The following is a 106,717-nucleotide window of genomic DNA, read 5'->3' on the forward strand; positions in this document are numbered from 1 at the left end:
CTCTTTCTCTCTCAAATAAAACAAAAAGTTAAACAGAGTTTACCATATAACCTAGCAATTCCATGCCTAGGTATATACTTAAAAGAACTGAGAACATATGTGTGTACAAAAACTTGTACACAAATGTTCAGAGCAGCAATACTTCTAATAACCAAAAAGGGGAAACAACCCAAATGTCTACCAACTGAGGAATGGATTAAGTAAAATGTGGCAGATCCACACAGTGGAATAGCATTCAGCCATCAAATGGAATGAAGTACTGATATATGCTACAACATGGGAGAACCTTGGTAACATTATGCCAAGTCAAAGAAGGCAGACACAAAAACATATTGTATGTGATTCCACTTATGTAAAATGTACAGAATAGGAAAATCTACAGAGACAGGAAGTAGACTGGTGGTTGCCTAGGGCTGGGAGGGGGGTGGGAGTGACTGAAATGGGGGTTTTGGCAGAGGGAGAGTGATGAAAGTGTTTTAAAATTGCTTGTGGTGAAGAAGGTAGCGGGAGGGGAAGAATGAAGCAGGGGAAATCGGATGGGTAGACGAACCATGAGAGACGATGGACTCTGAAAAACAAACAGGGTTCTAGAGGGGAGGGGGGTGGGAGGATGGGTTAGCCTGGTGGTGGGTATTGAGGAGGGCACATTCTGCATGGAGCACTGGGTGTTATGCACAAACAATGAATCATGGAACACTTCATCTAAAACTAATGATGTAATGTATGGGGATTAACATAAGAATAAAAAAAAGAAAAAGAAAAAAAAAATAAATAAATAAAATTGCTTGTGGTGATGATTGCCCAACTCTGAATATACTAGGAGTCATTAAATTGTATACTCTTTTTTTTCCAAATTTATTTACTTGAGAGAGAGCAAGCACAGAGGGAGAGGGAGAAGCGGACCCCTGCTAAGTAGGAAACCTGATGTGGGGCTCGATCCCAGAACCCCAAGATTATGACCTGAGCCCAAGGCAGACACTTAACCGACTGAGCCACCCATGCATTCCTGAATTGTATACTCTTCAAGATTGAATTATATGGCAATAAAAAAAGAATTACGGTAGTAATTATGGGAAAGATCAGATTTTTGTTGAGCCACCTTATACTTATTTTACAGGTTGGTATTATTTTTATCTTAAATTCTATATGGGTGTGTGGGGTTTATAACATGATCTCTTCGGTGCTTTGGGTTTCTAAATATCTTGATCTGGCCCTGCTGGACTCTAGCTGCCCATCAAATGTCATATTGAATCTTTCCCTCTCCCTTCCCCTTCAAAACCATTTGCCCTGTGTCTCCTACCTGTCTGGTGATTAGAATGAAAATGATAAACTAATGAGGATAATGTATAGTGACTGAAGATAGCACTTATATTTTGACAGATGCCTTAACCCGAAAGAAGTGATTAAGAGGGAACCGTAGGCTTCCTGGCAGGACCAGTGCGGGAAGTCATTTTGATTAGTAATAGCATTTCAGTCCTCCTTAAGACATACCAGGTCGGTACCTACAGACTCTACCCACTCCTGTAAGATTTAATTTAAGACTGAAGCGGAGGGGAGGCTAGAGTTTGATTGGCTATTGGCTGAACAACCCTGTGTGAGGCATCCTTTTATCACTGACCGATTCTCACCTTGAAATTTTAATTTTGCCTCTGCCAGGCAAGTATCTTGCCTTTCTTCTGTGTGCGGTAGGGAGATCACTACCAGATGTAAAAGATTGATGGCTCTTATCTTTTGGGCCCAGGCTTGCTTTAGATTCCAAAGCAACTTAAATTTAAAAGTATTTCAGAGTATCCTCAGAAGGGGCCTCTACCTGTCAGTGACCAAGGGACTGGCCAGATGTTATGCCACTATGTGCTTTTGAATGCGCTGAGAAGTGGTGATTTCTAGGATGTGCCCTACTTTTAATATTGAGGCCCTGTCTGGAAGGAGAGAAGTTGGAAGAGCATCAGCATTGGAGTCGGATGGAGTTGGGACAGAATCCCAGCTTGCGTTTCTTACCAGCTTAATAAACTTGAACAAGTTACTTAACATCACTGAGCTGTAGTTTCATTGTTTGTAGAGCTGGGAACACGAATCCTTACCTCCCTCACCAAGTGCTTGTGAGAATCATAGGAGGTAACACAAGGCAAGTGCCTTACACTGTGTTTGGCCCAGAGTGTGAGCTCAAAAATGTTAGTTCTCTCCGCTCTCAATGCAAGTTCCGAGCAAGAAACGCCCACCTTGCCCCAGCAACCTCAACATAATCAAAGTAGAAATCGGTAGCTGTTCTGTGTAGCCTAGAAAACCAGTGGTTCTTATTGCATTGTATATCCTATCCTGGAGTCTCGTACGTAAATGTTGTTAGTATGTGTGCATGTGTCTGGCATCCTGGGCTGGCCAGGGGGATGGGGAGATTGATAACATGAGGGATGATTAATAAGACTCTGAGCGCCTTGTTGGTATGTCCTCTTAAAGCACCATAATATCTGATCTATCATGGAAACAAGAGCTAGTTGGTTAACATACAGTGTAATATTAGATTCTCTGGTCTTTATGTCTTCTGCAGATAGGAAAGCCACTAGGACCTTGAAGCAATGGAAATAACAATCTTTTATATTTGAATAGCACTTCACAATTTAAATATATTCAATATATGTTCACATTCATTATCCTGTTTGATTCACAACCTAATCAAGTGAACAAGGCAGATATTATCCTCTAGCTGGAAGAGGAAAAAAAAAAAAAAAAACCATGGATCAAGAAGGTTAACAGCAATACAGTAGCAAATTTGGGATTAAAACCTTTGTCTTCTGACCCCTAATTCAGTGTTCTTTCCACTTTAACTGTAACTGAAATGATGGTGGCCTAAATGGAATATATTTGAAAACAAACAGAACATAATATTTGGTTATATAACATCCCAGCTGCTGGCTCTGATTTAGCAGAAGCTTTAAGAACAGTAAAAGAGGGTGGAGGGTAACCAAGTGTGTAAGATGAGTTCTGCATTTTGAGATGTTCAACAAAAGCCGCAGAGGATGCTCAAAACATCGATTGGGACAACACTGAGACTTCAGTTCTCCATCTGTCATGCCTTTGCATTGTTCCTTATCAACTCCAATGACAAAATCCAGCCTTTTCGGCATTGTGCCCCGACATTCCTAACGTGTTCCTCCAACAAGTCTCCTAATTTCCTGCTTCCTCGTCTATGTCATAAACACTTGATGAAACCCCTCCTCCTACTGTCTGACTCATTCTCACATCCCAACTTCTCCTGAGGCATTTCACCTTTGTCTGTCCCTCTACTTAACCCTTTTGGCTTTGTTTCATGAAATCCCCCATTCATTGGAAGCAATCTTTGCTAGATAAATAAAACAAAGTGGTAAAAACCACTCTGTGAATAACTGACAGAGGTTTATTATTCTTCTTTCTTTATTTTTTAGGAGGGGAGGGGCTGAGCGAGAGAGGGAGAGAGATTCTTAAGCAGGTTCCATGCCCATTGCAGAGCCCGACAAGGAGCTCAATCTCATGATCCTGAGAAGATGACCTGCGCCGAAATCAAGAGTCGGATGCTCAATGGACTGAGCCACTCAGGCTCCCCAGAGGATATTATTCTTACCCTCTGCATTTTCTTAATGCTGCTTTTTACTTCCCAGCCCGACCTAAAACCTGGGAATTCTTTGCCCTGATGATTTTATTTCCCTCCAAAACCTCTCCAACTTGTCTGTAAAAACAGTCTTGACGCGGTTATGTGTGTGTGGTGGGTTGCGGCAAGGGGGTAGGTGTGAGGGGGCCTTTCTCTAGTAGGGAAAGATTCTTCCCACTTCTCAGCTCACAGAAGTCAGCAGAATTCCTGCTCCTCACATGTTTTTAGACAGCAGGGAAAGTGTCAGAGGCAAGGAAAAGACTGAAGATGAAAGCAAGAGAAAGAAAATTTATGGAAAAAGTCCCAGAGGAGATAAGAAGAGAATGTTGTGAGATCATGAGCAGAGGTATTGACCTTAAGGAGGGGGAAAACAGGGGTTTGCTTTGTCTGGGGATGATAGAGGGGGAAGAAAACTGGAAGAAATTCTGAGGCAGAAAAGAATTTGCAGGAGTAGCTCCTACCTTCTCAGTAAAGCAAGAATGGAGATTATTTGCTGAAGTAGGTGGGCTCGGGTTGGGCGTTTGAGAAGAGTAGAAACAATTTGAAGTAGTTTTGGTAAACATGGTCAGGGAGCCAATGAATAAGGTTGTGGAATGGCAATGGGCATTACCTAGGTTATCTCTCCCCCCACGCACCCCCCCTCAAAGGACGAAAAAACTATTCACAGTTTATTTCGCTTATGACTATTAGCAAATAGTTAGGCTGCGGAGCTAAGAAATGCTCCGTTGAGGGTGTGTAGATTGAGAAGCTGGATGTGCTTCCAAAAGTTCCTTCAGAAATCAAAGGCCCTTTCTGCGCCTTCGTGGAGGCCTGGCTGCTCCTGGTTTGGCCAAGCAGGAAGGGCAAACAGCTCTGAAAGCCTATCTGGGGGGCGGGGAGGGGGCATTTGGTTCCCATTTTGTTTGCTTGTTTTATAGAGATTAGGCCTTATCGTTAAACTTGTACTAGAAATAGTAGCTGAAGTTTTTAAAAATCTCATCTCAAAAGAAAACACACACATAACTTACACACTAATTATTTCCTAGCTGAGGATTTTCAATAACAACAACAACAACAATAATTCTCAATCCCTGTAGACACTCTGTAAACACTAGACCCAGGTCTTATGTTCTGATCTACATTGCAGTGCCATCAGAGCTTATAGAATTTTTAGATGCAAATCACTGAAGTTAAGCAACACCCCCAACCCCCCCAAACCAATCTGTTTCTCTTCTTTCATGCACCCTGTTCTCAGAAGTGGAAGGAGGAAAGAAGAATGCTTCTCTTATCCTTTTCCCTGGCCTGGAGCTGCTAGAGCTTTACGTATGAGTATGTTTGTTCGTGTAGGAGGATGGGGATGGTGACTTTTTTTTAAAAAAAGATTATTTATTTATTTGACCGAGGGAGAGAGAGTGTGTGCGTGCACACAAGCAGGGCGGGGGGGCAGAGGGAGAGGGAGAAGCAGGCCCCTCAAGGAACAGGGGGCCCCACACGGGCTCGATCCCAGGACCCTGAGATCATGACCTGAGCTGAAGTCAGACACTTAACGACTGAGCCACCGAGTCGCCCCTAGCGATGGTGACTTTTTGACTGCTATTCAATCCATCCATCCATCCATCCATCCATCCATCCATCCATGTATCCACCCAATTTACTCATTTAACAAATATTAAGTAATGTGTGCCGGGCACTCTGTAAAGGGATTTAATCCCCTATGTCCATTGAGTGGATCTTCTGAATTCTCTCAGGGTGTTTGGGGCTTATACCCTCTTCTCTTCAACAGGGGTGATAGAGGAGTAAGGGGCTGGTGTGGACAGAAGCGGGGAGAATGACGGGGGTTGTTGCTGAGGTGAGGCATGGAGGAAATATATTCTCTCCAATCATTCAGGGTCCACTTTGTTTCCTTCATCGTGGAGGTTTTTTTCCTCCACGTAGCTCTAACAGGGGTGAGCCGAGAACTTCGGGGATGACTGGAGGTCTGCCCTGGCCCAAGGCTGTGCCTTGGGTACCAGTGACAATTCTAGAGCAGAGTGTTTCAACCTCCAACACAGAAGCCGAATCCTGGACTGGCTACTGAGGGACACTGCCAGCTTCTGGCTCTGAAGTTGGCTTTGGCTCTGGGCTAGATCTGGGGAAGTTGGGGCCCAGGCTCCTCGCTCAGCAGCTTGTATTGATCTCCGGGCCTCTTTTGTCTCCTCCTCCCCAGTGGAAGCCTCCCCCCCATCTCCCCCTCTGCCTCTCAGCCTCTTCCGCTTTCCTCCTCTGCTTCTCATGAACTGAAATCTCCGCGAGAGCCGCTGAGGCTCTGGTAGTTTCACAAAACTGTCCTTGCGCTTTCTGCATTCGCCCAGTCAAGGGTACCTTTGCCGGAGGTCAGAGCAACGCCGTTAGTCCTGATGCGATTGCATAGCAACACCCAGCGGCTCTGAGAGCCGAGGGGGAGGGGGAGACAGCGAAGAGGGCAGCAAGGTGGGAGAGACGGAGGGAGAGTGTGCCTCCAGCAGCTGGCGGCATCCCTGTCTCAGGGACTCCTTTGCTGATTCACAGAGGCAGCCCCGCGCCGGCCTGCCGGCGGCCAGTTACAGCCTGCTCCTCAGACCTGCCGGAATCCGAAGGTAGGCCACGGAGAGATGATGCCCCAGCCTTGCCCTTTCTCCTTATTCGGCTGGCTGAGGGGAAAGGACTGAGGGAAGGGACGCGCTGGAGGTAGTGTGTGTGTGTGTGTGTGTGTGTGCGCGCGCGCGCGCGTGTCTGTGTCTGTGTGTGTGTGTGTGTGTGTGTCCCCCTACCTGCTGCCTGCATGTGCCTTTGGGGGGAAACTTGCATTAAAAACAAATGCTCACGATGAAGTGGCCACTGCTTGGACTCCGGGGGAGGGGGGCGGACAAAAAGGTGCCCAGGAACAACAGAAACTCAAGCCAATGTGAGCAACTAATGAATAAGAGGAAGGTCCACAGTTTGCTTCTTAGAGAGGAGAGGGCTATTCTTTCTTTCTTTGTTTGCTTGCTTGTTTGTTTGTTTGTTCATTTGTGTTTGTTCTCAATGACATGCCTTTCGTCCAAGGATGGATTTCCTGGCGGGAGGGAAGGGAAGGGGTGTGGAAAGCACTGGCTGCAAAGGGAGGAGAGAGGAAACGTGGGACCTCAGAGCAGGTCTCCTGAGCAGATGAATGTCTAGTCCGCAGACAGGACGCAGGAGTAGACTGGGCTCTGCCTTAGGAGCCTGGTGCTGAAGGCGCATCCTACTCTCCGCCCTTGCTTCCTGGTTCAATCCGTCTTCCCTGAAGCCCTCTGCTTCTTCCCTTGCTTTCCTTCCTACCCCATGCGATCAGGAGGTACCTCTGCACTCCTGAAAGTGTAGCTTGGCGTGCTGTGCAATAGGGCTCACCTCTCCTGGAGTCAAGCACCCTGCTCCTTCTGGGTTCCGTACCTTTCCTGGCACTGGGCCCAACGCCCCAGGCTGGGAAGCGGGCCCGAGACTGTGTGGGTAGCTACGGTTTATCCCGCCTTTGGTAGGCAGGCAGGGCTAGGCCTCTGGGCGTTGGGGACAAGGAGGTAGCTGGGCTGGCCTGGGGCGGGGTGGAATCGAGACAGCAGCTGCCGCCCGTTTCCATCGAGAGCACGGTGCATGCCGAATGCAAGAGAACGGACTTTTCTGTTTTCTTTTGGATCGTTCAAAAGAACCGAAAGCCTTTAAAAGGCTCTAGGTCTAGTTCACCTGAGTTCCTGACTTCTCCAAAGGAATCCTTGTTTCTAGACTAAAGGCACTCAGGTACATCACCTTTTAAGAGGCCCTGTGGGATATGGTTCCAAAGAACTTGGGAGCCTTCTAAGGAAACCCTCCCTGAAAAGGAGGTGCTGTGAGTGAAAGTGATAAGTGTCGTGTCCCTGAAAGAAGACAGAGTCCCTCTTTTCCTGGCTGGGTCCTCATCTTGCTTGCAGTCCTGCTTCCTGCAAACTCTTGCAGGGGGTGGGGGAGAAGACACATGGAAAGTTGTTCCCCTAGGCGCTCTGCTCTCCTGCCAAGTATCTCTGGAGCTCTGCGCCAGAGCACCCTTCAGTTCCAAAATCACCCAGAGGAGGAAGTATGGCTTGAAGCAAATTTAACAGAGGCCCAAGAGCCAGAATTAGAGAGTGTATTTGCGATGCAGCACTTCTAAGTATAGATCCCCAGAAGTTTCTGATGTTCAGTCTGCCACAGAGCCAGATAGGAGGGGCTGTCACTCATGAAGCCCAAGCAGATAATCCTTCTCAACTGGCCAGGGACACTCGGAAGAAACCCATTCTATGGGGAGCTATACGGTGAGACGACATTCCTCCCTTATAAGGGATTCTAACCCCACATCCGCAACTGAAATAGCAAGTGAGACAAATTCCTTCTTGGACAGCACTGAGCACGCTGATGTCTCACAGAACACTGTTCTGAGAGAATGTTAATAGATTCTGTTTTTAAAATAAGGAGTGGTGGTGGTGGTAGTGTGGGGGTGCATTCCGTGGTCCAATATTTTTTTTGTTTTTGAAAATGCTTCAAAACCGAATTCTCCTCTTAAGAGAGTCACAATGTATATATAAGCATATTAAAAGGCTCTGAGCTGGACTGCCATAAATAAATCCGTTTACTTTTGTTTAACCCAGTAGATCCCAAATGGATTTGACCAGGGAACACTTTTCTACATGGAAAACACTTTAGCAGACACAGTTTGGGGACTTGCTGCTCAAAAACCCAGAACCAAAAAAACCTGGGAGAAATTGTCACGTGGAAAAAAACTTATCAGATAATCTAGTCCAATACTGTCTTTTTAAATGCGAGAAAAATTGACAGAGTAATCAAATTGTTCTCCTTTCCAAAGCTGATGAGTATCCGAGAGAGTGGAACCCTCATCTCCTGATTCTCAGTCTACTGCTGCTTCTCCGGCAGGTTCCCTCCTGTGAAACTAGTCCCAGGAAAATGAAACAGGTTTAAGGAATCTTCCTGTCATTTGGAGGGCAGCATTTGGATCTTATACATTTCTTTTGGTATTTTGTTACATCCCAAAAGTGTGGATTCTTTTCACCATGAGATTTGTTGCATTCTTTCAACCAATGTGCTGTGAAAATTTTTTCTATGCTCAAAAAGATACAAAGAATGACATAATAAGAATCCGAATACCCACCATCCAGATTAAGAAAAAAACATCACCAGTAGACTTGAAACCCTCTGTCTACCCTTCTATGATTAAAACTCCCTCCCCCCCCACCTCCCTCCGAAGTAACCACTCTCCTGGATTTGGTGTTTATGATTCTCATGCACTTATTTATACTTTTACTACATACGTATGTGTCTTTAAACAGCATATACCACTTCTTTGTGTGGTTTAAAAATTTATATCAATGGATGAAGCGGGGGAAATCAGAGGGGTAGACGAACCATGAGAGACGATGGACTCTGAAAAACAAACAGGGTTCTAGAGGGGAGGCGGGTGGGAGGATGGGTTGGCCTGGTGGTGGGTATTGAGGAGGGCACATTCTGCATGGAGCACTGGGTGTTGTGCACAAACAATGAATCATGGAACACTTCATCTAAAACTAATGATGTAATGTATGGGGATTAACATAAGAATAAAAAAAATTTATATCAATGGGATATATTCTGGTCCAATTTTTTAAAATTCACTGTTATATTTGTGAATCATCCGTGTTGTGACATGTGACTCTAGGTCACTTATTTTTTTCACCATTGTATAGCATTCCATTTAATGAATATGCCATGATTTATTTATCCGTTCTGCTGTTTATGGACATTTAGGCTGTTTCCAGTTTTTGGCTCACAGTTAGGGCTATTATGATCAGTCTTTTATAGATATTCTTAGGTGACTGTTGCTTTTGCGTATATATCTAGAAAGGAATTGTTCCATCACAGGGTATGAGAATCTTCACCTTTGGGAGATATTGTCAGATTGCTGTCCAAAATGGTTTACTAACTTATACTCCCACCAGCAGTGTATAGAGGTTTCAGATGTATTGCATTAATTGGCCTTAGAATAAAATGCTCCCCATGGGGATGCATCTCTGATTCTTTTCACTGGAGAATAAACTTCATTTCTCCAGATTGCTTGACAACTAACTTCTGGAACCCATTTCATTCTTTCTGTTTGTAAATGAGGGGGTTGGGGGCGCCTGGGTGGCTCAGTCGGTTAAGCGTCTGCCTTGGACTCAGGTCAGGATCCCAGGGGCCTGGGATGGAGCCCCACATCGGGGCTTCTCCCTCTCCCTCTGCCATTCCCCCTGCTTGTGCTCTCTGGCTCTCTCTATCTCTCTGTCCAATAAAGAAATAAAATCTTAAAAAATAAATGAGGGGGTTGGTCTAGATAATCTTTAAGATCCCTTCCAGTTTGACAATCCGAGTCCCCATGATTTATTCATTAAGGGAGAGCATCTGAAGCAGAACCTCAGTTTTTGGCTACCTTGCCAGAATTATTTTAGGAACACATAACAAGGTTCAGTACCAATGAGATGTGTGTCTTCTCTCTTAGTGCCATGCTGTCAGGTAGAAAGGCAGTGCTGTGAGAGGGGGTGCCATCATTCAGTGTTACCTTGGATTGGAGAGAGGAATCTGTAGCACGTGGGAGGGGGGTCTTCTTCCCACTGCCTTGTTCTTTGCCAAGCCTCTCATGATTTAAAAGTCTTCCCTATTTATTTATTTTTCTCCCAAGAATAATAAATGCTTGTTATAAAATACATACATATAAATGTATGTGTATGTATATATGTATACATATATTTGTGTATACACACACACACACATACACATATATATATACACATACACGAAGTGTATAAAGTCAAAGGGAGAATCCCCCTCACACAACTCCCCAGAAATAATGTTGCTGAGCGGTTTTGTGTCTCCTTGCAGGCTTTCTTTCTATGCATATGCACATGTAGATTTTTTTCAAAAGCTTTTTGCATAATTGATGTTCTCTCAGGCATATTATTCTGAACTTCTTTTCTTTTATCTAAAATATATATCTTCAATATCTGTTCACATCAGTGTATATAGATCTACCTTTCTTTTTTAGAGATTTTATCTATTCATTTGAGAGAGAGAGACAAAGAGAGCACAAGCAGAGGGAGAGACAGAGGAAAAGGGAGAAGCAGACTCCCCGTTGAGCAGGGAGCCCGATGTGGGGCTCGATTCCAGGACCCTGGGATCACGACCCGAGCCAAAGGCAGATGCTTAACCGACTGAGCCACCCAGGCGCCTGATCTACCTCTTTTTAACAGCTACATAATATTTCATCTCATGAGTGGCTGTAGTAATAGGTAAGATGTGAGTACTTACTAGATGTCAGAAACCATGAATGAGCTCCTTGCAACCAGGCTATGAGGTAGGTCTTTTCATTATCCCTGGTTTACGGATGCAGGGACTGACGCCCAGTAAGGTCGGGGGGCTTGTCCAAACCTGTGCTGATAAGTAGTGGAGCCAGGATGCAAACCTGGGTGTCCTGGCTCAGAGCCCACATCCCTAACTGTCACACTGTGCCGCGTCTCTTGACAGTAGCCCACTTATCCGGTCCCCTGGTAAAGACCACTTGAGTTGATTGCAGAGTTTTGTGACTGCAAACAATACTGCAGCAGATATCCTCATCCATTTCTGCAAGTATTTCTGTAGGATAGGTGCCTAGACTTCTCTAGTTTCTAGGTAGACTTTATTCGTTCATTAAAAAAAAATATATATATATATATATCTACTGAGTTCTAAAGGCACGGGAGGAGCTCAGAGGTGAGACTAGGAGAGTTGACCAGAATTTTACTTCTCGGATGTCCTAGGAAAGTCATTGAAATGTAGGGTTTGCCAGCTGGGTGATCCCCCCAGACCTCCAGACTCACTGCATCCTCTTAATTGCTTGTGCCTTTGCCTGGGTGCGGCATGACTGAGTCAAGTGCTTGGGCTCCCCTCTGGTAGCCCATAGCCAAAAAAAAAAAATCTCTGCTTGCTAGGGGTCAGTGACTACAGTGCCTCAGGGCCTGGGTTCTAGAAGTTCCAGAGGCGGAATAATGTAAACAGTGAAGAACTTGTGTTCTGGGACACATCTGCCCCGGATACAAATCCCAGCTCCTCACCCCATAATTCACAATATCACTTTGAACCGGTTACTTACTGCCTCTGTTCCGCTGTGTTCCTATCCTCACCATGAAGACAACAGCAACCCCTTCATGGGGTTGTCGTGAAGATGATGTGACTTGATTATATAGACTGATTAATGATGAAAAGCCTGGGATACAATAAGTTTTAACTGTTATTATTTATTTGGCGGTGGAAAAGCCGCTGCACTAATTTTTACAGAAAACTGCTGAAGACGTCCACGGCATGTTAGTGAGGAGTGGGAAGGAAGGGAGGAAGTGCCTGTTAAAGAGCTAATATATTGACAGGGTACAAAAGGATATTCAGTAAAAACTGCATCTCTTGTGGATGGCACAGGGCTTTTGTGGGTGTGGGTAATGATTCTATTTTTCAACCCCAGCAGTGACTATATGGGAATTTGCTTTATGATATTTCAGTATATTTTACACATCTGTTTTATGCACTCTTTGTTAAGTGTATTATATTTCTCAGTTTTAAAGAGAGAAAATCCCAAAAGAATGGAGGGAATTCTCCCACCTCTGTCTGGTAGTCACTTGGCTCCCTTCTCCAAAGCCAATCAATATTAACAGATTCTTTTGTATGCTTTTATTTTAACCCATGTAATTGTTTTGCATCGATAAGCACATACTTTCCTTTTGGTTTTACACAAATGTAAACTAACCACCTTATTTTTTCTTCTTTTCTTTTTACTTAAAATTATGTCCTAAGAGATACATAAAGTGTTCTTAATTGTGTTTTTAACCTCTGTATAGAATTCCATTGTATGGATATACCAGTATTTATTTATTTAGAAAAGATTTTATTTATTTATTTGACACAGAGAAAGAGAGACAACGAGAGAGGGAACACAAGCAGGGGGAGTGGGAGAGGGAGAAGCAGGCTTCCCGCTGAGCAGGGAGCCCGATGCGGGGCTTGATCCCAGGACCCTGGGATCATGACCTGAGCCGAAGGCAGATGCTCAACGACTGAGCCACCCAGGTGCCCCTATACCAGTATTTATTTAACTAGTCCCCTAGTAATGGAAATTTAGGTTGTTTACAATTTTTTTTTTTTTTTGCCGTTTCAAGGCTTGCTTCAAATGCTAACATTCTGTATACATCACTTTACACAAATGCAAATAGATACATGTATCCAAAGTGTTTTTCTTCATTCCTTCTGGGTTTTGTACCTACAAAGTTGAGGACCTGTACACTGACCTAGTTGGAGTTCAATTCCATAAATCAAGTCAGGAAACATTCACCGAGTGCCTGCTGTGTACTTGCCACCATCTTAAAAAAAATACGTGAGATAGAAATAAATATCAGATATAGACCTTGTCCTCCAATAGCCAATAATTTTGCTTTCATGTTAGAATCCTGGTATTTCCCAAATGTTTTTAAAGCTTCTATCTCTGCCTAAGAGAAATAATGTCTCCCCCACTGAATCTTTCTGGAAGGGCCTGTGTGTGGCTTTGAAAACCAGGAAGAACATTCCTAGTAGCAAAAAGCCACAGCTTGGTATCGAGCAGGATCCCTAGGGGAGGGCACCGAAGAGCTAGCTCCACCCCGAAAGCATCCTTCGCACTACTCCATGTGTATAAATCTTCTCTCTCACCTTAGCTCAAAAGGATCTCTTCCATAAATACATCCTAAATCCCTCCAATTTAAGATGAACACTTCCTCCTCTGTGACCTCTCATGGCATGGTTTCTGTGTCCCACATAAGGTATGAATCATCTTTTCTCTTAAGTTATACTTCTTAAAAATATGTCTTATCTCCTACACTTGGCCATCTGGGGACTGAGATTCATCTCCAATTCCTCCCAGCCTCTGCAAATTAAAAGGAAGGATAGGGAGAGAATCGGGGGGTGCCTGGGTGGCTCAGTAGTTAAGCGTCTGCCTTTGGCTCAGGTCATAATCCCAGGGTCCTGGGATCGAGCCCCGCATCAGGCTCCTGCTCAGCAGGGGGCGGGGGGGGGGAGGAAGAGAATCAGTATGTACAGGTGGTAATGTGGGACATCATGGAGATAAATAGGCAGAAGGAAGAATGCTTTTGTAGAAAAAAGGGCACTGGCCAGGGGTCAGGAGGCCTGGCTCACTTGTGTCTCAGCATCTTCGTCTCTCAAATAGGATCATAATTCTGGCTGGGCCAAACCTTACCAGGTTGCACGGAGGACCAAGAAAGACAATACGGCAGGCTCTACAAACACAGGGAATACTAGTATTCTGATGTTTGACAACTCTTACACATTAACGTTTTACAGGCTAGCAAACCAAGGTCTAGAGAGGTGAAATGACTTGACGTCACAGTCAGTGGCAAAGCCTGAAAACAGCAGAGGATAATCAAGGTAGGACCAGAAGGGGTTTATGCCTTCTCTACCTGCACTGGGATGAGAAGATCTGAATTCTCTGACTCCTGTTTGCTTTATTTTTGTTTTGTGAAGCATCAACCTGACATCAGGTCAGTAGAGGAATAAGAAGGAAGGAAGTTATAATTTGTAGAGAGGTGAACCTTGGAAGAGACAAAGAGATAGTTCATGAAAGAAGAAACACAACTGGTCACTAAAAATGTAGGGTTAAGCATCTTTAGTAATTAAAAAATACAGAGAACTCCTCAAGATGCCATCTTCTCTTATAAAATTGGCAAAGATATTTTAAAAATAAGAATACTCACTGTATTCGGGGCACCTGGGTGGCTCAGTCATTGGGCGTCTGCCTTCAGCTCAGGTCATGATCCTGGGGTCCTGGGACCGAGCCCCGCATTGGGCTCCCTGTTCCGTGGGAAGCCTGCTTCTCCCTCTCCCACTCCCCCTGCTTGTGTTCTCTCTCTCGCTGTGTCTCTCTCTGTCAAGTAAATAAATAAAATCTTAAAAAATAAAAATAAATAAAAATAAAAATAAGAATACTCACTGTTGGCAAGTGTGTTGGGAAACTGGCACTCTCATACATTGCTGGTGTTAGTATAAAGTGATCTAACTATTTTTTCTAGGGCAATTTAGAAGTATGCATCACAAGCCTGAAATTGGTTCATACCCTTTGGTCCAGGAATTCTCCCTTCTAGGAAATTATCATAAGAAAAGAATCACAGATATGTACAAGGCTGTTCATTGCAGTGTGACGTATGTCTACTCATTAAAATTATGGTATATCCATTCAACTGAGTAGTATACAACAATGATTCCAGCTAACATTTATTGAGCAGTATACTATTGCCAGACGCTATGGTAAGTTGTTGAAACTCATTATTAATTTTAATAATTAGAATAATTCTTTGAAGGCAGTATCATTGTCATCTCCATTTTGCAGATGAGAACACTGAAGCTCAGAGAGGTTAACTCATCCCAGGCCATACTGCAATTAGGATGAAGAGTGTGGGTCTGGTTCTAGGTCTGTGTGATGCCAGAGCCCATGGCCTCGACCGTAGTGCTCTATCACAGTTACAGCCATTAGAAATCAGGTTTTAGAGGAATAGTTAGTGACATTCTAAAATGATCATGATATAAATGGCAAGTGAAAAAATCACAATACAAAATGATATATATCATAGGATGACAATTGGAGATGTATGGACATATATTTTTTTCATAGAAAAACTACTGCAAGGCTTCATACCTATTAGTAGTAGCTATTTCTGGGTGGTAGTATTATAGGTAATTTTAATTTTCATCCTTATGATTTTTTTGGGTTTTCCAGTTTTTCTATAAAGAACATGCATGACTTGTGTAATCAGCAAAAATAAAAATGTTAATATAAAAAGAGGTCTGAAGGCAAGCCTTTTGTAGCCTTCACGCTTATAACACACCTTGGTTTTTATCTGAATTACTAATTATTTTATGTTGGTGTCAGTTAAGAGGGGGCCATCTGTTCAGCCATTCTTTGGAGAATCTCTTTGGGCATGAGGAGCTATGTAGCTGTGTAATCTCTTGAGACTTTGAGTACAAGAAAGTGTCCTTCAGACCATAAACTCTTGCATCTTTATGATCTGTAGCTGTCCCCAGTCTTGAACCAAGGACCCCTGAGGAGGATGGAAGGGCACTCAGTGCAAGAAATCCACAGATCTTTAAATGTTTAAGTGCTTTTTCTCGCTCTGTAAGTACTGAAAGTACAGCTACTATTGTAGGTATGAGTGGGTGAAATGCGATTCTTTTTTTTTTTTAATCTTAAGGGGCCCTTACACCTAAACTGTTGGGAACCACTGAAATAGAAACGAAAAATGGTGGCTCTTTAATCATCAACATCAGGAGTCAAAGATGCTCACACTCCCTACTCTTTGGATCAGGGTTTGCATGCCCAACACTAAAAGATACCACTTTTAACATTTGCAAGCATTGTCTTTGTTACTCATTCTCATCCCACTTGTGTACATCCACTAAACTGTTGACTGATTTGTACATCTAACTTTTTCACTCATGTCTTCCTTTTCTCAGCTCATCCAAAGCCGAATGTGTCTCAAGCATAGCTTACTATGGCACACTGCCCTCACCCCCTACCACACCAAATTTGCTCCTTCCCCTGTCTTCCCTCTCTTGCTGTTGGCAACATTATGCACCCAGCTCCCAAATTAGAAACTTTTCACTCCTCCACCTCCTTCACCCTTCACATTCAATTGATCACCAAGCTCCATGTATTTTACCTCTTCGGTAAGTATCTCATAAGCCGTGCTCTCTGCTCCCTCCTCACTGCAACTGCTTGCCAATTATAACAGCTTCTCAAGGGGTTCTTCCCCAGGGAGAATCACTCCACAAGGCAGCCAGAGGGCTCTTTCTGAAAGGCAAATCTGGTCGAGTCACCTTTCTGCTTAAAATCTTCAGTGCCTCCCTATTGTCTACGAAATAAAGCCCAGAATTCTCTGCTTATCATTCAAGGCATGACCCGATCTGGCCACGGCCAGCCTCGTCTACTGCTTCCCATGCCATACATTTCATTTTGTACTGTTTGGAATTATTATTATTACCATTATTATTATTATTACTTTGTCTTATCTCCCCCGCCTAATGACAATCTTGATTTCTCATTCATGGCTCACCTCAAGTGTATTTCGTCTAGGGAGACTTTTCCTGATATGAGCAGGTAGAACTCACCTCATCTATCCCTTCACTCCATCCCATAAATACTTCTATTATTAATGCAAGTAGCACTTCATGGCTTGACTTTTCCCATGTCTATTCTTTCTATATGTGAACTCCTCGGGGGCAGGCACCGTGTCTTTTTCAACTCTGTGCCTCCTAAACTCTAGCCACATGGCACTTACTGTGCTCTGAACACGCTATGCTTTTTTAGGTGACGTCCACTTTTGCATAGGTGGGTTCCTCTTCTGGGAACACCCTTCTCCCTTTTTCCCCTTCTCTGCATAGGCAAACATCTACTTGTCCTTTGAGACTCATCTCAAATGCCATCTCTCTGAAATCTATGCACATTCTCAGAGTTAGCTCTTCCTCTGTCTGTGCTCCCCTAGCCTTCTGGTCAAATATCGATTATAACACTTGCCACACAAGCATTTTATTATAGTTATGGGCTTATATGACTGCCTCCCCTCACCCTGATCTCCCCCACCCTCTTCTCTATGCTGTGAGATCTCAGACAGCAAATCATTTTGGTGTCTCTAGCACAAAGCACAATAGATAAGTAATAAATACTTCTTTGGTCAATAATTAAATAAAGTCCCTTATGGTACATGGCGGCCTGGGAAAAAAACTACTGGGTAGACCAGTAAGCTTTGAATACTTATTTACATAACCTGTCAAGGCACTGTTGGGTAAGTGTTGGGCTCGTAGGCCTTTTCTGGGTCTTGACTCTGAATCTCTCCTTGTTACTTTTCCAGGTGCTTATGGTCAACAGTCGGTGCACTGCCCATTCTCACCCCACATGAGCCTTGGTTCTGATGCAACCTATGGTCATGCAGGGATGCCCTTATACCCTCCCACGATGTCATGAATGGCGGGCAGCTGACCAGTTCCATCACAGCAGCAGCCTCCGAAGCACCTGCCCCCAGCCTCAGGTAAGAGGCTGAGAGCAAGACAAAGTCCTGTGGAGAAAGAGTGGACACAGGATCTGTGTGTGTTCTTGTGGGTGTCCATGCTTCCTAAGGCTCTGGAGCACTCTCTATATAGATGAAACCCTTTGGAGGGCATGGGACCTCTTTCTGGCTCATCCCTTATCACTCATGAAGCCTTTTATAGGGGGCATAGGGCAAGGAAATGTGTTGGGTTGGGCAGGGCCCCCATGGCTGAGGGGGACTAGTTCCATGTTAACCTCCCAAGGGAGGTCCCAGAACAGGGACCCTTCAGGGTGTGACCTAGGACAAGGCAGGACCTTCCTTTGCCTTAGCTTCTTTATGGCATACTTTATATTCTGCACCTACAGAATATTCTCTCTCCTTCCATTGGCTCTTCCTCTCAAGTCTTTAGTCTTACAGCTCCCGGCTCAGCCCCACTTCGAGTCCCTTGACCTTCGTACCTGTCTCTCCTTTCCACTCTCCTCCCTGGTAGTAGAATGATGGTGCTATGTGTTCCTGCCTATGTATGTTGGTGGGTGGGTAGAGGACGTATGAGAGGCAGTAATCCCAAGAAGATAGCCCCCTTTCCTGACAATGAGGGAGGTCCACGGGAAGTTAACTGGACAAGGGGGAGGCATAAACATGTTTTGGCTTGTTCTACAATGTTTTGGGGTCCAGAGGCCATGAAGGTGTGAAAAAGTACTATGTCTCCTAGTATCTCACAGATGCGCTGTGGTGCTGAGTCACTGCTGGGGGTGCAGACAGCAGCAGAATATACAAGGAGGAGGAAGGGAGGGAGAACGGCAGCAGGGATGGAGAATGTTGGTGCTGGGGAGTCCATTTTTACAGAGAACAATGAGGGAAAGGTCCAGAGAGGCATAACAGCCAGGTCTTCCTGAGCTGTCTTCCCACATCTAACCAGAGAGAAATTGCTGCCTCTAACATATTCTCAAGCCAGTGTCAGCTTAGCATCCCCCAGTGTACCCACCCCTTCCCCAGAGTGGGACTGACATAGGGTCAAGGGATGGAGAAGCCTGGGCCCTTCCAAAACGCTTGTCCTGCACATCATCCACCCCTCTCTAAGCTTCACCACCTCGGCAGAGGGACCTGAGGGCTTCATTTTGTGATTGAGAATAGTGAGACCAACCCCTCTCCTCTGCCACTGTTCAGTTTCTTCTCTTCCTTCCCAATGGCCCTGACTTTGTCTTAAAGTTTCAAGAGATCAGGAGAGAGCCCTCTGGGGATTGGAGTGAGAAGCAAACATCTTGGCCACAAAAGCCAGAAGTAGAAGGCCAGTGGTAGGGAACGAAAAATGTTGTTATTCATCAGTTGCCTATTGTGTGCCTGGCTCTGCTAAGGGGGCTTTTGAATATAAGAGGGAACTAGGAAGGGAGAACAGGGTGATGGGGGTATAGTAAGGGAGCCAAATGGGGATTTGGGAAACTAAGAAGTCTGAAGGGAATGACAGCCTAATATGGGTGGAGCCCAGTTCATTGTGGGCGCTTCTCTCAGAAACAAGAAAACTTGGTTGTTGCTGGGTCACAAGGAGCCATTTCGCGCTCTGGGGCATTCCCAGTCTAGGGGACTCTGTGAGACTGGCTTGAGCCCAATTATCCCAGCATAAGCAAAGCTGTGACCCGGAGCTAGAGCCCCTCCCTGCTCTTGACCTGCCATCCCCTGCCATCACCCATCCACCCAGAATGGCTCCACCCCAGACCCCCAGAAAGGGTCAGGCAGCTGCTCCAACTATTCCTGTAGGTGGGCCTCAGCATGGAAACAATGTGGAACTGTGGAAAGCCCAGAAGACTCTGTGGGAGATAAATGAGGATGGGAACAGAACCCTTTTTTGGTAAAAACGAAGTGTTTTCCCTCAGGGCCGAGGGGTGGGGGCCTAGCTAGGGAATGTTAACCTTTCCCCCAGGCAAGTCTGCTGGAGAAAGAGAAGAGGGGTCACTTCCAGGAGGGGCCCTGCCCTTCAGGCCTGTGGCCCAGGGCAGCACAAGCAGGGCACTGGATCCTCAGAGCTGCTGGGTTCCATTCTGCCCTCTCCCTTCCTGGCAGCGGTCCAAGGGGATGCCCATAGACCCATCTATTTCCCCCTAGCCTTAGAGTGCAGGGAGAGGTCTAGGGGGTGGAAAATGACTCTCCCTCCTCTCAGCTCTTCCTCCCAAAGGCAGGGCAGAGCACCCCCTTGTTTTCACAGTGGGCTTAGACGAATCTTCTGCTGTCCAACTTCCTGACCCTGCCTTCCCATGGCTCCGTCCCCAGGTGCGCCAACACCCACTCCTCACTGCCTCTGGGCACACACTTACTTAGTTAAAGACAAGGCTTATTTCCAAGCCCATCCTCCTGCCAGGCTTTGGGGAAATAGCTTACCAGAGGTTTGTCACCCAAGTGGGCTGATCTTTTCTTCTATCTCGGGGTGGGGGGGGCTGGAGGCAGTGAGTCCTTGGTGTCTTCCGTGGAAAGGGAGAACAGATCAAGAGAAACTACCCTGTGCATGCCCCTCGTCAGCACCATGGAATGCCCAGTCCCACTCCCGCCATCCTTGCCAGCCTGGGAGGGTCCTCCTGGCCCCCATGTGGCGGGCCCAGTTGGGAGCGAGCTGGAATTCCCCAGGGACAAAGCTCTGATTCACCGGCTGAGCCCTGACAGAGCCGCCCCCTCCAGATTCCTGGGGGGTCAGTAAACAAACAGGGTGACAACTCCCGCCTCCTGACCTGGCTCAGCTCTGCTGGCCTCCCCTGAGGGAGCCTGCTTAGAGCCTGTCAGGACTCTGCCTGCGGCTCACCAGACACTGATTCTGGACACGAGCTGAGGGATCATCATGGAGCTGCCGAATCCCGCAATGGAGTCCCCAGGCAGCACAGGTAGGGTCAGCTCATGGGGACCCAGGGTGACTGAATTCAGAACTTTGCCCTTGAGCTGGGTTGCTCCCTCACTTCCCTTTCAGTATGTGGTTGTGAGCTGTGGTTTTAATGGGATGATTGGTTTCCTAGATTGCCTGGAGGGTCTTGTGTGGGAAGGAAGTATGGTTTTGGGGGACAGGGAAACTAGAAGAGTCTCAGCCACCCCCAGAACCATGTTCTCTCTGCAAAAGGCAAGCAGGTAGATAGGCGGATGGGCAGGGGAGTTTCCCCAGGCTGGGATTGAGTGGCACAGGCTGGGATTTCCTCCCCCATACTTTCCTTCCCTCTATCCCCCTCTGCCCCTGGCTGGGCAGTCCTGGCACTGTGCTAGAGGTAGCTAGCTTCTTAAGGGCTACTTGGCACTACCCTCATTCCCCTAAACCTTATGATACCCTGCAGGGCGAGCAAGTGATAGGCTCTGAGCTTAAGGGCACAAGGCGAGCCTTTGGCAGACTCTATGGCTGGTCCTTTTAGCTGCTGACTCCGTTCAGAGTCCTTTGGAGATCAGGATCAAAAATGTGGCTTTAGCTCTTTCTCCACCCATGGAAGATGAACAGTGCTCTTTAGGACTATTTCTAGGCTTCCTAACTGGTGGAAAATGCAGGTGGGGAAGAGGGAGAGGGAACACCAAGGAAGGCCTAGATTCATTTGGGAAGTCGGACATCTATTACCAGTAGCTCTCTCTGGCTGGTCTGCTCTCTGTCTCCCTGAATCTCTGAGGCAGCCCATCAGCTTTCTTTTCTAGCAGGTTGGGTAAACTGTGGGACACTGAAGCATGACCCTACGGCTTACCTTGAATGCTGTGGTTGCCAGTGTTTGGGCTATTCTGAGCAGCTCTTATCTAAAGCAAGTACTTCCAGAATCCCATCCGGGCAGTAAGTAGTCTTGGCAGAACTTACAGTAATAAGAGTAATAATGATAATAGTGAGCAGTTCAGTCACTGACCTGGGCCAAGAGAGGACCTTGCAATGAAAAGAGCCACAGAATCTTCCTTTATCTCACCCTGCCCCCCCCCCCAACACACCCTGGGACAAGCCTTTCTCTCCCCCTGTTCACATTTGTCCCGTCCTTGGCTTGGAGCAGACCACGGTGTGACACACTCCGGGGATCGCAGGATGTCTATGTTTCTGTCCAGGTTAGAGCTGCTGCTACCGCCCCTGCGCCTCCTCAGGATGGTGCTGGGGGTTCCTGCCTAAGCCCAAAGCTCTTCAACGGGTCTGTTGGTGCCGCTGGACCCTTAGAACCACCAGCCATGAATCTGTGTTGGAATGAAATCAAAAAGAAGTCTCACAACCTCCGGTAAGGCCTGGCCCCTAGAAACAGGAGCCTTAGGCAATTGGCTGGGACAGTGTTGGGCTCCTTTTGCTGCTGCAACTTGTCATTCTCCTCTCAGCCTGTGTGTCACCCTCTCGTCAGCCTCATCATCCACTTCTCCCTTTCCTTCTCTGGACTTTGGAAAGGACCCTGGGTCGGAAGTCAGGAGACTTAGATTTGAGCCTTGGATTTTAAGTAGTTGTGTCACCTTGGATACATGGTTTGAGCTATCTGAATTTCACTTTTGTTTTCTTTCTTTTTTTTTTTAAGAAAAAAAACAAGTGAAGGAACTGTCCTAACTACCTCACAGTGCTGTTGTGAGGATTCTTATAAGATAGGAAAATGCTTTCTGAACTTAAAAGCACTGATGTATAAATGAAGGATATGACTACTCCCTCCTCCTCTTCCTCTCGTAATTGCCCTCCATCTCAGTAGATCTTATCTGCTCTCTTTCCTGTCCTTTTATGCCTTCTACTCCCATCCATTGGTTATCAGCCCACCTATTCCTCCCCAAACTGAGGGCAAATCAGTAAGAGCATGAAAGCAATTCCTATATCAGTTGTCCCTCTTCTCCCTCCCCTTCTACATAACCTACCCCTCACACTTTTCCTCTCCACTCCCTATTATCAAAGCCCAAACTCCTGCCTGTTGGTAGGCTTTGGCTGGAATGAGGTGGCATAGAGAAGTTGAAAGAATGCAGGCTCTGGAGTAAATAAACCAGAGTTCAAATCATAGCTCTACCAGTTATTTAACTGTGTGACCTTGGGCCAATTACTTAACCTCCCTACTTCATAAGGTTGCTGCTCTGAGAATTAGTGGAAGCAATCATTTAGGTAAGGGCTTAGCCCAGGTAGTAGGGAGGCAATGAATAGTTATTATTGTCAGCTACGGGGAATGGGCTTGATGGCTGTACCTAGGCTGGCCTCCAGCTTCCTACCGCTTGGTCCTCAGCTCACGTTTCATTTGTGGAGGGAGGCATACTGAGATGATTATAGTGTGCGCATTTTTCTCCTTCCATATGTCAAATCTCTAGCCTATGGTGCTGTCATCTTTTGGGACCCTTGGGCTGCGTGTATTTGTGTGCGTCCTCACACATGTGAGTGCCCGCATTCAGTCACCTGACTTAGCCTTTCTACTTACTGTATCCTTTTCTGCTCAGAGGGCAGGCTCTGAGAAGCCTCTGTTGGTGAGTAATTTGGCATGATTTGAGTTCCTCCAAGGCAAAACGGCAACCAGACAGCTGTCTCCCCTAATGCCCTTGCTCAGTTTCCTCCCCTTCCCAGCCTGATGCTGGGCATGCAACTGAATTAACTGATGCTTCCCGCTCATGGACCTACCCATTGGTTTTTAGTACTGCACTCCATGTGAAGGTGCCTTAGGAACCTCTGTGGGTGAGGAGGAGGGAGGGCTCTGGGCCTCCTCCCACTTCAACCAGAGCAGCTCCTCTTTAATCTGTTTTATGCATTAAAGTAACACGTAAGTATTTGGGGGAAAAGATGTTTTGCCACTTAAAAAAAAAGAGAAGAAGATTGAAAATCACTGGTCTTACACCTTGTGTGCAGCGCTCGCCTAGAGGCCTTCTCAGACCACAGTGGAAAGCTTCAGCTTCCTCTCCAAGAGATTATTGACTGGCTCAGCCAAAAAGATGAAGAATTGTCAGCTCAGCTGCCCTTGCAAGGGGACGTGGCCCTGGTGCAACAGGAGAAGGAGACACATGCGGTAGGTTTGAGTTACAGAGGCTGCCGTGTGTAGCCTCTCAGCTGGGAAGGGATCTTTTTTGCTGGATTCTGACAGATGGGCACCTAGCCTCTGCTTAGACACCTGAAGTAACGAAGGCTGGATCCAGTTTTACTGGTTTTTGGATAAAAATCCACCAGAGTAAGTCAAACCTTTTCTCCTTAGCCCTTTCGTCAGAAATTGGCCTCCCTTTAAAATCCTGCCCTGATTTTCAGTGGGAACGTGGGAAAATGAGCATACTATAATGTTAAGTGAAAAAAACATAAACATAGGATACAGAGCTATATCCAGGTGGATCTCAATTGTACAAAAATCTACATAGATGTGTGTGCACGTATACACATATACAAAAACATAAGAAGGAACTATATCAAAAAGTTCACAATGGTTAATGCTAGGTGATGAAATTAGAGTTCTTTTTAATTTTCTTCTTCATACTTTTCTGAAATTTCTAAGATTTCTGTGACATATATTACCTCTTATAATCAGAAACTAACAACAGATATTTCTTAAGAATGAATACAGAATGCACTAGAAGAAATACTTACGTGATACAACAGAGGTGTAGCTAAGGGGACAATGGCAACCATATTGCAATAGAAATGTATCAAATCAATATGTTGTATACCTTAAATTTATACAATTGTATATTCGATTATATCTCAATTTAAAAGGTGGATACAGAACGGAATACAGTACAGCAAGAAAATAAACTATAACTCCATGCCACAGCATAGATGACTCTTAAAAACAGTATGTTTAGGGGCGCCTGGGTGGCTCAGTCATTAAGCGTCTGCCTTCGGCTCAGGTCATGATCCCGGGGTCCTGGGATCGAGCCCCGCATCGGGCTCCCTGCTCGGTGGGAAGCCTGCTTCTCCCTTTCCCACTCCCCTTGCTTGTGTTCCCTCTCTCGCTGTGTCTCTCTCTGTCAAATAAATAAATAAAATCTTTAAAAAAACAAAGTATGTTTAGTGAAAAAAAAAAAAAACAGATACAAAAAGAGTACTGTAATGTATAATACCATTTATATGAATTTCAAAAAGGACCAAACTAATCAGTGGTATTACAAGTCAGGACAGTGGTTACCTAAAGGGGAAGGATGAGATAGTGGCCAGAAGGGGTCATTGAGTGTGCCTTCTGGGATGCTGGTAGAGTTCTGTTTCTTGATCTCAGTACTGATTACAGATATGGAAGCAGTTTATGGAAATTCCCCAAGCTGTATGCTTTTGATTTGTGTACTCTTCTCTATATTTCAAAAAAAATTAATTAAAATTATAATATAGGGGTGCCTGGGTGGCTCAGTCGGTTAAGTATCTGCCTTCAGCTCAGGTCATGATCCTGGGGTCCTGGGGTTGAGCCCCATGTCGGGCTCCCTGCTCAACGGGGAGTCTGCTTCTCCCTCTCCCTCTGCCTCTCCCTCTGCTTGTGCTCTCTCTCTCTGTCAAACAAATAAATAAAATCTTTAAAAAAATTATAATATAAATCCTGCTTATCTGGTTTTGATTTCTCTAAGCCCCTTACAGGGGACTTTCTGGGTCTTCCAGAGAACCAAGATTCCCACCCCAAATGTCCACATTTCTCTCTACCTTGTGGCATAAACAGACCCATTTCATACTAAATAGACGTCCCAGTGTCAGAGTCATTCTTCTGGCTATAGGGAGGACTGCACCCCTTTCTGTTTGGGTAGCCCAAAGATACATGATAATGCTTAAGGATCAAGTTGCACCGAAAAGAAAGGTTGTCAATTGCAGAGTGGAATTTAAAGCAATTGAAAGATTTTACTTCCCTGCTGACCATGTTGCTAAACTTCATAGGCCTTTATGGAAGATGTCAAGTCTCGGGGCCCCTATATCTACTCTGTGCTGGAGTCAGCTCAGGCCTTCCTGTCCCAGCACCCATTTGAGGAATTAGAGGAACCTCGGTCTGAGAGCAAAGGTGGGTGGTCTTCCTCTCTTTTGCTTTCTTCTTAGCTATGAACTGCTAAACACCTTCCTGCCTTCCCCAAACTCATTTTCTCAGCTGTTATCTAGGAGGCTAATTTTCTCTTAGGGGTCCAAAGTTGGGAAGAAGCAAGATTCACATTGCAGGCAAAAGCAAAGAGAACAGAACCTGGAAGTAGGGGAGATCAACGTGTGGCCCAAAGCTGTATGTGGCTCTGTGGGGCATCATGTGTGGCCTTCTAATGAGACATAAAAAGGAAAAAACACAAAAGGCTCGAACACATTGAGCTGACTCAGTGAATAAAAGTAGTAGTAGTATGTCCTTTAAAAACGTACTGCTTCATTCCAACATAGAGAGACATGCAGTGATGCTCTGATCAATTAAAAAAAAAAATCTTTCTAAAATCTAAAAAGCTAGGAGAAAAATTTATCATGGGTCTTTGCTACTGACCCTGGTGACCTCTGGTCCCTTTCCTCAGTAGAAGTAGGCCACTCTAGGTTTAGGTTCAAATAAGGTAACATCGGGGGATTCATGGTGATTCGGTCTGAGAGGTAGCTCAGCAGGTCCTCTCCTCCAGGAAGTCTTTGCCTTTCAAGACTGGCTATGAATAGCCTGGAAGGACCCTTTGTTAATTGAGCCCTTTGGTAAAGCTGTTGACTCGCTCAGTTTACTTTCAGCCCCTCAGTAGGAGGCCAGTAGTCAATTTACTGCCCAGTGGGCCTCAGATAGGACCAGCCTGGAGTTTTGGGGGTCTGAATCTACTCCTGAGGGGAAATCTGGGGGAGGAAGAAGAAACCCCCAATTTAGGTGCCTCGGTGGAAAAGCTAGGCAAGTTATGCTAACCTCTCCTGGGCATAAAATGCCTCCTTCCTTTGGATGGAAGTGGGCAGCAGACACTAAAGCAAAATAGTGCTCTAGCGTCATGTGAATAGGACTCTGGATGATTTACCTCACGGCACCTCTTAAAATACTTTACCTTGCCCATTTTTTGAGAATATGAGGAAATCCTCATAGTAGGGCAAAAGTAACAATATGGTCTCTTGACTGTGGTGGGGGATCCATGAACCTACACGTGTGATAAATCGCATAGTGCTAAACACACACACACACACACACACATTTTACAAAGGTCTATCTTTGTCCCTGTCTTTCCCTGGGCTGCCCCTGCCAGGTTGGCCTGACCTGGCTTCCTGCTTGCTCTTACAGATACCTCTCCCAGACAGCGGATCCAGAACCTTAGCCGCTTTGTGTGGAAGCAGGCAACAGTGGCCAGTGAACTATGGGAGAAGCTGACAGCCCGCTGTGTGGACCAGCACCGCCATATTGAGCGCACTCTGGAGCAGCTGTTGGAGATCCAAGGGGCAATGGAGGAATTAAGCAATACTCTGACCCAGGCTGAGGGAGTCCGAGCCACATGGGAGCCCATTGGGGATCTCTTCATTGATTCACTCCCTGAGCACATCCAGGCTATTAAGGTATGCAGGCACCTAACCTGGCTATGGCCCACCCTGAGACCTGACACTCCTCCCAGTCCCTGCTACTGAAGCTTCACTGTTGGCCCAGACTGTAACTGAGCTTTCCCAGTTTATGTGCTGGCTTTGACAGCTGGTTTAGCTGGAGTCTCCTCTGTCCTCCCACTGTCTTCTCTTCCCCTGGCGTTTTCTGAGAGTGGGAAAGGAAGAGAATAAGGACAGTGGCCCCCCACACCTGAATCCAAATGGCTTAATAGCAAGCACCTGTGTCGTGCTCTTGGTCGTGAAGAGGGAGGAGTTGAGGTGAATGACTAATGGTTCCTCTTTCCCACTCTCTGTTTGCTGTGGGACTTGGGTTCTGGTTCTGTAGCTGTTCAAAGAAGAGTTCTCCCCCATGAAAGATGGAGTGAAATTGGTGAATGATCTGGCCCACCAACTCGCCATTTCTGATGTACACTTGTCAATGGAGAATTCCCGAGCCCTGGAGCAGATCAATGTCCGGTGGAAACAGCTACAGGTAGAAGAGAAGCCTGGAGTGAGCCATAGGGAAGAGCTTTGATATAACTAGGCTTGGGGGAAATCTTCAGGCCAAAAGAAAGTGAAGGGGCATTAAAGTGGGACCTACATGGGAAAAGAATAGCAGAGAATTTCAGGCCAGGGAACAGTCTTCTCAACCTCTAGGCTGCAGGGAGTAATTGAAAAATGAAGATCTGAGAGGGACCTGTCTAAATGTAGGCATTCAGGGTGGACAGGGGCAGATGAAGAGTGACTATGGCCTGGAATTAAGGATGCTTTTCTCTGACCCTTGGGAGTGATGTGGAAGGGCTAGGAGTTGGGCAGCTGTGGGAGGAGCTAGCCTGTAAAGGACTTCACAAAGATTTCCAGAGGCACCTGGAAATCCCACACTAAATATCTGGAATGAATTCACTGACTTTCTGCCTCTTTCCACAGGTGTCAGTTGGTGAGAGGCTTAAGCAGCTCCAGGATGCCCACCGGGACTTCGGGCCTGGGTCACAACACTTCCTGTCCTGTACGTGAGACAAACTAGACTTCACTTAGCAGAACCTCAGATACCTTCCAAGAGAGTCTGCTCTCGTCCCTTGGGGACCTGGTGGGAGCCCAGGATATCATGGCATCCAAGAAGCAGTAAGGATAAAGCAGCGGTTGAAAGGACAGGCTCTCACGTCGGAGAGGCCAGGGTCTGAGTCACTGCTCCTTGACTTCATAGTTGGGCAAGCTTGAAAAAAATAGCTTAACCTTTCTGGCCATCAATCTTCCCCATATGTAAAAAGAGGAGAAAATACTACCTAACTCACAGGGTTACGGAAGTCAAATAGCTTCATTTTTTCAACACTGATTGAGGATCTGATGTGGGCCCAGTAGTGTTTCAGGCACTGAAGCCGCCTCAGTGAATGAAACAGACAAAAGTCTTTAGACTTGCTGAGCTTATCCACTAGTAGGGGAAGCCAGAACGTAAACAAATAAGTACAATATATATAAGGTAAACTGGTGACCAGTGCTGTGGTAGAAGGTAAAGCAGGGAAAGCATGAAAAGGCAGTGCTGGACTTGATGAGGGAGGCATTGCAATTTTCAATAGGATGGTCAGGAAAGACCTCACTGAGAGCAGGGCAATTGAGTAGCACCCTCAAGGAGATGAGGCCATGAGCCCCGTGGATAGCTGAGGTCAGAGCACACCAGGCAGAGGGAACAGCAGCTTCTAGGACCTTAAGGCAGGGGCATGCCTGAGGAACAAGAAGGAGGCTAGTGTACAAGTAAGAAGGAGAGGAGAAAATGGGAGATCAAAGGGTAGGAGACCAGAGCACCGAGGACCCTTGTAGGGCATGGTCAGACCTTGGGATTTAACTCTAAATGGAATGGAGAGCCTTTGGAGGGGTTTGGGCAGAAAGATGACACGAGCTGACAGAGTCAGAGTGTTGGGGGGCAAGAGCGGGAGCAGGAAGACCTGTTAGGGAGCATATTGTAATCATCCAGGTGAGGGATTATGGTGACCCAAGTCGGGGTGGCGGCAGTGGAGATGGTGAGAATGTCCGGATATGAAAATCAGCTATGTACACAAAGCACTTAGCAGAGTCTCTGGCTCATAGTAGGAACTCAATAAACATTAATGGCGGGTAGAACTCTTGCTCTTATGATCACTGGCATGTAGCTGTACCTCCCGTGGGCTCTTATACCCAGGGAAACTGCGGTGAGGTTGGCCAAGTCACGAAGCCTCTCCTCAAACATCTGGAAGATAAAGACATGGAGCAGAGAAGGGCATCCTTTTCCAGAATTCCTCACCAGAGAGAAATGGGCAATACCATCCCCTATTGCCCCACAGGACCGAGAAGCTTGACCTTGTGGGGGAAGGGGTTTGAGGGTCCCCTTCATATCCACAACAGCCGAAAGGGTAGAAATGGCAGGCTGCTCAAGGAAGAGTTCGTCAGGGTGGCTGAAACATGAGGGTATCAGTGACAATTTCTTCTTCCCTTGCCCTAACATCAGGGAGAGAAGTGCGTTCATCAGTTTTTGTCCCACCTTCAGGGGCTGTTAAGAGCTGGCAGGGCGAGTCAGGAATCCCCTTTTGGGCTTGACCGCCTGCTCAGGAGGATAGAGCAGGGGAGTCCCCAGGGGTCTGAAGAGCATAAGTGGCCAACTTCTTTCTCTCTCTTCTCTTTTATCAGCCTCTGTGCAGGTTCCCTGGGAAAGAGCAATTTCACCCAATAAAGTTCCCTACTACATCAAGTGAGTGACCATCTGAATTAGAAGCGGGTCATTCACCTGCCCACCCCCCCTCCCTTGCCTGTCTTTTTTTCTCCCTGTCCCTCCTTATCTGTTGGAATTCCTCCATCCAGTCCAGTTTTTCCTCCTACTCATCTCAAGAGCTCAAGATTCTACCTGGGTAAAGGTGAACGCTTGTGCTTTGGGATCTTCATGGTTCACCCTGGGATCCTGAAGCTCCTTGCATCCAACCTATCACTGAGTGATGCACACATGTGTGTGGGGGCGTGGGGGGGTGGCATGGACCCTGGTATTATTGATGCTTCTGTTTGTAGCCACCAGGCTCAGACCACTTGCTGGGACCATCCCAAGATGACAGAATTATACCAAACCCTGGGTAAGAATTCGGGATTCCTGTATAGGGTGGAGATCTATACAGCTGTCTTTTTCCTATAAGAACAGAAGGGAAATCCATTCAACAAGCAGGTGGGGGCAGAAGTGAGTGCCTTCTCGTTTCTCCAGCAGCCTTCCTTCCTTTCCCCTCTGCACCCCCACCCTCAACTAGAGGCTCTACATTCCTCCTGGACCATTTTACTATCACATTAGGGTCTTAAGCTTAGAGATGTGAACAAGCTCTGCTTTGAAAGACACTGTCCAGGCTATGATGAGTGTGACTTTCATGTGCCTTAGTGTTGGCTACTAAGAGAGAGTCATCATTAGGTTGCAAATATTGTCCATGTTGATGCATGTAAATATTGTTCATTCATTCTCCCTGCCATAGAATGTTCCATTATATATACCACAGTTTCTTCATCCAGTCTACTGTTGATGGACTTTTGGGTTGTTTATCATTTGGAACTCATAAAGGACAGTGCTGTTAAAGAGCTCTTGAAGACACGTTCTGTGCATGTCTTTCAGTCTACAGGTCTAACATCATTTCAGTGCATCGTGAATAGACTAGGAAATTTGAAAGTGCAACAGATCCTTAGCAAGAGTCCTATTTGCTCGGTATTTGTTATGTTTTTACTTTACCAAATCTAGCAAGGCACTGTTTCCTGAAATGTTTCGTTCAGTTATTTATACATGCACACATGGGTGTCCATATTGGACCGTGATGCCAAATGAATTTCTTACCATGTGTCTTAGTCAATAAATGTTTGAAAATCACTGCTGTAGGGATACACAGCCAGCAGGTTGCAGGATACATGACTGTTCAATTTTAAGAGGTAATGCCAAGTTGTTTTCTGAGGTGATTGTATCAGTTCATGCTTCCACCAGCCCTCCTCATTTATCCACGTCTTTTCTGACACCTGCTATTGTCAGAATTTAATCTCTTGCCAAGCTGGTGGGTGTGATATGGTATCTTCTGGTGGTTTTAATGTGCATTTCCCCGATCTGAGTGTGGCTCTTTCCATTCTTTGCAGCTGATCTGAACAACATTAAGTTTTCAGCTTACCGCACTGCCATGAAGCTACGCAGAGTCCAGAAGGCACTGCGTTGTAAGTTTCCCCTCACATCTCTCCATGACCTTCACCCCCACTCCCACTCTTCCTCATCTGTTTCCTGTTCTCCATTTTTATCCCACCTCAGGCCCGGGGTGTTGATTGGCTTGGTGGGAATTCTCCAAAGGCTGGGAGATGCTGGCTGTGGGTACCTGCTCTTTCCAGGCACCCCTGATGGCTCCAAACCTTGGACTGGGATACTTCTGGCCACAAAATAGTTGCTTGACTCTCCATGTTGGGCAGGGAAGGGACAAGGAGGAGGAGGATTATGGTTATTTGGAAACAAGTCTGGGGTTTGGGGACAATGGAAGGCGCCTGGAAATGGGACTTGACCCCTTAGGAGTTCATACAACAAAGGAGGTGAATTTACTCACCTCCTACCATCTTCTTGAAACTGATGTCAAAGAATGTAGGGGTATATACACATTTTAGGTTAATTTAGGGGGCCTTTCGCTGCCATCCCCCTCTTTGGGATAAGGGTCTTGGTGAAGGGCAATCTTGTATCCTACTTAAAAATGGTGGGTCTGGAGATGGAGTCAAATTTGGTGATGGTGGTGTGTTAACTCCTTGACTAGTCTTGGAGTTCTACTTTTGGCTATCCTTTCCCCCTGTCTCTTTTCCTTCCCAGTGGACCTGGTAACTTTAACCACAGCCCTGGAGATCTTCAATGAGCATGATCTGCAGGCCAGTGAGCATGTGATGGATGTGGTAGAGGTCATTCACTGCCTGACGGCCTTATATGAACGGCTGGAGGAAGAAAGAGGCATCCTGGTCAACGTGCCACTCTGTGTGGACATGAGCCTCAACTGGCTCCTCAATGTTTTTGATAGGTGAGGGCTTGTACCCCTGGAAGCCTCCAGGATGAAATCCAATGGGACATCAGAAGTGGGCATGGTGAGAAGGGCTTGCTCCCACAGTGGACTCAGACTTAGTTCAGCTTGGGGCATGGCTGGCACAGAGCCCTGCTGGGATCAACTCTGTGAGGGGAATTAATGCCAAGATGTTAACTCGTTCCGTATAGTCATGTTCTCAGTCTCTTCTCTTAAACCTAGTGGTCGCAGTGGGAAGATGCGGGCATTGTCCTTTAAGACCGGCATTGCATGCCTGTGTGGCACAGAAGTGAAGGAAAAATTGCAGTGTGAGTACAGCTCCAAAGTCTGGAGTGGAGTTGGGTGGAGGGAGAGGTGTAGTGGGAGGAGGAAGGGTGAAAATAAGCAGAAGGTAGGTCTTATGACTAGTCAGCAGAGTACAACTCGGGCTACATTATAATGGTGGTCCAGGCTATGCAAAGAACGCACAACAGCCAAAGGCTAAGATGGGTCTAAGGCCTGTTACTATTTCCAGTGTCACTCCAAGGGGGTTGGCTTCTTCTTATCTAATGTAATTAGTTGACCAAGTTCTGAGTTGGCATCCTGGGGTATCCAAGGGTCCGACTTCCTAGTGCCCTTCTCCTGTGGCCTATCGGGCTTAGCCCTCTCCCAGTCTGAAGCTCAAGCCATGTCACACATTCTACTGGAGACTTCCCATGTGATTGCACGGGGCGGGCAGGGGGCGCACACTAATCCCCATCGGGATTATTATTGGGAGGTGAATAGTAGGTACGCCTGTAGTTTTTAACCTCTCTGGTTTCTAGTACCTTTGCTTTTCCCTCCATCCTCCATCTTCTCTACAGCATTTTGTGCTTTTCTGTGCTAAGTGCGGTGAGTACAAGGTGCAAGTAGACACGGTCCCTGCTCAAGTTGTTGACGGTCCAGAGGTGGTGATGGAAGTCCACAGAAAGCATTTTTGAAAGTGCTAATTAGAATAATCTGAATGGCAAAGGGTATGTGCTATATCAGATCACAGAAGAGGGATGACAGGGGTCTGGGAAAGCTTTGCAGGGAAGGAGACAGAGCAAAGCAAGGTCATAGCAATGATATTATTGATTTCTCCCAACATCCCTTTGAGAAGGACTGGGCAGGGATTATTTCTCCTAAGTTTACAAGTAAGGGAACTGCAGCAGAGAGAGGTTCCTCACTTACCCAAGGTCCTCCAAGCTAGTCAGTAATGGATCCAGAACTAAAACTCAGGCCATCTGCCTTCTACTTCTGAGTATTTTCTAAGCCATAGGCGATGTATGAAACAGACAAGAACCTTTGAAGGAGCTTTTCTAAGGTTGGGGTAAGATGGGGGTAGTTCGCACAGGGCAGATAGAGCCCCGATTCAAATATAAGTACCATAGTCTATTCCACAATCACTTAGAGGTAATTCTTAGATGATCATCTCCTGTCTGCGGATTATCCGTGCCAGTGTTTCTTTCCATTTGAGTGGAGAGTTGAGAGCTTACTGCAGTGTCAGGCTCCGTGAGCTACATGAGCAGGAGGGGACTCATGTTCAGGCACCCCTAAACCCCATGCCCCTTCATCTTGCTTCTTGAGTCTGTTTTCCCAGCAGTGTCATATCTGTGTCTGGCATTGGTCTCACATGCAGCCTGCTCTCTGTCTACATCTCTCTCTCTCTCCCTCTGTTTCTGATGTGCCCTCTCTCTCCCTCTCTCTCTGTCTTTTTCTCTCTGAACTCAGAGAATGCTCTTTTTAGAACTCATGGGCTTCTAGAAGGTCAGGGATGGACCTTTAAGTATTCCAGTTTCGAAAGTCATTAGCTAAGTCGATGTGCTCTTTCCCTGTCTTCCTTTTCTGCTCCTTCTCCTTACACCATTCTCTGGCCATTCCTGCTTCGGGGTGGGCCATGACTTATGGTGTGGCCCACAGACCTCTTCAGCCAAGTAGCCAACTCAGGCAGCCAGTGTGACCAGCGCCACCTCGGCGTCCTGCTTCACGAGGCCATTCAGGTGCCCCGTCAGCTGGGGGAAGTGGCAGCCTTTGGGGGCAGCAATGTGGAGCCCAGTGTCCGTAGTTGCTTCCGTTTTGTGAGTATGGAACTGGGGAAGGATGATGAGAGGGAGGGTGGGAGGAAGGGAGGGAGAACTAAGAGTGAGGTTTCCGATCTGAACTACTCAGATGTACGGGAGTTTGCTCAGATGGAATAACAAAGCAGAAGGTTCTCTGGGCTTTTAAGGCCAGAGTCCTGCGGGGGCGGGGAGTGATGCCAGCTCAACTAGCAGAAGGTGGACACCTCTGTAGAATAGGCCATAGGCCAGCCCAGGTCTTGCTGGCTCTCCTGCCCCTCTGCAGGCTGCCAATCTGGGGACAAGGGCCTCAGTCATTGTCATTGGGTTTCTTGTTTCCCTAGAGCACTGGGAAGCCAGTCATTGAAGCTTCACAGTTCCTCGAGTGGGTCAACTTGGAGCCCCAGTCCATGGTGTGGCTAGCTGTTCTGCATCGGGTCACCATTGCTGAGCAAGTGAAGCATCAGACCAAGTGCTCTATCTGTAGGCAGTGCCCCATCAAGGGCTTCAGGTAAGGAAGGCAACACCTGCTGGACTGATAATAATAAAGGGGCCACGTTACATATAGAAGCACATATTATGAAACAACGTATTCCGTAATTATATAATTACAGCTCATCTACAGCACACTGTTCTATGTTGTTTTAATCCTTTCCACTGCAGAATGTTCGACGTTTTAAAAAAATCGGCAATGGTGAAATACTTTCTTTTCTTTTCGTCTATATTACAAAGTAGTCCAGACCTACCAAGAATGTATAGAAAAGTGAAAAGGGGGTGGGGTGGGGGTGGGGAAACAGCACAGAGAGGGAAGTAGTTTGTTCATTGTGTCCCAGGGAACGTTAAGTAGAACCCAGAAGCCCCAGCATCCTGACATATAAGAACACTTCTGTACCAAATGATATGCTGGCAAATGGTTCACAAGGGACTCCCCAGAAAGCAAGAGAAACAAACAGAAACCCAAACCTGATTTGTAGTATTTGCTAATTTCCATGACGTAAATACTCTCACCGTGGCTGATGTCCAGCTACCCACAAGAGGTTGAGAAGAGATGCATTGGTTGGATACTATTTTTTAAAGATTTTATTTATTATTTGTCAGAGAGAGAGTGAGAGAGAGAGAGGGAGTGAGCACAAGCAGGGGAGAAGCAGGCAGAGGGAGAAGCAGACTCCCTGCTGAGCAAGGAGCCTGATGTGGGACTCCATCCCAGGACCCTGAGATCATGACCTGAGCTGAAGGCAAATGCTTAACCGACTGAGCCACCCAGGCATCGTCCCTGGTTGTATACTGTTGACAGCATTTCCACATTACAGATACGATAGACTGAACCTCAAGAGCATAGATAATAGAAAAATAATCAGGAGGTGATGAGTTCTGAGTAATTGTTACCTTTGTTTTTAATATCATTTACTTAATTGTGAGTTTATATATATTTTTTGTAATGGTTGTATTTAACAACTGGCTTGGAAAAAATCCCTGAAATTTTAACAACTGGCTCTCATGAGCTGGTTTGAGCCAGCTCTAGCCCGCAGAATTGTGCACCCACCACCAAGGCGAAGAAAGAAAGCACGATCGCAATACATTTAAAGTTTCCCTGGTTACATCCCCCTTCTCCTCCCACTACCCTGAATTTGGCTTTCATCATAAAATGCTCAAGTTTTCAACTTTTGAAAGCATGAAGGCACTCTCTTTACAAAGGCCCCGCTTTTTTTTTTTTTTAAGATTTTATTTATTTATTTGACAGAGAGAGACACAGTGAGAGAGGGAACACAAGCAGGGGGAGTGGGAGAGGGAGAAGCAGGCTTCCCGTGGAGCAGGGAGCCCGATGTGGGGCTCGATCCCAGGACCCTGGGATCATGACCTGAGCCAAAGGCAGGCGCTTAACGACTGAGCCACCCAGGCGCCCCTAAAGGCCCTGCTTTTTATAAGCAAATGAGGCACGCAGGTGGCATGTGACTTGCCCAAGTTCACACAGTTGGTGAGTGTAGATCCAGGACTAGATGTTGGCTCCTCTGACTTCCGTAAGTCTAGGCATTTCACCTTTCTGTACTACTAGGTCTGGGCAGTTCAGCCAGGCTTTGGACCTGGATCTGAAGGGCTAGTCAATATTCAGTAATAATAGAATTATTATTATACTTATTTATTATTATTTTTTTTAGAGAGAGAGAACATGAGCAGTGGCGGGGGCGGGGCAGAGGGAGAGGGAGAGGGAGAGAGAGAATCTTTAAGCAGGCTGACGCCTGAGCGGAGCCCAGAGCGGAGCCTGACTCGGGGCTCAATCTCACAACCCCGAGATCCTGACCTGAGTCAAAATCAAGAGTCGGACGCTTAACTGACTGAGCCACCCAGGCACTCCGAGTTATTATTATAAACAAGTTTTGGAAATAACTTAGCCAACTTGCCCAAGGCTGGTAGAATAAGAGCCTTCGTATTGGAAGTGTAACTTCTCCAACGTAGATGGTGTTACCTGTGAGATGGGACCCTTCGGAGACATCTTCGTTTAGAAAGCTATTTGCGGGGCGCCTGGGTGGCTCAGTCGGTTAAACGTCTGTCTTTGGCTCGGATCATGATCCCAGGGTCCTGGGATCGGGCCCCGCACGGGCTCCTTGCTCAGCGGGGAGCTGGCTTCTCCCTTGCCTGCCGCTCCCCCTGCTTGTGCTCTCTCTCTCTCTGTGTCAAATAAATAAATAAAATCTTTTAAAAAATGTAAAAGAAAGAAAGAAAAAAAAAGAATAAGGCTAGTCATCTAGTGAGGATGCAGCCACTGTTACGTATGGGAGGTTGAGCCCATTATGACTCCATGCCTCGCCCCCTTCTAACGTATGTGTATATCTGGAAGTTAGGGAAATGGGGAGGTCACTACGGTCCGCTGGATTCTCTGTCCTACCACCTCTCCTCTCCCCAAGGTACCGGAGTCTGAAACAATTTAACGTGGACATCTGCCAGACCTGCTTCCTGACAGGCAGGGCCAGCAAAGGCAACAAGCTTCACTACCCCATCATGGAGTATTACACACCGGTACGGAGCCTCTGGGCGGAGCAGGACGGGGAGGCAGCAGTCAGCTTCTAGGCCCTTGATCCGCTTGGCCGAGCATGGACTAGCTATATTCTGTTCTCCTTTGGGGAGCATTCTCCCAGCAGTCCTGGTGATTCACCAGTTTGGGGGATTCCTGGCTATAGCAGCCCAGGACACTCATGGCCATTTAAAAGGCATTTACTATTTTCCTGCAGAGCAAAGTCTCAGGAAAAAAAAAATAGAGAGAGCAAGACAGTTCCAGGCAACTGGCCTTCCTTCCATTGCTCACTTTAATTTTTCCTGCCTAGCTTCCTGCATTGCTCCCATCAACCTGGTCTTCACCTGCTACTTTGTCATTTCTTCCATCCCTCCTAGTCAATTCCAAAGTTTGTGCTCAAATCAATTACTCAGTCTCTTGGAGGTAAAAAAAAAAAAAAAAAAAAAAAGAGTATGCTCTTTACCCGGGTCCCCAAATTAACTTGGTTTTCATTGGAGAAGAGATGACGATTTGGAGAGATGGATTATGGGGAACCGCGTTGGAAGGCGGGGAGGTGGGGTGGGAGAGAACATTGGGGGGAGCTGGCAATATGCTTGGGACTTGGGAGTATCTGTGGGGCAGAAAGGGATAAAAGAGCTTGGGGAGTAGAGTCCGCTCAGGGAGCTAAGCTTGGAGTTTTGGGTCCTGAACACAGCAGAGGACAAATTCTGTGAGTGGATTTCAGGAATGCTGACCAACCCGGGCTCAGGTAGCTATGAAGGGCAGAGTTTCACCAGTTTGGGGGATTCCTGGCTATAGCTTTGAGCATTCCTGCAACCTAGTCTTCACCGGCTACTTTGTCATTTCTTCCATTCCCGCTAGTCAAGTTTGTGCTCAAATCAATTAATCAGTCTCTTGGAGGTAAAAAAAAAAAAAAAAAAGTCCCTCATGTTCTCACTGGATGTGTCACCCAGTGGGAGCAGGGGGCTTGCCTTTATTTTTCTTCTATTATCATTTCAAAATAAACATACAGAGAAAACTGGCTTGAGATGGTAGACTGATAATCCTCTACCTCCTGCTCATCTTCTGCACCCCTAGGATTTATATAAAGATCCTTTAGAAATTAACAAATATATGCTTACTGCAAAAATTCAAATTCCTTAGAGGTGTATAAAGTCAAAAACGAAAGTCCCCCTCTCTCCTCAGCCTCGCCCCCACCTCTCCAGTCCAACTTCCCAGAAGCAACCAGTGTTCACAGTTTGGCAGCATATCCTTCTTGACCTTTTTCTGGGAGTGGAGAGTGGTGGGCATGAACAAGAGTAGATGACTGGTCATGTTCCCTGCTCTAGGGGAGCATCCCCACTTCCCCAGCCTCCCGAAGCCATTAAGATGAGTCCCTCTGCCCTGTCTCCCCCTAGACCACATCCAGTGAGAACATGAGGGACTTTGCTACGACCTTAAAGAACAAATTCCGCTCAAAGCATTACTTCAGCAGACACCCTCAGCGAGGTTATCTGCCTGTGCAGTCGGTGCTGGAGGCTGACTACAGTGAGACGTGAGTACCAGGGGCTGAGCAGAGGGGCTGTGGGCCCTGCCGAGCTGGGGATGGGATGCACTGTGTAGGGGCGGAGGAGTATTCCGAGGCAAACCCCACTAGCAACAGGGAGGGTCAGCTTGGGCCTGACTAGGGAGCTGGCCCGAGAAATAGATTAGAATCCAGTCCCTGCATCCTGTTCCCATCATCTCTTGGCCATCTGCCTAGTTTAGTGGGGGGGGGGGGGGGGGAGGGTGGTGATAAGGAAACGGACTGCTCAGCTGCCCATTCCTTGGTCCTCTGAGTCCGCTGCTTTCTTCTAGGCTGGCTTCTTCCCCGATGTTGCCACACGCCGACACACACTCCCGCATTGAGCATTTTGCCAGCAGGTACCACCAGGTTCGGGGGAGGGAGATTTTAAAGAGTCTAAGGGGGAGGGGGTCTTCAGTCAGGGCAAAGAGAATGGCGTCTAGACCAGAGGGGTGTGCATAGTGGGGTATGTGGCAGCCAGCGAGGCCCAACACTCCAGGGTGGTTGGGGCAGCCCCCCAAAGCTAATGATCCTATTGTGGGATTAGAGTCCTTGAGATGAAAGCAAGCCCCCACATCCTGCTTTCCCTTCTGTTCCTGCTTTTTCTTCTCAGGCTTGCTGAGATGGAAAGTCAGAATTGTTCCTTCTTTAATGACAGCCTGTCCCCAGATGACAGCATGTAAGTTTTCACAGCTGCGTATTTTCCAGAAAGAGTTCTCCTTAAGATCCCTCTGCCACCATTTGGGAAGGAGATATCCTCCGGGAGAGGGATGTGTGGTGGCCAGGGTCCCAGAGGCCCCAAGGAAGGAAGGCTGCTTTCTGGGCACAGTGTTTAGTAATAGAAGCCCTCTATCGACTGACTGAGCCGCTGTCTGCCCAGGTCCCTTCCTCTTGCAAGATCCCGTCCTTCCATGCCTAACTCTGAAGGAAGGAGAATATGCCCTCATCTAAAGTTGCAGAAATGAGCCATTATCTCTGCTCAAGGTGCCAAAGCCCCGTCCAGTGCCACACCCTGGGGAGACACCAGGGACTTGACTGAAGTGTGACCAGAGGGATTCCTTGGTGCTGTAGCTCAGAGAAGGGGCCCCTTATCCCTAGGGAGGTCCCTGACAAGCTCAGGGGGCTTAGGAGCTACTGGCCAATGGATGAGGCTGGCCCCGATGGAACTTAGACAGGCAGTGAGCCCCCTGGGCGGGGGGAGGTGAGGAAGCGAAGGAGGACGAGGTCAGGGAACAGCACACACCGGGAAGTGATTTGCTCATTGTTTCCCAGGGGGCTTTAGGTAGAACCCAGAAGCCCCAGCATCCCGAAAACACTCCCTCCTCTACCCTCAACCACGACCTCTGCCACCTTTAAACACCTTTATCCCTCTTAAACCTGAATATATAGGCTTCCCCTCTCTATGTGACTTAGAAGTGAATCTTCCAGCCTATGTCTCCTGGGGCCTGAGCTGGGAGCTGAGAACTCCTGCCCTGAGATGTTTCTTGGTTCACTGCCTGGCCACCTCCTCTTGTCTCCCCACACCCGCGCAGAGATGAGGACCAGTACCTGCTGCGGCACTCCAGCCCCATCACAGACCGGGAGCCAGCCTTTGGACAGCAGGCTCCATGCAGCATGGCCACAGAAAGCAAGGGGGAGCTAGAGAAGATCCTGGCCCACTTAGAGGATGAGAACCGGTGGGTGCGGTGATGGCACAGATCAGTGCGGGTGGGAGAGTCAGACAGTTTAATTTCGAGTCTTGACACTTCCACATCCTAGCTATGTGACTTCTACTCAGTGATCCCCCATTTCCTCATCTATAAAATAAGGATGATGATAATAGTATCTACCTCCTAGGGTCACTTGTGAATTTCCAGTGAAATCAGGCATATAAACACATTAGCCAGTACCTGGCTTATCGTAGGGTTCAATAAATGCTAGCAATTCTAATCATAATTGGAATCCTTTTAACCCAACCCAAATATTTTCAAGTACCCAGTAGATGCAAGCGGAGAGAGTGCAAACACAGAGAATACAGAAGAGAGAATGCATGTCTCTGCCCTCGAGGAACTTTCAGTGTTGGAAATGGAAAGAGGCACTTATCACTCACTGAAAGTAATAAAACAAGAGAAGGGTGACATTGCATGGAGTATGTGAGGACTGGAAGAGGGAAGGTGAAGATTATGAGGATGACATTAATCTCCATAAAGTACGGGTTTTGGTAGGGGCCTGTGTCAAAGGGTCCAAGCCACTTTGGGGGCATTCGATAAAACCCAAAGGATTCCTCAGACCAGTGCTTCTCGGACCTTAGTGTGCATACAAGTCACTTGGGGAGCTGGGTAAAACGCAGATTTTGATCCACAGGTCTGGGGTGGGGCCTGAGTTCTGCATTTTTAACCGGCTCCCAGGGGATGCCCATGTGCTGGCCCCCAGGCTACTTGGAGTGGCAAGTCCTTAGAACAGGGCCGGTCTGCCAAGTGTTCGCTAACTGGTTCAAGACAAGATAAATACAGACATAGAAAGTCAGCTTCTAGAAACCTTTAGAGCAATTTGACATGGCCATGTGTTCCAGGCACATAATTAGTGGACTTTTCATGGAATCAGCCATAGACCCATTTGCGTGCTGTTGAACTTGTGTGGCAAGTCACGTGTGATGGGAGCTGTGTGCTGGCCCTAGGCATTTGGACCACTTATTGGTCCACAGTGATTGAACCCCCACCTCCCCTGGTTTTCTGCTACGGATGGTTTGAGAAGCACTGCGTTAGATCAGCAGTGGGCAGGCCCGGGGGAAGCACTGGTGAGAGAGCGATTCTGTTTCCTGATGACTCCACAGGGGTGTTCAAAGGGGGCCAAAGAGGAGGGTAGGTGGAGAGAAGAGGCAAGATGGGTGATCTTTTGTTTGTCTTCCGCTGGAATCTAAAAATCTAAACATGGAGTAGGTGAACCTGTGGCCCTAATGCCTCATTTATTTGCAGACTATGTTTCTGCCTGATTCTAAGGTCAGAATTAATCCCTGAAGCAGCACATCAAAGCCCTGAGACCTTTGTTAGATGAAATGTCAGCTCTCTCTGCTGAGGCCCGAGGATGGCAGAGTAAATGACATGTGTGCTGGAGAAGAATGGATATGGCCATTCGAGCCCGAACATGGCTGGGGTGGGGGTGGGGCTGGGAGAGCAAAGGGACCGCACACCACTAGGTAGGAGGGGACATCTGGGACCCAGACAGTCAGTACTTTGTTAGGGCCATAGGTCTTGGCTCCTGTCTCCTTGGCAGGATTCTCCAGGGAGAGCTGAAGCGCTTGAAGTGGCAGCATGAGGAGGCTGCCGAGACCCCCACCCTGGCTGAGGGCTCTGCCGAGGTAGCACAGGACCATCGCAACGAGGAGCTCCTGGCCGAGGCCCGGATCCTTCGGCAGCACAAGAGCCGCCTGGAGACACGCATGCAGATCCTCGAGGACCACAACAAGCAACTGGAGTCTCAGCTGCAGCGCTTAAGGGAGCTGCTCCTGCAGGTGAGGCTGGAGTCGGGGGGAGGACCAGAGCTGCTGACTGCCCCCCCCACCTCCTGGACGTGGGGAGCTGGGGAGTGCAGCAAAGGGCAGGAACGAAAGCGCTCCTTGGCGGTGGCTGTTGTTGGATGACTTTCTGAAGAGAACTGGGCTGACGACGATTAGGGAAGGGGACTCGGGAAGGGGCCGGTGTGCTCTTGGCCAAGTCTGAGTGCTCACTTCCCCACGACCCATCTGAATCTGGTATCGAGAGGACGAAGCTCAAAGAATCATCCAAAACATTGATTTCGCTACCGTGATGTTTGCTGGAAAGAAGAAGGTTTGGACATGCTGGGGGAGACAACCATGTTTGCCGGGAAGGGAGCTCTTCGTTCCTGTTTGTCCCTTTCCTCCTTGAGGGGTCGTATATATGGCATGGTGTAGCTCTGGAGTCGGACAGCCCTGGGTTCCAATGTGACTGTGCCAATTCTTGACTGTCAGGTGTTAGGCAAGTTACTTGGCCTCACTTACCCCCAGTTCCCTCATCTGTAAAACAGGGATAATAACATCCCAACTTCGTGGAATTGTGAACCTAAGATGCGATAATGTATTTAAAGAATTTAGCACGATGCCAGGAATGTAGGGAATACTTTGTAAACGTTACCTATTACAGTTGACCCTTGAACAACACAGGTTTGGACCATGTGGGTCCACTTATATGTGGATTTTTAAAAGATTTTGTTTATTTATTTGAGAAAGAGATTGCGTGAGCATGCACGAGGGGGGGGAAGGGGCAGAGGCAGAGGGAGAAGCAGACTCCCTGCTGAGCAGGGAGCCCTATGTGGGGATGTGGGGCTGGATCGCAGGACCCCAGGATCATGACCTGAGCTGAAGGTAGATGCTTAACTGACTGAGCCACCCAGGTGCCCCTATATGCGGATTTTTTACTGTACAGTACTGTAAATGTATTTTCCCTTCCTTATGATTTTCTTTTTCTTTTTTTTTTTTTTTAGAGGGAAAGTGAGGGAGAGGGGCAGAAGGAGAGGGAGAGAGAGAGACCCTTAAGCGCAGAGCCCAACTCGGGGCTTGATCTCACAACCTTGAGATCATGACCTGAGCCAAAACCAAGAGTCAGACGCTCAACTGACTGAGCCACCCAGGCGCCCCTTATGATTTTCTTAATAATATTTTCTTTTCTTTTGCTGACTTTATTGTAAAAATGTAGTATATAATGCATACAAACTATATGTTTGTTTAGTGTTTATGTTACCAGTAAGGCTTCTGGTCGATGGTAGGCTATTAGCAGTTAAGTTTTGGGGGAGTCAAAATTATATGTGGATTTTTGACTGCACGGGGGGGGTCAGTGCCCCTAACCCCCACATTTTTCAAGGGTCAACTGTATAATCACTATATGTACCAGTAATACCACCCCATGCCTCTTCCCCAGATCCTCTGAGGGATAGCCTCTAGATGAATTCCTAAAGGTCTTAACATATATCATGAACTGAGGATCAGGTGTGCAACTCTGTATTTTCAGGGAGATCCGGTTTCTAAATAGCTTAATTATAGCTGAGATGGACAGCAAGAGACCTTTAGGTGCAACTGGGAGCCTTTGACACATGTTGAAGGAAGAAGGGTAACTGGTAACTGAATATTCTAAGAAGTTTCTTCAAAGGGGAAGCCACTGTTTGGGGCACTACTGAAAACTTCTTAAAGTCCCAGGGCAAAGGGATGGGCACAAGGTCTCTAAAACCCCTTCTAAGCTCAGGAGTCTGTTAAAGTGAGGTCAGAAAAGCAAAGCCACCTAAGTCATGCCTTACCTCTTGCCAGCCACCCACCGAATCAAATGGCAATGGTTCTGCAGGCTCGTCCCTAGCTTCCTCTCCGCAGCAGTCAGAAGGCAGTCACCCCCAGGAGAAGGGACAGACCACTCCAGATACTGAAGCTGCAGGTAAGTTCCCCCTGGCCCCTCCCAGCCCCTTCCTCCATGGCTTCATCCTGCCCCAGATCTGCCCAAGGTCCTGCTAGGGCTGGACCATGGGTTTCCCCTCGTGGCTTTGAGCTTAGTGTCAGGGATGACTGGCTTATCGACTGAAGCGTTTGCTTGCTTATTCTACACGTGTATATTGAGCACCTCCTATGTTCTAGGCGTTGTGCTGGGAAGACACAAACGCTGTGGGGTTTCGTCCTTCAGCGGGCAGCCTCCCGCCTCAGCCCCTTGGCCTCAGCAGGGAATCCCTAGTTCTCTCCCCAAATCTCTCTTTTCCAACTTAGATGATGTGGGGTCCAAGAGCCACGATGTCAGCCTGTGCTTGGAGGACATTATGGAGAAGCTCCGACACGCCTTCCCCGGTGTGCAAAGCTCTGATGGGACTGCCAACCCCCTGTTGGCCTCTTGATGGAGCCAGATCCCCATCCTATAATCCACAGTCCTCTCCCGGTTCTGGTCCAAGTCTTCCTTCACGCCTTCACCCAACCTTTCTGGTCCCTCCCGGGCCCACATTCCTCAGCCAGAGTTATCTGGGCTCGGGGCAGCAGCAGGGATCTGCCCATGTGTGAAGTGGATGCTTCAGGGCTGGGAGAAGGAGAGGCATGATTCCCCCAACTCTAGAAACGTGCCCTTTAATCCTCAAGTTTGAGACCAGTCCCTTACGTATGTTTCTGTCGCGGTGCAGGCAGATGGGGAGCAGAGAAGCTGCCTTGCAGAACTAAGCAGTGCCCATTGGCCCCTTTCCCTTCTCCATGGCATTATGGAGATAAGGAAGCCGCATGACCCCATGGTTCCAGCATTAGGAACCCACAGGGGTTAGCCCTACTCTCTGGCCCAACTCAGGGAGGCAGAAGGGTATCCCCAAGACACAACCCCCCCCCCAAAAAAGTGCCCCTGAAAATGTCTGGGCAGCATGTGTCCTATTACTTTAGTTTGACGGCGTCTCTAGCCATCCTGATGCTCCCTAGATGTTGTTTCCCCTTTGAATATCTTCAGTTCCTTCTGCCTCAGGCCTTGGCCGCCCCTGCTTAAGTTCATTCTGATTCTTACACCATACATTTGGAAACATTAAAGAGATACTTATGGGCTTAGTTCCCACCCCACCCCCCACCCCGACCCTCCTCCTTCCTGAAGGCCTCAGCCTCCTGAGACACCGGAAATCCAGCCGAAGCCACCCTTCGCTCTTCCGGGTCTGCCCTCACAGCCCTGGGGCAGGGGCAGCTGCTTGCTCAGCAAGGGGGTCTTGCTCTCCTTGGGTGAGGAAGGGGAAGCCACTCACTAGCCTGGAGGAGTGTGACTGCCCAACACTCTTGCAGGCTGTGGCCCTTGTTTCTTTCAGGCGGAATCAGATGAGGCGGCTGATTGTCCCCAGCTAATCACAAGGCAGATGCAAGCGGCAGCCCTAAATAGTGGTCCCTTCCCAGGAACAGCTGGCCACAAATCAGGAAGCTGGCCACTTCCCACCCAGACAACAGCAAGGCCTTCCTTTGCATAAAACTGTTCTTTCCAACTCTGGAAGGTGAACCCGATCCTCAAAGTAAACTAACTCTTGCTAGGCTGCCTAGACCATAATCCCTTTATCCAGAAACCGTTCAGAGTAGATAGCAGGGGGTGGGGGTGGGGCGCGGGGGAGTGGGCTTGGGGAATTTGAACAGAGTCAGAGCCCACTTAGGCAGCTTTCTGCAAAAGAAGCTTTATAACCCAGAGCCCTGCAGCTGATTTAATTTGCCTAAGTTTATATACATACATATCTGTCCTGCAGAGAGGTACTGTACAGCGGTACTCCCCTGGCCTCACTCACACATTAAATTCTAATACCTCTTAAAGTATTAATGTTCTGCCTTGCTCTTTGTTAGCCCCAGCCTCTGGCTGGACAGAGACATGCAACCTGGCCGCTCCCCTAGGATGTCTCTCCATTCATGTTTGGGGTGAGCTGTCCTCCAGACCAAAGCAAGAGAAGCCTGTGGCCACAGTGGGATCTAACGGGAAGAGTCACTCTGTTCTCTTCACTCGTTCCAAATCTTGTTCCCTTGAGACCTGAGCCTTGGATGAACTTTTCCTGGGCTTCCCCTAAACAACGGTTCAGGTGCCAAAACAGAACAAAGGCAAGCTCTACTCATCCCATGCAGACAAGAAGGAACAGATGGGCTTTTGTTGGCCTTTGCCAGGCTAAGACACAGAGAACACCCTCCAGCCCCTTCCAGGTCCTAAGTCTGCCTCAGGGTCTTAAAGAAAGCAGTGGCTGCCACCAAGGTCAGGAGGGTGTGAGATAGGTGGGGTGCTCTGTTATAATCAAGTAGTGCATCCGTCCGTGGGTAGAACTGCTGGGAAGTTAGATTTCTCTGCTGCAGGGGAGGGAGGGCAGTAGCTTGGGTCCAGAAGCCTAGGATTGCTTCCTTCTCGAATGGCCAGGGAGCACTAGGCCACAGGTCTGGGGTATCAGACCTAACCATGACATGTGCCTCAGTGTTCATGAGGTGTCTGGATGGGAGGACTGGGTATCTGGATGTATGGTGAACAGGTAGTAGGCAGGCATCAGACACAGACCATGGGCATCTGTCCATGGCGGGGGTGGGGGGTTGGGGGTGGGTGTGGGTGTGGCGGAGGGAGGCCATATTTGTAGGGGCCTATTTTGTGGGCAGGAATGGGATAGAAGAAATGTGCTAAAGGTCAGGGAGCTCAGGGTCTTTGAAGCATATCCTGCCCAAGCCTTAGGAGGGCAGATGTTATGAAACAATCTTTTACCAGGGAAGTCCTAGAAAACCCTTTCTATACGCCCCCCCCCGCACCTCACCCAAGAGTTCTTGGGCTGCTGAGGTCCTGTGGCAGCCGCAGTGGGCTAGGCATGGTAGGGAAGACGTAGATCTTGCTATGTAGGATTTGTGCTGTGGGTGGACCGAAGCAGCAGGGTAAGAGTTGAATTCTCACTAGTGGAGCCGCTGACACTCTGTGTGTGGTCCCGTGTGTACCTGTGTGTGTGCCCGAGGTATGTCACTCAAGGGTCCAGTGACAGTCGCTGCAACATGTGTGGGCCGTCTGCCCACAGTGAGGTAAATGGATCCTTGGGCACCGTGAATCCAAATCAGGGTGAGATTTACTGAGATGTGTGGCAGGTTGTGAGGCATCTGTCCTGTATCGTGTCTCCTAGAGGTATCTTTTGGGATGCTGCATTAATTTATGGCCCTGTGCTGGAGGAGTGGTAAAGGGGGTTTCCGGGGAGGCAGCCTAAAGAAAACCTCTGATTTGTGAGATCAGCATCCATGCGAAGGAATGTGAGTGTTTGCCGGGGTGGTTGTCAAATAGTATCAGGGAATAGGTAGAATCGAGAGGCGCCTGATTCTCGATGGAATCTGACAGAGGCCAAGAAAGCCGTTACGAGGGGGCCTCTGCTCCGAATGAGGGCAGAGTGGAGTCATGTTGACTGGGAACTTGTCAGAAAAGGCTGACTGGCTGCAGAACACCAAGCTGTCTGCTGTGCGGTTCCCTGAGGGGGGCCCTTCCCCGGGAGGACACGTGCCCTTCCCTCCAGGATGGCAAGGCTGAGATCAAGGCTCTCAAGCGCCCATTTCCTTCAAGGCCCAAACTTTGGAAATATGTCCCTGTAGAGAAAGCTGTTGAGTTTCTTGGGCTCCAGGAACTGGGCTGGCAGGCCACAGTAATGAGAAACCCGGAGGTCAGGCAGAGGCCTGTGCTGGGAGAGGTTTTCCCCTCCAGGTTAATTTTAAGGAATACCCATGCTGCCTGAGGTGTGTGTTTGGGATCTGGGCTCCATCCATGTCCAGCTTCATGCCAGAACATTCCTTAAGCACGCATTCTCAGTGGCCGGCTCATGGCCTCTGACACGGTTTCAGGCCAAGAATCTCACTAAAGTTCCCTTGACATGGGTGACAGCTAGTCCAGAAAAGTAAGCTGCCTTAAGATAAACAGTCCCGGGAGAGAGCCTGGGGGCCCTGCCCTAGGGTCGTGGCAGCTTAGCTGCTCAGCTGGGCAGCTCTATCTCTAGGCCTCCCTGCCGAAATCTTGCCCTGGGAACAAAGGAATACTTCAGCTCCTTACTCTTTTACCACCACCGGCTGCGGCTGCGGGAGAGGGAAAGGCTCAAGGCCAGGGCTCAGCTCCCTGCCTCCATCTCCTCCCACAGCTGCTGCATTTGGGGGAGACCTGCTGAATGTCCTTGCTGTCCCCAGGGCAGTATTGAGGCCAGAGTGGAGCCTGCTCTGCTGCTCGCTGGCTGCAAGAACTGGTCTCGGGAATGGAAGCAATGGAAGCTGGGGAAGGGATCTAGGGGACAGGGAGGTGGCAAGGGTGGCACACAAGTCTAGAAAAGTTTGGGACAAAGGGGCAGGGCTGGGAACAAACTGGTTAACTTTGATTGCCACTCACCGTGGTGCTTTTCCCCTTTCCCTGGAATTCTGCTTTGAAAATAATAAATTTGTACTTGTTTACTTTGGTTCTTCCAGTTATACTTTGATATTCCACACCCTTCCCTTATTTGGGTGTGGGAAGAGAGCGTGGGCCAAGAAGCCACAGGAATACTAAAAAACATAGGCTACCAGATGAGTTCAACACCTGCTGGACAAGAGAGAGAGAGAGAGAGAAGGAAGGAAGGAAGGAAGGAAGGAAGGAAGGAAGGAAGGAAGGAAGGAAGGAAGGAAGGAAGGAAGGAAGGAAAGAAGATAAAAGAAAAGAAAAAAGAAACCCGCCTGCACTAGCCCCATCCACTATTGTTACCTGGATTGGTTGCCTCTCAAGGTCCCACACAAATTAGCCAGTTATCCCCTCCTAGGTGGAGCTCTCTACACCAACAGTACTTAAATACCATCCTCAACAATCTGAGGGATTTTTCACCAGCCTGAAGCAATATGAGAAAAATCAGGACAATGCAGTGAGTTTCCATAGAGTTACATTTATTCAATTTAAAGGTCTGTCCTTCATTATGGGTATTTACATATATTTGGAGTGTTAAAATGTCCCTGTAACTATGGGAATAAAACTATGAACATAGTTTTTTTAAAATGCCATTTTCTGGCAAAATAAAACCCTGTGAGTCCCTCTTCCCCACCACCAGTTTTTTTTCTCACCAATCTATAAAAGCACTGCCCAAGAGAAATATAATGCGAGCCATGTACACAAATTTTCTAGCAGCCAAATTGAAAAAAAAAATAAACAGGTGAAATTCATTTTAACATTTAACCCAGTATATCCAAAACATCATTTCCACGTGTTATTGGTATAAAACAATTATTAAGATACTCTGTAATCCTTTTTTTTTTTTTTTTTTTTTTTTTACTAAGTCTTAGAAATTGCCAAGCAGGCTGACAGATTCAGCTGGAAAAAAACCAAAACAAAACAAAGTAAGAAACCCACATATATCCCGACAATTTATTACTCATATAGACAGCAAAAGCAAGATCAGCAATGGTATCACCTCCCTGCATTCCTCGTCCCACGGGATGACGCCGCAACAGAAGGGGCCCAAGGACACGCAACATGAATGGTGGGACATCCTATTGCTGAGTGGCCAATTCCACACTGCCGCTAAGCAGTTTTATGGCCTTTACCCTGCACCCTTTGCGGGTGGTGTGGCAGGCCAAAAGCTCTGTGCCTCACCCGAATGAGGGAGGCCGATGAGAAACAGCCTCCCAGAAGCTTCCCTCGAGATAGGGAGGTGAGTGAGAAATGGTCTTGCAGCGACTTCTCATGAGACGGCCTATCTTCCCGTGTTGCGGGAGGATCACGGGGCATTCTGCCAAGGCCAGGGGCAGCCTGCAGTGGAGCCTCGCCTACGTGGCCTGTGTTAATAGTGCAAGGACGGCAGGGCCCCAGCCCGGAGCAGCCCCCCTGCAGAAACCCAGAGTGTATTTTACACTCACTGCATGTCTCAGTTCGAGCTAGCCAAACGCCAAGGCCTCGAAGCCTGCATGTGGCTGGTGGATACCATATTGGCCAGCGCAGGTCTGTACCATGCAAAATTCAGAATCACGGGACTGTAGAAAAAGAACACCTCATGAGGTATCACGTGTGTGGGGGCGGGGAGGGGGGTAAGGTGGGGAGTCAGGGCGGCAGTAAGCCTTGGGGGACTGGAGGGCAGTGGTGAAGCAGTTACCCTGGGTTACAGTGAGATGCGGCAGCAAAGGGAATGGAAGGTCACTGCCGAAGCGTGGATTTGCCCGTGCCCCTTGGCTGCTGTCTTCCCTTCCATCCTGCCTCTCGGCAGCACAGTCCTGGCTGCTCTTGGGCTGTAGTATCGGACAAGATGCTGAACTAGGGCGCTTCTACCTCTCTCACCTCTAGGTGCCACCTCGCTAGCCTCAGTCTCTCCAGCCATGTCCCCAGGGGGCTATCTGTTTCTGCTCCAGTCCCCTGCCTTCCTTCATCTGGGAAGGCCTGTCTTCTTTGCAAACCTTGCTTCTTCCCCCACACCTTCTGCCTCTGACACTCAATTCCTTTCCCCCACTCTCCTTCTCATCTTTTAAAGCCTGGGTTTCTGAAAAAAAAAAAAAAAATCGACAGTGAGAGAGAGAGACTGCGAGAGCACAGGGAAAGGGGCAGAGAGAGAATCCCAAGTAGGCTCCACGCTCAGCATGGAGCCTGACGTGGGGCTCAATCCCATGACCCTGAGACCATGACCTGAGCGGAAACCAAGAGTCAGACGCACAACCGACTGAGCCACCCAGGCGCCCCTGAAAAAAAAACGTTTTTATATCATCTTGGTTTTTAAGCTGTCCTCTAACTTCTCTCCTAATCTTAACTTCATTTCATTTGCCCTTAACATGTCTAGCCCCCTTAGTCCCACTTCTTCCCTGCATTTGCCCCCAGCATTCCTTCTGTCTTCCATCCTCCTCCGCGGGCCCTGCCCATACACACTGACCTGCTCTTCACTGCCCCTGGCTTATTAACTTCAACTTGGAACGGGAGCACTAAAAGTGGCACAGAAAACTTGGGAGTACATTTCCTAGAGCAGCACTGACTCCATCAATTGGGACCAGACCTGGGTCTAGCTGAACGACCTCCAGAAAACCCCCAGATGCCTCTTGGTCATAAGCATTATCACCCTTGATTTCCAGATGAGAAAATAACAGAGGCTCTAAGGGGTGGAGGGACTTGCCCAAGGTGAATGGCAGAGCCAGGACTCCAACCTTGTGTTCTTTCCACTACAACGTACTTTGATGCGAATACGGGAGCTGCCATTCTTATCACTTCTCTATACTCCTTCTCGAAATTCCAGTGTTAGATGGTTGATAGGAGATGATTTGCTTGGTTCATTAGGAGTTATCCCAAGGGCTCTTTAGAAGGATGCCCCAGTACGGACACCATCTTCTGTCATTTCCTAATGGTAGAGTTTATTGCCTGTCTCTCCAGTTTCCTTTTGGATAGGAGTGCACTCCTCATGGGAGCAGTTTCATAAAGTGACAGCAATCCATTTAAAATGAGAAATTCATTTATTGCTTAAAGAACACAAACCAGAAAACTTTAACAATACAGCAGAAAACAAACCCACCCAGGGTTTTTAAGGGAGGCTTCATAGGCATCTGATTTTTCCTAACCTTTTCTGGCAGGGGTTAGGATGAAGAGGCTCAGAATAAGGATAACAGCTCAGAATTTCATCTCTGCTCTAACTATTCTCTTAGCTGGCAAGTAATAACCAGACACAATCCTAAAAATGCAACAGAACAAAGATAGCAGCAGCAAGAAATCATCCCTGAGCAGGAAAGCAGCTCCTATTACCTTAACAGAGACAGGACGAAACCTAGCGTTAACTGCTGCGAGGTAGGCACTCAATTCACTGTGGCAGGTCCTAGCCTTTGGTAGAAATTATTCATTCTGTCTTAGGAAATATTTAAAATTAACAGGAGAAGGGAACTGGAAACATATGCAAACCAGCTGTGTGGCCTTCAAGCGGGACTATCTGCTTTGGCAAGCGTGGCTGAATCATTTGATGGCACCAACAGAACAGAAGCAATATAAGCAATTCTCAAATTGATAAAGAGACGCAAATTTCCATACTGAGTTGGGTTTTTAGGTCTACTACTTTTTTATATTCTGTCCCTTTCTACGCAACCTGCTAAACTCCAAATTTGACTAGCAAACAGATTCAGATAAACAAATACAAATGACTCAACATAAGGCAACAAAAGGGGCAGAAACACGTACAATTCATCCAGTCTTCAGCGGTCTAGACAGTGAATCCCAGGCTCGTGGGCCAGGCTGAATGCTCTCTCACTTCAAAAAATATTTCAGTTGTTCCCGTAGGGAAACGAGCTGTAGGGAGAGGCGGGAAAACGTGAAAAAGTCATCTGAAATCTTAAGTTCCATTACTTGATCTAGAATTTACTTGTAGGAACCAAAAAAAACTACTGTGACTTGGTATTTATAAGGTTATCTTAGTCTTGCAATGTTCCAAAGCACAGCACGTGGTTGAGAATGCATGTACAATGCTGAGTGCGGTTTTTATTGCGCCAGACTTATAAAAGGAAGCTTTAAAGTTGAATCTGCTTAAAAATGAAATATGCTTGCTGTTAAGACTCTGGGCTTCTGGGAAGAGCGTACAGGGGGATCACTGTAGCCATATTCAAAGAGTCAGAAAATAAAGCAGCTGGGATAGCCTTTTGTCTCCCTGAACACGCTGACTCTTAAACTAGTCTCAGCTGCTGCTTCTTGCCATGTTATGAGACACTGAGAAACTGAGCCAGAGACCCGACCAGTCAGGAGCCTGATGATGTTCTAGTTGTTTGCGGTCGTTCTAAGTCAGAAGTCCTGAACCTTTCGTGGCATAGGATTTAAATTTTTTTTTTTTTTTTTACTTGAAATGGCAAAGTGACCAATAACATTAAGAGAGGTATACTATCTTTGAGGCAAAGATTGTTTCTGAGTGTTACTCAATTTAGGTTACTCCATACCAAGTGTAGATTTTCATTCTGTGAAATGAAAGGAACGGAACATTATAAAATGATTCTATGCTGCACATCACCTACCGAATTACTAGAATTGCTCCCTACGGTAATTTGGAGGCTCTTTACACTCAAATGCTGACATGATTACAACCACTGACTGTTCCAGTTCTTTCCCCTTTGTGGGCTCTTTCTCTCACCACCCCCAGGTTCAGACTTCTTGCTAAACAGTCGCCCTGGCTAATTCATCTATCCCCACAGCTTCAATGATCATTTCTCTGCATGAGCCAACCTCTGCTCTCCCATTTTCAAAAGTGCTTCCAATGCACCGTGCTTCCAATTTAGCTCATCACCTTCTCCACCAACCCCCCACAACGCCCCCTAATAATCCCCTTTCTGGTGTCTTCTGTTAGTGCCATACCATTTTCCAGGTGCTCAGGCTTTGGACTCCTCTTTGTTCTCCTTTTTGCCCCGTAAATCCAATCAATTGTTAAGCTCTGATTCCTTCTGTCACTTGGATCTTCCTCTAGTCTCTCCCCACTCTTAATTTCTCCTACCTACTGCTGGCAGAGAAGTCTTCCTGAGTTACTCCCCGGATAGAAAAGCTTTGATGGCTCATTATGCCCTATGCCAAAAGTCTCAACTCTAGCCTGCCCCTCTGAGCCACTGTGCTTTCTGTAGAGAACGCCCTCCTTTCCCTATATCCTTCTTAAAACCCCACCCACCTTTGAAGGCTCCAGCCAAACACCATTTCTCTATGAAGTCTTTCCCTAATCTCTATGGACAGAAGCGAGCCCTCATTCCTTTATTTTTTTATTTTATTTTTTTTAAGATTTTATTTATTTGAGAGAGAGAGAGAATGAGGGTCAGAGGGAGAAGCAGACTCCCTGCCGAGCAGGGAGCCCGATGCGGGACTCGATCCCGGGACTCCAGGATCATGACCCGAGCCGAAGGCAGTCACTTAACCAACTGAGCCACCCAGGCGCCCCAGCCCTCATTCCTTTAAATTCCTGTCCCTCTCATGGATCTCTCCCCAGATGGAGGCAGAGACTGGGTGGCAAGCATTTTGTACCTCCCTGCAGAACCTAGCTTAAGGCAGGCATCCATCTATGCTGACTAAATGAACTAACATAAAGGACTGTGGGTGAATAAAGTTTACAGCTACATTTCTGCGTTGAAAATAGCACTTCCCCAATACTATTTATGTGAATGAAAACAAAGACGTTTGGTGGGTGCTAAAGCAATTTGGCACTAATTGTTCACATGGTTGTTTATAAGCAGTACTTGGTTAAGTGATCTGCTGAGGGGAAGGGAATATATGGAAGAATTCCCCTCACCTTGTTGGCATGTGGAATGGGGATGAGGGATGGTGTCTCTACCTTCAGAGCCTCATGCTAAGCCCATCAGCATATGACCTCCGGTTCCTTTAAAACTGTTACCCTCAATTTTCTAGGGCTGAAGTCAGCATACATTTTCTGTACAGCTACTTGACCCTCACTTATCCCAAGTTACCCTCTTCTCTTTGCACTCTGCTCATTCTCTTGTGGCTTTAAATAATAGAGTTGTTCAAGTTAGAAATCTGGCATGCATCCTTAACACTTCCTTCAACACCCACTAATTGACCCAAGTCCCATCAATTCTATTTTTAAAATACATTCTCTCATATATGAATGTTTGTGGCAGCATTATTCATGATAGCTAAAAAGGGGACACCACCCAACTGTCCATCAATGGATGAATGGATAAACAAAACATGGTATGTGTGGTATGGTATGCACACACACACACACACACACACCATGGAATACTAGAATATTATTCACCCACAAAATGGAATAAACTACTGATACATGCCACAACGTGGATTAAATTTGAAAACATTACGCCAAGAGAAAGAACCAGATACAAAAGACCACATAGTATGTGTTTCCCTTTAGATAAAATAAGCAGACTAGGGACAGTAGATGAGTAGAAAGTACATTTGTGGTTGCCTAGGTCCGGCAGGTGGGAGGAATCCGGAAGAAATGGGGAGTGGCTGCTAGTGAGTACAGGTTTCTTTCTGGGGTGATGAAAATGTTCTAAAATTGATTGGGGTGATGGCTGCATGATTCTGTGAATACACTAAAAGCCACTGAACTGTACAGTTCAAATGTGTGGTATGTGCGTTATATCTCAACAAAGCTGTCATAGAAACCTTTTTATTGCAGTTAAAAAATATTATATTCTCTCCAAATCCACCACCACCACTTTAGTTCAAGTTGTCACCACCTCTTATGAGAGACCACCACACAGCCTCCTAAGTGGCCTCCCTGCTTCTAGTCCTCCCCCCTATAACCCATTCTCCTGATAATAATCAGGGTGTTCTTTAAAAAGCTTAAATTAAATGTGACCCTCCTATCGCTTCTCGGCCTTTTGGCTAGGATCAAGTGTAAACGTGACTCTCCCGCTTAAAACTCTTCATGGGTTTCCCACCACACTTCACATGAGAACCCATCCTCCTCACCGTGGCCTGCAAGGGACCATACGCTATGGCCTCTGCCTACTTCGGCAACCTCATGTTAAGTCACTCTCTTCCTTGCTTTAAATACTCCAGAGGTCCTCCAAGAGGCCAGGTTCTTCCCCAGTATGGGACCTGGCATATGCTTCACCCAAGAGGCTCTCCATTCCCTCTTTACCTGGACTCATCCTGTAGGTCAAAGCTGAAATATCACTTCCTCAGAAAGGCCGATCATTTTAATTTAATTCAATTTAATGCACGACTCTTTTTACTCAAATAGAACCACGGATTTTTTTTTTTCCTCCTTCACAGCACTTCTTCATGATTTGCACGTTTAGATCTGTCTGTTAATTTGTTCACTGCCAGTCTTCTGTGCTAGACAGTTAGCTCCATGAGGACAAGTGCTCTGTCTTATTCAACGCTGTCTGTACATCTTGTGCTTTTCACTTAATAGACATTCGATATCTGTTGAATGAGTGAATTTTCACAAACACCTTGTTCCAACCTGCTACCCTTCATTTAGAAGATATGGCCATTACTACTCCTGCGACAGGAGCGGCCAGAAATGACCCTGGGGGTGGGGGTGGGGAAGTCTTTGTATCAAATGTTTCCCGGGTGATTTGAAAACACACTTCTCACCTGCTCATTTTTTTGTATTTCCTGTAACTTCAGCTGCTCCAGGACAGACTTTAAATGATTCTGGAAAACAAATTGTATAAATGATGAATGCTGAGTCTCAAGGGAAAAGAGAACCATGCGAGACAAAGAGTTCAGCAAATAATTTGATAAGAAAATGGTCAGTTGTAACACAAGAGCACTCTTTTTAAAGGATTTAGAGTCTAAGAACTTGTACCCCCCTAACTACAGAACCATCTGATTGGATTTTATAACCCTACACACAGCATTTTTTTTCTTGCCCTAAAATAAATGGTTGGAGTGCCTTCACGGTACCTTTCTTTAGTTTTAGCACAAATCCTTTGACTGTGGTGAACTATTTAAAAAGCTGGCTTGGAATGTGATGCTGACTCATTCATTTCCCTGCACTAGGGCAGAAGAATACTATTCCCAACTAGTACTTCATGCAACATCCTAATAATACCATACAGCTGTATCTTCCAAAGTGTGTCCACATCTATCATCTTACTTGGTTATTCTAAAGGACAACACTCTAAAGAGGTATAGTTCTGTGTCACGTTGCTCCATTTTGATGACTACAGCTCTCCAGAAAATGAAATCTGGCAAGGAATTTTCCAGATTCTTCAGAATTTCCCTCACTATAAAAAAGGATGCAAACATGGCCTAAACATACATTTTCCTTTGGTTGAAATATGTGTTAACAAAAATAAAGCAAGATAATTATTCTTGTTAAGGCATGCATCATAACATTTAAAAATGAATTTAGTTAATTTTCTTTCACTGCAATGAATACATTTTGGTACAAACAACAGGATTCAATCTATGTCTTACCACTTACTGTGGTCCTTGGCAAGTTACTTAACCTCTTTGAATTTCCATTTCCTTATCTATCAAATAGGACTAGTGACAGTACCTGTGTTTCAGGAATGCAAGGATGAAATGAGATGATACGTGGAAAATGGTTAGCTCTTTATGTGCCTTTCACATTAACAAATGCTCAGTATCGGTAATTATTATCTCAGGTCTCCTGGTCTCTTCCCAAAATTGCTTATGCGAGATGATCAAAATTACTCAGGTAAAAGGAATAGGGCTGTTTTATTAGGGGTTTCTAAGAGGTTGTTTTAGGTGTGCAAATGAATTAAGAATGCTGCACAGAGATAACATGAGTAGAAACACAAAGATGGGATTTTGAAAGTAAGATTTCAAGATATCTTTATCCCAGCCAACAGGAATTTACCTTGAGCATCAGGTTTTCCACTTTCATTATGAGATGCCTCTGTCTTTGTGCTTTGCATCGAATCACTTGGAGCTTTTTCTCCATGTAATGAATCTGCTTCTGAATATCCATGACTAACAGAGATAGACAGAAATTTTATCTAAACATAGCCTAAACTAGTGGACCGAGATCAAAATCAACTAAAACTCCACTACACATTTCAGCAATAACTTCTCAAACTTAGCCTTGCATCTGACACGTGTTTAGAGGCCATCTTCAGCACTGCCACCCACTCTGTCCCATCCCTTTGGTTTTTCCTCTGTAACTTACCTATTGAACTGGCTCCTTCCTTTGCCTCATACTGGCCAGATGCAAATAACTTGGCTTGTAGCTCCCTTTCCAGATCCTCTTCATAATAATCTTCCTCCTCTTCCTCAACTTCGTACTCATCATCATAGTCATCCTCTTCATCCTCATCCTCCTCATCCTCATCATCATCCTCGTCATCATCCTCATCATCATCCTCCTCATCATCATCATCCTCATCATCATCATCACTGTTACTGCTAGAATCACTGAACACCTCCCGAAGCATACCATAATCTATTGGTTTTAAGGAAGAGGAAGTTAAAACTCTATGAATCTTCAAATGACTCCCACTCTAGCTGTAGTTATACTCCCTCCCCTCAAATTCACTCAACCGATGAATTTTATAAATAATTTTCTTGACGGAAGATTATTCCCTTCCTAGAACAATGACAGGAAATGCAAAACACTAACATTCATTCATATATTCAATGATCAAGACATTTAGAGTATCAAAGGGCCTCTAGGAATTTAGGATACCAGGGATGGGTGGGAGATTAGAACACCAATCTAAAACCCCTGAAGCACTGAGGGACCAATAAGAGGAAAGAAGGGCAAAGGCCTCCTTTTTCTGTGATTGGCCTGTGAGTCTATGGAGACTGGCCTTTCACACAGTCAACACCTGCGCTTTCTGAAGCTCTTGTTTCGCTTTTATAGACATACCTGATGAGACACGATCCTGTGTATAGTCACTCATTCCTGAGGATATTGCAAAGCCTGGGATAGAGCCTTGACTCTCTATTTCCTTGGTTTCATCTTCAGCAATTACTTCCCATCCTGAAAGGTGGGTCAGTTAAGGAACAAGCAGAAAGAAAGGAGAAGGCCCAGTTGAAAGGGAAGAAGCTCTCTGGCTGAAAATGCTATTTAATTTAGTCCAACTTCAGGCCATTTGTATCTGAATTCCTAGTATGAAGAAGTACCTTATACTGAGTTACACAAGTAAATACATTTCTATCATGTGAATTTACTGTTCCTAGCTAGGAAATAACATCTCCAAAAAATCTTAAGTTCCACACATCACAATTCACACACAAATACCAGAAGTGAGGGCTTGGTCAGCAAGTGCACGTGGGGTGGAAGAGACTACATGGAAAATATTTAGTATAAAAGGATACGAGCACTGACAGCTTCAGCATCTGAACACAGAAGTCTTTTCACTTCCTTTTCCACATCGGGAGACTCGATGTACTGAACCAAAGTGGGGGAAGGGGGAATAACAGTAAGGTCATTTAACACCCCGTGTTTTGCAGGAATGTCCTTTACCTACGTACAAATGAATTCAAATAATTAGGCCTCTTCAACATGCATACAACCAAATTTCAACTTTAAATAATGCTATTTACGAAGAAATCTTTGACCAGGGTCTAGGTTTTTGTACGATAAGCTTATTTTTTTCCCCATTCAAACAAATTACTTGAGACATTTAATCTTTTCAATCTGCAACTCTGTGTTAAAGACCTCTCTCAGAGGCACAACCCTTGGGTCTCGGTTATTAATTATTTGCCCTGGCCCATGTTGGCAAAGAACTACAATTCCTTATTTGTTATTTAACAGTAATTTGGTCTAAAGATCCAAATTCCCAAGGTTCACTTCTCCACATCTTTATTATTAAAGATTTTCCTATAAAAACTGGGTCTTAGCTACATGTTCTCCCTTAAATCCAATTTTAGACAATTATCTCCACAGCAACCAATTTGTCATGACACAAATAGAAATTAGAACTTTGAGGGGGAATAAGCAATTGCAAAAAACTGCTGGTAAAAGTGAACCCTGGCTTCCAAGAAATGGCTTTTAAAATAAGTACCAGAGAAAAAAAAAAGCAGATTAGAATATAGAGTCACTAGCCAAATTGTATCTTTTCCTCTAGGAGTTATCACACATTAAACAATGAATCCATTTTTAAGTGAATCAAATTCAGTGTCTGTGCATGACAGCAGCAGTTAGAGATAAGAAGGCAGGCTTAGGGCGCCTGGGTGGCTCAGTCGTTAAGCGTCTGCCTTCGGCTCAGGTCATGATCCCAGGGTCCTGGGATCGAGCCCTACATCGGGCTCCCTGCTCGGCAGGAAGCCTGCTTCTCCCTCTCCCACTCCCCCTGCTTGTGTTCCTGCTCTCGCTATCTCTCTCTGTCAAATAAATAAATAAAATCTTTAAAAAAAAAAAAAAAAAAAAAAAAAAAGAAGGCAGGCTTAAAAGTAACCTTTATGGTTTCTTTGATTTGCTTGAAAGTAATAAGCAATGAAATAAAACCCACCAAGGGTCAACAATAAAGTTATATTATGATTGCTCTACCTCCGGAAAGCTGATTTCTTCAATTTGTTTGAAATCAGTGAGCTACGAAATAAAACACAAACAATGAAGTTATATTACGATTGTTCTCCTTCACTAAAGCTTAAAGAATTGTAAAATTATTCTTAACTTAGTTTTATATTTAGTAAGCACTCAGTACATGCTGTTGACTGACAGTAGAAAAGCCAAGGCAACTGTGTTCATAGAGTGAGAGAATCAACGCAATAAAGCTGTCAATTCTCCCCAAATTGATCTCTATATAGGTTTAATGCAATTCCTACCAAAATTCCAACAAGGTTTTCTATAGACATAGAAAACTTTTTCTAAACTTCAAACATACTCTAAAATTTATGTGGAAAGGTAAAGGCTCTAGAATGGCTACAACAATCTTGACAAAGAAAAATAAAGAACAGTCTTGCTGATTTCAAGACTTATATAGCTCCACTGTGATATCAGAAGAAGGATCAACATATAGATCAATGGAACAGAATAGGGAACCCAGAAACAGACATGCACAAATATGCTCAAGTGATTTTTGACAAGGTGCAAAAGCAATACAATGGCGGAAGGATAGTCTTTTTAACAAATGGTGTGGGAGGAACTAGACATGCAAAATGCAAGGAAAAAAATGAACCTTGAACTAGGGGTGTCTGGGTGGCTCAGTCGGTTAAGCATCTGCCTTCAGCTCAGGTCATGATCCCAGGGTCCTGCTCAGTGGGGAGTCTGCTTCTCCCTCTGCCCCTCCCCTCACTCATTCTCTCAATCTCTCTATCTCTCTCAAATAAATTTAAAAAACCTTCAAAAATTAGCTCAAAAATGGATTGCAGGCTTAAATGTAAAATGTTAAACTTTAGAAAAAAAGAAATAGAAAATCTTCAGGATCTGGGCTAGGCAAAGAGTTCTTAAACCTGACGCAAAGGGAAGATCCTTAAAAGGAAAAATCAATACTTTGGACTTAACCAAACAAAAAACTTTTGCTCTTTGAAAGACCCTGTGGAGAAGATGAAAAGACAAACTATAGACTAGGAGAAAATATTTGCAAATATCTACAAATTTCTACAGACAAGACTAGTATTTGGAATATTAAAAGAACTCTTAAAACTCAATAATAACAAATCCATTTAGAAAATGGGCAAAAGGCATGAACAGACATTTCACTAAAGTGAACTATATGGATGGCAAAAAAACATATGAGAAGATATTTGACACCATTAACTATCAGGGAAATACAAATTAATACCACAATTAGATCACTACATCTATCAGAATGGCTAAAATAAAAAAATAGTGACAGACACCTAATTCTGATGAGAATGTAGAGTAGCTGGATCACACCTACACTGCTGGTGGGAATGTACAATGTTAAAGCCACTTTGGAAACAGTATGGTAGTTTCTTATAAAACTCAGCATTCAAGGGGCACCTGGGTGGCTCAGTCGGTTAAGCGTCTGACTCTTGATTTCGGCTCAGATCAGGATCTCAGGGTTGTGAGATCAAGGCCCACGGTCGGGCTCTGCACCGGGCACGGAACCTGCTTAAGATTCTCTCTCTCAGGGTGCCTGGGTGGCGCAGTCAGCTGAGCATCCGACTCTTGGTTTCGGCTCAGGTTGTGATCTCATGGGTCGGGGGATGGAGCCCAGCATCAGGCTCCACACTTAGTGAGGAGCCTGCTTGCATCTCTCCCTCTCCCTCTGCTCCTCCCCCCTCCCCCCGCCCGTGCTCTCTCTAATAAATCTTAAAAAAAAAAAGATTCTCACTCACCCTCTCCTTCTGCCCCTCCCCCTTCTGAAAACAAAATAAAACTAAACATTCAAGTACCAGAGGACCCAGCAATTGCACTCCTGGGCATTTATCCCAAAGATACAAATATTTATGTTCACACAAAAACCTGCTTGCAACTTTATTTATAATAGTAAAAAACTGCAAACAACTCAAATGTCCTCCAATGGGTGAACAGTTCAACAAGCTGTGGTACATCCGTACGATGGAATACTACTCAGCATTGACAGGAACGAACTACTGATCCATGCAACAACTTGCATGGATCTTAAGGGAATTATGTTTAGTTGGGGGGGGGGGAGCCAGTATTAAATGTTACACATTGTATGACTCCATCTATATGACATTCTGAAGATGACATTACAGAGATGGAGAACACAACAGTGATTGCCAGGGGTTACAGACTGTGGGAGTGGGGTAGGAGGGAGATGAGTGTGACTATGAAAGGGCAATGCGGCGCCTGGGTCGCTCAGTCGGTTGAGCGTCTGACTCTTGGTTTCAGCTCGGGTCATGATCTCAGGGTCTTGAGATCAAGCCCCGCATTGGGCTCCACACTCAGCGGTGGGTCTGCTTGAAGATTCTCTCCCTCTGCCCCTTCCCCCGTTCATTCTCTCTCTCTAAAATAAATAAATAAATCTTTAAAAAATGGGTGAGATGAGGGATCCTTGTGGTAACAGAACTGCACAGTATTTTGATTGTGTAGGCAGATACACGAACATACATATGGGATAAAACTGCACAAAACTAAACATACACACACACACACAAACACAAGTACAAGTAAAACTGGAGAAATTTTAATAAGATTGGTGAATTGTATAATATCAATTTCCTATTTGTGATAATGTACCATAGTTTTGCAAAAAGTCACAATGATGAAAACTGGATAAAGGGTACATGGTATCTCTCTTTTATTTCTTACAACTGCATGTGAACCTACAATTATTTCAAAATCAAAAGTTAATTTAAAAAAGAAGAAGCCAAGCCACAGTAATCCTGTAGCTTGCCCAAGGTTCTACAAGTCTGAGGTAAGGTTAGGAATATAACCACAGTTCTCAATTCTCAGGTTCTAGATGGGTTCACCGTAAAACTAGGTCTTGCAATTGAAAACTGAAAGCATTAGCAGAAGTTTCAAATTCATGACACATCCAGATCCCTAAATGATCAGGTCTGGTTTTTGTTCACTATAGAATCCCAACTGCTACCACACAGTGCCTGGCATTTAGCTCACAATAACATACTGAACATATAAAGGAATGAACAAATTAATCCCCAACTGACTGTCTCCCTTTCCTCCCCACTCATAATCCTCTTCCAATCCACCCAGTAGACACAGAAGTAGCATGCAACTAACCTTTTTTGTTGTTTTGCGGAACCTTTTCTTTCTGACATTCTTAAGTGGTGGAGTAACTAAAATAAATTCAACATGGTGAAATGTATATATGACTGTTGGTAGTCACACATCTATCTGAATTTGATAAAGAGAAAGGTCACGCTATAAGCCACTAGCTCATGACATGACCTGTTCCTTTAAGAGTGTCTGGATGCCTAACGAACCAAACACCTAAGTGTGGTAACAGGTCCCTGGCTCATGAGTAATTAGGATTCAGCAGATAAATGTAGTCAGCCAGAATGAGCAAGGGGCTGGTGACTTACTGCCATGCTTCCAGACGTATTGTTTCTGTCTCTTTTTTTCATTTTTCCTGATTACTTTAAGATCAGTAGAGGTAACTGGTTCTTCCGGAGAAGAGTGGAGATCACCATCAGCAGTGCACATAAGCATCTACATTTAACAAAGATAAAGAAGTTGATTACAGCCACAAATCTTGGGTTAGTAATGAATTGTGATCATTTTTACTACCAGAAATCCTGGAGCACAGAAGTAAGGAGAATGTTACTTGGCATTTCCAGAAAACCAAGTATTAATATACATATATATTCATTCTCTCTGTCTGTCTCGGCAGCATTGTATATGGATTCTGGGTTTTCTTTTTATTTGTTTGTTTGTTTTAGCTCAAATGCTTACCACTGCAGAGGAAATATGTTCAAAACAAATACATCTTAGCATTTTGATTTAGAAGACAGACAAGAAATCAACAACAAGATGATGAAAAGAACAAATATAATCTCCAGAGTTCATAGCATCTTGCTTTAGCAAAAAGTTCAAAAGATCCCAGATCCTCATTTTTTCAGATGAAAATCATTATAAATGGCAAACATAAACCTTTATTATCTAAAAGCTATTTGGATAAAATTAAGTAGTCAAAAGTTATGGCTCAAACACCAAACCAGAACACGACATTGTATTCCTGTGCAATTGAGCTGGAATTAGAAATGATAAGCAGCCGTTCACCAAGTGGGAAGGAGCACTGAAAGAAAGAGAAAAGTAGGGAGAAAGGGATTCCTTGAACGATGTAAGAGCTAGTAGATTAAGAAAACTCGTCCATACCTGAGAAATATCTGCTGTTTTATAAAAAGTTTTTTTATCAAGACTTTTCAGGCTTCCAATAACGCATGGCAAATCAACCACCTTTGCAGCTAGTGAGACATCGTCTACCTGAACAACTGCATGACGTCCATCAGCTGAAGAGAGGTAGGAAAAATCAAAGTTGACTTCTTCCCAATGCATTCTTAAGCTTCCTAGAGCTTGAGTAATGAAGACTTACGTGGGGCAGACTAGTCTTTCAGCGAACCCTACTATTTCTCATAATGCTAGAATTGTGTATGTAATTAGTAACTTCCCAGAGAAAAGAAGGCAGGGTCTATGTTTATGCTACTTGATCAAAAGTAGCTAAGTTTCTTCGTAATCACTGTGAACTAAATGCAGATGAAGTGGTAAGTGCTTCATTCTCCTCCTGAAGGGCAAACTCCATTCAAACCCATTCATTTTGACACCATCAGAAGCACTCACTTACATCATTGCACATGGGTATGTCGAGTGAAGGGTTGAGTGAAGGAAGGGTTGATCCCAGAATGGTGCTAGTAAATCTGAAGTTACAATCTCTAGTTACCTTCACAAAGATATTAGTCTACACAATATCCATATACGGTAGGAGTATATATATATATATATATATATATATTCATATACTGACAACCCTGACTCCTGCCCAGATGTCTCAAACATGAATGTCCTTTAACACAAGAAGATTCAAGTGAAATCTTCTAATAGTAAGTGAAAAAGAAAAAATGCAGAATGATGTTGGACATGATTCTTTTTGTGTCTTTAATTCTTTAAAGTAACTTTAAAGATATAGATGATTTAAATGTTGGTATTGTGCATAAAAATTTTGTCTGTAAGGAAACACAAGGAGAAACAATTATTATTAGTTATCTTTGGCATTAACATTAGAGCACTGCAAAGGAGAGGTTCACTCTTCTTTTTGAACTCTTCTGTTTTATTTGAATTTTCTAACCATGAACTTGTATTACCTTTTTAAAAATGTTAATAAGGGCTACCTGAGTGATGGTATTATAGACCATTTTAAATTTTCTTCTTTATATACTTCTCTGTACTTAAAACAAACACCTAATAAATATTATTTAAAAGAGAGAAAGATATGTCACTTTTATAAACAAGGAAAGAACAGCATTCATTTGTCATTCCCCTGGACAGTTAGAAATCACAAAGCCAAACAGCAGTAGACAAATGGCACAGTTGGCCCCCATGTTTTTCCTTATACACACTATAATAATTACCTCAAATTACATAATTTCTACTTCCTTTCCTCAATAAGAAGCTATGAAAGTGACTTAAAGCTTCTTAAGACTTCTTAGAGTCTATCGAGGCAGAGACCATATTCTGTTCTTTGTCATATCCTTAGTATCTAGTATAGTGTCTGGCACATAGCAATCCCAGAATAAATTACTGTTCCATGTATGGTAAATGGACAGTCACTACTTACAAGATAAGTCAATTTTGAGTTTATCCTTCATGGCAACACTTCTAGAATGTAGTATCTTCCTGACAGTAGATGCATGTTCCTAAAAAGAAGGGAGGTTGAAAAATCAGAAGGATGAATTGTCTACTTGGCAACTAATAGAAGAGATATGTCACAGACAGTCCTCCCTTAAATAAAGCCTTAAACCTGCCAAATGTTAAGAACAATGCCATGCACCATGGCATACCGTGCACTGTGTAAGACAAGTTAGGATGAGGCTGACTCTAGTCTCAGTGTTGTTTCTTAGTAGCTACAGTTAATGCCTTCTTCTAGCTCTACATTCCTGCCTCTCATGGCTGCCCTTCAGTTGTAGTTGCTAAGGAAAGGCTTAGCTGCAGTTTACTGGGTATATTAAGTAGCCCTAATTGGGAAAATATCTTTCTGAAACCCGTCTTTAATATAGCTTTCTTAGACTAAATACGACTTGAATCCAGGTATCAAAGGGAGAATAGATCCTAACACAATGTTAAGATGAGCTTCAACAGCCTGGCATGGTGATAAATTTGAGGAAATAGTGATGGTCCTTCTCACTGCCCCTTTGGAGGTGACAGGATTTTAAAAGAGTCTTATCTTGGCTGTCCAGTGAACAGGCTGTTAGCACCTCTGGTAAGTGACTGAATCCCTCACTGTCACAGCCGTTTGCCAGGAAATCAGCCCACATGATAGGCAGCATGTACAGGATGAAAGAAATTCTGCTAAAAGAGTACACACTAGGATAGGACTGTTGAATAGAATGTGATTCCTGGGAAACAAATGTCCTTAGTTTTTATAGCATACCTTAAATAGAAATACCACAGAATCCAAGCAGAGCTAATACATATGCACTGAAGATATTTGGTCTGAGATACAAGGGTTTCTTACCGGAGGCAGACGCAATATAAACTGGTTCTCAAGTTCATGAGGAGGTTCATCCTGGCTTTCACTCATCTCTTGTTTTTGAGTTCATGAAAGCAAAAACAAAATCGACAGAAAGTGACCAAAAACTCATCTTGCTCCCTCTGCTGACCACTTCTGGTAGCACTGGTTACATTATACAAGATCTTGCCCATAACCCTCACTGGAATGATGTGTGCACAGCTCTGAAGTATCTTATTTGACATAATGTGATTATTTCTAAAAGTCACCTTATCTCCCCTCTAATATATGCAGACTTTCCAAGGATAGTCCAAATTACATGATAACAAATGAAGTAATAGTTGTTATGAAACATGATTTAGTCTTCTTAATGATATTCTTAGACTCTTAGGTAAAGGACCACAATTCATCAACTCAGTGGTGGCTACCGAAGCAAACTACATGCCTCTGAGGGAAGAGTGCCAACCAAAGGCCAAAATCAACCAAAACCACGGGCAGAAATGTTCTATGATGATTTGAAGGAAAGAGCATAATTTTTAATATTTCATTCACCTTAATGGATTGGTAGGAATTAAGCCCATGGGAGAGCAGGTAGCTTTTACAACTCTAAAGTCAGCATCAACGGCTCTGGGCTATCTTGGAGAAAAGTTAGGAGTCCAGTTCTTATGGCTAGGCCATCTATATGAGTACACTTAAGTTCACGGAATAGACACTTTCTTGAAGGGGTCATATGAAAGATCAGAAAACCCAATTAATCAATTCATTACTATCATTTACTGTGTACATTCTATATGCCAGGCACTTCACTGAGTGCATTAGGTCTATTATTTCATTTAATCCTCATAACCACCACTTACTTGAAATGCCCCTAAAAGTTATTTAAAGGAATCTTAAGATGGATCGCTTTATTAAAAAAAAAAAAAAAAAAAAAAACTTCTGTAAAGTGAATAATCTCATCAACGTTCATCTTAATTTTTAATTTTACTTTCCATCTATTTGGGATATATCTGTAAGTGACTTACATGTTGGGCTCACACTTCTGAGGAAATTTTTTCTCAAAAGGTGGAAAGAAAGCAATATACATATATGAAACCTGATAAGGTCTTCCTATGCTCTAAGGACATTATGCTATACACCAAGTTATAAAATATTATACCTTAAATTAGATTAAAATCTCCAGTTAAGCACAGCTCCCAATACTCCCAATACACAGTAAACCATATGAATCTCACTTTAAAGCATTGGAACCATTTTTAAAAACACATGCAAGTGAGTCTGAGATCCTATTATGGTGAAATCATTCACCAGTCCTTTAGTATGACTTCGGAAACTACCAGAAAGGCACTGAAAGCAAAAGAGAGGTCAGCCGTGGAAAAGGAGACACCCAGGATGAGAGAAAGATTGATTATTTGTGATAGTCAATTCTTCTCTTCCTGCTTATATAGTTATATATATATATATATACACACACACACACAGAGAGAGAGAGAGAGAGAGAGAGAGAAAGAAACTGTGAACATAAGGAAAAAATTAATTAAAATAAATTAAATAAAAATCTTGGGGCTGGGCACACTGCCTAACAGAACGAAAAGTAGCGAATACAAGGTTGGGGGCAGAAATACAGATTATTTGAAGAACTAGCTGCTAAGCAAGATTTTATCAGGTCAGAAGTAACTTTTAGAGTTTTCAGCAGAACTAAGACTAGGGCATTTTGTTCATTTCAATGCCTTTCTGGCAACTCCTCTCTTAGAGAAAGAATGTAAGAATCCAAACTATTTCAGAGAAGGTGGACGACCCTAGGTGAAAGGAGTTTTAATTATTTGTAAAATTTGTTACCTTTTACTTTCATTTACCCAATGAACCCGGTGTATCGTATATCTTTTAAGAAAAGGCATCCATTTTTTTTTTTTTTCAGACAAGCACTCTTCGATAAGTAAACTAACAGGACCGCTCTCCACCATTCATCCCCAGCTCCATCTCGTTTCAGCGAAATCAGAATTGGAATTAGAATTACAGCTAGCTGGAGGGTGCCTAACAGCATGCTCCAGGCAGCACAAGTCAGCACAAGCGTAAATTGGTATTTTCTCAAGTTCATAGCCGCTGGCTGCAATTTGGAGGCAATGACCACCCCATCCTTATCCCAGGGGCACTCAGCTTCCAAGGAAGAGTCCAGCTCCTAGGCCCCGATCCAATTTCCCTGGAAAACCTCCCGCGGGGCCCAGGGTCCCGAGCCTTCGCGCCTCGCCGTCCAGGCGGGCTGGGGAGGGAAGTGCGGCGCGCGGGAGCTGGGCGCTGACCCGGCTGGGGAACCCTCTGCCGGCCCCGACTCACCCGCAGCTCCGCTGACTCGCGCCAGGACCGGAAAGGCTGCGCGCGGGGAGGGGGGCGGGGGGGGGACCCGCCTCTCTTCTCTGGGTTGGGGGTGGGGGCGGGTTCCGGCGAGGGCGTGAGTGGGCTCACGGGCAGCGGGCGTGGAGGCGGGCTGCGGACCGACGGCGTGGCGACAGGTAGGAGCCGCGCGCGCCGCCCCTCCCCGCCTAGCCACGCCTCCTGGGCCGCGGCCCGACTGGACCCGCGGGTGGCCTCGTGGAGGCGGCCAGTTCACCGCGTGCCAGGGCGGGGGGGCTTGAAAGGCGCTGAGCGCGGCGGGGGCCTTGCTGAGCAAAGCTTCCAAACAAACTCCTTTTACAGGGAGGCGACCTTCGGGGCGGCCGCGGGAGTCTTAGCGGTACACAGTGGTATTTGTAAAAGGGGCGGGTACATTGGCTTGCTCCTCGAAGCCGTTAGGTTGGACCGATTTGTTCCTTGGCGAGACGACCTCGCCTGGTGACAAATACGCCACCGCGCAAAGCCATTAAATAACTGGAATCCGCGCCCAAACTACTCTCACCTAATTAGCCACTCTCTTCTCCTCAAGAGAGTCACCACTGTACATCTTTCAGACAGGGACACCAGTGACACGGCTTATTTCTCCTAAAGGGAGTCTCAGTTCAAATAAACTTTTAGCAGTTTTCTCCCCCCAAATATCCTTAACCTGTGAGGATAAATAAGTAAGTAAGTAAGTAAGTAAGTAAGTAAGTAAATAAATAAATAAATAAATAAATAAATAAATAAATAAATAAATAAAGCCCCTACCTTTCCCTTCTGGTAAGTTTTCCGGAGGAGCTGTGGCACCAGCCTGGGTGCTGCTGTCGGCATCCGCTTGGATGACATGGTCGGCAGCAGTTTGGGTGACTTGGTACCTGGCATTTTCGGCGCCCTGGACGCCGACGGTTTCCGCCCCGTTGTCGACAGAAATTTGGGGATCTTGCGAGCTCGTTACTTCTGATGTTGAAACTCTCGGTGTGGAATCATTTTCTAACGGATCCGGAGGCAGTCCCTCAGGGTGCTCCATGGTCTACTCCTTGAGGTTGTAAAATGGCTTCCGACTTAGTCATGTGACCCTGAAGGTTCCAGAACTTTCATAAAATGATGTCAAAGGTATCCTCCTTAAAGACATAGGGATAATATTAAGGGACATTAACGGTGCCTGTTAAAGAAGATGGCGGTGAAATCTCTACTGCCTAATACATATCTAAACTTAATCATATGGGATAAATATTTTTGGAAGACTCATTATTGTACAGTCATTTCTTCTGGATAAGATTTTCATTCAGTGAAGCTAAATTATCCAAAGTTTCAGACCTAGACAAAATTGTTTTGGTCCCTTTTAGAATCCATCCACTGATCTTTATATCAAGGCTTGTAATACAAAATAGACCAATGAAACTCATTTTTCATGTAGTGTACTATATTCTTGAAGGCATTTATATCGCACAGTATTTCTTTAATAATTCAAAGGGGGGGGCGCCTGGGTGGTTCAGTGGGTTAGGCGTCTACCTCAGGTCATGATCCCGGCGTCCTGCGTGCTCAGCGCCACCTAGGGCTCCCTGCCCAGCGGGAGCGCGCTTCTCCCTTGGCCTCAGCCTGCGGCTCCCCTTGCTTGTGTGCTCTCTCGCTCCCTCTCTCTCTCGCTCTCTGTGTGTGTCAAGTAAATAAATAAAATCTAAAAAATAATTCAAAGGAAAAATTCCTTTTTTGGTAACTGAAATAGCTGAGTAATTGTGTTTTGAATCATATAGACCATGTGAATTATGTAATTAACTTGCCTTGTGATAGCTGCTAGGGAAGCTCAGAACCAATTTTACAATCCACCTCGAACCACTGTGAACTTTATTGGCATATGCTGATCTTTCTGTTATCTTAAATAACCATATCCTCTCTGGGGCGCCTGGGTGGCTCAGTCGTTTAGCGTCTGCCTTCGGTTCAGGTCATGATCCCAGGGTCCTGGGATCGAGCCCCGCATCGGGCTCCCTGCTCAGCGGGGGGTCTGCTTCTCCCTCTTCCACTCTCCCTGCTGGTGTTCCCTCGCTCGCTGTGTCTCTCTCTGTCAAACAAATAAATAAAATCTTTAAAAAAAAAAACCATATTCTCTCCCAATCCCCTAATTATTTTTATCTTGTGCAGTAACACTGACGGCTGCTTCAAAACGTTTTTTTTTATTATTTTTTAAAGATTTTATTTATTTATTTGACAGAGAGAGAGAGCACAAGCAGGAGCAGCAGGCAGAGGGAGAAGCAGACTCTCTGCTGAGCAGCAGGGGCCCAACACGGGCCCAACACGAGCCACCCAGGTGCCCCAGGTTTTTATTTTTTATTTTTTAAAGTAATCTCTACACCCATTGTGGGGCTCAAACTCAAGACCCTGAGATCAAGAGTCTACTGACTGAGCCAGCCAGGCACCCCTCAAAACTTTTTTAAAAAGAGAATCAGAGAGGGGCGCCTGGGTGGCTCAGTCAGTTAAGCCTCTGCCTTGGGCTGAGGTCATGACCCCAGGGACCTAGGACGGATAGCCCCATGTAGGGCTCTCGGCTCTGCGGGGAGCCTGCTTCTCCCTCTCCCTCTGCCTGCAGCTCCCCCTGCTTGTGATCTCTTTCTGTCAAATAAATAAATAAAATATTTTTTAAAAAAGAGAGAGAATCAGAGAGGTGCCTGGCTGGCTCAGTCAGTAGAGTGTGTGACTCTTGATCTTGGGAGTCCTGAGTTCAAGCCCCACTTGGGTGTAGAGATCACTTTAATCACTTTAAAAACATTAAAAGAGGAGAGTCAGATATAAATAGTAGATAAATAAAAATAGTACTCTGACAAGTGTTATGGGGAACATCCCTATAGGAAGGGAACATAGTAACTGCTCACGTATAAATTCAATCATCCAACAAATGTTAGTTGGAAATCTCACGTGCCAGACTAGATTTTAAACATTTATTAGATGCTTAAAATATGGTAAGAGTTTCATGGAAGGAGGCAAAAATTACCCTTAAGATACAGGCATACATGTATGTAATTTTTCCTCTATTGCCAGATTTCCAGCCCCTTCTTAAGGAAGAAGGGGATGAAATGTGCAAGAAGGAAAAGGGCATGAAAATTGTGGTTCATCTTGCTGGAAGAGAGCTGATCCAAGAAGTAGCACTGATGTACAGATAAAAAACCTGTCATATGCATATTATCATATTGTCAAATAGATACAGAATATATTTCTGGGCTCTATTCTGTCATGTTGCTGTCTTTCCAATAAGTTATTCTGGACCCCATCCTCTCCCCCAACTGTGACTTTGATCAATTTCATCATTATAACAAGTATGCAGTTGCATGTATTCCTTCAACAGAAACGTATTCAGTTATGTGCCAGAAACCACTCTAAGGTTAATAATAGCTAACATTCATTGAGCACTTATTAGATGCTAAGCTCCTTACTAAGCACTTTGTATGTATTATTTCATCTAACCCCCACAATTGCTCTGTGAGTTTGGTGTGACTATGAACCTGGGGTTTTTTTCCAGATAAACTGAGATTTGGAAAGGTTAATTAACTTGACCCATGTCACACATGTAGTAAATGGTGGAGCCAATACGTAATGTAATCCCAGGTCCCTTGACTGTGTTGATGTTTACAAAGACTTCCCCTACACAATTAGATGTACAGTTATTCCCCCATTTTCTGCTCCCTCCAGCCCCTAGTAACTTCTATTCCACTTTCTGCTTCTATGAATTTGCCTACTCTAGGTACCTCATATAAGTAGAGTCATAATATTTGTCCTTTTGTATCTGGATTCTTTCACTTACTCATACAATGAGTTGGGAAGTATTTTCTCCTCGTATATTTTGGAATGGTTTGAAAAATGTAGGAGTTAATATGTTTAATGTTTGGTAGAATTAATCAGTGAGGCCATCTGATTGAGAGTTTTTCTTTGTTGGGAGGTTTTTGATACTGACTTCATCTCCTTATTGGTAATAAATCTGTTGAGATTTTCTATTTCTTTATAATTCAGTTTCAGCAGCTGTGTGTTTCTAGGAATCTTTCCATTTCATCTAGGCTCTCCAACTTGCTGATATATAATTGTTAATAGCATTCTCTTGTAATCCTTTTTATTTCTGTAAAATCGACAGTAATGTCCCCAGCTTCTTTTCTGGTGTTATTGATTTAAGTCTTCTTTTTTGTCTTAATCTAGATAAAGATTTTTCAATTTTGTTGATAACTTCAAAAAATCTACTTTTGGTTTCATTGATTTTCTCCATTGTTTTTCTATTCTCTATTTTATTTATCTTTGCTCTAATCTTTAATATTTTCTTCCCTCTATTAGCTTTAGGTTTAGTTTGTTCTTTTTCTTGTTCTTTAAAGTGTAAAGTAAGGTTGTTGATTTAAGATGTTTCTAAATGTGTTTTTAGCTAAAACTTTCCCTCTTAGCACTGCTTCTGCTACATCCCATAAGTTTTATTATGTTGTGTTTTCATTTTCATTGGTCTCAAGTTATTTTCTAATTTTCCTTGTGATTTCTTCTTTTGCCCAATAGTTATTTATTCTGCCAATCTTTCTGCCTTTTGATTGAAGAATTTAATCCATTTGCATTTAAAGTAAATTCTAATAAGGAAGGACTTCTGACATCTTGCTATTTGTTTTCTACATGACTTATAGGGTGGTTTTTTTTTTTTTTTGTCTCTGATTTCCCTTTGTGTTTAGTTCCTTTTTTGTAGTGACGCATTTTGGTTCCCTTCCCTTCCTTCTATAGATATTTCCTTAGTGGTTACCATGGGGAATACATATAACATCTTAAAGTTATAAAAATCTAATTTTAATTGATACCAACTCGACTTCAATTGTATAAAAAATTCTATTTATAGCTCTGTCCTACCCTTTATGTTCTCAATGTCACAAATTACACCTTTATAAATTGTGTGCTCAATAACATAGACTTATAATTATTGTTCTGTGTTTGTCTTTTAAATACTGTAGAAGATGAAAAGAGGAGTTACAAACCAAAAATACGATAATACTGGCTTTTGCATTTGCCTCTGTAGCTACCTTTGTTTTGTTCATTATTTTATCATATGGCTTTGAGTTACTGTCTAATGTCCTTTCATTTCAGCCTGAAGGACTCTGTAGCATTTCTTGTAGGGCAGGTCTATTAGTAACAAATTCAGTTTTTTGTTTATCTGGGAATGTCTTAATTTCTACTTAATTTCTGAGGTGTAGTTTGACAGATACAGAATTCTTGCTTGACAAGTTTTTTTTTTCAACACTTTGAATATGTGACCCCATTGCCTTCTGGCCTCCATGATTTCTGAAGAGAAATAGAATGTTAATCATATTGAGTCTGTCGTGTACATCATGAGTCACTTCTTTCTTTATGCTTTCAAAATTATCTCTTTGGCTTTGGCTTTTGACCATCTGACTATAATGTATCTGTGTGGGTCCCTTGAGTTTATCCTGCTTGGAGTTTGTTAGCTTCTTGGCCTGTAGATTCATGTATTTCATCAAATTTGAGAAGGTATCAGCTATACTTTCTTCAAATATTCTTTATTCCCCCCTTTCTCTCTTCTCTCCCTCTGGAAATCCCATTATTTATATGTTAATATGTTTGATAGTGTCCCACTAGTTCCTTAGGCTCTATTAATTTTTCTTCATTCTTTTTTCTTCCTGCTCCTGAGAGTGGATAATCTGGATTGATCTATCTCCAGTTTCACTGACTCTTTCTTCTGCTAGCCCAAATCTTGCTCAAAACTCTCTCCTCTAAGGAATTTTTCTTTTTTTTTTTAGTTTTTATTTTATTTATTTTTAAATTTAAATTCAATTAATTAACATATAATGTATTATTGGTTTCAGAGGTAGAGGTCAGTGATTCATCAGTCTTATATAATACCCAGTGCTCATTACATTGCATGCCCTACTTAATGTCCATCACCTAGTTACCCCATCCCCCCACCCCCTCCCCTCCAGTACGCTCAGTTTGTTTCCTATGATTAAGAGTCTCTTATGGTTTGTCTCCCTCTCTGATTTTGTCTTGTTTTATTTTTTCCTCTCTTCTCCTATGATCCTCTGTTTTGTATCTTAAATTCCACATATGAGTGAGATCATATGAAAATTGTCTTTCTCTAAAAAAAGAAAAAAGAAAAAAAGAAAATTGTCTTTCTCTGATTGATTTATTTTGCTTAGCATAATACTCTCTAGTTCCATCCACGTCCTTGCAAATAGCAAGATTTCATTACTTTGATGGCTGAGTACTATTCCATTGTGTGTGTGTGTGTGTGTATGTATATGTGTGTGTGTATATATATATAATCACTTCTTCTTTATCCATTTATCTGTTGATGGACATCTGGGCTCTTTCCATAGTTTGGCTATTGTGGACATTGCTGCTTTAAACATTGGTGTGCAGGTGCCCCTTCGGATCACTACATTTGTATCTTTGGAGTAACACCCAGTAGTGCAATTGCTGGGTTGTAGGGTAGCTCTATTTTCAACTTTTTGAGGAACCTCCATACTGTTTTCCAGAGTGGCTGCACCAGCTTGCATTCCCACCAACAGTGTAGGAGGGTTCCCCTTTCTCCATATCCTTGCAAACATCTGTCATTTCCTGACTTGTTAATTTTAACCATTCTGACTGGTGTGAGGTGGTATCTCATTGTGGTTTTGATTTGTATTTTCTAGGGAATTTTTCATTTCACTTATTGTACTTTTCAACTCCAGAATTTCTTTTTGGTTCCTTTTTATAATTTCTATCTCTTTATTGACAATCTCTATTTGGTTTGACATTCTTCTACTGGCTTCCTATAATTCTTTGCTCTTGGCTTCCTTTAGCTCTTTGGATGTATTTAAGACAGTTGATTTAAAGTCTTTGTCTAGTAAATCCAATGTTTCTTCAAGGAGCTTCTTCAGGAAATTTCTATTAATTTCTTTTTATCTTTGAATTGGCCATACTTTCTGCTTTCTTTGCATGCCTTGCAATTTTTGTTGAAAACTGGATGTTCTAAATATTATAATATGGAAACCCTTGGAATATTATTCTCCCCACTCCCCAGGGTTTGTTTTTGCTTGTTGTTGTAGGTGGTTATTGTTTGTTTGTTTAATAGTCTAAACTATTTTTGTAAAGTCTCTATTCTGGAATATGGCCAATGAAACTTGTATTCCATTAGCTTAGTGGTCAACTAGTATTTTGACAGAATTTCCTTAAATGTCTGGAATCATGGAAAGAAAAACAGAAGAGGATAAAGAGAAAGAAAAATGTACTCTCCCAATTTTTGGAGACTGGCTCTGTGTCGGGGGACTCTTTCGATGCTTAGCCAAACCCAGTTACAATTCTGCGTTAACCTTCAGTTCTCACTGGCACAAATCCTGAAGGTCAGCCAGAGTGAAAGTGTAGGTCTTCTCAGGCCTTTTCTGAGCATGTGTGCAGCTCTGCGCATGCATGTGGCTTTCTCAATTTCCCAGTATACATGAGAGCTGTTAAAAACACTTATTCTCCCACATATTTCCTTTTGCAGCCTCCCATCTAATTAGTTGTTTTGTGAAGAGATGGAACCCTGGGATTCCCTAGTCTGCAATTTTTGGTGATGTCACTCAACAAGCATAGTTGCTGTAAATTTGTTATTATCTTCCAGAGTTCTTAAAAAGCTGATTTTGAGAGTGTTTGCCAGTTTATTTCCTGCTTTTGTGAAGAGAAGGACTTTTGGAGTTTCCTACTCTGTCATTTTTGCTGATGTCACTCAAACACAGGAATTTTTTGTATCTGGACAAATTGCCCATCCCAGTATTTTATCCCACCAGAGAATCATTGCTGGAAGGAAACAAAGTCTGGTCACTCTGTTATCTATATTGGCCTAGTGTTGGCTCTCAGCTCTAGCATTTTCATTGGAGGAAGCTCTATCTTAAAGAAGATAGGACTTATTAAAATGACCAGCAGTACTTCTATTAGAGAAATCTCTACATTAAAAAAGAAAAAAGATTATTTAGGGGCACCTGGATGCCTCAGTCAGAAGAGCATGCATCTCTTGATCTTGGGGTTGTGAGTTCAAGCCCCATGTTGGGTGTAGAGATTACTTAAAAATAAATAAACTTTTAAAGAATAATCAAAAAATAAAAATAAAAAGGTTATTTAGCTTTTCTTCTCTCCCTCTTGCTTTTCTTTCCATTAGCACATTTTCTTCCTTTTACTTGTCTGTATTTTCCTGTTTCTTTGCAGTTAACATACATGTCAATTTTATAATCTGAAAAAAATCAAGCTTCTTCAAAAACAGGTAAATATCTTGTTTCATAATTGGAATAAAAAGTTTCATGAATGTGATAGGAAGCATCCAAGCTCCTTACTAATGCTCATGTAGAACATTACATTTTTCAATTATCTTTTCACCTGAGGAAAAATATAAATAGTTGAAGTATTACTTTATTATATTACAGTGTTCTAGAATTGATAGTTAATAATTTTTTGGCCTTTCTTTAGGTCATGGTGGTCATACATACCTGAAAGAATGGTTCTGGTGGGTTGAACTAATATTCAGTAAGCACTCTTCAGTTTATAACCTATTGGAATTATATTTAACCCAATGCTCATATTAAAAAAACTGAGTTTATTTTTTTCGGAGATCACAGTCAGGTTTAGAATAAGCCAACAGAGATTCAGGATTTCTCTTTTTCTCAGATATTTTCAGTAAAATATCATTTCCTCCCATAATTACCTGTATACTCATATACACAGAAATAGTCACATAAACATTATTTACTTTTCTATAATAAAAAATTATCTCAAGAGTCTATTTTTGTCTCTGCCCTACATTCAGATCCGTTTCTGTGTAGCTAAGTCAAAAGCAAATTTAACTTCAGCTCTCGTTGACTTGGCTTAGAGTTATAGCTGAGTCTCACTGTTCAAGGCCTACACTATGGGTAAACAACTTTCCCAGAAAAGGTCTCCAAATGAGGGAGCATTTTGGGAACAAATAACAGAAAGAGATAAGGATAATGTTGATGTCAGACTCTAGAAATTGAGACTGTCTGTGAACCTTTCAATAAAATCCTGCCTTTTTGGTCTTCTTTTCTGGCAGAAGTAGAGCTTTCTTAATCATAGTGAAATAGAAATTAAATGCTTATCTACTGCTCATTTCTCTGGCAAACATGATGTATTTTCTTCTCATTTACCAGTCATTTGCACGTGTTTGCGGATACTTTGATTGGTGGGTCATAACATGTTAGAAATTATCAGCCTAAAAAAACCTATCAATCTTGAATCACTGGAATAATGATAACTACTAGAGCATCAGTAAGAATCATCCTATTTTATAGCTACTGTGGAATTTTATTTAATTGGGAAAAAACATAGCACTAAACTGGAATTTGGTAGATGTTCAGAGTTTATTTAGCACAAATGTACGTATAAGAGCTTTTGATTCTTTACATGGGCTGGACTTGACTTGAGGAAGTGTAGTGTATGTAAAAAATAGTACAGATATGCCAAGTTTTGTTTATAGTCATGTTCCCTCACTTAGTCATGAACTTCATGTCTCCTTTGCAGTGGGAATTGGAACAGCTACCAATTTTGTAGCCTGTGCCTTTGCACTAGCATCCCCTGGGTGCACTGAGTATATTAGTCAGGTAAGCAGAATTAAGATGCTTTATCTGGGACTTCTGTTAACATCATCATAATTTTTATTCTATCTTTCTCATTCTTATTTTTAATTTTTTTAAAGATTTTATTTATTTATTTGAGAGAGAGAGAGAGAGCATGAGAGAGAGAGCATGAGGGGGGGAGGGTCAGAGGGAGAAGCAGACTCCCCGCCGAGCAGGGAGCCCGATGCAGGACTCGATCCCGGGACTCCAGGATCATGACCTGAGCCGAAGGCAGTCGCTTAACCAACTGAGCCACCCAGGCACCCTTATTTTTAATTTTTATACTCCCAAATTAGTTCTGATAGTATTTTACTTCTGCCAAAGATGGTCTTTTATTTTCCTTATCTCTTCATTTAGGAGAAATTTTCAATTTTATTGTGTTTAGAAGATACTATATATCTCAACAAATATTTGCCCTTATATAAAGCCCTCCAACTATAACATTCCTTAAATTGTTACCTGTACAATAACATTTCTTTAGTTAATTTATCTGCCTTACATGCCCTTTGCTGCTTCTTACTTTGTTCCTAGGACCATTTTTATTCCTATCAGCCATTTTTATTCCTATCAAAACACTAGGGGAAAAAATCTGTATGGTATAAGGAAATTGTAGTAGCCTTGGTCATTTTTACCAAGAATTTTTCCAAGAGTTGCGTAGCCTATGTTTGGTTTATTTACTTTTTATCTGTTTCACCCTAGTTCACTTTTATCTTCATACTTTTTTTTAAAGATTTTATTTATTTATTTGAGAGAGAATGAGATAGAGAGAGAGCATGAGAGGCGGGAGGGTCAGAGGGAGAAGCAGACTCCCCGCCGAGCAGGGAGCCCAATGCGGGACTAGATCCCGGGACTCCAGGATCATGACCTGAGCAGAAGGCAGTCGCTTAACCAACTGAGCCACTCAGGCGCCCCTATCTTCATACTTTTTGAATGAAGTAATTGATTATGCATAGAAAGATGGGCTACATCCTGAGTGTTCTGGGCTCTACAGTAATAATGATCTATGCCCAAAAGGGGCAGCAGAATTCTACCTTGTCATAGGTGGTGGAGAAATTGAAAGATCCAAATATTGACTGAAGAAACTAAAACATAATTTCTAGTTAAAAATCACTTCAAAATTTTTATTTTAAAATTACTTAATAATAAGTATGACCAAATATGGTTTATTCCAGTAATGAGGGTGGTTAGATAAAAGAAAATCTATCATCATAATCCATTGTATCACCAAATTAAAGGAGAAAGCCCTATGATCACATTCATAGTGAAAAGGAATTTGATAAAATTCAGCAGGAATTCCTAATAAAAACTCTAAGTAAAATAGGAATAGAAAAACCCTAAATAATAGTATATTTGCCAAAAGCCAACAACAAAGAGTATCCTAAGTAGCAAAAGACAAAGCATTTTGTTTAAAAGCAGGAACTATACAGGGGCACCGTGGTGGCTCAGTTGGTTAAGCATCTGACACTTGGTTTTGGCTCAGGTCATGATCTCATGGGTCATGAGACTGAGCCCCACATTGGGCTCTGCACTCAGCGGGGAGTCTACTTGAGATTCTTTCCCTCAGTCCTTCGTCCCACTCTCTGTCTCTAAAAGAAATAAATATATAAATCTTTTTAAAAACCAAAGAACTATACAGATATCCCTACTATTATTATTATTCAACATTAGATATTTCATACCTGTGCTGTTCAGTATGATAGCTACCAGTCATATGTGGCTATCTACATTTAAATTAATTAAAATCACATAAAATTTTAAATGTAGTTCTTCGGTCTCACTAGGCACATTTAAAGTGCTCAGTAGCTACATGTGTCTAGTTGCTACTATATTAGACAGCACAGCTAGAGAACATTTCCATCCTCACAGAAAATTCCACTAGACAGTGCTATTCTGAGAATGAAGTAAGATAAGAAAATCTGTGTATATACTGTGAAAGATGAGATTAAATGATCTTTTTTTCCTCGTGTATACTTATATACATGGCAAACCCAAGACTTCAGTAACAAAAACTCTGTAATTATTAAAAGAGTTTGGATTCAAGATAAATACACACAATAAACAATTTTCTGTACCATAGCTATACATACCTAGAAATGGAAATGAGAAAAAATGTCACACTTACCATAGCAGAAAAAAAGAGCCCCTAAGCCAGACAAAGAAATACAAATACTGCGTGATTTCACCTATATGTGAAATCCAAAAAAAATCAAGCTCATAAAAACAGAGAGTAGAATGGTGGCTCCCAGGGTCTGGGGAGAGGACATGGGAGAAAAGGAGAGATGCTGGTCAAAGGTGACAGAGGTTCATTAATGTAGGATGAATATGTTCTGGAGATCTAATGTCTAGCATGACGACTATAGTTAGTAATACTGTATTGTATTCTTGAAATTTACTAAGAGATTTTCCTAAGTTTTTATGTAAATTCCCGTTAGTTACCATACAGTATAATGTTAGTTTCAGGTGTATGATATAGTGATTCAACACTCCCATACAACACCTGGTGCTCATCACAAGTGCCCTCCTTAATTCCCTTCACCTATTTCACCCATCCCCCCACCCACCTCCCCTCTGATAACCATCAGTTTGTTTTCTATAGTTAAGAGTCTGTTCTGGGTACCTGGATGGCTCAGTTGTTGGGCATCTGCTTTCTGCTCCGGTCATGATCCCAGGGTCCTGGGATCGAGCCCCGCATCGGGCTCCCTGTTCGGCGGGAAACCTGCTTCTCCCTCTCCCACTCCCCCTGCTTGTGTTTCTGCTCTCACTATCTCTCTGTCAAATAAATAAAATAAATCTTTAAAAAGAAAAAAAGGAGTCTGTTTCTTGGTTTGCCTCACTCTCTTTTTTTTCCCTTTCCTCATTTGTTTTGTTTCTTAAATTCCACATATGAGTGAGATCATATGGTATTTGTCTTTCTCTGACTGGCTTATCTCACTTAGTATAATGCTCTCAGCTCCATTCCATGTCATTGCAAATGGCAAGATTTCATTCTTTTTGATGGCTGAGTAATATTCCTGTGTGTGTGTGTGTGTGTGTGTAACACATCTTCTTTTTTCTCATTTATTTTTTTAATTAACATATAACGTATTATTTGTTTCAGGTGTAACACATCTTCTTTATCCATTCATTAGTCAATGGACACTTGGGCTGTTTCCATAGTTTGGCTATTGTAGATAATGCTGCTATAAACATAGGGGTGCATGTATCCCTTTGAATTAGTATTTTTGTATTCCTTGGGTAAATACCCAGTAGTGCAATTGCTGGATCATAGGGTAATTGTATATTTAACTTTTTGAGGAACCTCCATACTGTTTTCCAGAGTGGCTGCACCAGCTTGCATTCCCACCAACAGTGCAAGAGGGTTCCCCTTTCTCCGCATCCTCACCAACACCTGTTGTTTCTTGTGCTGTTGATTTTAGCCATTCTGACAGGTGTGAGGGGATAGTTTTGATTTGTATTTCCCTCATAATAAGTGATATTGAGCATCTTTTCATGTGTCTGTCTTCTTTGGAAAAATGTCTATTCATGTCTTCTGCTCATTTTTAATCAGATTATTTGTTTTTTGGGTGTTGAGTTTTATAAGTTCATAATAGATTTTGGATACTAACCCTTCATCATATATGTCATTTCAAATATCTTCTCCCATTCCATAGGTTGTCATTTGGTTTTGTTGATTGTTTCATTTCCTGTGCAGAAGCTTTTTATTGTGACAGAATCCCAATGGTTTATTCTTGCTTTTGTTTCTCTTGCTTCAGGAGACATAACCAGAAAGAAGTTGGCTATGGCCAAATTCAAAGACATTACTGCCTGTGATCTCCTCAAGGATTTTTATGGTTTCAGGTCTTACATTTAGGTGTTTAATCCACTTTGAATTTATTTTTGTGTATGGTGGGAAAGTGGCCCATGTTGCTGTCCAGTCCTCCCAACACCATTTGTTGAAGATATTGTCTCTTTCCCATTGGATATTCTTTCCTGCTTTGTCAAAGACTAATTGGCCTTATAGTTGTGGGTTATTTCTGGATTTTCTATTCTGTTCCATTGATCTGTGTATCTGTTTTTGTGCCGGTACCATACTGTTTTGATCTCTACGACTTTGTAATATAACTTAAGTCCAGAATTGTGATGCCTCCAGCTTCGCTTTGCTTTTTCAAGGTTACTTTGGCTATTTGGAGTCTTTTGTGGTTCCATACAAATTTTAGGATTGTTTGTTCTAGCTCTGTGAAAAATGTTGTTGGTATTTTGATAGGGATTGCATTAAATGTGTAGATTGCTTTGGGTAGTATAGACATTTTAACAGTATTCTTCCAATCCATGAGCATGGGATATCTTTCCATTTCTTTGTGTCATCTTAAATTTCTTTCATCAGTGTTTTATAGTTTTCAGAGTACAGGGCTTTCATTTCTTTGGTTAGGTTTATTCCTAGGTGTTTTATTGTTTTGGGTACAATTATTGATTCCTTAATTTCTCTTTCTGCTGCTTCATTGTTGGTGTATAGAAATGCAACAGATTTCTGTACAGTGCTTTTGTATCCTGTGACTTTACTGAATTCATGGGTCAGTTCCAGCAATTTTTTGGTGGAGTCTTTAGGGTTTTCTGTATATAGTATCATGTCATCTGCAAATAGTGAAAGTTTGACTTCTTCCTTGCTGATTTGGATGCCTTTTATTTCTTTTTTGCTGTGGCTAGGAATTCCAGTATTATGTTGAACAAAAGTGGTGAGAGTGGGTATCCCTGTCTTGTTCCTGACTGGAGAGGAAAATTCTCAGTTTTTCCCCATGGAGGATATTAGCTGTGGGATTTTCATATATGGCCTTTATTATGTTGACATATGTTCCCTCTAAACCTACTTTTTTGAGGGTTTTTTTTTTATCATGAATGGATGTTGTACTTTGTCAAATTGTTTTTCTGCATCTATTGAGATGATCATATGTTTCTTATCCTTTCTTTTATTTATGTGGTATATCACGTTGATTGATTTGTGAATACTGAACCACCCTTGCAACCTGGCAATAATTCCCACTTGATCATGGTAAATGATTTTTTAAGTGTATTGTTGGATTTGGTTTGTTAGTATTTTTTAAAAGATTTTGTTTGTAAAGATTTTGTTTATTTATTTGACAGAGAGAGAGAGCACAAGCAGGTGGAGCGGCAGACAGAGGGAGAGGGAGAAGCAGGCTCCCCGTGGAGCAGGGAGCCCCATGCGGGGCTTGATCCCAGGACCCTGGGATTATGACCCGAGCTGAAGGCAGATGCTTAACTGATTGAACCACCCAAGAGCGCCTCGGTTTGTTAGTATTTTATTGAGAATTTTTGCATCCATATTCATCAAGGATATTGGCCTATAGTTCTCTTTTTTAATGGAGTCTTTATCTGGTTTTGGTATCAGAGTAATGCTGGCCTCATAGAATGAATTTGGAAGTTTTCCTTCCTTTTCTATTGTTTGGAATAGTTTGAGAAGAATAGGTATTAACTTCTTTAAATGGTAGAATTCGCCTGTGAAGCCATTTGGCCCTGGACTTTTGTTTGTTGGGAGTTTTTTTAAATTACTGATTCAGTTTCTTTGCTGGTTATCAGTCTGTTCAAATTTTATATTTTCTCCTGTTTCAGTTTTGGTAGTTTATATGTTTCTAGGAATTTATCCATTTCTTCTAGGTTGTCCAATTTGTTGGCATATAGTTTTTCATAATAATCTCTCATAATTGTTTGTATTTCCATGGTGTTGATTGTTATTTCTCCTCTCCCATTTGTGATTTTATTTATTTGGGTCCTTTCCCTCTTCTTTTTGATAAGTCTGGTGAGGAGTTTATCAATTTTATTAATTTTTCCAAAGAGCCGGCTCCTGGTTTAATTGTTCTGTTCTCTTGTGTTTTAGTTTCCATATCATTTATTTCTGCCCTAATCATTATTTTCTTCCTTCTGCTGGCTTTAGGTTTTGTTTGTTGTTCTTTTTCTAGCTCCTTTAGGTGTCAGGATAGGTTATTTGAGATTTTTCTTGCTTCTTGAGTTAGGCCTGTATTGCTATATACTTCCCTCTTAGGACCACATTTGCTGCATCCCAAAGGTTTTGGACTGTAGTGTTTTAATTTTCATTTGTTTCCATGTATTTTTTAATTTCTTCTTTGATTTCCTGGTTGACCCATTCATTGTTTAGTAGCATGTTGTTTAACCTCCATGTATTAGTGGTCTTTCAAAATGCTTTCTTGTGTTTGACTTCCAGTTTCATTGTGTTGTGGTCAGAAAAGGGGCATGGTATGGTTTCACTCTTTTTTGTATTTGTTGAGGTCTGATTTGTGACCTAATATGTGATGTATTCTGGAGAATGTCCCAAATGCATTTGAAAAGAATGTGTATTCTGCTGTTTTAGGATGGAATGTTCTGAATATATCTGTTAAGTCCATCTGGTCCAGTGTATCATTCAAAGCCATCGTTTCCTTATTGATTTTCTGTTTAGATGATCTCTCCATTGATGTAAGTGGGGTGTTAAAATCCCCTATTATTATTGTATTAGGATGAATTAGGTCCTTTATGTTTGTTATTGTTTTATATATTTGGTTGCTCCCATGTTGAGTGCATAGATATTTACAATTGCTATATCTTCTTGTTGGATTGTCCCCTTTATTATGATATAGTGCCCTTCTTTGTCTCTTGTTACACTCTGTTTTAAAGTCTAGTTTGTCCGATGTAAGTATTGCTACTCCAGCTTTCTTTTGACAGCCATTTGTATGATAAATCTCTCCACCCCTCACTTTCAATCTGCAGGTGTCTTTAGGTCTAAAACGAGTCTCTTGTAGGCAGCATACAGATGGGTCTCTTTTCATCCATTCTGACACCCTATGTCCTTTCATTGGAGCATTTAGTCCATTTACATATAGAGTAATTATTAATAGATATGTATTTAGTGCCATTTTATTACTTGTTTTGTCATTGTTTCTGGAGATTTCTCTTATCCTTTCTTGTCTTTGTCACTTTTGGTCTCTTCATTCAAAGAGTCCCCTTTAATATTTCTTGCAGGGCTAGTTTAGTGGTCACAAATTCCTTTAGTTTTTGTTTGTCTGGGAAACTCTATCTCTTCTTGTATTCTGAATGATAACCTTAATGGGTAGCTTATTCTTGGCTGCAGATTTTTCCCATTCAGTGCTTTGAATATATCATGCCACTCACTTCTGGCTTGCCAACTTTCTGTTGAGAAATTTCCAGCTAGCCTTATGGGTCCTCCCTTGTAAGTTAAGGACTACTTTTGACTTGCTGCTTTTAAGATTTTTTCTTTATTACTATATTTTGCAAATTTAACTACAGTATGTCCTGGTGTTGGCCTGCTTTTGTTGATTTTGATGGGGATTCTCTGTGCCTCCTGGGTCTAGATGCCTGTTTCCTTCCCCAGATTAGGAAAGTTTCACCTATTATTTCTTCAAATAATTTTTCTGCTGCCTTTTCTCTCCTCTTCTTCTTCTGGGATTCCTATAATATGAATGTTATTACGTTTGATGGTGCCACTGAGATCCCTTAGCCTTTTTCTCATGTTGCATAATTCTTACTCTCTTCTGTTCAGCTTCATTATTTTCTATTATTTCATCTTCTAGGTCACTAATTCGTTCCTCTGCCTCTTTCAATCTGCTGTTCATTCCCTCAAGCCCATTTCCAATCTTATTTGTTGCACTCTTCATCTCTGATTCTTTTTTAATTCTTTTATGTCTGTGGTATGGGTCTCACTGATGTCTTCTATTCCTTTCTCAAGCTCTGTATCTTATGATTATTGTTTTTAATTCCATCAGACATGTTACTTATATCTGTTTCACCTAGATCTCTGGCCGTGGCCTTATCTTGTTCTTTCATTTGGGATAAATTCCTCTGTCCTGGCATTTTGTCTAAGTCTCTGCCTTCTTCTCTGTGTTAGAAAAGCCAGTTATGTCTCCTGCTCCTTCTTCATTGTGGTCTCTTCTCTTCCTTTATTTGTGGTTTGTTCTGTCCAAATTTTACTAAGAGATTTAATCTTAAATGTTCTCACCACACAAACACACATACACACACAAAACATTATGTGAAGTGACATATATGTCAATTAACTTGATTGTGGCAATAATTTCACAATGTATACATATATCAAAACATCATCTTGTACACCTTAAATATATACAAATTTCATTTGTCAAGTATGCCTCAATACAGATGGTAAAAAATGTTTAAAGAACTTATAAAATATTTTGGAATACATTTAAAAATAAACACACAGGACTTATTTGGAAAAAAAAAAACTATAAAGGACTTCTAGTACTATGTTGAACAACGGTGGTGAGAGTGGGCACCCTTGACGTTCCTGATCTTAAGGGAAAGGCTCTCAGTTTTTCCCCATTGAGGATGATATTCGCTGTGGGTTTTTCACAGATGGATTTTATGAGCTTGAGAAATGTTCCCTCTATCCCTATACTCTGGAGAGTTTTAATCAGGAAAGGATGTTGTATTTTGTCAAATGCTTTTTCTGCATCAATTGAGAGGACCATATGGTTCTTTTCCCTCCTCTTATTAATGTGTTCTATCACATTGATTGATTTGCGAATGTTGAACCACCCTTGCATCCCGGGGATAAATCCCACTTGGTCATGGTGGATGATCCTTTTAATGTATTGTTGGATCCTATTAGCTAGGATTTTGTTGAGGATTTTGGAATCCATATTCATCAGGGATATCGGTCTGAAATTCTCCTTTTTGTTGGGGTCTTTGCCTGGTTTGGGGATTAAGGTAATGCTGGCCTCATAGAATGAGTTTGGAAGTTTTCCTTCTGTTTCTATTTTTTGAAACAGCTTCAGTAGAATAGGTATTATTTCTTCTTTGAATGTTTGGTAGAATTCCCCAGGGAATCCATCAGGCCCTGGACTCTTGTTTTTTGGGAGGTTTTTGATCACTGCTTCAATCTCGTTACTGGTTATTGGCCTATTCAGGTTGTTGATTTCTTCCTGTTTCAGTCTTGGCAGCTTATAGGTTTCCAGGAAGGCCTCCATTTCATCCAGATTGCTCAGTTTATTGGCATATAGTTGTTGATAATAATTTCTAATAATTGTTTCTATCTCCTTGGTGTTAGTCGTGATCTCTCCCCTTTCATTCATCATTTTATTAATTTGGGTCCTTTCTCTCTTCTTTTGGATAAGTCTGGCCAGTGGTTTATCAATCTTATTAATGCTTTCAAAGAACCAACTCCTAGTTTCGTTGATCTGATTTACTGTGTTTCTGGTTTCTAATTCATTGATTTCTGCTCTAATTTTAATTATTTCTCTTCTAATGCATGGCTTAGGCGTCATTTGTTGCTTTGTCTCTAGTTCTTTAAGGTGTAGAGTTAGTTGGTGAATTCGAGATTTTTCTATTTTTTGGGTGAGGCTTGGATGGCTATGTATTTCCCCCTTAGGACTGCCTTTGCAGTATCCCATAGGTTTTGGACCGATGTGTTTTCATTCTCATTGATTTCCATGAATTGTTTAAGTTCTTCTTTGATTTCTTGGTTGACCCAAACATTCTTGAGCAGAGTGGTCTTTAGCTTCTAAGTGTTTGAATTTCTGCCAAATTTTTTCTTGTGATTGAGTTCCAGTTTTAGAGCATTGTGGTCTGAGAATATGCAGGGAATAATCTCAATCTCTTGGTATCGGTTGAGACCTGATTTGTGACCCACTATGTGGTCTATTCTGGAGAAAGTTCCATGTGCACTTGAGAAGAATGAGTATTCTGTTGTTTTAGGGTGGAATGTTCTTAAATACCTATGAGGTCCATCTGATCCAATGTATCATTCAAAGCTCTTGTTTCCTTGTTGATTTTCTGCTTAGATGATCTGTCCATTGCTGAGAGTGGAGTATTGAGGTCTCCTACAATTAACATATTGTTATCAATATGTCTATTTTGGTTAACAGTTGGCTTATGTAGATGGCTGCTCCCATGTTGGGGGCATAGATATTTACAATTGTTAGATCGTCTTGTTGGATAGACCCTTTAAGAATGATATAGTGTCCTTCTGTGTCTCTTATTACAGACTTTAGTTTAAAATCTAATTTGTCTGATACAAGAATTGCTACCCCCGCTTTCTTTTGAGGTCTGCTGGCATGGAAGATGGATCTCCATCCCTTCACTTTCAGTCTGGATGTATCTTTAGGTTCAAAATGAGTCTCTTGTAGGCAGCATATGGATGGGTCCTGTCTTTTTATCCAATCTGCAACCCTGTGCCGTTGTATGGGAGCGTTTAGGCCATTCACGTTGAGAGTGATTATTGAAAGATATGCAGAAGAATGAAACTCGACCATTCTCTAACACCATTCACAAAGATAAACTCAAAGTGGATGAAAGACCTCAATGTGAGACAGGAATCCATCAAAATTCTAAAGGAGAACATAGGCAGTAACCTCTTTGACATCGGCCACAGCAACTTCTTTCAAGATACATCTCCAAAAGCTAGTGAAACAAAAGCAAAAATGAACTTTTGGGACTTCATCAAGATAAAAAGCTTCTGCACAGCAAAGGAAACAGTCAACAAAACAAAGAGGCAACCCACAGAATGGGAGAAGATATTTGCAAATGACACTACAGATAAAGGGCTGGTATCCAAAATCTATAAAGAACTTCTCAAACTCAACACCCAAAAAACAAATAGTCAAGTCAAAAAGTGGGCAGAAGAGATGAACAGACACTTCTCTGAAGAAGACATACAAAGGGCTAACAGACACATGAAAAAATGTTCATCATCATTAGCCATCAGGGAAATCCAAATCAAAACCACACTGAGATACCACCTTACACCAGTTAGAATGGCCAAAATGGACAGGGCAAGAAACAATAAATGTTGGAGAGGTTGTGGAGAAAGGGGAACCCTCTTACACTGTTGGTGGGAATGCAAGTTGGTACAGCCACTTTGGAAAACAGTGGGGAGGTGCCTCAAAAATTTTAAAATAGAGCTACCCTATGACCCAGCAATTGCACTCCTGGGTATTTACCCCAAAGACACAGATGTAGTGAAAAGAAGGGCCATATGCACCCCAATGTTCATAGCAGCAATGTCCGCAATAGCCAAACCGTGGAAAGAGCCGAGATGCCCTTCAACAGATGAATGGATAAAGAAGATGTGGTCCATATATACAATGGAATATTACTCAGCCATCAGAAAAGATGAATACCCAACTTTTACATCAACATGGATGGGACTGGAGGAGATTCTGCTAAGCGAAATAAGTCAAGCAGAGAAAGTCAATTATCATATGGTTTCACTTATTTGTGGAACATAAGGAATAACATGGAGGACATTAGGAGAAGGAAGGGAAAAACGGGGCGGGGGGGGAATTGGAGGGAGAGATGAACCATGAGAGACTATGGACCTGAGAAACAGGGTTCTAGAGGGGAGGGGGGAGGGGGGATTGGTTAGCCCAGTGATGGGTATTAAGGAGGGCACATACTGCATGGAGCACTGGGTGTTATACGAAAACAATGGATCGTGGATCACTACATCAAAAACTAATGATGTATTGTGTGGTGACTAACATAATATAATAAAATTAAAAACTACAAAAAAAATTAAAAAAATAAAATGTTTAAAACAAAAAAAACAAAAGAACTATAAAATCTCATTATAAATATTTTATAAATATGAAACAATCTCATGAACTCATGAAAAGCCACATGCAGTGTTCTCAAATGGGGAGACTTAATGTCATAAAAATGTTGATTCTCCTGGAATTAACATATGAATGTAATGCAATTCTGATTAGAATCCCCACGTGATTTTTTTTAGAGGGAATTGGATATAATGAGTAGCCAAGAAAAGTCTAAAAAATAAGAACACTGAGGGAGGGTTTGCCTTCCTAGGTATTAGGAAACACTATTAAGCCAGTGTGATCCAATCAGCATAATAGTAATACAAGATTAGACAGGTCAATGTAACAGAATAACAAATCCAGAATGAGACTCCAGGGTATGTGAAAAGTTAATGTATGACCAAGTCAGGAGTTCAGTGGGAAAAGGGTAGATTATTTAATAATTGAAACTGGCACAATTGGCTATCCATTTGGAAGAAAATAAAAATGGATTCTTACACAATTTCAAAAATAAATTCCAGATGTCTTAATACTTAATGTAAAAGTAAAATGGTACACATGGAGAGTCTGGCAGATTGGGGGTACAGGGCAGCGGCAGAAGAAATCTTTCTAATAATGACTGTATATCCATAAGCTATCTAAAAGAAGAGCTAGACCTATTCAACTATATAAATATTAGAAGTATATTTTTTTCAAAAAAGAAAAATAAATTAGTTCATTCTGATATTTCCAGTTCAAAATTAAGATCATAGAATTTGTACTCAACTTTTTTGATTTTATCATTGTATCTCTTTTCTCTTATGCTGAAATCTCAGTTGCTAGTGACATTAACATAATTATTTATTTACTTTATTCTACTAAATATCTAATAGTTTTAAAATACCAATTCTAGTATTATTCTAACAAATATGATTATTGAATTAATTTAATATTTCTGTGTGATTATTTTTGTCTTTGGAGCATAGCCCATCAGTTTAGTCAAATTGCTGTGCTTTAAAGAAAACTGGAATAATTCTCTGTGTAGTTCTGCCAACAACTAATATATATTTAGAGTCGTTTGTTGTATTTTTGTTTTGTTTTGTTTTGTTTTCAACTTCTTTGGGCTTTTGGTTTAAGTTTTGTTATAATCATGAAAAAAATTTACATGATTCCAAAGTCAAAACTATGAAAGACACATTCAGAGAAGTCTGACAGCCTGTTCCTTCTTCTTAGATGTAACTATTTTTATTAGCTCTTAGTTTATACTTTCATTGTTTATTTTTGAAAACATAAATAGCTATATATGTTCTTATATCCCCCCTTTATTTCATAAAAATTAACATACTGTAATACTGCTCTGCACTCTGCTTTTTCACTTGATGGTATATACTGGAGATCACGCCTTAGCAGCATATAGAAACCTTTCTTATTTATTTTTACAGCTGTATGGTCTTCTGTTGTTCCAATGTACCATATTTTACCCAGAAAATCTCCTATGATGGAAATTTGGGTGATTTAAGACTGGCTATATGAGGAAAGGGTATTGTGAAATAATAGAAAACATATATGTTGATCTCTGTCCCCAGTTCCTGGCATAAAGCTCCTAAAAGCCCAAAGAAGTTGAAAACAAAACAAAATTACTCTTGTAATTTTCTAAGTGATAAGAGCATCAGTAGGATTTTTTCCCCTAATATTTGTTTTTTTTTTTAAAGATTTTATTTATTTATTTGAGAGAGAGAGAATGAAACAGAGCGAGTACATGAGAGGGGGGAGGGTCAGAGGGAGAAGCAGACTCCCTGCCAAGCAGGGAGCCCGATGCCGGACTCGATCCAGGGACTCCAGGATCATGACCTGAGCGGAAGGCAGTCGCTTAACCAACTGAGCCACCCAGGCGCCCGCCCTAATATTTGGTTTTTAACCCCAGTTCCTGACACAGAGCTCCTATATCCCTTGTAATTTCCTGGGTGATAAGGCTGTCTTTTATTCTAACAAGGCAACACTTAGTGGACTCCTGAATGTCTTCATGGTTGGAGCTAGCCATCAGAAAAACCAGGCCATGATTACAAGCTTAGAACTTTTGTCCCGGCCCCCCATCCTCCAGGAAGGGGAAAGGGGCTGGAAACGGAATCAACAATCCATCATCCTATGTAATGAAGCCTCCATAAAAATCCCAATCATATAGGGCTTAAAGAGCTTCTGAGTTTTACACATTTACATACCTGGGGGGAGGGTGGCACATCCCAACTCAACAGGGACGAAAGCTCCTGTGTTCAGGACCCTTCGGACCTTGCCCTATGTTTCTCTTCATCTAGCTCAGTCATAGCATTTATTATATCCTTTACAATAAACCATTAAACCTAATTAAGTGTTTCCCTGAGTTCCATGAGCCATTCTAGCAAATTATCAAACAAAGGAAGGGGTCATGGGAACCCCAATTTATAGCTGGTCAGTCAGAAGTTCAGGTGACAACCTGGGACTTTGAACTGGAGTCTGAAGTGGGGCAGTCTTGTGGGAGTGGGCCCTTAACTTGTGGGATCTGATGCCAACTTTAGGTAGTGTTGGAACCGAATTGAATTGTAAGACACCCACCTGGTGTCAGAGAATTGCCTGATGTGTGGAAAACCCACACATCTGGTGTCAGAAGTATTATGCGGTAGTAGTGTGAGAGTAAAGAGAAACACAGGAGGAAGAGTATTTTTTTTCCATGTAAGTATTCTTACACATTGATGGTAGAAATATTTAGTATCATAGTCATGGTAAGCAATCTGGCAATATCAAAAATGTTAAAGATGCATATAATACGATCCCATTTTTTAAAACAATCTATGATCAGAATCATATCTCTCTGTCTATCTTTCTATCTATCCTTATCTACGTACGGGGGAGTAGAAAGATATATATTAAGTTGTTAATATGTGTGACAAGGGTAGAAATGAAGAAGAGTTGGGGTAGCCAAGCCAAAAAAAAAAGGAAAAAGAAAAGAAAAGAAAGAGAGGGAAGAAAAAGAAAAAAAAAAAAAGACTGTGGTTAATAAATAAAGCATCCATGTATTCACATTTACACATTTAGGTAAAATTGTGTGGATATATGTGAAAATATTTTTTAATTATTTAGAAAAGATAACGGGGGAAAAAAGATCCCATGTCCTATAGCAGTGTAAAACTTTAAACATTTTTCTTTGTTTAAAGATTTTTATTTATTTATTTGAGAGAAAGAGCTAGCAAGCGAGAGAGCATGAGCGGGGTGAGGGGCAGAGGGAGAAGCAGACTCCCTGCTGAGCAGGGAGCTCGATGCAGGCCTCCATCCAGGGCTCGATCCTGGGACTCTGGGATCATGACCTGATCCAAAGGCAGACGCTTAACCAACTGAGCCACCCAGGCACCCAGCAGTGTAAAATTTTAGCTTGCTTAGGAATAAAAATACATGTAAGGGCCTATATGGAAAGAACTTTGAATCTTTAATGAGAGACATAAAAGATGACTTGAAAGAAGTATGCCATGTTTCGTGAGGGGAAGACTCAGTATTGCAAAAATATCTGTTCTCAAATTATTTGCAATTATAATGCAAGCCCAATAGGATTTTTATTTTGGAATTTGGTAAAATATTCTGAATTTCATCTAGGAGAAGAAACAGCCAATTTTTGGAGAGAACAGTGAGGGGTACTTGCTCTACTAGATAGTAAGATATAGTCTAAAGTTAACAATAAATAAGATAGTATGGCAACAGCATAAGAATAGGCAGTGGATAGGGTGACCAAACATCCCAGTTTGCCTGGGAGTGATGGATTGCCCAGGACACAAAACTTTCAGTGCCCAAACTGAGACAGTTCTGAACAAACTAGAATGGTTGGTCATCCCAACAGTGGAAAAGAATGGAAAGTCCAGAAACAAACCTTAATAGGTAAGAGGGAATCACAAATCAGTGGGAAAAGGAAGGATTTTGGGGTGCCTGGGTGGCTCAGTCAGTTAAGCGTCTGTCTTCAGCTCAGGTCATGATCCCGGGATCCTGGGATGGAGTCCCGCATTGGGCTCCCTGCTCCACAGGGAACCTGCCTCTTCCTCTCCCCACCCCCTGCTTGTGCATGCTCTCTCTCAAATAAATAAATAAAATCTTAAATAGAAGAAGGATATTGTAAGAGAGGGTTTCAGAGAAATGGCAACTATTTGGAAAAAAATAAATTAGGCCCCTACTTCATACCATATACCAAAATAAACTCCATATGGATTGGCGAATTAGATATAAATATGAAAAGTGAAACCGTGAAACAATAAGAAATTATATAGGTAAACATTTCCCTCATTTGGGTATAAGGAAAAACTTTCTAAGTATAAAGACAGCAGAAGATATCACAGAAGAAAATGTTGATATAATTGAACTTAATATATATATTCTATATATAGAATTTAATTTTTTATACACATTAGAAAACAACACACATAAATGAAAAAAGCAGCTTATAAATTGGAAGTAAAAGATTTGTAAAAATATGTGATAGACAAAAACAGCCACATGACGACTAAATGTATTGCAGTATCTTGGATGAGATTTGGAACCAAAAAAGGACAATAGGTGAAAAATAAGGAAATATGAATAAAGTATGGACTTCAGTTAATAATAATGTATCAATATTGGTTCATTAATTGTGACAAATGTACCATACTAATGTAAGCTGTTGACAGCAGGGGAAACTGAGTGTGGGGTGTATGAAACTTCTCAGTACAATCGTCACCATTTTTCTTTCTTTCTTTTTTTTAAAGATTTTAAGTAATCTCTACACCCAGCATGGGGCTCAAACTCACGACCCCGAGATCAAGACTCACGCACTCCACCAACTGAGCGAGCCAGCCAGGTGTCCCATTCACAACTTCTGGAACTCTAAAGCTATTCTAAAATAAAAAAGATTGTTAAACTATATATATGATAAAAATACAGAGAACAAACTGATGGTTGCCAGAGGCGCAGGGGTGGGGAGGATAGGCAAAATGGGTGAAGGGGAGAGGGAGATACAGGCTTCCAGTTTTGGAATGAATAAGTCATGGGGATAAAAGAGACAGCACAGGGAATACAGTCAATGGTATTGTAATAGCGTTGAATGGTAACACATGGTAGCGAGTGTAGCATAATATGTAGACTTACAGAGACTTGTGGAATCACTATGTTGTACACCTGAAACTAATGTAACATTGTGCATCAACTATACTTCATAAAAGTACATGAGAATGACAAAAAAAGAATATATATACGTGAGGGTGTGTATGATAACACTGACCAATATATAATATATAACTATATATGGAAGTTAATATATGACAATATAGTATATGTAACATGTATACACATATAACATATAGTATATATAACATGCAAACAAATTAGAAAAATGAACATCTTTAAAGAAACAACTGATATGCAAAAGCATATCGATAGGTGGTCAATATGTGAAAAGAAATGTTCAACCTTACTCTCATACAGTACCAATGGTATGTAAATGATTTTGACCTTTCTGGAAAGGAGCTTGCCAGCATATAAGAGCTTTAAGATGTTCATACGTTTTGACTTAGTAAGTCCACTTCAGAGTAACTACCTTAAAGGGTTTATCTAACTTGCACACAGTGTTTTATGGGCCAATATATTCTTCACTGGGTTATTTGTGATAGGAAGTAAGTGGAAACCAGGATCTAAATGTGCAACATTTGGGGAATATGGTGGTGAGCTTTATGATCTGTACATACTCTGAAGCCATTCAAATATATCGAAGAAGAGTGAGGCATAACGATCAAGAGCATAGGTTTTGGGGTTTTTTAAAATATTTTATTTATTTATTTGAGAGAGCGTGCGTGAGCACAAGCGGGGTAAGGGGCAGAGAGAGAAGCAGGCTCCCCGCTGAGCAGGTCTCCAGAATCATGACCTGAGCGGAAGGCAGCCGCTTAACCGACTGAGCCACCCAGGCACCAAGAGCATAGGTTTTGAAAACGGATCTGGATTTAAGTTGAAGCACCATCATTGGCTGAGTGATTTGAGGCAAATCACTTCATAGTCTTTCTAAGCCCCACTTACCTGTAATCTAGGGGCAATAAGAGTTTCAGGCCATGCGGTTTCGTGAAGGTTCGGCAAGTTTTTTCATGTGTTTAGCACAGTCCCTGGCAGGTAGCTCAGTAAATAGTAACTCACAATAACTCTAGGATGTAGGTTTTTACAGATGAGAAAATGGGATCCGAGAGAGGATGAGTCGCTTACCGAAGTTCACATATTCACATGGCTAGTAAGTGGGAGCTGGGCTTCAAACACAGAAATTTGGACTTCGAAACCCATGTTCATGACCAAAACTCTAAAATGTCAGCTGTTATTTGTGCTGTTGCAGCATCTGCTGCTTTCCTGACACGGGACAATGACTATGGGAAAATATTGAGCAAAAAAAAAGTAGAATACAAGACTCTATGTAGTAGTATTCTGATTTTTCTTTGAAATTTATATATATGTATATCCATATATATATATGGATAAAAGGCTAGAAGAAAATATGCCAACATATTAAAATTATTATCTTTTAAGTAAAGCATTTAGAACAGTCCTGGCACATAAAAAATGGAAAGTAGTATCATTATGGTCATTTGTTTCGATGTTCTGAAGATTTGCCAAAATGGTCTAAATGTGAATTTAGTAGTATTTATTTTGCTCAGGACTCAGACTTCCTGAATCTGAGAATTCACATCTTTAATTCATCGGTTCTGGAACACCCCCAGTCGTTACTTCTTTGAATATTACTTTTTTCCCCCATTTGTCCTCTATGTGTCTTCACCTCTCTTTCATATTTTTATTTCTTTATCTCTCTGTGCTGTTTTCTGTATATCTATATTCCAGTTTACCACTTTTTCTCTCTAGCTGTGCTCAATCTGTGGTTTAATCTGTCCATTGAGGTTTTAGTTTTAAAACTATTTTTTTCATTTCTAGAATTATTTCTTAAAAATTTGGGATAGTGAAAAAAGCAGAAATCAACAAATGTTGATTTAACGGCAGGTAGATTGAAATGAGATCCTTTCTGCTGATGAAAAAAAATTATTTGGTCTGTTTTTAAAAAAAAAAATCGTGTCCTTTTCTCATGTTTTCTTTTTTTAAGATTTTATTTATTTATTTGACAGAGAGAGACACAGCGAGAGAGGGAACACAAGCAGGGGGAGCAGGAGAGGGAGAAGCAGGCTTCCCGCCTAGCAAGGAGCCTGATGCAGGGCTCGATCCCAGGACCCTGGGATCATGACCTGAGCTGAAGGTAGCCGCTAAACGACTGAGCCACCCAGGCGCCCGTCTCATGTTTTCAGTTATGTCTGTAATCATTTTACACGGAGTTCTAATGTTAGATGATTCTAACACTGAAGAGTTATCTGAAGATTTGGAGTCTAATCCTGCTGTTGTGTCTTCAGGCATTGGCTGCTGATGGGGTATTGCTTCATGTGTTCTGTAATATTCTTATTATAAATTGTGTTCAGTGTGGCTTTACCTGTGGGGATCTTGTGGAAGATTCGTTCCCCTAGAGCTGTTTTATGTTGCTTCTGCCAGGTAGTTCAAGGGATAACAACAGCTAGGAACCACTCTCTACTAATATTTTGACCTGGAGCGTTCTTGGACCTTGCAGGATACGTTTTAAATCCCAAATACATGTGAAAGCAGGCTTGCGATTACAAATCCTCATAGGGAGACCTTTTTTCTGCCTTCCCAGATACCAGGCTGTCTTCCCTATGCTAGTGAGTGGATTTTTGTCTGGTTCACCCTTATCGTAGGGGCAGTCCTTGAAAGTTTCAACTTTCTACAGGTGTCTTAGTTCCAACCCCCTGTCTTAGGCCCAAGGCTCTGTTTACTGCCTCTGCATAGTCTTCAAAACCTAAGCCACTTGCATCCCACCATTAAAGCGGCTAAAGCTTCAGCTCCTGCTAAATGCTCTGGTTTAGGGTTTCCCACGTTGTGTTTGGACCCTTAATGATTTCCTTTACTTACTTGCAAACTCAGCTATACATTTGAAAGGATGCTATATTTTATTCTGTATTTCTCCATGTTTTACAGTATGGACAGACTTCCAGGTTATTTTCACCACGTTACTGGAAATGGACATGAAAGATAATTTTTAAAGGAAAATAATCTTAGGATGGCAGGCAGCACTGGCTTAGATGTTACTCTGTTATTGAGGAGGCCATCCCCCTTTCACAGAAGAATGTAAATGGACTTTTTTCTGCCCTACTCCATTTTAAAATATTTTTTGCTTGCCTAAAAAAGGGAACAAAACTGTCAACCTACCAGTTACCTGAGGTCTGCTGCCTCTTTTATTATCCAAGTCTTGGTACATTTGGCAGAATACCAGATTTCTTGCCAGTTTCTTGCCAAGGACTATAGTGAAGGTGGGGAGGATACCTCTCACATATGTGTGTTTATTATGGATGGGTCATTTTTAATATGAGAAAATTGATCAGATGAATGGTTCTCCAGTTTTTTGGTGAGCTCTGTTACAGAAGTAAAAGCTGTTTGGCATGCCTTTTAGAAAGGAGAGAGTGATTTATCTCCTTTCACACATTTCAAGAATGTATAATATAATATGGATACAGAATAGGTTGTAAATGGGTGAATCTTGAATGGTTGGTCATCCTCATTTTTTCCCTCTTCTCTGAGTCATCAAAACCCAGCCTATCTACCTTGTAATTACCTTTCTACCTTAAAAATCTATCCAGTCTCCACTTCTAGTCTTGTCCTTCAGTCCTTGGCCCTGTTGTGATTGTAATCTGCCTGAAACACGTGCTTAAAATACTTAGATGTTCCCCCATCACCTTCAAAATGAAATGCAAACTCCTTAGCATAGCATAAATAGTCCATGTCTACCTTGTGATTCTTATCTCGAGATTCTCCAGTATCTACCTTGCATTTCGGTTGCACCAGATTACTAGCACTTCCCCCAAATTCTACATATTCTTATTAGGCCCAAGAAAATACTTAACAAAAATATTACTGGTTTTAATGAAAATATTATTGATGAATTTGCTTTCATTAAAGCCAGAAAAGTAAACTTTAATAAATTCTGGTGTTGGTGTAAATAAAATATTTAGCCTTAATGCTGTGAGTTTTAATGTATCTACTTTGCAATTTTTCGACTGCTTTAATGTTCTGGAAAAAATTAACCATTCAGGAATACATAAAAACATGTATATGGGGCCCACATTTTTTCCTTTTGCCTCTAGCTCCAGTACGGCTCAATATGGCACTTTTGTTGATCTTGTCCTTATTTAAAATTTTGATACTCTGTTCATCATGGATTTTTGCATTAATTTTAGTTGACAAATGCGGAATTATCTAGATTATGGAGGTTTTCTTTTTGTATCCCCTTAAATTCTGTGCACACGGTGAGTGCCTTATTCATCCCACACTTATCCCATACTTGCTTGAGATCCTTAGGTATATAAATAATCCATCTGAAACTAGTGGGCATCTGAAAGTATTGCAGTTGAAATATAGAGCTTTTACTCCTGGAAGTGGTTTCCATCTTACCTCCCCACTTTTTATTTTTCTTATTTTTATATTTTCTTTTCTTTTCTTTTCTTTCTTTTTCTTTCTTTCTTTCTTTCTTTCTTTCTTTCTTTCTTTCTTTCTTTTTCTTTCTTCTTTCTTTCTTTCTTTCTTTCTTTCTTTCTTTCTTTCTTTCTTTCTTTCTTTCTAGTACAGAGTTCAGAGTTCTGAAGTGGGAAGAAATTTTATTTTTAAAATAGTATTTATTTTTTGAATAGGTAATACATTCAGATGATTCAAAATTCAAAAGGCATACAGAAAAGATGTTAAGTCTCTTCCCATCCTTACCCTCTAACCACCTAGCCCCTCTTCTTGGAGGCAACCAACATTTCACAATATCCTTCAAGAGATAATTTATGCTTATTCAAGCAAATGTGTACATATATTTTAATCTCCCTCCCTTTTACACAAATGGTAGCATGCTGTGTCATGAATCTTGGTCTTTTAATTTAACTATGTACTGGAGTTCAATCCATATTGGTACATATATAGGGGTTCCTTATCCATTTTTATAGCTGCATAGTTAAGTCTCTCATTGTAGGAACATTATTTAATCAATATCTCAATGAGAGACACTTGGGTTGTTTCCAGTGCATAACTTTGTCCTTTTGAACATGTGAGTGTATCTATGGGATGAATTCCTAGAAGTCAGATTTCTGGAATAGGTTTATGCATATATAATTTGGTAGATATTGTTAAACTGTTGTCCATGGAGATGGTACCAATTTATACCCCCACCAGGAATGTAAGGACAACTGTTTTCTTACACTGGCCACACAAGTTATGTTATCAGGCTTTTGCTTTGCCAGCCTAAGAGGTGAGAGGTGATATTTCAGTGCAGGTTTTTAAATTTCTCTTAAATATAAACATCTTTTTACACATTCAAAGCCATTTGTATTTCCATTTCTTTGAATTGTCTCTTTATATCCTTTGTCCATTTTTCTATTGAATGGTCTTTTGTTATTGATTTGTAGGGGCCCTTTATGTAATAAGGAAATTAGTCCTTTGTAGAAAAGTTTCAAATATTTGTTTCCTGTTTTTCTTTTAACTTTGCTAACGGAAGTTTTTGCTGTTCAGAACTTTTCTTACGTAGACAAAACTAACAACCTTTTATTTTATGGCTTTTGAGTTTTGTGTGAAGTGGGGAAGCTTGATGAAAGCTCACTCAATAAAGACGGAGGGGGGATCTTAATAATCACTATATCAGTAAGGAAGAGAATGTGAATCAGTTGACCGTTAGAAATTTCTAAAATTCCAGTCTTTGCAATTTCCCCATATTTATTCTGTATTTTGTCCCGATGTCTATTTCCCCAGAGTGATTAAAACAAAGCCCTTCACATGTTGAGGGCCTATGTGCTTGTCTTGAGTAGGAAGAATGGGGTGAATTGGGAATAATAGTTAATCTGGTAGGAAGAAGAATCCCAAAGTGTTGGCAGCTTTAAGAGGAAAAGAAAGCATCCCTGGGACCTGCCTGAGGAAAGAAAAAAGAAGAAAGTGCTTGAAAAATGGGGTCAGCTCTTTCGACCTGGTGGTGTAACCTGCCACACAATGATAATGAAAGAGAGCTGTTTAGAAAAAGAACTAGACAAAAAGAAAATTAAAAGAACTAGACAGTGTCGATAACGTTTCCTTTTTCGTGACAAGGTACAACTAGCAATATCATGACCACATTAGGTTTTTAATTTGAACAACACTGGCTTAGTACACAAGTCAGTCACATTATATAGAAAATGGCTTAAGCCTTAAGGAAATGACTATAGGTCTCAAGTACAGTTTAACAAATATTGCTGAGTCCCTGAATCCCGTTTCCTTCTTTTTCTTTTTTGTCATTCGACTCCTGCCTCCTTTCCTTATCAAAGTACAGTATTAAAACCCAAATGGTATTTTATCTTACTTTTTCTTTGGCTTTTTTCTCAACTTTCCTGTTAGAGGTTTATAGAACATTAGGTGTGCCCATGTGGCTCAGTTGGTTAAGCATCTGCCTTTGGCTCAGATCATGATCTTGGGGTCCTGGGATGGAGCCCCCATGTCGGGCTCCCTGCTCAGTGGGGAATCTGTTTCTCCCTCTCCCTTTGCCCTTCCCCTCCCCCCCAGCTCGTGCTAATAAATAAAATATTTTTTAAGAAGTTTATAGAACATTGTATCTATGAGCAATCTTTTAAGTATTTCTGACTTTAGGGGTATGCTTATGTTCCTTAAATCGGAAGATTGCAAGAAACATTTCCAGGGGTTACCCAGACACTGGAACTATGGAACTGGGGATAGCCATTTGTGTACCTTCCTCTCTGCAGCCTGTTCAGTGTGATCAGTTGATACCTTCTCTCTCCCTGCTCACCTTTGCTGCCCTTTGCACCTCAAGGCATCCCCTTATTGGCACATTATCCTATACCCTACCTCCTTTCCTGTTTTACTCCCTTTCCACATTACTCCAGATTTCTCCCACAGCTCCCCCAAATTCCTAATATGTCCCCACTTGCACTATTTGAATCCAGTCTTCCACAGTCTCTTGGCTGAATTAGCGAAATACTCTTACTACCGTTCTCTCTGCCTTAACCTAGTTACCATTTAGCTGTTAAAGTGATCGAAATACATCCATGATGGTAAGGGAAGGACTTTCATTTATTTTAAACAATTCTATACTGTTTGAAAGTTTTAAAACATGCACGTAGTACTGTTGTCTTTTTTAAAAAGTACAAATGTCCTTATATTATTCCACTGTTTAAAATCCTCCAATAGTTTCCGTTGATTGCGAGATAAAACTCAAAATTCTTAATATCATATGCTCCATTAGCTCTGCCACTTCAATTAGTCAACTTCATTAAGTGACTTGTTTTCTCTTGTTCTCCCAGGTAATGGCTCCACCAGGGTTATCAAAGATGCTCAGTTCTGAAAATTAGTAATAAAGAGCTACCATTTAAACATCTAGAGTGTGTCAAGTGCTTTACATGTGATTTCTTCTTTCAACCCTGTAAGGTGGGCATTACCTTTTCAGTTTTATAGGTAAAGAAACTGAAGATCGGAGGTTAAGTGACTTCCCTAAGGTCACATAGGTGTTGGCAGGTGGAATCAGGATTTGAACCCAGTTCTCCCTAACTCCAAAACTCTAAAGCCTATGCCCTTTCCACCCGACCACGCTCCCTCTAGAATGAAATGTTCCTTTTAAAGAAACATTACTTCCTATCTTTAGGTAGGAAGTTTAGGAGGTAGTTTAGTGTAGTAGTTCAAACCATTAGTTCTGGGGTCAAACTGCCTGGATTCAAATACCATCCCTCTAACTTATTAGCTGTGTAACCTTGAGTAAGTTCAAATTTCTGAGCCTCATCTTCTCCATCTGTAAATGGGTATGGTAATAATAGTTCCTCTCTCATAGAGTTCTAATTTTTAAAAAGATGACCCATGTAAAATACTTAGCACAGTATGTGGCAAATAGTATGCATACCCTCAGCGAAGCATAGCTATTATCATTATATTGCAGATAGATCTCAGACTTCTGTTGGCCCTTTTGTTCATCTAGAGTTCCTGATCAATACATCTGAATCCTGGCTTGCTATATCCTAATTGTCCCTTCTATGTATGTCTGTGTAACAGAAAAGTACCATAATTATATTGTATAGGTTTTGCCTTCTTGAGTGATTTTTTTAAGATACAGCTTTAAGGGCACCTGGGTGGCTCAGTCCGTTAAGCGTCCGCCTTTGGCTCAGGTTGTGATCCCAGGATCCTGGGATCGAGCCCCACATCGGGCTCCCTGCTCCACAGGGAGCCTGCTTCCCCCTCTGCCTCTCGGTCTCTCATGAATAAATGAATAAAATCTTTAAAAAATAGTTTTAGAGGGGCACCTGGGTGGCTCAGTCGTTAAGCGTCTGCCTTCGGCTCAGGTCATGATCCCAGGGTCGTGGGATCGAGCCCCGCATCGGGCTCCCTGCTCGGCGGGAAGCCTGCTTCTCCCTCTCCCACTCCTCCTGCTTGTGTTCCCTCTCTCGCTGTGTCTCTCTTTGTCAAATAAATAAAAATCTTTAAAAAAAAAGAATGCATTAAAAATAGTTTTAGATACACAATACAAATTTTATTAGTTCATACATTAAATGGCTAATTGCTGAAATGTTCCTCATTTGCTAAGGTATCATAGAATGTAATGATTTAGTTGTCAAATGGCTTTAGCATTGCTTACAGGAGTTACTCAAAGTAGTAATTCAATTTTCTTTTATCGCAGCATTTGTCATTTTGGCTGTGTGTAGTGACCAGTTCCACTTGCTTGTCTTCCCAGTGGGACCTCCCGATGGCCTGGGTAACCTCCTAGTGTATATTCTTATCTGCTCTTCTGTTGGCTCACTTTCCGTGTCAGGTTATCAAGTTTGGGCATTGCCTTGAAGCAGCTGTTTTAGGGAAGCCAAGCACAAAGCCAGCCCTCAACTGGATACTCTGGTGTGGCATTCAAATGAACTATCGGAACAAGGCCTTGGATATACTTTCAGTACCTATGCAGACATGGCCATGTGGTGTCTGCTTCTCCCGACACCTGGCATCACCTTCTCTGCCATTCTTTCAAGGAATGGCAGTGTAGGCCCTCAACAAGCTTGGTTAGTACCACCTATGGTTTCCTTACCATAGTTCTCGGCCTTTTTTCCTCCACACCTTTTGAGATGTCCCTTGTGGTCTGTATCTGTTGCCCTTTGACTGGAGATCAATTAATCTGAACAATACTTCCTCCTCCATGGAATAAACATGCAAGTTACCAGACTTTTCTGCATCTGCCTCTTTTGAGTCCAGAAGATGAAGCTAGAAGAGAGTATGAAGAGTCTTAAAAGAAGCACTAGCGGGTGGTCTTTGAAATAAAATCGTCCTAGGCCAAGATTTTTTATTAAGGTATTGATAGGAGTGAAAAGTGGGGTTTTCTTTAATTTTAAAAAAATTAAAATAAAAATTTTAAAAAAAGGACCGATTGCTTTGCATGTGAATGTTATCTTACATGGGGTTAACGGACTTATATTTTTTTAAAGATTTTATTTATTTATTTGAGAGAGAGAACAAGCAATGGGGAGGGGCAGAGGGAAAGACAGAGAGAGAGAGAAGCAGACTTCCCACTGAGCAGGAAGACTGATGTGGGGCTCAAGCCCAGGACCCTGGGATCATGACCTGAGCTGAAGGCAGGCTCTTAACCAACTGAACCACCCAGGTGTCCTCTGGCTTGTTGTATTTTTAAATCTAAACTCCGTCTGGAGATTTGTTACCATAAATAAATACAAAGTTCTTGCTTGACTTCCTTGTATCTGTTATCCCTAATGTTCATTCATAGACTCATGGGCAGGGGCCTGAGGGATAGTCTTGGTCCAGTTTTCACAGTATGTTTAGTAAAACCCTAGAGGTCCTAAGACAGTGCCTCAGGCACCACAGGAGTGGGTGAAGTGGGGGTGGGGGTGACAACAGTGGGCCTCTTTCCAAACCAGCTTTGCTTTTCTATTTTATATATTAGGCTTCCAAGTAAGATTTCATTTCAGGGAAAGAGTCTGCTAATTCAATCCTTTTGTTTCATACTTGGAGTCTTAAGCATTCTACCCTGAATACTGAAATGAGAACTTTGAGGGTTATTAGGGCTGACAGTACCACCTTCCTATCAAGATTCTCAAGTTTCTGAGATTGACAAAGCAAAAAGCTCAAATTGTTGCTCTGGTATATTTAACCTCCTTGATGATGGGGACAATGTTCTACCTTTTCTTTCTCCCATTATCTTGTACCTAGTAGTACTGAACATACACTTGGTGCTCAAGCATACTGTATAAATCCAACAGACCCTCTCTCTCATTATGTACATTAGCTGAGCAAGCAGTTAACATTGTAAAAAAAAAAAAAAAGTTTGTCTAAATGTGACTAGAGTATTTTAATACTATATGAAGGAAGAGTAAGAAGGAATGATAGTTAATAATAAAACAGTAATATATACGAAAAAGGAGGAATAAGGAAGAATGAATAAGAAGGCAAAGATTAAAGGACCCTTCCTTTAAAACTTGAGGTTTTCCATGAACACACTAAATTTTGTAGGAAAAAAAAACAAACAAAGGGGATATACAGATACAAAGTACGTGCTAGACACCTACCTTAAGAGCCTGATTTTTCTTGGACTTTAAAATGCCATTATTCTTACTACTGTACATGTACGGGTTCTCCAAACAGCAGCCGGACCCTCCTAAAACTTAAGTTATATCACATCACTCATCTGCTAAAAACCCTCACATGGCTCCCCATCTTGCTTGCTAAAAGCCAAGTCCTTGCAATGGCCTACAACTCCCTACATGATCAGTGCACTTACCTGCCTCCCAGCCCCAATCCATCTCATGCTTATGTCTCTGACTTTATTTCTTACCATTCTCCTTACTCATTTTACTCCAGTCCTACTGACCTTTGACTGTTCTACCTTAGCGTCACGGCATGCTGCTCTGACCTTGGGGCCTTTGGACCTGCTGTCATCTCTGCCTGCAATGATCTTCCCAGATACCAACATGGCTTGGTCATTTAATTCTTTCAGGTCTCAGCGAACTGCCACGTTCCCAAGGAGGCCTCTAACCATCGCATCTCAAATAACAACAGCCCCACAAACATTCCCTAATATCCCAGACTCTGCTTTTTCTCCATGGCACTCATTAAACGGACATATTTATGGGTTTGTTGCCTGTCTCCCCTCTCCTAGAACATAAGCTCCACATGGGCAGGGGCTTTGTTTTTTGTGCACTCATGAAGCCCTGGCACCAAAAACAGTGTCTGGCACAGAAAAATCACTTAAACTTTCGTAAATTTTTTCACCAGGATTTTAAAAAAAATTCCTTGTGGTACCTATATGGTGGAAAGCTAAAAGGACTTGAGGCTTCTAGAAATGTGTATTTCCCCAACCTTCAGGGATCAGAACTAGAGGCTCCCAACACATAGTTCCATGTTAGGTCTACACTCCAGTCTACTAGCATCTGAAGTTGGGAGGGGAATCCAGTCATTATAACCTCGTCCACTCCACTCAGGGAGCTGTCAG

The 106,717-nt window shown here is 43.0% G+C and overlaps 2 protein-coding genes across 2 annotated transcripts; one reads left to right on the forward strand and one right to left on the reverse strand.

Annotated features, from left to right (window-relative positions):
- The first annotated feature begins 5,256 nt into the window (after positions 1–5,256).
- On the forward strand, positions 5,257–46,735 carry DRP2 (dystrophin related protein 2). The gene is made up of 24 exons (XM_064574346.1): positions 5,257–6,216; positions 15,688–15,788; positions 17,521–17,697; positions 21,739–21,902; positions 23,480–23,636; positions 25,469–25,589; positions 26,802–27,070; positions 27,438–27,584; positions 28,019–28,097; positions 29,750–29,810; positions 30,122–30,183; positions 31,211–31,285; positions 31,917–32,118; positions 32,341–32,426; positions 34,039–34,196; positions 34,520–34,686; positions 37,079–37,190; positions 38,583–38,719; positions 39,022–39,087; positions 39,342–39,407; positions 40,261–40,404; positions 41,981–42,218; positions 44,025–44,145; positions 44,469–46,735. The coding sequence occupies exons 3-24, from the start codon at positions 17,581–17,583 to the stop codon at positions 44,591–44,593; spliced, it is 2,874 nt and encodes a 957-aa protein (XP_064430416.1). The 5' UTR covers positions 5,257–6,216; positions 15,688–15,788; positions 17,521–17,580; the 3' UTR covers positions 44,594–46,735.
- A 4,804-nt stretch (positions 46,736–51,539) lies between these two features.
- On the reverse strand, positions 51,540–70,324 carry TAF7L (TATA-box binding protein associated factor 7 like). Its single transcript, XM_045902361.3, has 13 exons — positions 69,786–70,324; positions 66,657–66,724; positions 65,760–65,838; positions 64,304–64,437; positions 63,511–63,637; positions 63,209–63,264; positions 60,080–60,121; positions 58,906–58,978; positions 58,454–58,567; positions 57,755–58,027; positions 57,446–57,558; positions 56,212–56,271; positions 51,540–52,446 (listed from the first exon to the last, which is right to left on the reverse strand). Exons 1-13 carry the CDS (start codon positions 70,042–70,044, stop codon positions 52,405–52,407), a joined length of 1,440 nt encoding a protein of 479 aa, XP_045758317.3. The 5' UTR covers positions 70,045–70,324; the 3' UTR covers positions 51,540–52,404.
- Between the last annotated feature and the right edge of the window lie 36,393 nt (positions 70,325–106,717).

The sequence above is a fragment of the Mirounga angustirostris genome, unplaced genomic scaffold (assembly GCF_029215605.1).
Source record: "Mirounga angustirostris isolate CCGP_5_RB_7025 unplaced genomic scaffold, mMirAng1.0.hap1 SCAF_11, whole genome shotgun sequence".
Classification (NCBI taxonomy): domain Eukaryota; kingdom Metazoa; phylum Chordata; class Mammalia; order Carnivora; family Phocidae; genus Mirounga; species Mirounga angustirostris.

Bases quoted from the DNA above. Each gene is read 5' to 3' on its own strand.
- DRP2 (XM_064574346.1), top strand. From the start codon at position 17,581: ATGCAACCTATGGTCATGCAGGGATGCCCTTATACCCTCCCACGATGT. The intron at 29,811-30,121 runs GTGAGTGACCAT...TTCTGTTTGTAG, and splicing joins AAAGTTCCCTACTACATCAA to CCACCAGGCTCAGACCACTT. The intron at 32,119-32,340 runs GTGAGGGCTTGT...TCTTAAACCTAG, and splicing joins CTCCTCAATGTTTTTGATAG to TGGTCGCAGTGGGAAGATGC.
- TAF7L (XM_045902361.3), bottom strand. From the start codon at position 70,044: ATGGAGCACCCTGAGGGACTGCCTCCGGATCCGTTAGAAAATGATTCC. The intron at 66,725-69,785 runs GTAGGGGCTTTA...CTCAAAAACAAG, and splicing joins AAACTTACCAGAAGGGAAAG to AGATGAGTGAAAGCCAGGAT. The intron at 57,559-57,754 runs GTAAGTTACAGA...TATCTCTGTTAG, and splicing joins GGAAGGAGCCAGTTCAATAG to TCATGGATATTCAGAAGCAG.